At 38.8% G+C, this 113,110-nt stretch overlaps 1 protein-coding gene across 1 annotated transcript; it reads right to left on the reverse strand.

Moving 5' to 3' along the window:
* Positions 1-5,057: 5,057 nt before the first annotated feature.
* Positions 5,058-102,108, reverse strand: LOC128265942 (techylectin-5B). Its single transcript, XM_053002188.1, has 3 exons — positions 101,940-102,108; positions 5,983-6,114; positions 5,058-5,322 (listed from the first exon to the last, which is right to left on the reverse strand). Exons 1-3 carry the CDS (start codon positions 102,036-102,038, stop codon positions 5,131-5,133), a joined length of 423 nt encoding a protein of 140 aa, XP_052858148.1. The 5' UTR covers positions 102,039-102,108; the 3' UTR covers positions 5,058-5,130.
* Positions 102,109-113,110: the final 11,002 nt, after the last annotated feature.

The raw sequence follows: 113,110 nt of genomic DNA on the forward strand, positions 1-113,110 counted from the left end.
TAACATGAAGGCCAGTCTCGTCAAACACAGTCGGTACCGAACTTAATAGGGAATCTGCCAACCACTCTACACTTTTATAAATTGCGACAGTCTTGCGCTTTAAAAAAGGCACCCTATTTGCAGCAGCCGTTAAATTTTCATCATTAGCATTGGGCATGACAGCAGGAACAACAATGACAATCAAGCCCTTGAAGTTGGGCAACAGCGGAAAGATGAGTGCAAAAGGAAGATAAACAAATTTGCAATTGCCCTTGCGCGTCTAACGGAACCGCTATGTAAAATAAGGAACCTTTTGTAAACACATTGCTAATTGTGCTAATGCTGACTGCATCAACGTTATTGTTTTATTATTGTTGAACGCTAAAATGTTCTGCCACCACACGTATAATATTTAATTTTGCTTATTAGTGACTTGCACAGTTAAGCTAATAAGCTTTTTCATTAGCTGTTGTAAAACTAAGAAAAAACCAAAGACGACTTGAAATTTAGCAATTGATATAATATAATTTATTCGTAGAATTAGACCGATAAATATCTCTGACAAAGTTGCCGTTATGAGTATGTAAATGAGATTAAAACTTGCAAACAGATCAGCCGACTGCTGAGCTCAACAATCTCAACGAGAAGAAGCTAAAGAGCGAAAAGAGCGAGTTCTCATGCAGATAAAGCGCGGATAAATGAAGAACATTACATAAATGAAAGATAAGCGCGAATAAATTAAGAATTTAACATTAATGTTGTTTTTCTGTTGCGGCGGCTGCTTGAGCCGACAGAAGTTATGATGAATTTCAGCTCAATTAATTAATTATTAATTAAAATTAAAATTAATTAATTAATTAATTAATTAAAATTAAAAGCGTAACTCTGAATTTTTAGGGTAGTTGTGTGTTTAAAACTTTTCTTAAAAAAATAAAAAAAGGTAAGTTACATTTTGTTTAATATTTAGATTATTTGATGGGATGTTTATGTTTAAGTCGTCCGATTTTAATAAAATTTAAAACTGTTATAAACTGTTAGAAGAATAAAAAATATACAAATAAAACTACAAGGCTATACATTTTTTTCACTAATTTTTCTGATTGTTCCTATAGGAGCTATATGATACAGTCGTCCGATCCGGCTCATTCCGACTCATATACTACCAGCAATAGGAAGACAACTAGTTTGTGTAGAATCAGACGGACGGACAGAGGGACGGACAGAGGGACGGACAGACGGAGGGACAGACGGACGGACAGACGGACGTACAGACAGACGGACTGCGTGCAAACTTCTGACTAACATTATAGAACCCTCTGCAATAATATTATATATTATTATATATTATTATAAGCTACAATAATCTAACTTACACATAATATACATTAAAACAGCAAAAAAGCCAAATCAAAACAACAAAATCCGCATTAAAATCACACACTGAGTTGTGGGTTTATTCCGTCCATATTCATCCGTTCCCTTCATACGACAGGAAAAAAAGAACCGCACGGAAATCGAATTTTTTTAAATAGCTCGAATATATTCAAGAGTGCCAAAAACTTTTATTCCGTTTCACTCATACATTCCTACCCACTCGTTCCACTCAATGACTTATCTTGTCAGATTCTATACGCACTCATATTAATACAACTTCGTTTTATTGTGTTCAAGGGACTCACTCAACTCAATTCAATTCGAATACATTCATCTTAAAGTGTGTAGTAAGTGACGCCATGCAGATGTCTAATACATACTATCTGATGCATTGAGAACCAAGAAAGGTCTCATTCTACTCTGCAGAGTGGTTAGGGTAGGTTCGGTTAGATATGACTGGGAGCGGAGGAAGTTCCACCTTTCTGCCAAAGGCCCTTTCTTATGCGATGTGATCCCAGTAAAAGGTATGTCCCTAAGCTCGTTGAGGAGGCGACTGCCAACAAGAATCTCATGAGGTTGGCTAATTTAATGTGAGGTATGACCGCAAGGTTGGGTAGAGTTTACCTGCCAAAAATGCTCAAGCATTTAAGGTTGTGCGCTGGGCACAAGCTCAGGAGGTGTTCTATGGTTTCTTCAGTGTCTGCAACTACAGCAGAAGTCGTGATACTGGACTCTGAGTCGACTAGCATGGATTGCCTATGAGGCAGTATCCTATTAGCGCACCGATTATGATCGATATATTCTATCAAATAAGTACCCGGAAATTTGAAATAAAACACAAACAAGTTATCAATCATCTAAATGTATTATATCCCCTTCAAATTAGGCCCTCCTGAGGCAATCTTCTTCCAACGAACAATCCAATCATCTAAACACTTTTTAAAGCTATATTCCGGGATGGCCTTCAGTTGATGCCATCAAAGCTCTCAAAACGGTTTCCACGAAGTGGTAATTTGAGTTTTGGAAAAAGTCACACGGGGCCATATCTGGAGAGTACGGTGCTTGTTCGATGATATTTGTTGAATTTTCGTTCAAAAACTACAACTATTGCGATTCACTTTTTGGAGAAAATTCAGATCTTTTGGCACCAATTGCGCTGCGACTTTCCGCATACCCAAAACATCAACCAAAATATGACGAGCGGTCTCATGAGACATGTTCATTTCTTGAGCTATCTCTCGCAAACTATAATGACAATTTTCGAGCACCATTTCCTTTATTTTGTCAACGTTTTCTTTGTCGAAGGCCGTCCTAAACGTGGCAAATCGTTCACTTCTTCTCGCCCCTCTTTGAATGATTTATACCAATCGTAAACTTGAGTTTTCGCCAAATGTTTTTTTTTTTTACATTTCCAACGTTTTGGCACAAGAAATTTCGTTTGAAACACAAAATTTTACCCAATCTCTTTGTTCGATATCTTCATCCATAGTAAAAATCGCAAGGTTGACTTGTTCCTAATGACGCCGTTAAAAAACTAAATGACACATAGCAATACAAATTGGGAGAATTGTGGCTAACAGTTGTGTCAACCTGGGAACAATTTTTTTTTAATATTCTCAGCGGGAAAATTTAAATTGAGAATTTCCGGGTACTTATTTGACAGAATGTATATCCTTCTTGTTGCACTCAACGAGAGCCCTTGTTCTTTTTGGGTTACGTGTGGGCCACGTAATTTTGGAAATTCGGTAGGTCGTGATTGAGTTCCATCTGCTCTCAGAGAGACTGGTAACAGCCTGTTTTAGGAGAAGCTGCAAGTGGCCATGGGCATGCCCACCATGGCCTTCTCGGGCAGGATATCGGCAGTCGACCCTTGTCGGGCCAGCTCATCAGCTATACAGTTGCCTTGAATGTACTAGGCACCCATATGAGGTTGATTCTGATTTGGTTAGCCATCTCGTTAAAAGATCTGCGGCAGAGATGGTTTCCGAGGTGGAGTTAAAGGAGTCAAGGGCTTTTAATTCTGCTTGGCTGTCTGAGAAAAAGTATATATCTTTTTGTTCTTGTTTTCTGTCCAGTGAAGTTTTTTGTTCAGTATAAGGCCGAGGTATTTGGCTTTTTCGCTAAAGGTTTGGCGAGTATGGTGTAGTTCAGGTACCTTATACTTCCTGGTGAATAGTACTATTTCTGTTTTACTTGGGTTGACCATTAGTGCACATCCCCGTGCCCACCTGGAAAGTGTTTTCATGAAGTTGCATTCAGTTTCTGGGTACTTATCTTGAATAAGAATTACTACGTCGTCCGCATATGCGACTTAAAGCCTCTTCTTTTTAGAAGTTGTAGTAGTTAGTTGACTGAGCTAGAGAAGAGCGGAGAGAACTCCTTGAGGAATTCCTCTGCTGAAGAGTCCTTTAGCGAGAACCGATGATTCTCACCAGGGTTGGTTCAACTGCTAGACTAATCAGTGCTCGGATGATTGCTTCTGGGGTGACGTTGTTGAAAGTCCCTTCTAAGTCTAGAAAGGCCGCCAAGGTGTATTCCTAATCTTGGAATCCTTTTTTAATCTTGAAGACCAGTGTATCGAGTGCCGTTTCAGTCGATTTACTGTGGTTCTAATATGGGTGTCTATCAGCCTTTCCATGGTTTTGAGTAGAAATGAGTATTTATTGACGTATTGGTCTGAAGTCTGTTCAACTACCTGCTAGCCGCAGAAGTGAAAGACCTAGTATCTAAACTTCTGGTGAAGAATTTCTTCTACCAGATCAAGCCATGTTTTTTGTGCATTTTAAGTGATATTTGAAAGCCTGGAAATCGGCGAGTATAATTATGCTAGTCAAACCGAAAAACTTCCGACAGGCACAAAACGCCAGTCAACATAATTTCTGCTGAAGTCCCCCAAGGTAGCGTCCTTGGCCCTACCCTATATTTCAACTTCATTTTTAATATGCCAACTCACACCGCAATCACTGAAGTTGATAAAAAAGATGTGCTGCTTGCTAACTCCGCTGATGATACTGCTGTACTTACAAAATGCTTAAGTACTTTGGCTAAAGTTATACTGTAGACCCAAAATTAAGAACCAAGACTGTGACCTATGAAAAGAGTTCAACCCTAGAACCGCTTATATTTGTGTATTTGACTATTTATTTGTTATGTACAGCGGCTGGAAATATTTTTCCAAACTATTTATTTTGATTTCAAACGAGATATATAGCTAAATCTTGTTGAAAATGTCTTTTTACGCGCTATCACACGCTCTTGACAGTTTGTGGTTTGTTTTTCTGCGCCATCTTGCGAAAAACTTCCTACTTTTTTGACATCCTTATATATATATATATATTAATTGTGACTAGAAGTGAACACGGCTCCTTTAAAGCCCAATACATAAGTTTGACTTAAAATATGATGAATATATTAATGCAAATCTTAAGAACGGCATCTAAGCTGTTTAGTGTTATACTTCCCAATGAAATGGAGATACCTCAAAGATATCTTAGCTCAAACATTATTTGTTGTTAATTTTTCGAACCACGCGTTTGAAACAAAAACTGTGTACAGATTTATGCTAAGATGAGACTCTACTAACATTTTTATGTACGAAGTGTGTACCCGTTACAAAGTTTTATTTTTTGAAATCATAAATATACAAAAACTTCAACTTTAAACACAAAAATGTATGCCTTTATAAACAATAAATTAATGTAAAAATGTATATATTACATTTTCGCTTCGCAGCCACATTACATTTTTAAATGGATTGTCTTAATTTAATACAATATCTTACCGCTTGTTTCCTTCAAAGTCCTCTAGTTCTACACGCAATGAGTATTCCTCGTTATTTGTCAACATATATATATTTTCGTTACCTAGCCAAAAGTCTTTGCCTGGCTCACCAAATCCATTTTTGTAATCTGCCCAATCTCTGTTGAAGTTTTCCCTGGAGTCCCCGAAATCCGCGCGCCGTTGGATGACCTAAAATTAACAACAGTTTTGAAAATAATTATAACCGTTACTCAAAGGGTAAAAGGGTATATTGTATTTGTGAAAAGAACGTAACTGTTATTATAAAGTAATTAAGTATTATGTTGTCATATATGTCCCTTCCGCTTTTTTTCTCTTTTTTCAATGCTTTACACGTCCATAACTGTTGAGCGCAAGGCGCTTTGTACATAGCTGTGAAATTCAAAAGAAAAGATACATATATTCTTGAGCAGGATTAATAGCCGAGTCGATCTAGACATGTCCGTCTGTCGAGGACGTCGAGATCTCAGAAACTATAAAAGCTGGAGATTTTGGATTCGACATGAAGATTCTGGTAACTCTTACGCCACGCAAGTTTTTTTCAAAACGTGCTATTTCTCGCCCTCTCTAACGCCCAGAAATCGTGAAAGTCACTCTGGCAAGACACTATCCCGTGCTCATTGGATAGGTTGATCGTTGATGTAAAGTGAAAGAACTGTTAGCGGGGGGAAATTCGTTTTAAATGTAATAAGACAGATGGCGCCACCAAGACGCCGATTTATTTGTGGGGAAATACTTATTTTGAAGCTTTTAACTGAATGAAGGGTATAAAATAGTCGGGGAGCTTGACGATAGCGTTGTTTGTTGTTTTAGCTGATTTCAGTGACTTACCGTCCAACCACCATCTGTTGTTTCTTGATCACAATACACTTTTAAAAACCAATACGTCGTCCCACGAATTTGTAGATAAAACACTCCTGATTGTTTCATTCCAGCATTCAAGATGTCAATACAGGAAAATCCCTTTAAATAGAATATATATGAATTTAGTGAAATGTCTCAGAGCAAGAAATTTGTATTTTTGAAAAAACAAGCATCGGACCCTTAGGCCGAAAACAATTTTGTTTAATAATATTTAACATACTAAATAACAAACTCTAAATTTTTGTTTGGACGCATAAATCAAACTTTGACAAGCCAAAGATTATCATATTTATTAAAAAATATTTATAAATATAAATTTTCTACGAATTCTATGCGTATATGGTTTAAAACAATTAAGATATATCGATTTTCGGCTGATTCTTTTTTTATCGTTCCAATTTCAGCTATATGATATTGTTTTTTTGATTTTTATAAAATAAAACGGTAATTCTAAATTAGTAAAACCTTACTTTATCTCGAACAATATCGGAATAATAAAACAAGAGGTGATAGTCGTCTAATTCGAACCGTTCCGACCTATATAGACTTTTGAGAAAGTTTAATATTAGAAAAATTATAAGGGTAACGAAACACTCTTCGAAATACTCTTCATTTTTTTTATTTGTATTTAAGAAATATCTTAAGCTTGAAAAAGCTAGCTAGCATTTAAATCAATTTAAAAAAGGTAAGCAATAATTTTTATCAAATATTTTTCCGATTGTTCCAATGAGAGATCCTAAAAGGTATATATTCTAAGCCAGCATCACTAGGAGACTCGATCTAGCGACGTCTGTTTGTTAGTCTGTCCGACCGTCTCTTCGTCTGCCTTTTTGTCTCCATAAAACTTTCTCAAAAATTTTATTTCTATTGCAGGTAGTATATAACCCGGAACGTTCCGGATCGGACGACATACAGCTCTCTTAAAACCAACTGCAAAATTGTTGAGAAAAGTATAAATTTGCTGTTTTTAAATTTTTTTAATATTCTTAAAGATAAATAAAATTTTCAGAATTACGGTTTTAATTTTGATAAAATCGGACGAACAAATCATATAGCCTGTTGACGCTGCAATCTTTTTGGAATCTTATTTATTTAAATAATAACTCGTAAATGTAATCGTTATAAAAGATATTTATTTTGGGCTAAGAAAATTTAAGGGGGCGACAATCCCAGAGAGCCTAGAAGAGACAGAGAAAGATTTTTATACGTGCAGCTGGAGCTTACAGTCTTTAGGTCTGCCACGCGAGAGAAAGGTAAGTAAAAGGGACCGCATTAGTCAACTCACTAACTTCAAATGCTCGGGATCCTGCTAGTCGGTTCTTCGGGAGGCTACTCATGACATGCTTAATCAATTGGGGCTTAGCCCGAAAGCACTTGATTTATTTACTGACACTCTTGAGACGTTCTTCAACGCGACAATGGGCCAGAACTGCACAGGGTCTAACATGCAGCTGCCATTCATGAAAGCTTCGGATGATTGCCATTGTGATAGGATGGTGCTTAGGCAAAATTATTGGGTGCTAAGCATCGTATGCAAGTGTAGAATTTTGAAGTCTGCCTCCAACATGCTGGCATGCTGGAACCTAAGTCTTGATTAAAAAACCTTACCTTTCTCCCCTAGAAAGGATGTCAGCAGGCTTGTGATCTGTGGGAATATGCCGCCATTCCATGCTGGCAGTTAGTTCCTGAATAGATGAATAAATAACAAGAGTTAAGCTCCAGACAATTTCAGCTTTGGAGAGGTAATCGTTTTTAACGGGGATACTCTTGTCTTCGAGCACAACAAGAGACTAATTCCCTCAACAGTTTAGGAGGAATGTACACGCAAAGTCCTCAGTGCTGGCATTACAATTGCAATTTTAAGGAAAGACTCTTATCCCAAGTCAGCTTAGATTCTGCAAAAAGATCTTGCACTTGCATTTAAGGCCAAGAAAGTCTTAAAAATGGGCAATAGTTGATAGGACGGAACGCTTACTGGGCATTGTACTTTGCGGTAGCGATCTTATGAGCGCTGGGCATGGCATGTTAATTGATCTAGAGCCATAAAACCTGACAAGGGTGCAGCTCTCAGCACTTGTAGATTAAAATTTTTAAGTAAAGGTCACTTTAGCTTTTGGTCCTTTGACAGATTTTCCCACACCAGTGCTAAAAGGCTCAGAGCTAAGGCCAGCACCTATAGTATTGCAACGTAAAAACGCTTGCTTGAAGTCGCTAAATAATTGACTCTTGTATTAAGAAACAGAGTATAAATGGAAACAAGAAAGAAAGCAAACTTCGGCAAGCCGAAGTTCATATACCCTTGCAGCTGTTGCAAGAATTAAACATTGTGAGGAGTTAAATAACTCCCCACAAGTTAGAAAGCCAGCAGAGTATGTGCATGCATGCAGTGGCCTACCAGTTACCAGTTACGCGGCGAATTCGCCCGTAGTAACGGTAGTGCGGCGAGGGAGAGTCGTGCCCTGAGCACCAGACAAGGACAAGGAGAGTCCGAAAGGGGAAGCAATAAAAGAGAGCAGCGAAGATCCGTGTGCAGAAGGAAGTAACGGGACGGCACCGGACTTCGGACCCTGATATTGGTGCAGTGCGCAGAAGGCGAAGGGTCGAACGGTAAATCCGTGGACTTTGGACCAGGAGCCAAGGAGACCCCAATAACTAGCGGTAAATAGAGGCCTATATTAGCCGGCCGAGCGCAGGAAGCTGGATCAGTCGATTTCTACCAAGTCAACAAGTAACAGTCATCAAGTGAAACAACGTGAAGGAGCAAGTAAAGCCGTGCGGAGTCATCAAGGAAACAAGATCGCTAAGTCGAGACGTTCGGGACTTAGAGCTAAAGTCTCCGAATTGAGACACAGGTAGCTGAGGTCTTACGGCATCACACGGCTAAGTCCATGCGCTTTGTCACAACTTCTTACGCGATTTGAGCTTGGCATCCCACCCAGCGTGTCCGACAAAGTTGAACAAATAGAGTCCTTCGACGAAGAACCGTGGGCTCAGAAGGAAAGTGGTCTTGAACTAGCTGCCTGCCTACAAGGACTGCATTGACGAACTCCGGCGCACGCCTGACGTCCTGCGGGAATTGTACAAGGTCCTGGTGCGGCTAGCCCGGAAGGACGCGCGTTTGTTGTTGTATGCGTTAAGAGCACAGAAGTTCACCGCTAGAGTCCCAGAAAGGCAGCTTACCGAATCGTGAGCGCTACGCCAACAAGGAGCGGAGCCAGTCGAGACATCCGGAGGCAGAGCAAGGACAACGTGGACAACCAGGACGACGAACAACAGGCGCCGTGCAAGCATCAGATAGATAATTCTAAAGCCTGCGGCAGAGAGGGTAGGGTGGAAGCGTTCGTCTAGAACCTGGCGTTTGATCGGCCTCCGGCGTACGCCTGAACTGTCAGATAGAAACTGAGCCGACGTCCGGTGCGACCGGCCGGGACATAGCAAGGGACAGTAGGCTGCGTTTGCGAAAGGCGTACGCCTTGAAAGCACTGTGCCTGTTAACCATAGTCTGGGAACTGTGTCGCATCCCTAAGCCCTCACAACCCAGCGCGACGTTCAACGTGGGAAGAAGCCGACGGCAGAGAATATTTCCCCATTGTCAATACAAAACCCCGGCCGAGGCTCAAGTTGACGAATAAAAGACCATTGTATATTTCCAATCTTTCTGTGCGTTTTCACTGATCAATAGGGCGGGCACGTTATATAAATTTGGTGGGACGAACACTAACATCTTCTAAGCTAGCCGCACGACATTCGTAGCGAGCGGATAAACAAAGAAAATCAGTTCGTTACATCTGGCGCCCAACGTGATTGCCCTGACAGTGAAATACAAATCAAACAGAAATGGGGAAAAATTGGATCTATCTCCTCAAGAAAGAGGGTTTCCCAAAAATGGCAGCCAAGCTTGGCATCATCCTGGAGCGCAGGTCGGAGTATGTCACGCAAACACAAAACGACCCAGGAATGGCAGAAATTTGGGCTGAGCTGGAGGAAATATAAGACAAACCAGGCTCAAGCGGCAAGTTGCAAGTCCCAGACGCCGAACAGCTCATAGCTAGCCTGGGCGTGGAGAGCATGAAGAAAGCAGGAAGATCCAGGGGCACAAGTCAAGAAAGAAGACCAGAACAGCAAAGGTCTAGCGCACCAGATTATGCGAAAGTCGCAAAGCAAGTCAGGAAATGACCTTTCAAGTTTGATGGCACGGAGAAACCGCTAGAGTTTCTGGAGCAAGTAGAATGGTCAGCAAACACATACGGTTTGAACCTGAACCTCATTCCCCGAGCCATGCCAGAATTGCTGCAAGGCAAGGCCCTTAAGTGGTTTATTTCGAACAATAAACACTGGAGGACATTGGGAGAATTCAGCAACAGTTTCCAAAATTATTTCCTGCCAAGGGGATTCTTCTCAAAGCTCGCAGACCAAGTCAAACAAAAAAAAAACAGGGTTTCGGAGAGTCGTTCAAGGACTATATGGTCGAATGCAGACTTTGATGAGACCACTCGGCTACTCTCCAAAGGAAACTCTCGAGCTAATAATAGATAACTGCACGCCTGATCTGAGGATTTCTCTGAGAACGTGAAGAAGAAGGCGGAAACCAAGCGACCATCGACGGACCAAGCCAATGGACTCCAAACAAATATAACCACCAGATCACGTTATGAAAGCCACCTACTACCAATCAGAGGCCAACCAGCGTAGCACCAAGAGACCACAGGTCACAGACACACATCGTGAAGCACGAAGCATGTAGGCGGTGTGGCGGTCACGGGCATTGGGCCAGAGGATGCCAGAACCAGCGGCTACTGTTATGCTGGAATTGCGGCAAGGTTGGTGTTAGAAGTGTAGAGTCATGCCAGAGATCGAAAAATGGCCCGCGATCCCAGCCGCAGGGAGGCGAGCAGGGGTCGCAAGGTGTTGTCTCTCCAAACGAACTGGCAATTAATCGAACAAGAGCAGCAGTTATCCGCAGCGGTAACGATTGGCGGAACCTCACACAAAGCCACAATCGACACCGGAGCAACAGCGAGCTTTATAAGCGAGGAGCTGGCTGATAAACTGGCTGCTTATGGAATGATTACAAGGACGAGAAGGCAGTTTAGTTGGCAGATGGCAGGTGCAGCGGGATAAACACACAGCTCGAGGTGGAGATCGAATTCGGCAATAAGCGATTGCCATGAGCCTGCTGATCCTACCAGGAGTGGTAGACTCACTCGTGCTAGGATGGAATTTCCTCACAGGAGTCGGCGCCGAAATAAGGTGTGCCGGACATACAGTGCTAATCCCAGTAAGGAAAAGGCACAACGGGTGGTTAGAGGAAAAATTGTCCGTGGCAGAGGTGCAAACCACCTGTGAGGAATGCGAGGTTGAAAAATTCCTAGAGCAGAAGCTCGCGGAATTTCGAACAATGAGTGGGACATCCAACATAGCCGAGCACCGAATCACCATGAAGGACTTCAAACCAATCAAACAGAGATACTACCCTAAAAATCCAAAGGTTCAAGGGAAAATCAATGGGAAAGTCGACGAGTTGCTGGAGAAGGGATGCATAGAACACTCTAGAAGTCCGTACAGCTCCCCGATTGTCATGGTGAAGAAGAAGACAGGTCAGTGGAAGCTTTGTGTCGATTTTAGACAGATCAATGCCAAATCTATCAAAGATGCTTATCCGCTGCCAAGGACAAATTACATATTGGACCAGTTGAGGGAGGCGAGGTACATAAGCAGTCTTGATTTGAAAGATGGCTACTGGCAAATTCTCCTGGAAGAAAATGGCAGGCCATTCACGGCGTTCACAGTGCCAGGAAAGGGACTTTTCCAATGGAAAGTAATGCCATTTCTCTTGCACACCGCTTCGGCGACTTTCCAGAGAGCACTGGATCAGGTTATAGGACCGGAGATGTCACCACACGCGTTTGCGTACCAAGACGACATCATCGTGATCGGACGCACACTGGAGAAACACAGTAGAAACTTGAGAGAAGTTTTCCGACGCCTAAAGCAGGCAAACCTCAGGATAAATCCCGAAAAATGTCAATTCTTCAGAAGCGAACTGCTTTACCTGGGACACCGCGTGACAAATCAAGGAATCGGAACCGATCCCGAAAAGGTAGCAGCCATAGCCGAGTTGGAACCACCTAAAGCCATCCGGGAACTGCGCCAATACTAAGACGTAGCATCTTGGTACAGGCGATTCGTGCCCGATTTTGCTCGAATAGTGAAACCATTAAATTATCGATTGCGGAAAGGCACGAGATGGACATGGACTACAGATCACCAGCAGGCATTCGATGAGGTAAAGGCAAGGCTATTGGCCGATCCTGTGCAACCAGCGAAAAAGAATGCCTGGCAATCGTGTGGGCGATACGGAAGCTTAAGCCATACTTGGAAGGAAACCACTTCTAAGTGGTGACTGACCTTATGACGCTTAAATGGTGGAACAGCATCGAAAGTCCCTCAGGAAGGACAGCAATGTGGGCCTTGGAGCTGCAACAGTATGATTTTGAAATATTGTACAGGAAGGGGCAGCTTAACGTTGTCGCTGATGCACTGTCGAGACAGCCTTTGCCAGAAGCCTTTAGGAAGCCAAGGAAACTCCGGACGACACACATGGAGCATGCAGCTGGGTCAAAGATATGTGTGAGAAGATCAACACACAGCCACAGAAGTTTCCGCACTACCTCATGGAGGGAGGCGCGTTATATAGGCATATCCCGCACAGAGCAGACAGCGAAGACGTGGCAGCATGGAAGCTCTGTGTCCCACGGGGGTTGAGGGAAACCTGAAGGAAAATCTCGACTCACCAGCCGCTGGACACGTGGAAAGTCGAAAAACGATTGCAAGGCTGGCGGCTCTATATTACTGGCCAGGAATGCATAGGGACGCCCGAGCACACATCCGAAAATGCGAGACATGCCTTAAATACAAACCTAACCAGATGCAAGCAGCTGGGAAGATGCTGACGCAGATACCCGAGGAGCCATGGGCAACAGTCTGCGCAGTAACCAGATGCTGCTAGTGCTGATAGATAGATTTTCAAAGTGGACAGAATTGGTGCCACTGCGAACAGCAACGGCAGAAACACTTCAAAAGGCATTCCGAGAAAGAATAATCGCTAGGTTCGGAGCCCCAAAGGTGGTAATAACGGACAATGGAGTACAGTTTGCCTGCCGAGCATTCAAGAAATTCCTCAGCGATATAGACATTAAGCAACAATTCATAGCGCCATATACACCACAGGAAAATCCGACAGAAAGAGCAAACCGTACCGTTAAAACCTTGAAAGCTCAGTTTGCAGGACAAGAGGAATTGGGACGAGAAGTGGCCGGAGATTATGCTAGCGGTAAACTCAAGTACGTCGGAATCAACAGGGTACTCCCCGTGTTTCCTCACGCAGGCTCGAGAGCCTCGGCTGCCCAGCGCCCTGTACGACAGGGAAACCATCGGCACAGGAAAGCAGACGGAAACGCCTGAAGATAAGGCCAATAAGATGAAGGAGATCTTCGAAATTGTGCCCCGGAACATGGAGAAAGCTGCTCAGGACCAAGCCAGGCATTACAATTTACGAAGGAGGCAGTGGAATCCCACAATGGGGACACGGTCTGGGCGAAGGAGCACCATTTGTCAAAGGCAGCCGAGGGTTTTGCGGCAAAGCTAGCGCCGAGATATGACGGACCGTATACCGTGATAGACTTTGTCTCACCAGTCGTTTGTAGAATCCGCCACAAGGAAACACAAAAGGAACGAACCGTCCCCGTCAGTGAGCTTAAACAACAAACACAAGAACTCGGTACAGATAAGCAAGGAGAACACGAACAGGCAGCAACAAGCGGTGCGGAATATAGCGTCGGGCAAATGCCAGAGTCTTTATAGTACGCAGGACACAAGGATGCACAGTGACCCAGACAACGAGGCAAACAGATTCTGCGTCGGGCATGAAGCCAGAGTCAACCGTTAATACGCCGCGAAGAATAAGGTGATGCACAAGACAAGAAACCGGAAAGACCGCAGGCCAACAGCAATCCGTAGCGTCGGCAGACTCTGTACGAATTGTTACCCGAGGAAAGAGGGGAGACGGTACAGCTCGAGAGCTTTACAGTAGCATGCCAAGCCGGAAACACACACAATTAAAAAAAAAAAAAGAAAATACACACACATAAAATGCAATACAGATGATCCGGCAATCTGAAATGAGAGATATACATGAAAACCGAGGCCGCAGGGAAACAAACCACTTGCCAACTAAATGCAGAACGACGCAAGAAAGTGATGATCCGAAGAGGATTATTGACCCCGGCCTTAAGGGCAGGAAAGGTCAACTCTGCAATCCTGGGCCAAGCTTTGAAGGAAAGAGACAATAAGAAAACAAGAAATAGATAGGAAATTGCGCTTACCATATCATTGTGCGAAGTCACTATAAACAAGGGATGGGTGCACTTCGTTTCATGGCGGCCGTTTGGCACTAGACGATAGTGTCGATCGGTGGGCACAAAATACTGGAAATATCGGCACAAGGAGTCACGCTGAAGTTGAATAACTCCCCACAAGTTAGAAAGCAAGCAGAGTATGCGCATGCAAGCGGCGAATTCGCCCGTAGTAACGGTAGTGCGGCGAGAAGAGTGATGCCCTGAGCACCAGACAAGGACAGGGAGAGTCCGAAAGGGGCAGCAATAAAAGAGAGCAGCGAATGGCCGTGTGCAGAAGGAAGTAAGGGGACGGCAACGGACTTCGGACCAGGAGGCAAGGAGACGCCAATAACTAGCGGTAAATAGAGGCCTATATACGCCGGCCGAGAGCAGGAAGCCGTATCAGTCGATTTCTACCAAGTCAACAAATAACAGTCATCAAGTGAACCAGTAACCAGTAAAACAACGTAAAGGAGCAAGTAAAGCCGTGCGGAGTCATCAAGGAAACAAGATCGCTACGTCGAGACGTTCGGGACTTAGAGCTAAAGTCTCCGAATTGAGACACAGGTCCTTACGGCGTCACACGGCTAAGTCCATGCGCTTTGTCACAACTTCTGTCGCGATTTGAGCTTGGCATCCCACCCGGCGTGTCCGACAAAGTTGAACAAATAGAGTCCTTCGAAGAAGAACCGTGGGCTCAGAAGGAAAGTGGTGTTGAACTAGCTGCCTGCCTACAAGGACTGCATTGACGAACTCCGGCGCACGCCTGACGTCCTGCGGGAATTGTACAAGGTCCTGGTGAGGCTAGCCCGGAGGGACGCGTGTTTGTTGTTGTATGCGTTAGGAGCACAGCAGTTCACCGCTAGAGTCCCAGAACGGCAGCTTACCGAATCGTGAGCGCTACGCCAACAAGGAGCGGAGCCAGTCGAGGGCGGGCACGTTATATAAATTTGGTGGGACGAACACTAACATCTTCTCAGCTAGCCGCACGACATTCGTAGCGAGCGGATAAACAAAGAAAATCAGTTCGTTACAACATTTTTGAAAACATTAAAATTATGATTTATTTGCGTATATGTTTAAAGACATTGAAGCTATGATGATTTGCAGCTCAGTTATACGATAGTTTCTTGGCAGCTATATGATATCGTTTTCCGATTTTAATAAAATAAAAAGCGTAATTCTGAACTGTCAAATTATTAATAAGTCTAATAAAATATTTAAAAATATTACAAAATAAAAAAAATACATTTAAGAAAAATATTATATTTTTATTGTTTCCATGCGAGCTATATGATATAGTCGTCCGATTTTGATGAAATTTAAACCGTAATTCTGAAGTATTTAATACTATATGTCGACGAGCTTAAAAAAAAATTAAAAACCAGCAAAGTTATCAATTTTTTAAATTTATTTTTCCGATTGTTTCTATGGGAGCTATATGCTATAGTTTTCTGATCCGGCTCGTTCCGACTTATGTACTACCTGCAATAGAAAGCCAAGGAAAGTTTCAAGCAAATAGCTTCAAAACTGAGAGACTACTTTGGACAGATCGGACAGATCGACTCTCCAAGTGATGCTGATCAAGAATACATATACTTTATAGGGTCGGAAATGTCTCCTTCTCTGCGTTGCAAAACTTCTGACTGAAATTATAATACCCTCTGCAAGGTATAGAAATAAAACCAAGAAATCATAAAATCGCTGCATATAAAAGATGAGCTGCCAAAAACACCACTGCAAGAAAAAAAATCATTTAGCTCAAAATCAACCAAAATCATAAAAATCTTAATTATCAAGACGTCATCGAAGCGGACATCAACAAGTTCGGCAATAAAATAAACAACATCAACAGGAGCGGCATAAAATTACAACAATCATCGAAGACGGCAACGAGAGCAGCAGCTATACCGAGAAAATTTGGGCACAAAAAAACCAAGAGCAAATGCTTTATTTCAGTATTTTTACTTCTCACTTTTTCGAGAAGAAACGTTCTTGAAATCGGAAAGAAATGCTTATTTTTGTTTTCGTTTCGCTGATCGAGAAGAAAACATCTGGAACTCGAGAATTAAAGATCTTGAACCCGAGAAGAAATTAGTCTAAAACTTAAAAAAAATTGAAAGAGATAAAAATTTAAAGAGAAGTTCTCTCTCAAGTTGTTCGGAAAGTTATCGAAGTATATTTCGGGCCTCGTCGTTTCCCTTTAAAATTTTCGCACGCGGCGCGGGTTAAAGTTTTGTATTTGATTGATCGTTAAGAAGTGGAACCATGGACATCACAGAAGATAATTGACTGTTCGACCTATTGGTCGAATTTAAGTGTTTGGAGCCCCAGCGATAATTTCACAGAAAGTAAATAATATTTGATTAAATAAAAATTAAATATATAATTATTATTATTTACATGTGGAAATAACACTTTATATAATAATTTTCATTTAATTTAAGCAAGTGTAATTGTTTTAATTTATTTGTAAACAAATAAACGTGTTTCGAATGTTTAAATTTACTATTTTACACGTTCTTAAAACGAAGGACTTAACACGGGTTGTGAAATAGCAATTTACCGCAAGTGACGCTGCTGCAGTTCATGTATGTGTGTGTGTTTTTGTTTCCTTTGGTTCTTGTTCTTGTTCGCACAACGTCATAGTCGCAAAAGAGTTAGAATCATAAGAAACAAAAAAAAAAACTCTCATATGTACATAGATTTCAGCAGCGTCAATTGCGGTAAAATTATATTTTACAACTCGTGTTAAATCATTTGTTTTGTTAAATAGTAAATTTAAATATATATTTTTTTGTAGCAGAACCACGCTTGAAATTTTTTAACCAGTTTTTTTTTCAGACAATTTAGTTTTGAAATTCGACTATATATAAATTGTTACACTGTTTAAGAATTTTTTCTCTAGGGGCCGGAGTTAATTTTGAGTGCCTTGAATTCATTACAGCAGAGGAGATAAATGGAACGATTTCTTTCCCCTTCATATGTATGTATAATTATTAATTAGAAATTTATAAGATTAAAATATATTTAACTATATAATTTCAAATTTAAAATGTTTAAAAAAATAAATAAAAGAAGAAAAAACAAAAAACACAAAAATTTAATAGTTTTTGGGATCCGGCATTTTACTTGAAAAAAAAACCGTTCTCAACAGTTTCTATTTCAGTATTTCCGTGCTCAATAATGAGCCAAGAATGTATTTACTGATATCAAGAAGACATTCTCCTAGATCAAGACTGCTTTTTTAAGACTGATTATTCTTGCTTTGAGAATAGGTCTTCTGGTTCTGAGAACGAATAGGTTCTTGAGTCCAAGTATAAGCGCTTGCGATTCAAGAGTAAATCATTTATGATTTTGAGAACGATTTACTCTCAAAGCCGAAAAGACATATTTTAAAATCGAGTATGTTCAGTCTTAAAAAACCAGTCTTGATCTAAGAAAATGTCTTCTTGATTTCAGTAAATCCGTTCTTGGCTCACTATTGAGCACGGAAATACTGAAATCGAGACTGTTGAGAACGGTTTTTTTCTCGGTGTACATACTAATTTCGCGCTAAGTAAGATAAGTCAAAATTGGTAAAATGATGTAATAGAGTTAGTTATAGTCATGCATATCATAGTTTGATCGACAATGGCTTAAGATGGTAAGATAAGGTTTGCATCCCAATTAAGGCCTCGTAGACCAAATAGTAAAAAGTTCTTTTGCACAGATACTATCCGGTCAATATGTAAACTATATTGGGGACTCCAAATTGGTGAGCAATACTCCAGAATTGGACGAACTAATGAAATTGTAACGTACACACCTAGACGGTGTACGATGTACGTCCCCAAACGACTCATTCACTCGTTGAATGAAACTCTCTAGTCCGGTGATTCGGTGATTTACAAATTTCTTGTAAAGGACTCCTGGATCTGACTGAGATCTGTACCCCGGCCAGAGAGCATCCTTACAAGTGGCGCCCGAGCAGGGACATCGAGACTAGCTAGAAAACCATCCAGGTGGCTTAGAGACCCACTGAAGAAAAAGGAAGGGAAGAGTCACCCGAACCGCTCACATCCGATCTCCGGAAGGACCAAGAAGACTTGAGAAGGAAGTTAACACAAAAATTAAATCAAAGGCGACAACAAACAATGAGTAACCCCAAGGAATCCGACGGTGAGTACGAAGAAGCCGATTTTATTAAGAATCCAGGTATGGGAGTCCGCTGGATATACGCTCGCCGAAAAGATGAACTCAGCTCTCTCGCCCTGGAGTTTGGTTTCAAAGCCGACGGTACCGTCGAGGAGACCAGGAAAGCATTCGCCAGCCTTGTCAACACAGGGTCGTTCCCACAGGGTGTGTGGGACCGACTGGCTCAGTTGCAGGAGCAATATATCAGCCGGGCCCCAAGTCCGAATCCTCCAGGAAGGAACGGTGAGACGGGACAACTCACGGAATCCCTCACCATTCCCATGACTTCCGCGGCTACAACGATCGGGACTCCAGCCCACCATCGAGGGATACACTCAGGATCGACACACGGCACCTGGATGCCGCCAGTAGACGCCCGCTTACCCGCTGATCTGGTCCCCGAGAAGATGCATAAGTGGAATTTACTGTTCGATGGTAGTTCGGATCCGTTGACTCTCATCGCCGCGCTCGAGGAAAAGATGAAGACTTACAGGATAAATCCAGAGGACGTACCCCGCGCTATGTACGAGATCTTGGAGGGCCCAGCGGCACGGTGGTTTCGCGCGACCCACCTACAGTCGGCTTCATGGGGAACTTTCCGGAGGGAATTCCTCGACTTCTTCCTACCCCCTCGATATTTCGAGCGGTTGGAAGATGAGATACGGACCCATGTGCAGCGGAGAGGAGAGCCTTTCAAAACTTACTTGATCGAGCTCAGAACGAAGATGCAGCAAGCCGGCTATCGAGAAGAATTGTACCGAGCATACGAAAACATGGCTACAGAATACCGGCTATACATTAAACGCAGTGAATTCGTGACCTTGACACAGTTGACCCATATGGCCACAGAATATGAGAGCGTCAAACAACTCGAGTCGACTCGACGTGAGTCGAGAGCAATCATGGACAGGAACCAAGAGGAACCTCAACTTCGCCGATCGCCGAACCCGTTACGGAGTCCGGTGAATACAATGCAGACAGGACACGTGAGATACCAGACAAGGAACCTCTCGAGTGGACATACAGCGGGCTTGTAACCGCTGCGGAGCGAACGTACATTTCCGAGGGAACTGCCCCAACCCACGTCGTGATTTCTGTTGGGACTGTGGACGACCAGGGGTATTAACCATAGACTGTTGCCGTCGAAATGCGTCGGGAAACGGGGAACGTCTCCGCCGTAACCCGGGTGCGGCGGAGACGAACAGCAAACCGACCCCAGTAAATCTCCCGTTAAGGTTACATGGCGGGCTCATCACAGCAGCGATAGAAGTCGGAGGACAACGGGTGGACGCCAACATTGATACAGGGGCATCGAGGAATTTCGCCAGCGAAAGTTTTACTCGCCTGGTCTCACTAGAATAGCGTTGGCCGACCGGTCATGTCTGGATGTGACGAAGCTCTGGCAAACCTCGGTTACGTTGGCCGGCACTACGGTACTCTTACCTATGTTGGTAATGCCCACCATGTTAGATCGCATAATACTTGGGATGGACTTCCTCAAAGTAGCGGGAACTCAGGTGCGATGTGGGCGAGCCACCCTCGACTTGCAATCTGAATCCCAAGCGGTAGGAGACCCTCTGTTACAGCCAGTACTTATAAAGACGCGAGGCAGCCAGGAGGAAACGGCACTCCCTGCTGAGGTTGGGGCCCATTTGAGAACTGCCATGCCAGGAGAAGTAGAGACACTCAGTCCTTTTCCTACGCGGGCTACGACCCCGAACATCGACGCCGGCGCGCCCATTAGGATGGGGAGGGTAGAACACGACGAGCAGCGACAGAGCACACCATTGAGTCCGGCCCAACAAGGCTTCATCGATCGAGAACTGGCCTTATTCGTGATGCTGCATGGGGTGTCTCACGTCGCCGAGCACACTATCGTCATGCGCGGCGATAAGCCCGTAAAGCAAAGGTATTATCCCCAGAACCCCGCGATGCAACATGTCATCGATGCCCAAGTAGACGAACTGATCCGTGACGGGGCCATCGAACCTTCCAGAAGACCGCACAGCGCTCCCATTGTATTGGTCAAGAAGAAGGCTGGCGATTGGCGCATGTGTGTAGACTATCGTCAGTTAAACGCACACTCATTGCCCGACGCCCACCCAGTCCCGAGAATTAACCACATTCTGGAGAAATTACGCCACGCACGATACATCTTGAAAAACGGCTATTGGCAAATACCCATGGCTAGGGATAGTCGCCAATATACATCATTCACGGTTCCTGGGAGAGGATTGTACCAATGGAAGGTCATGCCCTTTGGGCTGCATTCTCCCAGTACCACGTTTCAACGTGCTCTGGATAGCGTAATTGGTGTGGAGTTGGAGCCGGTCGCCTTCGCCTACCTAGACGTTATTAGTATCATAAGCGCGACAGAAGAACAGCACTTCACTCATCTCTCGGAAGTCTTCCGCAGATTGCGGGCGGCGAATTTAAGGATTAATCCAAAGAAGTGTTGCTTCTTCAAGCAAAAAACTCGTTTACCTCGGTCATGTCATCAGCAGTGATTGAATTCAGACTGATCCCGAGAAGATGTCTGCGATCAACGGGCTGAAGGCCCCCTCTAACTTAAAGGAACTCCGTCAATGGATCGGGATGGCCTCTTGGTATCGGAGATTTGTCCCTAGCTTCGCGACTATCGTGCAACCGGTGACTGCGCTGCTAAAGAAAGGACGGAAGTGGACCTGGGCACCAGAACAGTAAGCCGCCTTGGAAGAAATTAAAAGATGCTTGACTACTGCCCCGTATTAGGTTGTCCGGATTTCGACCAGAAGTTCATTTTGCAAACAGACGCGAGTAACTTCGACTTTGGCGTTGTTTTATCACAGGGCTCCGAAAGTCAAGAAAAGGTCATCGCATACGCTAGCCGCCGACTAACCCCCGCGGAACAGAACTACACGACCACGGAGAAAGAGTGTCTGGCCATAATCTGGGAAATCAGGAAGATGCGGTGCTACCTGGAAGGGAACCGATTCGAGGTCGTTACCGACCATCTAGCTCTCAAGTGGCTAAATTCTATTGAGAGCCCTTCCGGAACAGACCAAAGCGGCAGGTAAGATGCTAACCCGTGTCGTCAGTGAACCTTTCGACATACTCTGTGCGGACTTTGTAGGCCCACTACCCCGGTCGAAACAAGAAAATTCATACTTCTGGTGTTTCACGACGCATTCTCGAAATGGGTAGAATTGTCCCTCTCCGGAAAGCCACCGCAGCTCAAGTGCAGAAAGCGTTTCGGGAACGCATACTTGAGCGAGTAGGCATCCCCCCGGATTAGCGGCTAAACAAGACGGAACATTTAAAATCATCCACATCTTTAACCTACAAAGCTATGAAGAAACTCTGGCGAAGTTAGAAGAATCATTTCTCATCCATTACACCCATATGTTTCCTATGAACTAAAACAGATCCAAACGGATTTACGCATACTCCAAACTAAAAAAGACAAAAAAGGGCAATAGGAACAATAGGTACTGCATGGAAATGGATGGCGGGATCACCAGATCACCATGACTATCAGATCTTAGAAGATACGATAAATGACCAGCTAGAAAACAACAACAGACAAGTAGTAATTAACAGATTAATTAATCAAAAAATAAACCAACATACTAATGATACTAATGCAATTTTGAAAATTACCAAGAGTTCGGAAGAAATCATAAATCAGAAATCAAATATTTTAAAATATAAAATTCAATTAATAAAAGAAGAAATAACCAACATAATATAAATTATAAAACAGTTGGGTATTTATTTTATATTTTATTTATTTCCATACGCTCGTAAGGGCATAGGTATTTTATACAGAGTTAGTTCTCTGGAGTACAATTTTTGACTGATCTAAAGAACCTATCCAACTGCAGCTTGAGACCTTTGCCTGACTGTAGCGCTGTCGCCACAGTGGCAGGTCAGCGTTTTGTCCTTGCCCGTGGCGATCACTCGCTCAGCGAGTGCTCTGTTCTGACTCCGGGTACTTGCACCCGGAACGCGCGGTGCAGGCCACCGGATATGGTCTGCAACTCAGCAGTTTCGTCTCGTGGGAACTGCCTATGTTAACTTCTCCCCCCTTCAAGTGGTCGACGTCCCGGGGACCCGCTCGTTCCACATCGTTGTCGGTTCTTGGTTTGGTGTGACTTCTGGCCCTTAGATAGCGATAGCCGAGCCAAATGGTGGAACACAGGAAGAAGGTAGCAAGTAGGGCAAAGGAGTTGCTGAGGAAGGACCCCAGTGTAAGTTCTTCTCTGAGGGTCCCGATGTGGTGGAGATTGCTCAGACTCAGCTCGTGAAGAAATGGGAGACTCAGCCGGTTCTGGTGGGCCGTGATGTTGACTGCGGCCATGGCCGACACAGCAGGTTTTCTCATTGAACTTCCCAATTGATTTACGAACCAAGTTCCGTTGAGGGCTACCTTGTCAGAATAGGTTACCAGGTAGGTTCCGGATATTTTTGTCTCTCGCCCTTGGTTGTCGGTTATGGTCACGTTGGCATCGTTCACGATGAGGGTGCCATGATCCACAATGGTAAACGGATCCAGGTGACCTGGGAGTGTGGAGCAGTGCGCAATAGCCCCAGAAACAATTTGCTGTGCGCAGGTGCCATTTTGCAGCTCCCTGCAGAAGGTGGCGCCGACCGTCGTTTTGCAATGACCGATGTTAAGGTTTCGCGCTGGGCATTCGGCGACAAGGTTCCCATCTTCAAAGTCCAGTATTTTTTTCTGGTGCTGAACTGGATAGACTGTTATCTTCTTACATATTAATTTAGGGCTAGGGAGTTTAATGAGAAAATGTAGAATTTCGGAATTTTGAAAAACACTAATACTAGATACCTCTAATAATTCTATCAAACTAACGTCAATAAGCTGTCTGTCCTTGAATTCGCCAATATCGGAACTGTCCAAAATTGCTGGACTTACGATGTTTAATTTTGCCAGGGTTAAGCCCATTAAAATGTTTTCTAGATCTGTGATTACAATTCTATTTTTTGCTAGAATAATTTCCAAAAGGTGGGTTTCTTTGTCTGTTTCGAATTTATGGATTTGATTCATTGAGTTTGTGAGTTCATTTAGACGTTTCTGAAATTTGATATTTAATTCTGTTTGTCCTTCATCTGTCCTAATTAATTGTTCTTGATTGAATTTTATTTGCTCCCAATCGTTAAAGTCGGGTGTGCCGGCAATAACTTTTAGTGCTGTCCCGAGTAAGTTAATACTCCTAGCGGCTCTATGGTGGATTTTTAAGGTAGTCACCAACTTGCGAATATTTGTAAGGTCCGTCATTATGACTGGTGTCCTGTGATCGTCTGTAAATGTCTTCGTCATTGTTTCCGTCTGGTCGGCGTAGTCTTCATAAGTCGTCACGTTCGTTGAGTGCTGTAGGTATCCGTAGGACTCCCAGATGACAATTTCGTTGTCTTCTATCGGGATGTAGTCTGCGTTCGTGTAGTCATTAAGTTTTACTGTCGCGTTCGTCTCGACAGCCGTAAGTAAAAAAACTAAAACGAATTTTCTTGAGCCTGTTGGATTCTCTTTCTAATTCTGCTTTCGAAATCCGCGGGTTTTGAGTGAACAATCTCTATGGGTTTTTTGTTGGTTACTGAGCGGATAGAATTGTTGTATTTGTTGGTTGCCAAAAGAATTAGTTCGGTCGTATCGCTTAAGTTGCCCTCTATTTTCAAGCATCTGGCTATTTCTGCCAGGGTACTATGAAACCTTTCTACTTGACCGTTTGAGGTGCTATGTAGGGGCGGGGCGTTGGCGATGGTGATATTGAAATGATTCATGAGTATCGATTTAATTGTTTCGGAGTTGAACGACCTTTCGTTATCAAAATAAATTGTTTTGATTTTTGGGAAGAAATTTATTATGTGCAGTATAGGGGATTTTACGTCCACTATGGCCTTCGATGCGATAGCCTGCACCGTGGCGAATTTTGAAAATTTATCGATGCATGTTAGAAAAAGGGTTCCATCTGTTGAAAAAATGTCGATGTGGAGAATTTCCCCCACAAAAGAAGGTATCGGTGTTTCTGCTACCACTTGCTTAGATGGATGGCGTTTGTATTTTGCCATTGAACAGGTCTTGCAATTCAAAGTTGTTTCTGTTGCTAACCGAAGCATTTTAGGGAAAAAATAGTCCCTCAAGATTTGCTTTACATTTTCTTGTGCTGCTCGGTGAGCCCTGTTGTGTTCTGCTATGACAATTTCCCTCTGCTCAGTTGTATCCGTTATGTCCTGAACGAAGCTTTTCGTATATTTGAATGACGTGCTGGGGAACAGTTCGACTAGTCGATGTTGAATAAATGCCAAGATCGGTAGGGAGCAATATATTGCGTTTACCACCTCAGCATTAACTAAATCTTGTAAAATGTTAAGCAGATTTTCTCGGTTAGAAATTTTTATTACGTGTCGCACCTTACTCTTAAACAAGATGAATGTGTCAACAGAGGAGCTGTTTCCTTCCTCAATAACTATTTGGTTCCGGAAACAGTTTACTGGGTTGTCCGTCGTGTCTATGGTGTATGTCAGTGATTGTTCGCTGTGAATGGTTGCTACGTCTGATTCTATTTCGTCTTCTAAGACGTTTATGTTCTGGCGAGCGCGTCTGCCACAAGGTTTTCTTTGCCAGGTTTATAAACTAATTTCGCGCCGTGATCGTCGATAATCCCCTTCCAGCGTTTTAGTTTCGCGTTAGGGTTTTTGTCCGAGACGGCAAAGGTAAGTGGCTGGTGGTCGGTAAAGATCTGCAAGCCTTTCACTCCGTACAAGTAATTCCGGAGGTTTTTCAGTGCCCAAACTATAGCGAGGAGCTCTCGCTCGTTGGTTGCATAATTTTTTTCGTTGTCCCGCAGCGCTCGTGATATCATAGTGATGGGGCGGCCATCTTGTGATAGTACTGCTCCCAATCCAGAGCCTGACGCATCAGTCGTCAAGTCAAATGGCTTTTTGAAGTCCGGGTAGGATAGCAGAACGTCCTCTGATGCCAAGATCTCTCTCAGCCTGTCAAACGTTTCTCTCTGTTCTTTGGTCATATCTATGTCGACTTTTCTCGACTGATATTTGCTAATTTTACCATTTTCTCCCTTTAGGATATTCGTTAAGGGTCTTGCGATAGTCGCGAAGTTTTTTATGAAGCACCTATAATAGCTTGCTAGTCCCAGGAAAGATCTGAGTTCCTATAACGTTCTAGGCGGGGGGAATTGTTTTATTGCTTTGACCTTCTCAGGTGAAGTTCGTAGCCCTGTTTGAGACACTATGAATCCCAAGTATTCGACGCTTTTTTTGAAGAACTTTGACTTTTCTTGGGACACTCTCATGCCCGCCTCTAAGAGTTTCGTTAAGGCCCAATCCACGTCCCTAACATGGTCCTCTTTTGTTTTGGAAAATATTATAACGTCATCGACATACACATAGCATATCTTTGAAATTCCTTCCCGGAGGACATCGTCGATGGCCCTCTGGAAAATGCTCGGGGCATTTTTAAGTCCAAATGGCAGTCTACAGAATTCGTATTTGCCGTTGTTGATTGAAAAGGCTGTCTTTTCCCTGTCCTTTTCTGCCAGCTCTATCTGATGAAAGCCTGACTTGAGGTCGAGTGTCGCAAAAAATTTCGACTCGCCCATATTCCACAGTATTGTCGAGATGGTAGGGATAGGGTATCTATCGTCTACGGTTTTTTGGTTGAGTTTTCTAAAGTCGATAACCAATCGCTTCTTTTTAACCCCATTTTGGTCAGTTCCTTTTTTGTCCACAACCCAGGTAGGGTTATTATATGGGGACTTGGATGGCCTTATTACGCCGTCCGCAAGAAGTTGTTTAACCTCTGCACCCATGGGGTGAGGGTATGACTTAGAGTATACTGGTTCCCCATCTGTTTTAATCGTTGCCAATGTGTTTATGTTGAAAGGCAGCGCTTCGTCCGAATCGGCGAAGGCTTTATGATTTTTTACAATCATTTTATCGAAGGTGGCTTTAATTGCCAGAGGAACGTCCTCGTCATCGATTTTTATGAAGTTAACGTTTTCCGCTTTAGCAAACTGGATCTTTTCAGTTCCATTGCTAGTGTGCAGAACATTTTTAGTAAAATCGAGCTTCGCATTCACTTGTTTAAGTAAGTCGAGTTCGATAATGCCGTTAAAATCCTTAAGGTCGTTAAGAATGAAAAAGGGTGTTTTTACGTTGAACACTGAAACTAGACATTTTTTATCTATTTTAGTAAAGCCATGGATCGACTTTACTGTGAAGGGTTTATCGGCTGCCACGATGCCTTTCAGCCCCGGGAGTGGAGTAATGTAATTTTTAGAGGTGCCTGTGTCGATTAATAGTTTTATTTCTTTTCCTGCTACCGTACGTGTAATGTAAGGAAGCAGGGATTTTATTCTAAAAAATTGCAGGAGTCTTCTCCAGTTAACTCGTCCTCTATCTCCGTGGTGCTTGCTTGCGCAACAAAGTCATATTCCTCATCGTCGGTTTTTTCTTCCGGCATGAAGTTTATTTTTTGTTGGGATCGTGTCGACCCCCTTTGCCACGCCGTGGGCTGCTTGAACCTGGAGGAGGTGTCGACCTCCATTGGTTCTGGTGCTGGTTGGCTTGGACCTGCGCTATTATATGGTTTTTGTTTAAAAGAACCGCTCTGATTAGTTGCTCCCTTTTGGGTCCTGACAAAGTGAGGGTTCTTTTTTATTATCCCTTGGCTTTGGTTCTGTTCATAGTTTTTCCACCCCGTTTGTCGCTGGTTGCTCGACCTAAATATCTTTTCCTCGCTGTGGCGGGCGAAGGTGGCTGCGAAAGCGCTTCTGTCATTACTTGCCTCAGCTTCTTGAGCTAATGCCAAGGCTGATGGTAAGTCTCTTGGTTGTGCCGGAAAAACGGCTATTTTCAATGACTTTTTTAAGCCAGATATGAACGCATGTAAAGCGTCATCTCTGTGCTGTTCATTTAAGACTGCCGCCGCGGTGGCGTCGTGAGTCATGATTGTTTTGTTGGTAAGAAGCGTTAGCTTCCGTTCGATCTCGTCATAATATTTAAGAAGGGGCAGTTCTCCCTGTCTTGATAGACTTAACTCTTGTTTAATTACGTGTGCTGGAGTTTTGTCCGCATACGTAAAATCCAACCTTGCCAGTATGGCATGAAAGTTAAACACTGTGTTAAATGAGGCTAATACAGCCGCTGCCGCGCCCCGTACCTTATTTTTAAGTATTCCTACAGCCTGGTAATGTCGGCTGCTGCCTTTGTAAGGCTCAAATACCCTATATGCTGCAGTAGCAGCCTGCCTCCAGGAAACATAGTTTTCCTGCTTTCCGTCGAACTCCGGGACAGATTTTACCATGTCCAGGGGTTCGTTACATTATTTTCCCGGTTCTATTTCTATTTCCAGAAAAGTCTGAATTTTCGGAGTTTTATCCTTTAATGAGCATAACTCCCCCATAATTTTGGTTATTTTTTCATCGAATAACTCTTGTTGCCTTTGGAGCGCGCAGGCTATGGCAGCTTCCATGCTCGCAATTTGTTCAGCCTGCATTTCTTCTGTGTTCTGGGTTCGTGCGTTTTTAAAGTCAAGAACACTGTCTCGGATGTGTGGTACCCTGCTGGTCGATGGGTGACAATCTCTTTCAGATTGATTCTGTTCTGACTTCTGCCTTTCTACTCTTGTCTTCAAAAGTTTTTTGTATTCTTCTAGAACTTCTTCGTCCGATGAGACGTTGTCGCTATTTCTATACATGAGTCAGAAAAAAAATATCGTGGGTGCCACAAAATTCAATTAAGGGTTTGTTAAAAAAATATTTTTGCACCTATTATTTTTTGCAACAAAATTTAAATATCAAAAATAACGTTTTATTAAAAAAATGTTTTGTATTTTTTTTTTTTTTTGACGGAAATCAGGCATCAAAAATATAAATTTTTATTACTAAAAATTCTCCAAAAAATATAACTGGTTTATTTTATTATATGAAAATTTTAAATTTATTCGTTTTTAAGTGTCAATGAGATTTATTTTTGAAATATTTGCATTAGCGAACTCTTAGGACAAAAAGCCTACTCACATGTTCTTATATTTATTTCGTCTTCGAGTTCTATGTTTTGCCGACGGCTTTCGCCGCCACTGGTACTGCCGCAGTCGTTGTCGCTGCCGCTGCTGTCGTCGCTGCCGCCGCTGTCTTCGCTGCCGCCGCTGTCGCTGCTGTTGTCACTGCTGCTGCCGTTATCGCTGCCGCTGCTGTTGTCTTCTTAGGGAATAATTTTTTGCACTTCCCGTTGCAGACGGTTTTTTCCACTTGTTAAGAGGAATTTCTTAGATTTTGGATTGCAGATTTTGAGTTTCTTCCACTTAGATTTTGAGTTGCAGATTTTAGATTTCTTCCACTTGTTTAGATTTTGGGTGATTTCTTCCACTTGTTTAGATTTTGGGTTGCAGGCTTTTGGTTTCTTCCACTTGTTTAGAGGAATTTTTTTCAGTTTTCCTTCATTTTGTTAAAAGTTTTGGGAAATATTATGGTTTGATTTTCGTATTTATTTTTCTAGTGAAAGTTCTTGACCGCACTTTATATTTTCACTTGCACTTATTGCACTGGATCGCATGTGTCGTTGATTTTAATTTTACTTTTTACTTTCACTTGCAATTTCTTGCACTTGGATCGCGTGAGTATCGTTGAGTTGGGCGACAATTATAAAACCGTTGGGTATTTATTTTATATTTTATTTATTTCCATACGCCCGTAAGGGCATAGGTATTTTATACAGAGTTAGTTCTCTGGAGTACAATTTTTGACTGATCTAAAGAACCTATCCAACTGCAGCTTTTGACCTTTGCCTGACTGCAGCGCTGTCGCCACAGTGCCAGGTCAGCGTTTTGTCCTTGCCCGTGGCGATCACTCGCTCCGCGAGTGCTCTGTTCTGACTCCGGGTACTTGCACCCGGAACGCGCGGTCAGCGATTTCTTCGCTGCGCGTGCAGGCCACCGGATATGGTCTGCAACTCAGCAGTTTCGTCTCGTGGGAACTGCCTGTGTTAACTTATACCTAACTACATGGGCCAAATCTAACACAATAAATTCATTTGTACTTACAAACACAGAAACCAAAATAGTGGAGGAAATTTTTAAAAAGAAAATAACTTATTTTTTAACATAGAAGAATTATTGGAATTTGCTCGAATCAAATTAGCCCAAAATGGCAACGACCTTATTTACATTATTAGCCTCCCAACCATTAAATCAGATAATTGTAAGGCTTTTAAAATTAAAGCAATAAAAAAAGCTTAAATAATCAATGATATAAAATATGAAAATTTTTTAGAATGTAAGAGACAATTATTTGCAAGATATAAACCTTGTGAATCCTATAATGATAAGAAAATTTGTAATTCAGAAAATTTGTTAGCTTTAAGCAATGATACTTGCGTAAACGCTCTTTTAAACCTTCGAGAACCAAAATTTAAAATGATCAACAATCGAAGAAATACTTCCAGGCACCATCCTGCTAAACAAATTCAATGGACCAGTCTCACTAGATCAAAAACTTCTACAACTGCAAGGCACTTTCATAATACAATATCGTAATTCGACGGTAACAATTGGCGACAATCTTCAAGTCAAGGGAAATCAACGTTGTCGACCCAGAACCTCCGTTATTCCAACTATTGGAAGTTCTCTCACTACAAATGGTCAAGGAACTCAACATTAACAACGCAAGGGCGTTGGAAAAATTAAGAAGAAAGGCAACCATAGAATCTTCTGTTAGCTACGGATCCGCCATCAACCTACTACTACTTATAACAGGATCAATCACGGAACTCCTACGAAGACGTACGTCAACGGAAAGTACACCAGTTTCCGTGCCAGAAACGCAAGAAAAGCCTACGCATTGCGGACCTGTACTCTAATACTTTACGACCGAGGACAGTCGCGTTTAAGGAGGGAAGAGTTAACACCCAAAATAATACAATTTCCCAGACAGAAGAAAAGTGTAAGCATCGATTGCACAACAAACAGCAAAGCAATGCCCTCAATAATACAATTTCCCAAACCGAAGAAGAGAACATTTATTGCACAACTAACAGCAAAGCAATGCCCTCAATAAAGCTCAAACGAATTTAGCCACGTGCGCTGAGCCTGCACCTTTTGGTCAGCGATCGTGGAAATGCAGAACAGCCAATTTCCAAAGTTGATCGAACTCAACTAAGTGCATACAATAAAAACAATAATTAAAATACACTAGCCAATTACAATTAAGTTTGGTCAACGGCAACGTCGACCAAGAGCAGCCACCAATAATATGAAAGAACGTCAGCAGAATCACCAACTGCGGCAGAGACGGTGAGAGCAATGGATCGACGCGTAGCTATAAAAAACAATTGTTTAACCTAAGTAAATCAGTTCTAATCCAACTCAATAAAGAAATATTTGATTTTTTTTATATCAAAATTATAATCAATCTTTTAACTTATAGAAGGCATGTCTAAATTAAAGACTGTTTCATGACCAGTCATTTTAAGCAACGCGTAGACAATCAAAATGTATGCCACAAATTTGCATGGAGTTTTACCATTATTTTAAGAATCATTCTTTCAGTTTAATCTAATAAAAAAAGAGAAAAAAGGACAGCCTGCCTTGTGATTCCAACTTGCGTTGCTCAGATTTCTGGTCAAGCTTCTTACCTCACAAGCTGCGGCGATTGCATTTGGTGATGTTAACACGCATTAAAATGGAGAGCTGGTAACGTCAAAAAAAAACACGTCAATAACGAAAAAAAAAAATTAAAATGTAATTATTACTATTTATGTTAGCTTGAAAATAAAACAAATAAAAAATAAACATATTTTAGCAATTTTAATAAAAGTTTTACAATAACAAAATACATAAGGATTAATAAATTTTTTTTTTTATATTTACGTTACTATTAAATACACTAGAAAAGCAACAACAAAGTACGTTAAAATGTATTACATAGTAAAGTAACAATTATTTAGGGTTAATTACACGATTGACATATTTTTGGTGCAAAAAAACAAAAGGAAATAAAATCGTAAAATATTGATATAATATATATTGGATAAAATTAAAACCGTAGTACTGAGTTATATAACCATTACTATGTTCAAAATATTTTTTTTTAACAAGTTTTTTTTTTAACATTCTGAGTGTTCCCATGGGAGCTATATGATCATTTAATTTTGATGAAATTCAAATCGTAATTCTGAAATATTTTACCATTACAACATCCCGAAGAACTAAAAACTAATTAAAAAGCAGCAAAGTAATAATTTTTTTCATTTTTTTTCCTGCAACAGGAAGCCAACTTTTGGGAAAGTTTCAAGCAGATAGCTTTAACACTGAGAGACTAGTTTGCGTAGAAACGGACGGGCGGACGAACGGTCGGACAGACGGACATGGCCAGATCGACTCTCCTAGTAATACTGATCAAGAATGTGTATATTTTAAAGAGTCGGAAATTTCTCCTCCGCGTTGCAATCTTCTGACTGAAATTATAATAACCTCTGCAAGGGTATAAAAAAATCTATTATTTATGGAAGACACTTTGATTTAAGTACCTAACCAATCAATTTTGTTATTTAGGTATTTGATGTTTAACTTTGTAGCACTAAAAATTTAAAATATCCAAAATACAATACTTTCGCTTTGTAACGACCCTGTTTCGGGAGGCTGTATAGCTCGCCGTGGCCAGGGTTCGAGACAGAAATTTATTTCCTCTTTAGATCAAGTTACCTCCCTTTCCCCAAAGAATAGCACCAATCTAACGCTACAGAGTATGCTTATATTTGACAATACGGTTGGTTTTGGCTACGTTTCTAATTATAATCGGGTCGGAGCAATGGGAGGGCGGAGTGTGGTACTGCTTACTGGGTTGACGTCGGCACTGCTGAAGGGTCGAGTGCAGAACTGCTTGCTGAGTGATACCGACGCTGCGGAGGGGCCGAGTATATCACTGCTGGCTGAGTGGTGTCGTCGCTGCTGGAGGGCCGAGTGTTTAGGTATGAGTTGTACTTAGTTTTAAGAGTTGTTGTGACGGTGGGCCGTCACAGTTTATATTAAAAACTTTGAAATGTGATATGAGATTTTTATAATAAAACTAAAAAATCTTTAAATTTTTGTGCTATTTAGAATATCTAATCCAATACATAAACCCAAGCATTTGAGCTCAGAGCCACCACAAATAGGCCAGACAGCGTATTCAGAGACTGCTTCTATATCTAAGAAATACCTCATTGGAGACACCAAAAGTTTTTGGGTTTTGGCTGCTAGATTCCCTTGCTTGAATGCAGCGTGCGATTGTTGCTCCAAGCGGACAAGCCGAAAACGGCAACACACAGTGCACAGTGGTTCGTCTTGCATGAAGCCGCGGCCATAAATACTTTTAGTTGTTATATATGGAAGTTGATGCACTATGGTCAGTACAAGCAAGTGGCCCTTACCAAGCAATGCTTGTTACGCGCGGACCCCAAGGGGTTGCTCAAAACGATATCGCCAGATGTGAAAGAAGACGGACAAGAAATGGAACGGACCAACAAGTTCAAAATACATACGAAACAAAATACTACACCCAAAAAAATTTGAGCACGAAAAAACATGAGCAAATCTGCTTTATTTCAGTATTTTTACTTCTCACTTTATCGAGAAGAAACGTTCTTGAAACCGAAAAGAAATGATTCTTTTTGTTCTCGTTTCGCTGAAAGAGAAGTTTTCTCTCAAATTGTTCGGAAAGTTACCGAAGTACATTTCGGGCCTCGTTGTTTCCCTTTAAAATTTTCGCCCGGGTTAAAGTTTTGTCTTTGATTGAGCGTATAGAAGTGGAACCATGGACATCACAGAAGATGACCGATTGTTTGACCTATTGGTCGAATTTAAGTGTTTGGAGCCCCAGCGATAATTTCACAGTAAGTAAATAATATTTGATTAAATGAAAATTTAGTTTTGAAATTCGAATATATAAATTGTTACACTGTTTAAGAATTTTTTCTCTAGGGGCCGAAGTTAATTTTGAGTGCCTTGAATTCATCATAGCAGAGGAGATAAATGGGACGATTCCCCTCCCCTTCGTATGTATGTTTAAATTATTGATAAGAAATTTATAAGATTAAAATATATTTAACTATATTATATAGTACGTAAAATGTTTAAAAAAAAATAAATAAAAGAAAAAAAAACAAAAAACACAAAAATCTAACAGTTTTGGTATCTGGCATTTTACTGGAAAAAAAAAACCGTTCTCAACAGTCTCGATTTCAGTATTTCCGTGCTCAGTAATGAGCCAAGAACGGATTTACTGAAATCAAGAAGACAAGATCAAGACTGCTTTTTTAGGACTGATTATTCTTGCTTTGAGAATAGGTTTTCTGGTTCTGAGAACGAATATGTTTTTAAGTCCAAGCATAGGCGCTTTCGTTTTCAAGAGTAAATCATTTTTGATTTTGAGAACGATTTACTCTCGAAGCCGAGAAGACATATTCTGAAATCGAGTATGTTCAGTCTTAAAAAACCAGTCTTGATCTAAGAAAATGTCTTCTTGATTTCAGTAAATCCGTTCTTGGCTCACTGTTGGGCACGGAAACACTGAAAACAAATTTTAAACTACATTTTATAAAATACTTATAAAAAAGAACAAAATGTTGTCCGCTCAATCCATTGCACCAATAAAAAGGCAGATATAAATCGTAAAATGGATGATTTGCCAACGCTACCTAAAATTTACGTACCAACATTCTTTGGAGACTCCAAGAATTGGGACCTGTTTTATGAGTTATTAAATGAACTCCTTAAGGGGTTACATACAGTTAGAAGGCGGAAAAAAAAACATATTTATGAAAAAAATTTCTGAGATAACTGTTAAATTATTGTATATGATATTTTGTACACATATGTTGTATTGTAACTTTATTTAAAACTTAGTATTGGAACAAATATTTATTAGGAAATGAGCTACAGCTAATCTGTGGGAGCTCCTTTCCATTTTTGGTGACCACTATATCTTTACTGGATCTTCCGATACTAAAAAACCAAACAGAATTCGTAAAGTATTGTCAAATCTAGTAATTAATCGAAATAATACGCAAAATTAATTTTTTTGACAAAATGGCGGTTTCTTAAACAAAAAAATTGATCTTGGGCAAAATGTCGATCTTAAATTGCTAATACAAAAAAAAAATATATATTTCTTTATACTAAAAAATATATTTAGGAAGCTCGTGTTAGAATTTTAAAATAATCGGCCTAGCCGTTTTTGAGTAATGTTGGTCACCGACTTTGAAAACACGATTTTGAGTAAAATGCGTGTAAAGCTTGTACTTGTACTTGCAAACACTCTAAAACTCCTTTTTGAATTTGGGTGTAACTTAAAAAATATTAACATATACATTAACAAAGTAAAATAAAAAAAAACCTTTTTTTTTAAATTCTAACAGTATATAACCCCTTAAATTAAGAAAGGACCTAAGTCCTTACCTAAAATGTAATTACCTCAAAATCTCACTTAAGGGAGAAATGTTGTTTCTTACTTATTGCTAGGATCTGGGGAAAATTATGAGGTCACTTGGGAACTATTAACTACCGCTTTGAAGCGGTATGAAAATATTTTCCGATCAATTAAATCGCCTTCTTGACCTTCAAGTTTTAAATGTTGACTCAGTTAGGCAATCAAAAATGTTTATTGACACAATAAACGAGTCAATTCAAATGATAAAATTAAAAGCACAATTATCCGATGGTGTGTATGTATTCTTTGCACAAAGAAGCTCTGCAGCTTTATGAAAGCCATGTTAAATAATCAAAAGAATTTCAAACGTTATCCGACGTCATTGAATTTTTAGAGCAACGGTTATGTACGATTAGCCAATTCAAGAAGAAAAGCCTGCTTAAAAAAATATTTAGTTGCAATGTAAGAACATTGTGTACTAAGAATTGTCCCAATTGCAAAGGTATGGGACACAACAAATTCCGAAGTCGAAATTTAAGGCTTTGAGTCCAATCGAAAGAATTGAAAAAGTTAGGAAAGCACATTTGTGTTTAAAATGTCTTAAACACTGCAAAAGCGATAATACGTGTTTGGCTTGCAAGATAAACTATCATTGCATGCTACACATAAGTTATAATAAAAATACTAAAAAAGAAAAAGTTAACACTAGCATGACGATGAAGCAAGAGTTGCTTGCTACAGCACGAGTTCAAATTAAAACCTCAAATGGAGGTTTTAAATCTTTAAATGGTTCACAAATCACAATAATTTCGGAAAAATCTGCACAGATTTTAAGATCTTAAACGGAGATCACTGGAGTGTCTTTTACAGGAAAATGCATATCATATAACAAGGTAAAGCTTTCTTTAAAAAGTAAAAATACTCAGAAAAATTAAAAATGGATGCACTAGTACTTTCAAAATTAACGGGGACTCTTCCCATCAACACCGTTCATGCTGAGAAATCAAGGTGGAAGAATTATAATTTGGCTGACCTCGACTTTAAAAAGCCGGGGAGTGAAGACCTGACTATTGGGATAGATTTAAATTCTCACATTCTCCTCGGTCAAAAAACCGATTTCGAGTGGATCGTAGCAATCAGTAGCAGTAAGGAGCTAGATGAATATTATTAAGCTTATTTTATTTTTATTAACCCGGCAGAACCTTCATTCGTAGTTGTTAAATATAACAAATACAAAAGAAATCTATTAAAATCTTTTTAGCAAACGATTGAATATTTATAGATAAATGCGAAAAGATTCGATCCGGAGTCGTACACCTATGAATAGATATCAATCATGGTCGACTTAATACTAGCATATTAACACCTATTCAGTTTTAAAGACAGTTTGTCTGAATTTTTTGTTTCTGCTAGGTACACGAAGTGGTACAGAATAAAAAAGAGGCTTTTATTTTACTAACGGCTAGGGGCTTATTTGTGGATAACAAACTAATAATCAATGCGAAAATACCTTGGCTTGGTAGACATGCCTAAGTGCTTTATAGAATTATCCCAGTACCAGTTAAATTGGATGAAAGCATGATTACAGTGCAAGTTTATTCTCTCTATTTAGGCTACAATTTGAAATAGATGATTATCATCTAATGACGAAATCGATTCTTAATAAGTGTCAAAGGTGGCAGTCAAACAATTAAATTTTGTGAAATGGATAGAAATCAGTTATTGAAAAATCATATTGGGTTGAGTTAGATAAAACAAGAAGGAAAGCAAACTTCGGCAAGCCGAAGTTCATATACCCTTGCAGCTATTGCATTAATTAAATACTTTTGAAAACATTTAAATTATGATTTACTTGAGTATGTGCTAAAAAAAAAACATTGAAACTATGATGATTTGCAGCTCAATTATTAGATAGTTATTTTATATATTTTGATTATTTCTATGGGAGCTATATGCTATAGACGTCCGATTTTGATAAAATTTATACCATAATTCTGAAATAATTAAACATTGCTATATGTCGAAGAACTAAACAAAAAATTAAAAAACAGAAAAGTTATAATTTTTTTTCATTTATTTTTCCGATTGTTCCTATGGGAGCTATATGCCATAGTCGTCTGATTTTGATGAAATTAAAACCGTAAATCGGAAATATTTTACCATTACTATATGTCGAAGAACTAAACAAAAAATTAAAAAACAGCAAAGTTATAATTTTTTTTCATTTATTTTTCCGATTGTTCCTATGGGAGCTATATGCTATAGTCGTCCGATCCGGCTCGTTCCGACTTATATACTACCTGCAATAGAAAGACAACTTTTGGGAAAGTTTCATGCAACTGAGAGACTAGTTTGCATATAAACGGACGGACAGACGGACAGACGGACGGACACACGGACATGGCTATATCGACTCCACTAGTGATGCTGATCAAGAATATATATACTTTATAGGGTCGGAATCGTCTCCTTCACTGCGTTGCAAACTTCTGACTGAAATTATAATACCCTCTGCAAGGGTATAAAAAGTAGTTGGCTGTTTAAAGTTCAGAACAACACCAAGACTCGAGTTCAATGCGGCAACTCAAATTTTGACTATTAGGTCCGATTGAACTGCTCGAACAGATATTGACATATTATTTAATCATCACAGTTTTCAGCTAGAAGATCTAGGGACACTTTCATTATATATAGGTGATATAAAAGAAACACCTAAATTTGTCTGGAACCCGTTAGGTACACCAATAATTTAACAAATTTTGAACCTACTAAACGAAATAAATAATTCAAAAACACATAACTTAAAATTATGTGATTTTACTCGATATTTGAACATATAAATACTATTGTAAATCATAAATTAATATGAAATTGTAGTAAAAGTAAACTCATAGAACTTTAGCCGTGCAAATCAATAAGTTAGTTAAATCAATAAGTTAGCTGCAAAATAAAATATATCAAAAAATACAGATACAGTCCAAAATTTGAATTTGCAATGCTAACAAAATAAATATGTATATCATTTCTGTAATTAATATTCCATACACCTAATCTTGCCGGCCCTTGCCAGAATGTTCAAAAAAACACAAATAATGATAAAGTATACGATTTTATGAGCACTGGGCATGTCATGTTAATTGACCTAGAGCTATAATTAATCATCTGTTACTCAAACCCGACAAGGGTGCAGCTCTTTGCACTTGTAATCTTTAAGTGCAGGCCACTTAAGCTACCAAATAAAATCGCTTGAGATGTGCTTCACACACTGCACCAAGGGTTCCTGTGCGGGATTCAAAGATAACTCTTATGCTCAGGTAAACAGATGCGGTCTCTGCGTTGGCCATATACAAGACAAGAATAAGCATTTTGAAACAATATTTGGAAAAAAAAAGCCAGTTTTAATTCAGAACTCAATGTAGAAAGTTGTTTCATTCATTTGGCAACTCTAACAAATGAAAATAATAAATTTTCAATAGAGGGATCCAATGCAAGGTTAGTGCTTTGGTTACATCACCTCCGCCGTAGAAACCGCTCCTTGTCAGACTCAGTTACAGTTTCTAAAACGGCTGTATGACTTTGCGCCCATTTTCGGATTTTGAAGTTCACTCGAGAAAGAATCTTAGAAGCCTGTTGCATTTTGTTTATAGCCTCCGAAATTGAGTAACCCGCAGCAATGAAAGCGTCTACAATTGGGAAGAGAGCATTCATCCCGTCCTTATCGACAAAAATGACGATGGTATCATTCCATAAGTAACTGATCTAGCTTGTAAACTCGCAATTCCTCACGGGGAGATTTTCTCCATTAGATACATTCGTAAAAGTTATCAGGCGCACCCATACGGACACACCGATCAATCTTGTAGATGTCTGCAGCAACTTCTTATGAACGAAATGTAATCCCAATGTCAAAGAGTTTTGGTTCACATCATTAAGGGATTGACCAGAGGAAGCTACAGACGTCCCGCCAAAAACCACATGTAGTTTGGTTGCTAAATGGTCTTTCTAGATAACGCAGTGATGTGAGAGAAATTACCGCCACATATGTATATCCACAACTAGAGACACATGATTAATATCCAAATACTAGTGAATAAATTATTAATACTGCTCTTTGAGGTAGGGTTGATAATGTAGTTTGCGCTCCAAATTCAGATTTCTAAGATGCACTCGCCTAAGTTAATGGATTTGGATCTAAATGCAGATTTACCGAATATTCTCCTGTAGTTAATCTGACAAACGTGTAGTATTACGTTTCCTTTGTTCTGACGGAAACTGTTTCATTTGAACTTTCAAACACCCAAAACCGACGAAGAACAACATCCAGACTATCGTCTACTTTATCATTTAAATCACAAAAAGCAGTTAAAGTTTTTTGATTACAATTTTTTTGTCCTTCGCCAGAAACGACCCAGCCAATGCAAATTTTCTGAAGAAGCGGTAACCTAGGGACCAGCTAAATCAACCCAACACATAATTAGTCATAAAACATGCTAACTCCATTGCTCTTTGTTAAGGGCTATCAGTTATGGTAGACGTGATTAGTGCAGATTTTAGACAAATATCGAGCCTTGTTTCACCAAGTTCCGAAAGCAGAGATGCTGATCCTATTAAGAATAAATATAACTGATAGTCCAGTCTGTTGTTAGAAGGTTTCAAATTCAGTTGTTGCAAGCGAACAGCAAGTGCTTACATTTGACTAACTTATGAGGTGCAATTTTAAATTAATAATTCTCCAACGAAACAAGCTAAATCGTTTAAATTTGAAATAGAAATTCAGTATACAGGTTTGTTGTTGCTGTAGAGCTTTTGTAATAAAAATTCAGTTTTAAAATGAGTTTTAAATCAATGCTTAGGTTTATTTGTTATACCCTTGCAGAGAGTATTAAAATTTCAGTCAGAATTTTGCAACGCAGTGAAGGAGACGTTTCCGACCCTATAAAGTATACATATTCTTGATCAGCATCACTAGAAGAGTCGATCTAGCCATGTCCGTCTGTCCGTTCGTCTGTCCATCTGTCCGTTCGTTTCTACGCAAACTAGTCACTCAGTTTTAAAGCTATCTGCATGAAACCTTCCCAAAAGTTGTCTTCCTATTGCATGTAGTATATAAGTTGGAACGAGCCGGATCGGACGACTATAGCATATAGCTCCCATAGGAAAAATAAATGAAAAAAAGTTATATAAAAGTTTTTTAATTTTTTTTTTTTTGTAATTCTTCGACATTTAGTATTGGTTAAATTTTTCAGAATTACGATTTAATTTTAATCAAAATCGGACGACTATAACATAAAACTTCAATGGAAACAATAAAAATAATAAAAAAAAATTAAAAAACAAATTTAACTTTTTTATTTTGTAATTTTTTTTGTAAATTTTTTGACTTATTAATAATTAGACAGTTTAGAATTACTCTTTTAATTTTATTAAAATCGGAAAACGATATCATATAGCTGCCAAGAAACTGTCGTATAACTGAGCTGCAAATCATCATAGCTTTAATGTTTTTAAGCATAAATAAAAGTAAATCATAATATTAATGTTTTCAAGAATATTTAATTTTTGCAATAGCTGCAAGGGTATATGAACTTCGGCTTGCAGGAGCAAACTTCCTTTCTTGTTTTATTTATTTTATATTATCTTGACGCTACAAGAAAATCAGACTTAATTACACTGATTATATATATATATGTTAACACTGTTAAGGAGTAATCATAAGTCGATACAGATCTTGGGTGATTATTGGATCCCCCTAGTGTTTAGTTGCAAAATCAGCATAAACATCTTTAGGGGCCGTGCCTGGTTCTTGGCGGTGCACGGTATGGTGAGTTATGTTGATTTTGCTAGTGTCAGCACTTTGCTGCACGAGCGGTCGGCTTGCCGGCCGCGCATAGCTTACGTAAAGTCATATATGTTTTCAGTTTTAATTTGGACATTTAATAAAGAGCATTGGCTTGAATGTAAAACTCCGGCAGTGGCCGTCAACATTTATTCTATTAATTGAAATTGGTTACCGAGCCTTAAGGGCCGTTAGCAACGGAGTCAGTTACTCCCAAAGTAGTCTTCGTAAGAAGAGAGAAGAGAGCCATTGGCAACCGCCCGGCACATTCATATAAGCAGCCAGCCACGGTGGCAATTACGTCTTCACCCCTTCCCCCGGACCAGCCACGGTGGCAATTGGATCGCAACGTCTTCACCCTCACGGACAGCGGCGAGGGACAGTGCGAGGCTGCACAACTAAAACATAATTTATATATAGAAATAACTTAAAATTAACATGATTTAAATCTAACTGTTTTAAAAATAATAATTTAAAAGTTTTTTCTTTTTGAAAGTGTTTTATGTCTTATGTTTTATGTGTTATGTTCTTATGTGCATAAATGAAGAAATGTCTGTCAGAGCTTGCAAGTCTTGTAAGAATACTAACAATATTGTTGGTTCGTCGCGAGGAAGAAAATCTGGTAAGGTCAAACAAATACTCAGGTTGATTTGTTACTATTATTTATTGTAAGGTATAAACATTTAATTCTTGGAAGAAAAGACTTTTTTGTGTTAGTTGTCGTAACAATCAATATGTTTGTTCGGTTGTAATATTAATATGGTCATTCCACGAAACTGTCTTATTGAAATAAATTCCTAGATTGCTATCCCTTTCAACATATTCTAAGTCTGTGTCTCCTAATCGCAACTATGGTAAATAAATTGTTTGTATGTTTTTCTTGTATCTAACAAGGAATTTTGATTTTGAAGGCTTTAGCTCAGACCATTGTTCTTAGCCCAATTGCTAACAATCAAAAGCTCAATATAATAACATTTATACATTCCTTAATTTGACTTAAAAGAAGACTGGTATACAACTGAACATCATCTGTATACATATGAACATTACAAAAAGACAAAACTCTGGGAAGATCATTTACATATAAAGTGATCTGTAACGGCCCTTATACAAATCCTTGTGGTACACCGCGAGTAGCCATTCGAATCTCTGACCTATTTCCCCTACAACAACAGCTTGTTTCCTATTATTAATATATGATTCCATAGTTCTAACAGTTTTCATAACATATTTTGTAGTTTGGTCAATAAAATCGTATGGCCAAATGCCTTGCTAAAGTCTAATAAAGTTACATTATTTGGCAGAAATTTTTCATTAAGACCGTTCACATCTCATTTATCACAATTTTTTTTTTTTCCGACTCCCAGGTTTTTTATATCTTTCCAAAGTTGTATAGTTTTTATTGTAGCAGCTTAAAAATTTATATATCAGCTTATTTACCCGCGCTCTTTCAGTCTTAAACAGTTCGTATAGATAAACAGTCTTATACCGTCTCCACTGTGCATACGCTTTGTCTCTTTTTCCTATGGCTCTCTTAATATCAATGTTAATCCATGAATTTATTAAATTCTTAACTTGCCTTAACGTGTCTATTTCAAAGATGTTCAATATTAGCATTTAGAAGGTTTAACTGAAATGCAATCGAAGGGAAATCAAAAATGTTTCAATCGTAGTGACAGAAATCGTAGCCCAGCATATCATAGTCAATATTTCTTAAGTCTCTATATTAAGAGATTTGCTCGGTGCGGTCAATTTGAACGTTGTAAGTCAAAAAGATATGGTCATGTTTTGAAAAATTCGGCACAGCGATTTGGTCATACAGTAGAACTTTGTCAATATTATCTACAACAAGAAAAGAAGCAAGCTTCGGCAAGCTGTTCCTATTGGAGCTATATTCAATAGTCGTACGAACCGGCTAGTTCCGACTTATGTACTACATGCAACAGAAAGACGATTTTCGGGAAAGTTTCAAGCAGATAGCTTTAAAACTAAGACACTAGTTTGCGTAGAAACGGACGGACAGACGGACAGAAAAACAGACGGACATGGCTAGATCGCCTCTCCTAGTGTTTCTAATCAAAAATATATATACTTTATATGGTCGAAAATGTCTCCTTCACTGCTTTGCAAACTTCTGACTGAAATTATAATACCCTCTACAAGGGTATAAAAACTGACATTACACCGTACAGGTGTAATGGGTTGACGGTCTAGAATTTACAATTTGTACTCCTAGAGATTCAATATCGTCCCTTAAATTTAATTCGTCTAGAATATTACTGTTTAAATCACCTGCCATGATAATGTCACTATATGCATGGGATATGCTTGCTATTGCATTGATAATAGTCGTTTAGTCAGTCAGCTTGTTGGGTCTATACAAACAACTGACTTATATCTGCGACTGAACGACCGAACTCGTGCAATGAGTGCGCGAGCATAAATATGAGAATAAGAATGAGAGAGCAAAAAACCCGAATGCACACGAAGCGCCGAGGCCGGCTGCAAAGAGTTTTTGGGCCTGTCGCTAAGAAATTTTTGTGTCCATTTTCGTTGTATGAAATGTTGTATGTTTAGTGCTAATATCTTCGACCTACTATTTCTAACATTAATTAGTTCAAGAAAAATATACTCAGTAGGATCATCAGATGATTGCTTGCTTACTACAGTGCATTTATTTTGAATTTACACATATTGCCACACCTCCTGCATGGAATAAAGATTATATCCTACTTGAGGTCGAAACGAACAATGTTTCCGAAAAGCATATAATGTCAACATTTGAATTGATAAACAAATACCTAAACTCTTCCATTTTGTTACACAAACTCTGTGAATTTATGTGATATATTGTTAAACCATTCTTTTGTTTGCTTAATATTTAAGACATCAAAATTCTAAGCACATTAATAACAGATACAAAAAGCACAAGAAAGACTCCTATCAGATAAACTCTTAAAAAAGGAGAGATCATAAAAAAAAAGAACTAAATTACTCTTGACTACAAATAATACGATGACAATATCATAAGAGGAATTATCTGCGAAAACTATTATCTGCAGTATGAGGGGTACCTTCGGCGAGCGGGACTCCAGAGCCAGAGAGCGAGAGAGGAAACTTATCAGCCGCAAGCGCTGCTGGATGATGTTAATGTCATCCCTTCCACTACACTTCACGTGCACAATCTCACGACTCGTAAACACTGCAGCAATAGATTTGTGCTTTTTCAATCGCAGTGCCTCTTTAAAGATACCGAAATTATCTCGTGAGAGCTGCTCATTTACATAAAGAGCGGCCGGTGCATCACAGACCGGGGAGCGAAAGAAAAATCGACTTGTTTACATGTTAGACATGGAAAACAATTCAATAATAGAAGATTTTTGTAAAAATGTAAATATTAAAAAAAATTACTTCTAAAAAAAATTTTTTTTTGGTAAAATAAATAATAGTCGTCACATTCTAATATCAGAAGTTTTTGGAGTTAAAGGTGCGAAAGTCACGTTTAATGTTTTTGTTTGAAACTACAGTCTTATTACTGCAAGGCTCCAAAACCTAGTTACAATAAAAGAGTACCTCAAAACCACGACCTCATGACTGGGCTATTGAATAAAACATAGCATACAGTTCTGACAATGTATGAATATTGTGCAGCACAGTTTCGTTTCAAAATGACCGGATATCAATAATAAAATTATTGACTTCTAGTCAGCAAGAAGTATCAAAACAAGCTTTGGAACAATCATTGATTGATCATTAAAGAAGTTTATTAATCTACATCATCTGTTAGTATTACATTTTAAAAATTGTCTTACATATAATTTTTTACATTTTTAATGTTAAGTTAAGTTAATGTAACTGAAATTATGTAGCAACCACAACGATTGCATTTAAGATTTTACCAACACTGCGCCACGCATAACATTCTGTAAACTTAAGCCATATCTAATTTTAGCGCGGAAGCGCAGCTCACTTTGCTTTTGTCTATTACGCTATCAACACAACTTAAAAACTTGAAGACGAAAACGAAAATACAGCGAAGTAACATCAGAACACAACACGAGACTCAGAGCATTATAAATTTTCCCATGGATGACGGAAAGTAGCCAGTTAGGTGCTACATTAATGGTGACCGTGACTGGACTAGGAATAAGGAGAATTACTCGTTTATTTTCGTCATCCGAGCGTCATTTGTTTGCATGAGTCTCTGATCATTAATTACGTGCAGGTTATGGAGGCAGTTGTATGTGAATAAGCTAAATAAGCTTTCAGCTCGAGTGGAGGACTCGCACCAACACAAAGGTGGTCCTGCCATCGACATCAACACAGACAAATACACTGGGCTCACCCTAACCTGAAACCCAGGTTGGAAACTTTGGTAAAAACAGTTGGCCACAAGCAACAGGAAAACAGGAGAGCATCAACGGCACCGCCAGTAGATATCAGCATTTTACCCCAATCACAAAGGCTTCAACATCACGCACACCATCTCAGGCATACGCATTTGTAAACATCAAATCGCAAGTATACATTCTCGGTCATATTAAAGAAAATCCTGTATACTCGGCGTTACCGAGCTTATCGTTATAAAACACACCTTCTGCATCGGTTACGGCCATATTAGGCATGGGGAAAGAAGAAAAACCTAATTTAGCTGCCGGCGAGGCAAAACTAACACATCTTAGATCACAAAGAAGCACCATCGAACGCCATATAAGAAACATACATAGCAAAGTCATAGCTGATGGAGCTAATGAAGAAATTACAGTTCTCAAGTGTAGGCTGCAAATTCTAGAATCGCATTATCGACAGTTGTGTCAGATTCAAACTGAAGTTGAATCTCTAAGGTCTACTGATAACAATCCGGCAGAAATAGATGAACGTTTCATCATATCACTTATCCAGTCAAGACAACGTCAAGGCCCTGCAAATCAAAGAGTCTTCGAAACAACGTTGGCTGGATTTCACCATACCAAGTTGCCAAAGCAGAAGCTTCCCAGCTTAGAGCGGTTCAGTTTAAGCGGTTCATCACTTCATTCAATCAAAATGACTCTTCTCTCGCGCAAATGGATAAGTTTAATTATTTACTAGGCTGCTTATCTGGTCCAGCGCTGGAAGTAGTTCATGCATTTCAGATTTTGGAAGATAACTATCCAAAGGCTTTAGAGCGGTTGAAGTCAAGGTACGACAACGACGTTCTTAAATTTCTGGATTGCGTCTCTAGTTTATTCGTGCTTCCAACTCTAGCGAAGCCCGATCCTTCACAATTACAGCATCTCGTCGACAAAGCTTCAACTATTCGCGGCTCTCTACTCTCATTGGGGACAATATGAATAACGTAGTGATTCATGTGATTTTATCAAAGGTCGACAGTCAAACAAAGGCTAAATACAACGAACAACAAACATTTGAGCAATTACCGTCTTGGGATGAATATTGCAAGGCTTTAAATCGTAAATTCCGGGTTCTCGAAAGTCAAAATGGTAACCTTAGGAAGTCCGATCAAAACGATCAAAACTCAAGTCTAACACACATATATCTCAAAATTCTTTCTTTACCAAAGAAACGTTAATTGTTTTCATTGTAATTCAAGCGCACACTTAATCAGTAGCTGCAAAGCATTTGCAGACTTAACAATTCAACAACGACAAGAGTTGGCCAAGAAAGCAGGCGTATGCTTTAACTGTCTTCGAAATTCTCATCAGATCAAGGACTGCCGATCTAAGTCTAGATGCAAAATCTGTCGCAGTTCACATCATGCACTACTTCACCAACTCCAACCAGAGCGTATATCAGCATCAAACATAAATCATATCGAGAGGCAAGTCAATCAAGCGAATCTTCAAAATTTAGCAAGACACGATCCAAGGCCACACATGTATAATGTCACCCTAATAGCTCGCACTGTAAAATGGGGTATTATTCGAACAGCAATCGTCCTAATCAGGGACATATTCGGGCAGTTCCATCCAGTTCGCGCTTTTTTAGACTCTTGTTCCGAAGTTAATTTCATAACCGAGGAAACATCAAAGCGTCTTCAACTAGGCAGGTCTCATGTACAACAAGAAGTTAGTGGAATCGCTGAAGTCAGACAAAAGATTCATTACACCGTGTTCTCAACTATAAAATCGCGAACCTGTCCATTTGAATGGTCTTCAACATTCTCAACAATCAAAACTATTTGTGCGAAACAGCCTGAAGAATCAGTTTATGTTCCAAACTGGAAATTACCAGAAGGCTTGATCCTTGAGAACCCTCAATTTCATGTTTCGTCAAAAATCGATCTTCTTATCAATACGGAAGGTTTCTTTGAAGCGATTCCAGATGGAAAGATTAGTCTAGGAGAAATCCTACGAAGTTTAGTAAACACAGCGTTTGGTTGGATTGTAGGTGGCCACATAGCGTTAGGAAAAGCTACACAAAATCAATTATGTAATGTCATTCAAGAAAAGGCCTCAATCTACAAACCAATTTTGGGGAATCGAAAAGTGTAAAATGTGCAATGGCATTCTCGCTGAACAAGAGAAACAATGCAAGAATTACTTTCTTTAAACAGTCTCAATTCAAGAGGAGGGTCGAATACAAGTCAGATTTCCATTCAAGGACACCCCTGATAATCTGGGAAATTCATTCGATCAGGCTCTTAAAAGATTCGTTTTGTTAGAAAGGAGACTCAACAACAATCCCCAACTAAAACATTCTTATGTAAATTTTATGGTAGAATATCTCGCACTAGGATATATGTCTTTTAGTAGGTCCCACAATACAAGCAGACCTCATCATAACACTTTTAAAGTTCCGTCTTAATAAATTCGCACTAACAGGAGACATTGTTAAAATGTATAGGCAGTTTTCTGTTCACGAAGAAGATAGAACATTTCAATTAATTCTCTGGCGAGGAGATTTAAATAACGAAATAAAATCTTACTGTACCGCGTTATTTTCTAACCATAAAATCCGAAACGTGTGAAGTCCACGGCTTTACGGACGCGTTTTCTGTTTGTATTAAACCAAAATGTGGTATACTGGACCAGCGTTCTTGAGAGATCTAAAGGAAAAATGGCCTGTTCTTAGTGGAGCTCTTCCAGAACCGATAGAAGTGCGAAATCGAGTTGTTCTGCAATGCGCCAGTGCCGAAGAGTCTATTTTAAAGACCATTATCGACAAAAGTTCATCATACATAAAAATAGTTTGGATTCTCGATTATGTCTACCGAGCTTTCAACAACGTTTCAGCAGCGAAATGGAACAGACATTTTGGAAAATTACATCTCACATTCAAAGGAACGTGTACTCGTCTAAAATTCTTGCGTTAAGAAAAGGAAAGCCACTGCAGCCAAGTTTGCAAACGCTTGCACCTTTTTTACAGGAGACTACATCAGGAATCGTTATAATGAGCGCATAGCGACTACATACGCAGCCTTCAGCAACGAACCAAGTGGCCAATCAGACAACCAAACTTGGAGGTTGGCAAGCTTGTCATTGTTCAAGAGGATAACATGGCTCCGCAACAATGGCTTCTTGCAAGAGTGACCAATGTTATCACTGTCCGACCGATTCATAAACTCGCTTTCCTTCCCGCAGAGTAATCTTAAAGAATAGTTCTTTAACGGGGGGAGAATGTCGGAGGAGATCTATGGTTACAATCATAAGTTTTGAATTTGAAGTTAACGTAACTGAAATTATGTAGCAACCACACACGATTGCATTAAACATTTTACCAACAGTGCGCCACGCATAATATTCTGTAAGCTTAAGCCATATATAATGTTAGCGCGGAAGCGCAGCTCACTTTGCTTTTGTCTATTACGCTAACAACGCAACTTAACAACTTGAAGATTAAATAAAACACATGTATAACGAAAATACAGCGAAGTAACATCAGAAGACAACAAGAGACTAAGAGCATTTTCAATTGTCCCATGGATGACGGAAAGTAGCCAGTTAGCTGCTACAGAAGTGTTTCCGACCCTATATGAAGTTTTTAGGAAGCCCTCTACCGCAGCTCTGCCTCGCCTCTGCCGCCCCTCTGCCGCTGCTCGGCCACTGTTCTGCTGCGGCTCTGGCGGTAATCGCTGCAGTAGGACAACAACAGCTTGTTTCCTATTATTAATATATGATTCCATAGTTCTAACAGTTGTCATAACATATTTTGTAGTTTGGTCAATAAAATCGTATGCTCAAATGCCTTGCTAAAGTCTAATAAAGTTAAAATATTACCCTACTATTATCCTTTTCACGCAAAATATCCTCTACTATCTTGACGAGTGCGGTAGTGTAGCTTCTTAATTGGCGGAAGCCAACTTGGGTCTTCTCTAATAAATTATTATCGACCAACTATTTATATGTGTTGCCAATAACATATCTTTAATCTTTGACAGGTAAGAAGAAGTATTTCTATGAATTTTGGATTCATATCATCCAGACCAGTGGCATCCGATTTAATTTGTAATATTGCTTCAAAAACTTCACATTGACTTACACAAATAAATTTACTCCAATTAACATTCCCTACTAAAGAACTAACTACTACTAACTACTACTACTACTACTAACTACATTTTGGTACATTATTTGGCAGAAATTTTTAATTAAGACCGTTCACATCTATATACGTCCTCATTTATTAAAATTTTTTTTTTCCGACTCCCAGGTTTTTTATATCTTTCCAAAGTTGTATAGTTTTTATTGTAGCAGCTTAAAAATTTATATATCAGCTTATTTACCCGCGCTCTTTCAGTCTTAAACAGTTCGTATAGATAAACAGTCTTATACCGTCTCCACTGTGCATACGCTTTGTCTCTTTTTCCTATGGCTCTCTTACTATCAATGTTAATCCATGAATTTATTAAATTCTTAACTTCCCTTTCCCTAATAGGTACGTGTCTATTGCAAAGATGTTCAATATTATATGCTGGATGATGTTAATGTCATCCCTTCCACTACACTTCACGTGCACAATCTCACGACTCGTAAACACTGCAGCAATAGATTTGTGCTTTTTCAATCGCAGTGCCTCTTTAAAGATACCGAAATTATCTCGTGAGAGCTGCTCATTTACATAAAGAGCGGCCGGTGCATCACAGACCGGGGAGCGAAAGAAAAATCGACTTGTTTACATTTTAGACATGGAAAACAATTCAATAATAGAAGATTTTTGTAAAAATGTAAATATTAAAAAAAATTACTTCTAAAAAATGTTTTTTTTTTGTAAAATAAATAATAGTCGTCACATTCTGATATCAGAAGTTTTTGGAGTTAAAGGTGCGAAAGTCACGTTTAATGTTTTTGTTTGAAACTACAGTCTTGTTACTGCAAAGCTCCAAAACCTAGTTAAAATAAAAGAGTACCTCAAAACCACGACCTTATGACTGGGCTGTTGAAAAAAACATAGCATACAGTTCTGACAATGTATGAATATTGTGCAGCACAGTTTCGTTTCAAAATGACCGGATGTCAATAATAAAATTATTGACTTCTAGTCAGCAAGAAGTATCAAAACAAGCTTTGGAACAATCATTGATTGATCATTAAAGAAGTTTATTAAGCTACATCATCTGTTAGTATTACATTTTAAAAATTGTTTTACATATAATTTTTCACTTTTTTTTTTGATTGTTTAAATAATTTTTTAATGTGAATTAACTCTCTTTTAATTATTTGTAGTAGTCGGATCTTTTGAAGAAATGTTATTGTACATGTTACCCGTATAGTGAAAGAGTATATTGAATTCGTTGAAAATTATGTAACAGGTAGTAGGAAGTTGTCGGAGGAGATCTATTGTTACAATTATAAGTTTTAAATTTGAAGTTAATGTAACTGAAATTATGTAGCAACCACACACGATTGCATTTAAGATTTTACCAACACTGCGCCACGCATAACATTCTGTAAACTTAAGCCATATCTAATGTTAGCGCGGAAGCGCAGCTCACTTTGCTTTTGTCTATTACGCTATCAACACAACTTAACAACTTGAAGATTAAATAAAACATATATGTATAACGAAAGTACAGCGAAGTAACATCAGAACACAACACGAGACTCAGAGCATTATAAATTTTCCCATGGATGACGGAAAGTAGCCAGTAAGCTGCTACATTAATGGTGACCGTGACAGGACTAGGAATAAGGAGAATTACTCGTTTATTTTCGTCATTCGAGCGTCATTTGTTTGCATGAGTCTCTGATCATTAATTACGTGCAGGTTATGGAGGCAGTTGTATGTGAATAAGCTAAATAAGCTTTCAGCTCGAGTGGAGGACTCGCACCAACACAAAGGTGGTCCTGCCATCGAAATCAACACAGACACATACACTGGGCTCACCCAAACCTGAAACCCAGGGTGGGAACTTTGGTCAAAACAGTTGGCCACAAGCGGAGAAACTAAACAGTCTTAGCTCGAGTGGTGTACTCGCACCATATCAAAGGTGGTACATTCATCGACATCGTCACGGAAACATATAGAGGGCTCATCTTAGCCTCAAATCCATCGTGGCCGAGAACATTTGGAAAACAGGAGAGTATCAACGGCACCGCCAGTAGATTTCAGCATTTTACCTCAATCACAAAGGCTACACGTGGAATTCAACATCACACACACCATCTCAGGCATACGAATTTGTAAACATCAAATCGCAAGTATACATTCTCGGTCATATTAATGAAAATCCTGTATACTTGGCGTTACCGAGCTTATCGTTATAAAACACACATTCTGCATCGGTTACGGCCATATTAGGCATGGGGAAAGAAGAAAAACCTAATTTAGCTGCCGGCGAGGCAAAACTAACACATCTTAGATCACAAAGAAGCACCATCGAACGCCATATAAAAAATGAAGAAATTACAGTTCTCGAGTGTAGGCTGCAAATTCTAGAATCGCATTATCGACAGTTGTGTCAGATTCAAACTGAAGTTGAATCTCTAAGGTCTACTGATAACAATCCGGCAGAAATAGATGAACGTTTCATCCAGTCAAGACAACGTCAAGGCCCTGCAAATCAAAGAGTCTTCGAAACAACGTTGGCTGGATTTTACCATACCAAGTTGCCAAAGCAGAAGCTTCCCAGCTTTGAGCGGTTCAGTTTAAGCGGTTCATCACTTCATTCAATCAAAATGACTCTTCTCTCGCACAAATAGATAAGTTTAATTATTTACTAGGCTGCTTATCTGGTCCAGCGCTGGAAGTAGTTCATGCATTTCAGATTTTGGAAGATAACTATCCAAAGGCAAAGCGGTTGAAGTCAAGGTACGACAACGACGTTCTTATATTTCTGGATTGCATCTCTAGTTTATTCGTGCTTCCAACTCTAGCGAAGCCCGATCCTTCACAATTACAGCATTTCGTCGACAAGGCTTCAACTATTCGCGGCTCTCTACTCTCATTGGGGACATTATGAATAACGTAGTGATTCATGTGATTTTATCAAAGGTCGACAGTCAAACAAAGGCTAAATATAACGAAAAACAAACATTTGAGCAATTACCGTCTTGAGATGAATATTGCAAGGCTTTAAATCGTAAATTCCGGGTTCTCGAAAGTCAAAATGGTAACGTTAGGAAGTCCGATCAAAAGGATCAAAACTCAAGTCTAACACACATATATCTCAAAATTCTTTCTTTACCAAAGAAACGTTAATTGTTTTCATTGTAATTCAAGCGCACACTTAATCAGTAGCTGCAAAGCATTTGCAGACTTAACAATTCAACAACGACAAGAGTTGGCCAAGAAAGCAGGCGTTTGCTTCAACTGTCTTCGAAATTCTCATCAGATCAAGGACTGCCGATCTAAGTCTAGATGCAAAATCTGTCGCAGTTCACATCATACACTACTTCACCCACTCCAACCAGAGCGTATATCAGCATCAAACATAAATCATATCGAGAGGCAAGTCAATCAAGAGAATCTTCAAAATTTAGCAAGACACGATCCAAGGCCACACATGTATAATGTCACCCTAATAGCTCGCACTGTAAAATGGGGTATTATTCCGACAGCAATCGTCCTAATCAGGGACATATTCGGGCAGTTCCATCCAGTTCGCGCTTTTTTAGACTCTTGTTCCGAAGTTAATTTCATAACCGAGGAAACATCAAAGCGTCTTCAACTAGGCAGGTCTCATGTACAACAAGAAGTTAGTGGAATCGCTGAAGTCAGACAAAAGCTTCATTACACCGTGTTCTCAACTATAAAATCGCGTACCTGTCCATTTGAATGGTCTTCAACATTCTCAACAATCAAAACTATTTGTGCGAAACAGCCTGAAGAATCAGTTTATGTTCCAAACTGGAAATTACCAGAAGGCTTGATCCTTGAGAACCCTCAATTTCATGTTTTGTCAAAAATCGATCTTCTTATCAATACGGAAGGTTTCTTTGAAGCGATTCCAGATGGAAAGATTAGTCTAGGAGAAATCCTACGAAGTTTAGTAAACACAGCGTTTGGTTGGATTGTAGGTGGCCACATAGCGTTAGGAAAAGCTACACAAAATCAATTATGTAATGTCATTCAAGAAAAGGCCTCAATCTACAAACCAATTTTGGGGAATCGAAAAGTGTAAAATGTGCAATGGCATTCTCGCTGAACAAGAGAAACAATGCAAGAATTACTTTCTTTAAACAGTCTCAATTCAAGAGGAGGGTCGAATACAAGTCAGACTTCCATTCAAGGACTCCCCTGATAATCTGGGAAATTCATTCGATCAGGCTCTTAAAAGATTCGTTTTGTTAGAAAGGAGACTCAACAACAATCCCCAACTAAAACATTCTTATGTAAATTTTATGGTAGAATATCTCGCACTACAAGCAGACCTCATCATAACACTTTTAAAGTTCCGTCTTAATAAATTCCCACTAACAGGAGACATTGTTAAAATGTATAGGCAGTTTTCTGTTCACGAAGAGATAGAACATTTCAATTAATTCTCTGGCGAGGAGATTTAAATAACGAAATAAAATCTTACTGTACCGCGTTATTTTCTAACCATAAAATCCGAAACGTGTGAAGTCCACGGCTTTACGGACGCGTTTGCTGTTTGTATTAAACCAAAATGTGGTATACTGGACCAGCGTTCTTGAGAGATCTAAAGGAAAAATGGCCTGTTCTTAGTGGAGCTCTTCCAGAACCGATAGAAGTGCGAAATCGAGTTGTACTGCAATGCGCCAGTGCCGAAGAGTCTATTTTAGAGACCATTATCGACAAAAGTTCATCATACATAAAAATAGTTTGGATTCTCGATTATGTCTACCGAGCTTTCAACAACGTTTCAGCAGCGAAATGGAACAGACATTTTGGAAAATTACATCTCACATTTAAAGGAACGTGTACTCGTCTAAAATTCTTGCGTTAAGAAAAGAAAAGCCTCTGCAGCCAAGTTTGCAAACGCTTACACCTTTTTTACAGGAGACTACAATCAGGAATCGTTATAATGAGCGCATAGCGACTACATACGCAGCCTTCAGCAACGAACCAAGTGGCCAATCAGACAACCAAACTTGGAGGTTGGCAAGCTTGTCATTGTTCAAGAGGATAACATGGCTCCGCAACAATGACCAATGTTATCACTGGACGAGACGGAGCCGTGCGCGTCGCCGATTTGAAAACTTCAAAAGGTACTATGAGGCGTCCGATTCATAAACTCGCTTTCCTCCCCGCAGCTTAATCTTAAAGAATAGTTCTTTAACGGGGGGAGAATGTCGGAGGAGATTTATTGTTACAATCATAAGTTTTGAATTTGAAGTTAACGTAACTGAAATTATGTAGCAACCACACACGATTGCATTATGCATTTTACCAACAGTGCGCCACGCATAATATTCTGTAGGCTTAAGCCATATATAATGTTAGCGCGGAAGCGCAGCTCACTGTGCATTTGTCTATTACGCTAACAACGCAACTTAACAACTTGAAGATTAAATAAAACACATTTAAAACGAAAATACTCGAAGTAACATCAGAAGACAACAAGAGACTAAGAGCATTATCAATTGTCCCATGGATGACGGAAAGTAGCCAGTTAGCTGCTACAGAAGTGTTTCCGACCCTATATGAAGTTTTTAGGAAGCCCTCTACCGCAGCTCTGCCTCGCCTCTGCCGCCCCTCTACCGCTGCTCGGCCACTGTTCTGCTGCGGCTCTGGCGGTAATCGCTGCAGTAGGAGAAAGAAGGAAAGAATTGTTAGCGGAGGTGGACCTGCTGCACACACTTAGCTTTTAGTGTTGGCTATGAATTTCGACAGATGACGCCACCTATACTTCGATTGTTGTGTATGTGAAATACTTAGTTTGAAGTTTTTTGCCTAAGTAACGGGTATCTAATAGTCGGGGAACTCGACTATAGAGTTTTTTTTGTTTGTTTTTAACTTTCTAAAAAAGCAATTTAAGAGTTTTTTTCCTTCATTTTTAAAAAAATATATATATATATTTGTAATTAATTTGTTAGGTGTTATAAATTTGTACAGGAGGCCTAAAATCAAATATTGTATTAAAGTACATCATGACCATAAAAAAATTATTTTTGTCTATAATACTTTGCTTATATATTACTTTTACTTAAAAAATCTCAAACAAGAATTTTTCATAATCGAATTGGACTTGCATAGATTAAATTCAGCTGTTTTAGAATAAGCTTCAGTCTGACGTTGTTTACAGTGATTTTAGTAAAGCGTTTGATTCTGTAAATCACTCTCTTCTTATACGGGTGTTTGACTTATTAGGGTTTTCAAATGATCTTTTAACATGGGTTTTAAGTTATATAAGTGGTAGGACACAACGACTCCTCTTTAAGGTGGTTGTGAGTTGAATAGAATTACACAAATTTATGACCTTGGCGTCCTTTTGGACCAAAAACTTAAGTTTTCTGACCATATAACTTCCATGGTAAATAAAGCCAGGGGAGTGCTTGGATTTATAAAAAAGGGTATAACTTATACCGTATAAGGATTGTGATGACTCTTACGTCACAAACATTTTGTTCATTTCCTTGTTCATTAGTTCGTCCAATTCTTGAGTATTATATAAAAATCTGCATTTTTTGTTTAAATAATATTTTAATGATAATAATAGTATAATTTTATTTGTAACAATATCTTGGACAATTAAAATTGTTTAAGACAGTTAAAATTACACTGCGAATCATAAAAAATAAATCGACCAAAGATCATTAAATATAACATTCAAAACAAGTGTCCTAAAAAATTTAAACAAAACAAAAGCCAAACAGATGTTTTTGTTTCTGCCCGGTCCCCAAAAAGCAATCGTCGGTAGGGTATGCAGGCACCATACGCTCGCAAAAAAAAAACAACAAGAGCTGATTTTGTTTGAAGTTTTTTCAACAACTTAAGAGCAGTCGGTGTTTTAAGTGACACCGACTGTGATATGCCCTGTTCCCATACCAGTAGACCGATATGGAAAACATTTTACTGCTACCACTGATTTGAATTTGTAAACAAAAATAAGATATATGCTGAAGATTTAAAAAATATATTAGAACACATAATATTTATATTTTTATCACAACCCAATACTAAATACGCCCATATTGTTAGGGTAAGGGTTTTGGGTAGGGTAGGGTTTGAAAAGGAGCAAAAGACAAAATTTGCAGCCGTGTATGAGAACGCATGATCACGCATACATACAATGACCAATTCAACCGCAGGGCAGCCTTCATCAAAATGCGCCAATCTGCGACTGAACGACCGAACTCGTGCATTGAGTGCGCGAGCATAAAACTGATAATAAGAATGAGAGTGCAAAGAACCCGAATGCACACAAAGCGCCTGGCCTGCTGCTAAGAGCCCCTGGACCTGTCGCTAAGAAATGTTGTGTCCATTTTCGTTGTATGAAATGTTGTATGTTTAGTGCTAATATCTTTGACCTACTATTTCTAAAATTATTTAGTTCAAGAAAAATATACCCAGATGGATCATGAGATGATTGCTTGCTTACTACAGTGCATTTATTTTGAATTGACACATATTGCCACTCCTCCTGCATGGAATAAAGATTATATCCTACTTGAGGTCGAAACGAACCATGTTTCCGAAACGCATATAATGTCAACATTTGAATTGATAAACAAATACCTAAACTCTTCCATTTTGTTACACAAACTCTGTGAATTCATGCGACATATTGTTAAACCAATCTTTTGTTTGCTTAATATTCGAAAGCTAGTCAAATTGGACATAACTGATATTAAAGTGTATAACTACCAAAAACATCAAAATTATAGGCACAATAATAACACATACTACAAGAAAGGAAACAAACTTCGCCAAGCCGAAGTTAATATACCCTTGCAGCTTTTTCAAAAATTAAATATTTTTAAAGACATAAAAATAATAATTTACTTGCAAATATGTTTAAAAAAATTGAAGCTATGATGATTTGCAGCTCAGTTTTTTGATAGTTCCTATGGCAGCTATATGATATCGTTTTCCGATTTTAATAAAATAAAAAGCGTAATTCTGAACTGTCAAGTTATGAATAGGTCAAAAAGGTGTTTAAAAAAAATTACAAAATAGAAAAATTACATTTAAAAAAAAGGAAGCAAACTTCGGCAGGCCTAAGTTCATATACCCTTGCAGCTATTGCAAGAATTAAATATTTTTGAAAACATTAAAATTATGATTTACTTGCGTATATGTTTAAAATCATTGAAGCTATGATGATTTGCAGCTCAATTATTAGATAGTTATTTTATATATTGTTATTATTTCTATGGGAGCTGTATGATAAAGTCGTCCGATTTTGTTGTAATTTAAACCGTAATTCTAAAATATTTAACCATTACTATATGTCGAAGAACTAAAAAAAAATTAAAAAACAGCAAAGCTATATTTTTTTTACCGATTGTTCCTATGGTAGCTATATGATATAGTCGTCCGATTTTTATGAAATTTAAACCGTAATTGTGAATTATTTAACCATTACTATATGTCGAAGAACTAAAAAAAAAATAAAAAACAGCAAAGTTATAATTTTTTTTGTATTTTTTTCCGGATGTTCCTATGGGAGCTATATGAAATAGTCGTCCGATTTTGATGTAATTTAAACCGTAATTCTTAATTATTTAATTATTACTATATGTCGAAGAACTAAAAAAAAATTAAAAAACAGCAAAGTTATAATTTTTTTTATTTATTTTTTCGGTTGTTCCTATGGGAGCTATATGCTACAGTCGTCCGATCTGACTCGTTCCGACTTATATACTACCTGCAATAGAAAGACAAGTTTTGGGAAAGTTCCATTCAGATAGCTTTAAAACTGAGAGACTAGTTTGCGTAGAAACGGACGGACAGACGGACAGACTGACAGACGGACAGACGGACATGGCTAGATCGACTCGCCTAGTGATACTGATCAAGAATATATATACTTTATAGGGTCGGAAATGTCTCCTTCACTGCGTTGCAAACTTCTGACTGAAAGGGTATAAAAAATTTGTATATATTTTTATTGTTTCCATGTGAGCTATATGATATAGTCGTCCGATTTTAATGAAATTCAAATCGTGATTCTAAAATATTTAACCATTACTATATGTCGAAGAACTAAACAAAAAATTAAGAAACCGCAATGTTAATTTATTTTTCCGATTGCTCCTATGGGAGCTATATGCTATAGTCGTCATATCCGGCTCGTTCCGACTTATGTATTACCTACAATAGAAAGACAACTTTTTCATGCAGATAGCTTTAAAACTGAGAGACTTGATTGCGTAGAAACGGACGGACAGACGGACAGACGGACGGACGGACGGACAGACGGACATGGCTAGATCGACTCTCCTAGTGATGCTGATCAAGAATATATATACTTAATAGGGTCGGAAATGTATCCTTCACTGCGTTTCAAACTTCTGACTTAAATTATAATACCCTCTGCAAGGGTATAAAAATCAGACTCCTATCAGATAAACTCTTAAAAGAGGTAAGACCATAAATAAAAGAACTAATAGCCTGATTCCATTGCCGCATTAGTGGACTTTTTAAATGTGCCTGATTAGCATTTAGCTAATGCAACTCCGACATGTGAGTGGCACGAACAGCTGATCTGGGTTTGTTCACTTTTGAAATTTGGCAAATCCAAAAGAAATTAATTAAAAATAATGAACATGAGTGCGTTTACTCAACTCTGTAATGCTCAGCAGGACATCCATAATGCGAACGAGGCATTTGCCAACTTGGACGACAAGGAAGAAAGCTGATTGCGTTGTTATGACGGGTTTGCAATGGAGACCACCACAGTTTCTAAAAAGGGCAAGGATTCTCGCACATGTGGGAGTTATTTCCTGCGAGCGGAATTTGCAGCGCGCGCTCTAGGTTTCAGTCATTTTTATTCAAAATAGATTTTATATTCAAAAGACAGCAAAAATAACGCCAAACTTGCATATAGAAAACAGCTGTTGTAGTGGTGGCACGAACAAAATATCGTTTAATATCGGTATTTTCCGGTAAGGCTAAATGTCGCATTTAAAATAAATGCGATTATTAAATGCGATTAAAAACCATTCGCAACGAACGTTTTTAGAAAAAATACCGGAAAATACCGATGTTTAACGATATTTTGTTCTTGCCACCACTACAACAGCTGTTTCTATATGCATAGTTGGCGCAATTTTTGATGTCTTTTGAATATAAAATCTATTTTGTATAAAAATGACTGAAACCTAGAGCGCACGCTGCAAATTCGGCTCGCAGTACCACAATGCATTATTGCTGGATCTCTGGCATAAAATAACTCCAACATATACGGGGATCCTTGCCCTTTTTATAAACTGTGGTGGTCTCCATTGCAAACCCGACATAATAACGCAATCAACTTCTCTTCCTTGTCGTCCAAGTTGGCAAATGCCTCGGTCGCATTATGGATGTCCTGCTTAGCATTACAGAGTTTAGTAAACTCACTCATGTTCATTAATTTTAATTAGTTTCTTTTGGACTTGCCAAAATTCAAAAGTAAACAAACCCAGATCAGCTGTTCGTGCCACTCACATGTCGGAGTAGCATTAGCTAAATGCTGATGCGCCAATGGAATCAGGCTATTAGACTCAACCTTGTTAGGGTGCAAAGATAGCTTGGTAAAGTATTTTTTTTTCTGTTCTGCGATCACTTTTTTGACTGGTAAAATGTTTGAGTCACGATGTACCATATGTTTTCTTTGCGAACGTACCACGGTGCCCCGGTGATTTTTCTGAAGATCTTCTACTAAGCTTGCTGGACTATGTCAACAATATTATTGCTGGTATTCTTCCATAACTGGGAGCCGTACATCCATATAGGTTTTAGAACCGAGTTGCACAGCAGCACTTTATATTCAAGACTAACAACAATTGGCTAAGGGAAGACCTAGCGTTGATAAGCCAAAGAAGGCTGCTTAGGCTTTTAGGTTTAGTTTTGTACTTTTTACTTTAAAGTGCCGGCGCCAGGTGAGTCTTCTGTCGAGGTGTACTCCTTGATAAGTCATTTCGTTTTCTTGCGGGAGTTGCTTAACGTGAGCGGAAGGCAGTTTTGCCTGTTCAGGGTGAACGTAATGAGCCTGCATTTTTGTTCGTTCACTTAAATTCGCCAATCTAACAGCCATTTTGCAGCATCGACCAGATGGAGCTAAGTGGGCAGTTGCTTGCATCGGGCATTTTGGGCGGCTAAGAATAGCTGTATTATCTGTCTAATGTGTAGAGGACACACAATGTTGTTCCAAGAACGCTACCTTGAGTAATTCCTGCTTCAACAGTGAAATCGAAAGTTATAGCAGTGTTGCACCTCTGCGACTCTAAAAGCTTGTGGGTGTTGTAATTGAGCATTGTCTTGATATTGTACATTAGACCTAACTTTATCAATTAAAGTCTCTCAAACTTCCAAAAATATGGCATTTCAATGCTCTCGTTTTTCGAACGCGTTCCGAATTTCTGATGTATCCGGTTGACCTGCTCAATTGTTTCGTGGTTTTCACGAAACCCAATTTGATGTGATGGGATTCGTTTCTGGATTCTTGGGTATGTGTTTATCCGAGTCAATAGAGTTTAGATAAGCATGAAAGTAGGCTTTCTTTACGACGTGGGGTTTGTTTGCGCACTCAGCGCTTGTATTTAAATCACTAGTTGTAGGGCGAGAGCGGGAGCCAATAAAGCTTTCGTCTGTTCGCTTTTGCGAATTCGCCCCGTCTCTCGCCACCGTAGCATAAGTTAGGTTCTAAGAGAAATTATTGAAATATAATTGTTAGTGATCAATCGAACGTCATCGTAGCCACTCCTTTTCGTCGCGCTTTCGACATAGTTTTCACTAAGTTTCGCAAATTAAAATCGTCTCGAACTACTGCGTTCACAAAGTTTTCGCGTTATTAATACAAAATAGTATTAAATTTTTCATGGTGACCCCGACGTGATTAGCAGTAGAGTTCGCGAGTTTTAATTTTTTTTTCGGTGAAAAACTATAAACAATACCAACAAAAACCAATTTATTCGTGTCGGTTCGGACAATAAATTAAATTCAATAATTTCGTCGCTGGAAATTTTCTGCCGTTCTTGCGCCTGACGTTTCGGCAAATTTAATTGCTCAATTTGCTGCTGCCGCCAAATGGAAGTCAAAAAGGAAGTTGCAATTATCAAGTCGGCCATCCAGGTATAGAGTGCCAAAAGTCGAAAGTTAATCTGTTGCGTTTTGTCAATTGTGTTTTGGCCCATCTTTCAACTTTTTGCATTCGTGTAAAAATCGGTAGATAGTGAGCATTCTAACCTAGAAATAAAAATTTGCATGTACTAACAACCAAAATTCTACAATAAACATAATATATTTCGAATTATATGTGAATCGCTTTGGCCAAAAAACAAGCAATAAAATACTCGTCGTCGACCCAATTAGTGCGAACTTAATTCCCCCAACTTTCGTCGTAGTGAGCACCAATTTAGAGTATAAATAAAAATAGCTGGAAAAAAGTGCAAATTGTGAAAAGTGTAGCTCTCAGAAAATTAGCGGCAATAACTTTCGCCGCAATTTGTCCGAACATTTCCCGCGCTTTTCAGAATTTTCCCGCGCTTTTCCAAATTTTCCGCGCTTTTCATAATTTTGCGCGCATTTTGGCGTCAGGCTTATATATTCGTTGCCCTTAGTTATCGGTCAGTGTATCATTCTCCGTTAGCATTTGCATAGGAAGAGCCGCTAGCCGCGTATACATACACACGCACACCGACACCGCTGCCGCTATTTCGAGTTATCTTTTGTCGTTTTCGTTCTCGATCGCTGCAGCAGTGCTATTTTCGGTCTGCCTAAACGTTTGTTCGTTTTTTCGGTACGCTTGAGCTTGAGCGGTAGCTCCCCTACAGTGCGTGCGTGCGGCATATACTGTCGCAGGGTTTATATAAAAAATATAAAAACCCTATTTAGATTTTTCGCTGTAATTCTCTCGGCACTTAGCTCCCTTACACCGTGTGCGATCGGTATATTAGTCGTTGATTTTTATTATATTATTTAACAAATAAATAATTTAATAAAAATAAATATTCAACACCTCTTCGATACCAACCAAATAAATACAAATAAACGCAATGCAACTAAGGATATCGAAGAGCTTAAACACCAACGAGATGTTTGCATGAAAAGTATTAACCGAACTTATCGCCACTTAAAAGAAGCTAAATTATCTATAAATCCGGTCGAGCTTGAGTGTCGATTAGAGATTCTAAATACGCACATTGAAAATGCTTCACTTTTGCAAAACCAAATAGAAGTGAAAGATACAAAAGAGAGGGCCGTAATGACAAAGTCATTGCTGATTTCAATTTTAAATAAGTCCAAACAAAATAATATCGAGAAATCCGCTCCGCCAGCAAATCGCCCGCCTCAATGCCGTCTGCCGAGCGTTGCTCTCCCAACTTTTAGCGAAAAACACTCCGAATTTAAAAATTTTATAAGCCTTTTCGAAACTTTCGTTGACAAAGATGACCCTTTACACGATATTGAAAAATTCAATCATTTAATTTCGTGTTTAGCTGGAGACGCTTTAGGAACAGTTAGGGCCTTCCAAGTCACTGCGGAAAATTATCCCAAAGCCCTTGCTAGCCTGAAGCGGGTGTACGATAATGATTGTCTTATTTTTTTTGACAACATATCGACACTTTTTAATTTGCAAAAAATTTCCCAGCCTTCAGCTACAGCCTTGAGAACCCTCATCGACACGGTCACAGCCTTGTATGACTCCTTGCTGTCTATTGGGGATGATAGACGCATTACTTATGCCATTTTAATACATCTGGTAATGAGCAAGGTCGATGCAGGAACTAAAAGAAAATGGGAAGAACAGTTAGATTATACTTCGCTTCCACTTTGGAGCGAATGTGAGGCGGCCCTCAACAGGCGATACCAACACATGGTAGCAGAAGAGGCTTCCAAGCCCAAAACTGTTCAGCAGACCCAATCTAACCCTAAGAAGAATGGAAATAGGAGTTTTTCGTTTGTCGCTGCCAGGAACGACACTGTTCAATGCATGTATTGCAACTCAGCTGAACATCAGATTGGAAACTGCGCTTCCTTCGCAGCCCTGACAGTTCAGCAAAGATTCGATTTCGCTAAAAGAGCACCCTTATGCATTAACTGTTTAAGAAAGGGTCATACTGTCAAAAAATGCAAATCGAACAGATGTAGAGTGTGCAATTCCTCACATCACACTTTGCTACATATATATGCCCCAAACACAAATCTCGCGTTGCCACCTCCTTCTCAGCCCACGCTCATGCAGGAGTCTCCATCCACTTCGCATGTTTTGCATGCGAATGCATCGGATCGAGTCATTCTTGCAACTGCTGTTGTGAGCGTCCAAACAAAAAGCGGCGAGTTTGTATTAGCTCGAGACTTGCTCGACTCTGGTTCTCAAATAAACTTTGTAACCGACGAGCTCGCTCAGAGGCTCAAAATTACAAGAGAGGACGTGTGCATGAGCTTGCGAGGCATTGGTGGAACTAATGCCCAAGCCACAATAAAAATACACACGATTGTGAAGTCGCGAGTAGGGAACAGCCAATTGTCGTCCGATTTTTGGATTATTCTGGTTATCATCCGGATCAAGCGGTGAACACCAGCGGGTGGAGGGTGCCTGAAAATATTCAGTTGGCAGATCCATTCTTCTTCAAGCCTCAAAAAATAGATATGCTTATCGGCGCTGAAACATTCTTTGAACTTTTATCTATTGGCCAGATAAAGCAGGGGCCTGAATTCCCCATCCTACAAAAGTGGATAGTGTCAGGCAGATGTGTGTACCAGGAGGAAGCGTTGGAGTCAATTGACACAACCCTGCAGAAGTTTTGGTCTGTGGAGGACTTGCCGCCCAAGGCTAAAGTCTATCCTCCTGAGCAACAACTCTGTCAACAACACTTTGAGAAAAATACTCAAAGATTGTCGTCCGGTAGATTTTCGGTTCGTTTGCCGTTTAAATCTGACCCAAATACTCTTGGTTCGTCATACAAAGTTGCGAAACGTAGATTTTTGTCGCTAGAAAGGAAATTGTCAAAGGACCCTTCGCTGAAGAAGATGAATATTGAATTCATGGAGGAATATGTTTCACTGGGCCACATGTCCTCCACCAATGACAAAATTCCGAATACTCCGCACTATTTCATTCCGCACCAATGCGTTTTACGGCCACAAAGTACTTCAACTAAGTTGAGAGTAGTTTTCGATGCATCGAGCCGTATTTCTACGCAGGTAGCGTTGAATGACATCTTGATGGTAGGCCCAACTATTCAAGAGGAGCTGTACTCGACTCTGCTTCGGTTTAGATTGCATAAGTTTGCCCTTGCGGCCGACGTCAAAAAGATGTATCGCCAAGTGATGGTGGACGAAGCTGATCGTAACTTCCAGCTCATAGTATGGAGACGAGATCCTTCTGAGTCCCTGAAAATCTTTAAGTTGAACACCGTTACATATGGAACTTCGCCAGCACCCTTTTTGGCGATTCGGTGTTTAATGCGGCTAGGAGAGATGGCGCAAGCAACTCATCCAAAAGCCGCAAAGGTTATTCAGAATGATTTTTATGTTGACGATTTGTTGACTGGCGCCGGATGCGTTGAGGACCTGCAAAGCCTTCGAGACGAAGTTTCTCAGGTCGTGCAAGAGACAGGCCTTGAATTGGCAAAGTGGTTTTCAAACTGCCTAGAGTTATCCGCATCTGATAGCGCTGTAATGCCACTTATGGCAGACTCAGACGTAACCAAGACCCTTGGCGTGGTTTGGTTACCGGTTAAAGATTACTTTCAATTTCGGTTGGATGACTCTTTCCTGGATCTTCGCGCGACAAAACGAAATATTTTGTCGGTGACTGCTCGACTTTTCGACCCACTTGGCCTCTTGTGTCCTTTGGTCACAAAGGCAAAGATGTTGTTGCAGGAACTGTGGCTTCGAAAATTAGATTGGGACGAGTCGCTACCGATGCAGTTGCTCACGTCGTGGGAGACGTTTAAAGCGACGCTTCTGCAGCTGCCTAAAATTAAGGAATCGCGATTCGCCAACACAGATCCCCAAGTCCCGATTCAAATACATGGTTTCGCTGACGCTTCCATGCGAGCGTATGGAGCGTGCATTTACGTTCGGACTCAAACTGCTGAAGGTTTGAAAGTGTCTTTATTGACCGCCAAATCGAAAGTAGCTCCCCTCAAGACGAAAACTTTGCCTCGCCTTGAGCTGTGTGCAGCTCACCTTTTAGCAGATCTCTATAATCGTGTCAGGCCATTGCTAAATTCTCCCATTGAGAATGTTTTCCTGTGGACAGACTCCGAGATCACTTTACACTGGATTAAAACCCATCCCTCGTCGTTGTCGGTTTTTGTTTCGAACCGGGTTGCAGAAATTCAGGAGTGGAGAAAGCAATTTGGAGACACGTTCCCACGAAAGTCAACCCAGCAGATATAGTGTCCCGAGGATGTGACGTAGAGGTGCTTACAACGTCCATTTGGTTCGGTGGGCCTTCGTTCTTGCTAGACTCAGAAAATAATTGGCCTGTAAATAAACATTTCGAACTGCCGGCTGATGTAATGTCGATGGAGCTACGCAAATCGGCAATAGTTCTCGTAGTCAGCCCAGAGCCAAATTATGTGCTTTAGAAAATAGAGTCCTTTTCGTCGCACCTGAAGCTTCTGAGAGTTTTCGTGTGGGTTTTTCGTTTTATTCAAAGGTGCAGAAAGGTGTCGAAGCCCTTTGAAAAAAGTATTTCGCCAAGAGAACTGGATTTCGCTCTTGATAAAATTGTCGAAGTTATCCAATTTCACGAGTTCGGGACGACATAAGTAAAATTCGGAAGAATAAACCGGTAGCAACGAATATTCAAAAGTTAAATCCTTTTCTTCAGGAAAATAAATTAGATTGGTGCTCCTCGACATTGATACGAGTTGGGGGTCGGTTGTTGAATGCTCCTATCCCGTACGAAGCCAAATTCCCGTTGTTGCTGTCTAAAAGTTCACAGTTCGTCAGATCCTATGTGTCATACCTGCACGTTACGATCTGTCACGCTGGCCCACGAGCTCTCGTAGGTCGTCTGCGCGAGAAAATCTGGCTAGTTAATGCTCAAGAAGTCTGCCGACGAACAGTTCGGTCGTGCATGCGCTGCTTTCGCTGTAAGCCGCAACTTTTGACGCAAATTATGGGAAACTTGCTAGCAGATAGACTTCGAGCTCTCCGCCCGTTCAATATTTGTGGCGTTGATTTTTGTGGTCCCATCGTATCCGTGGTAAGCCACCGTACACGTCGTACGTGGCCTTGTTCGTCTGTTTTGCGTCCAAAGCGGTCCACTTAGAATTAGTGTCTGACCTAACCACTGATGCGTTCTTGTTGGCATTTCAAAGGTTCGTGAGTCGTCGCAGGATTCCGGAGAAGGTGTGGTGCGACAACGCCACCAATTTCGTCGGCGCAGATCGCCACATGAGAGAGTTCCGAGCCCGTCTGGAGGAGCAGGGGGGCGGTATCGAAACATTCGCATCAAAAAAAGGGTGCGAGTTTGCGTTCATACCGCACCGCACTTCGGCGGACTATGGGAGGCAGGTGTGAAGTCTGCAAAGCACCTGTTCCTTCGGACGGAAGGAGGCCGTGCTCAACTCCAGGCCCCTCGGCGCTCTAAGCAGCGACCCGAACGACGGCGAGGCCCTGACCCCCGGGCATCTGCTCATCGGCGGCCCTCTTCTGGCCCCACCATCAGCGGCGCTCCCGGACCAGATCAGCCTGACCTGCTTGCGACGATGGCGAGGTGTCTCGTCTCTCAGGCACAGGTTTTGGCAGCGATGGTCCCGGGAGTACATCTCCAGCCTCCAGCAGCGGTCCAAGTGACACCAGGGGGAGCCCAACCTCGTCGTGGGAGCGCTCGTCGTCGTCGCAGAAGACAATCTTCCGCCCCAGCAGTGGAGGATTGGACGAGTGGTAGCGGTGCACGCTGGCGCCGATAGCAAGGTTCGCGTGGCGGACGTCAGGACGCAGGACGGCGAATATCGGCGAGCTGTCCACCGACTGGCCCTGTTGCCCGTTCTGGGCTGAAGGACGTCGTCCCTTTGGCGGTGTTTGCGCACTCAGCGCTTGTTTTAAATCACTAGTTGTAGGGCGAGAGCGGGAGCCAATAAAGCTTTCCTCTGTTCGCTTTTGCGAATTCGCCCCGTCTCTCGCCACCGTAGCATAAGTTAGGTTCTAAGAGAAATTATTGAAATATAATTGTTAGTGATCAATCGAACGTCATCGTAGCCACTCCTTTTCGTCGCACTTTCGACATAGTTTTCACAAAGTTTCGCAAATTAAAATCGTCTCGAACTACTGCGTTCACAAAGTTTTCGCGTTATTAATACAAAATAGTATTACATTTTTCAGGGTTGTATGTTTTTTTCCCGGCTTTTCTATCAATATTATAATTGACATTTTTCATCTCACTGGAAAGTGGCCAAGTTTTGCGATGGTATTGAAAACCGCAGGATATTTCGGATTCAGCTGATTTTTGATGATGTTAACGATTTCGTTTGGGCGAAACGGTGAAGGACCGTATAAATCAACTACAGTTGCGGAACTCATGAAGGCATTCGGGGCGAATCCAGTGTCCCGATTGTGGGATGCGGTAGTGGAGTAACAAGGACTGTCAAACAGTGGTTCAATAATTTTTATAGGCTGACGCCTATAGACTTAACGATCAGATTAAATATGTTTATGCGCGAGGAAAGATGACAAAGATAACATAGCTGTTATAAGATTCTGAGTATTCAATACGTTTGCTGAGCTAAAAATTTTTCTAGTGGCAGAGTTTAAACGTACGATGAAAATGGCTGAAAGGAAGAAGAAGAAACCCGAAAGTTTTTAAGAGAACATTTTAGCTATGAAAAATATAGCGACACAGGACTCAATTGACGAGGAGTACCTATTCACAAATATTGCGGATGGCCAGGACATACAAAATGAGTTTAAGTTTATCTTGTACAGCTGTAAAGATTTTTAAGAGCTTAAGGGTGCTTACCAGAGTAGCCCCCGAAAAAATAGGCTATCTTTAAATTATTTTTTGAAGAAAGTACTGAACAGAATGTTTTGAAATTTTTGGCTCATATAAAGGTAAATTTTTATTTAATTTTATGACATGTTTTTAAAAAATATCTAGAAATAACGGGACTACTGGCTGTCTGCCGAGGAAAAAGTACTCCAACTGCTGACATGATTCCGGGCGAATGAGTAGCTGAAGGGGATTGTCCCCAAGTGAACTGATCTGTGAATGTTGTCAAATCATCACAGCGCCTTAATGTCATCAGTTTGAACGGAATTGAAGTAAAATGCCTGGTAAACCAGAAGCGGATGAGTCAATGAGAAGCTACAAAAAAGTTATGCTGTCCTTCGAGGCCCAGAAAACGATAGTTCCTATGGCAGCTATATGATATCGATAACCGATTTAAATAAAATTAAAAGCGTAATTCCCAACTGTCAAATTATTAATAAGTCAAAAAGAATTAAAAAAAAAGGACAAAATAGGAAAGTTACATTTTTTTAAATCTTTAAATCTTTAAATTACTATGTGTCGAAGAACTACAAAAAATTTAAAAACTGCGCCCTTATACATTTTTATACCCTTGCAGAGGGTATTATACTTTCAGTCAGATTTGCAGCGCAGTGAAATAGACAATTCCGACCCTATAAAGTATATATATTATTGATCAGCATCACTAGGAGAGTTAATCTAGCCATGTTTGTCTGTCCGTCTGTCCTTCTGTCCGTCCGTTTCTACGCAAACTAGTCCCTCAGTTTTAAAGCTACCTGCATGAAACTTTCCCAAAAGTTGTCTTTCTATTGCAGGTAGTACATGAGTCGGAACGAGCTGGATCGGGCAACTATAGCATATAGTTCCCATAGGAAAAAACGGAAAAATAAATGCAAAAAAATATAACTGGTGTTTTTTAATATTTTTTTAGTTTTTCGACATATATTAATGGTTATTTTAGAATTACGGTTAAAATTTCATCAAAAGCGGACGACTATAACATAAAGCTCCCATGGGAACTATACAAAAATTTAAAAAAAAAATTTAAAAATGTAACTTTTCTAATTTGTAATTTTTTTTTGACATATTACTAATTTAACAGTTGGGAATTACGCCTTTAATTTTATTAAAATCGCAAAACGATATCATATAGCTGCCATAGGAACTATCTAATAATTGAGCTGAAAATCATAGCTTCAATGTTTTTAAACATATACGCAATTAAATCATAATTTTAATGTTTTGAAGATTATATAATTTTTGCAATAGCTGCAATGGTAGATGAACTTAAGCTTGCCGAAGTTTGCTTCCTTTCTTGTTTTCATTTATTTTTCCGATTGTTACTATGGGAGCTATATGCTATCGCCGTCCGATCCGGCTCGTTCCGACTTATGTACTACCTGCAATAGAAAGACAAATTTAGGGAAAGTTTCATGAAGATAGCTCTAAAACTGAGAGACTAGTTTACATAGAAACGGACGGACAGACGGACAGAAGGACAAATGGGACTAGAGATGTTGATCAAGAATATAAATACTTTATAGGGTAGGAAATGTCTCCTTCACTGCCTTGCAAACTTTAGACTGAAATTATAATTCCCTCTGCATGGGTATAAAATGTTTTTTAAAAATGTTATTCGTTGTTTTTTTATCTTACTTGGCAAAATGCCCAAAATTCAGAGTCTAGGCCAGAAAACCCCCTTAAAAGGACACAATTTGTTGCTGGCTAGTTCGTTAAGGCCGCTACGATTTGAAAAAGCCGCGCTAGTTGAAGAGCCCGGTGTTACTTCCACTAGTTCTAATAGCATGTAGATGTGTGGGTCAGACTCAGAATATCAGGATGGCCGAACGTTACGTATAGTTCAGGACATCGATAGTTGTCACACGGAGAATAAGAAAACTATAAGAGAGATAAAACAAAGGCTTAGTGTCAGCAGCAGAAAAAAGTCGTGTCGAGGAAATCAAGCGATCAAGTCGGAGTTCAAGTGATCAAGTCGAATTCAAATTGTCAACAAAATTTGTATTTTTCAATCTTTTTCAAAAAATTGGCCATAGCCACAGACTCACAGACTAAAATGCTTTTTGATTTTTTGAATTCAGATAACCCGCTCAGCCGGAATCCTGATAGTCAGCGGACAATTTTTTTTTTACATCCCCTACTTCATTGTGCTCCAGCTTCTAAAGTTTTTATTATTTTTACTCAAAAAAGTTCATAAATAAAAATAAATGTATATATGGTAAAAATTTTAAAAATTACAAAAAAATTGTTGGTAACATTTTTTTATGCACTTAAAAACATGTGTGTTGGAGTGTCGGTATCACAGTAATCTTTAATTAACTGATTGTTCTTGGTTATAACGTATTAATGATAGCGAATTGTTAACCTCGTCGCGGCTGGTAAAGAAGAAGAAGGAACCAGTCACGTAAACGCGCGATTAAGCATTCAACGAAAGACGTTGGCATTCCCCGCATTACTCCCCCCCAGTAATCAGCACGGCTGATTGCAGGACCAGGAAGTTGTCCACTAGTTGGGGAAGCGAGCTGGTAGCTGCACACACCGTTCGTTAATGTTGGCTGCGGGGCGTTGCTCCTCGATGGTCTGGTCGTCAGGCAGGTGAGCTGGCTTAAGTCGATCGATGATTCTCAGTTGTTTGCTTTTCACTTCTACGTCGAAAAAATTTTCCTCTCGTTTTAGGACAGGATATGGTTCATCGTACTGCGATTTTAACGCGGCCCGTACGGTGTCGTTTCGGATGGAGACATATGAGCACGTCTGCAGATGCTTAATGAAGAATGTAGAATGTCTGAATTTTGCGGTAGCTGGAGCTGCGTCATGATGTTTCGCGGGCTCTTGACGAAGTCGGAATTGCAATCTTCAACCCGGCTTGACTCGAAAAGATCACCAGACAGGCGTATGGTAGTGCTTTAAAGCATTTTGGCGGGTGATGCGTTGATATCTGTTTTGAGTGTCGCTCGCAATCTAAGCAAGACTATGGGAATGCAGTTGTACCAGTCGACGGTGTTGTAACATTTCAGTGCTGCCTTTAGTGTGCGATGAAAGCGTTCAAAGATGCCATGGTGTGGTTCTTCTCAATTTTAGAAAGCTCTTTAGAAAGCCAGACTTGAACTAACGTCATTGGTCGGTCGTGATCCTCACAGGTTCACCGTAATGTGCTCAAAGGCACGCCAAGAGTGCCAATGCCATCTCTTCAGCAGTGATTTTAGTCACTGGGAATACTGCTGGCCATCGGCTGAATCGGTCGATGACCGTCAAGCAGTAACGATAGCCTTTGGATGTCTATGTTGATGTGTTGGAATCGGGCATCGGGCTCATTGAAAGTGTTGTTGTGTGTTGTGTTGTGTCGGGCGGTTCTGTTGTAGCAGTATATTTTGCATCGCTGGCACTGAAGGTAGCCGATGTCCTTCTTAATACTGGGCATATTTGCCAGAGTGGGCCATACCATGCAGTACGTCAAATATGGTTCTTCGCTTTGGCGACTGAATGTATGGACGAACACGGGACGATGATACATCACAACACACGCTGATGTTAGAGTTAGGCAGCTGAACTGTACACAATTGCAACGATTATTTGCCGGTTTCCATGTCCCTCAATAGCCGGTTCAGCTCGTCGTCCGTTTCATGTAGGCGTGTACTCTCGTCCATGTCGATATGCTCGATTCTCGCCGCTGGGCGTCTGCAACGGTGTTAGCGGCCTTAATAATTTGACTATAAACGACAACTGCCTCACCTGCTTCATGTGGACCCTGTCGAAGTTCATATACTAGTGGCTTGTAATCGGTGTAAATGGTGCAGTCGCGTCCTTTGATCATGAGGAGATTGAATTTGACGGCCTGGTAAATTGCTAACAGCTCCCGGTCGTACGTACTATAGCGTACGAATGATTGTACGATTTTCAAGAGTAGGTAAATTAAGCAACAGTACTCTAGTAGAGTACGAAGGCAACCTTACGGCTAGTTACCAGTTCACAAAGGGCGAAAAGAAGCAATTTTTGCTGTACCGAATCAAAACAATCGGTGTGTACTTGATATTGGGGACTGTAACGGAAGTGCAATATTCTAAATTCTAAAACAGTTTAGTTATATAAGGATCGTCAAATTCTCTCTACTATCGCTTAAAATCCCAAGAACATTCATAGCCTTGTTAACAGGGACAGTCGAATTTTAATTTTGGGTCAAGAAGAACTCCCAGGTCGTTGACCGAATATCTACGGTCCAGTGACCTACTCTATTATGAAGACAATAGCTCATAAATAAAGGCGTACCCCTATAAAAAATCATTACGTTACATATAAAGCAGTGCTGCCCACGCAAATACAACGACATTTTACTTGCATTTGTGTGCGGTAAAGAAAAACAAAGCTGGCTTCGTGCTTGACTTTTTAATGCTTTGCCGAAGCTACACGACCGTTTACAATGTCGGTGTCGCGGCAGACGGCCGGCAGAAGAACTCGCGGACTCACAAGTTGGCCGCGTGGGCACCACTGACATAAAGCAATTCAGATTTAAGAGGTTAGATTGACACCATCTCTGAAAACCCGATTGCAAGTTATTATAGGACGACATCATCAGCATTTATAAGTACTCGACAATGTGTTATGACAGAAGGAAGATCACTGATGAATAAATTAAATAGCAAAGGGCCTAAATGGCTAGCCTGAGGCACTCCAGGTGTTACGTTAATTATATAAAAAACAGAGTTTTTAAAAATAACCCTCTAAATTCTTTCATTAAAATAACTTGAGATTCAAGTTAATAGATTATTCGAAAACCCGAGCTGATCTAATTTAAATAATAGAAGAGAATGTGTTCGGTCATGCAGCAGTCTAATTTAATTCTTATAACTTAAAATCTTAACGTAAATTAAGTTCTCGATGCCAGATTTCGCCTTTGCTTTGTGCCCTGCATGGCTCTGTTTAAATTTCTGTAATTGCTACTCGTTTTTGAATTCCAGCCAATCGCTGCATGGCCCTTTGTCCACGGCAAGAATTTATTTAGTTTTAATTGGATTTTGTACTCACTAGCTGAGGGCACGGTCGGGAATCGCCTGCCTATTCTTTTCGTTTCCACTCGCTAGTTAAAAGGCACAGACAAATCGGTCTGTCTGCCCAACCAACCAATCTCAAATATACACATTAAACTTTGTAAATATCTAGAATAAACTTAGTGCATAATTAATTGGAAATTTGTGCGTTTTTAGTTTATTTGGGCATCACAAAGGTAAGCGTTAGTGAAAATGCTCACATACCCAGCATTTGGTGACCCCGTCGTGATCTAAAAACAATAAATACTAAAGTGCAACAAACAAATAATTTAATTATTTTCGTTCGTTTGAATAATCGCGCATATACATAGCCTGCAAGTTCTATGTACATAAGCGCAAGCGGTAACACATAAACCCTTTCCACCGCTATATTGCAGTTTTTATACCTTTGCAGAGGGTATTATAATTTCAGTCAGAAGTTTGCAACGCAGTGAAGGAGAGATCTCCGACTCTATAAGGTATACATGTTCTTGATCAGCATCACTAGTCCATCTAGCCATGTCCGTCTGTCCGTCTCTCCGTCCGTTTCTACGCAATCTTGTCTCTCAGTTTTAAAGCTATCTGCATGAAACTTTCCCAAAATTTGTCTTTCTATTGCAGGTAGTATATAAGTCGGAACGAGCAGGATCGGACGACTATAGCATATAGCTCCCATAGGAACAATCGGAAAATAAATTAAAAAAATTATAACTTTGTTGCTTTTTAATTTTTTTTAGTTCTTCGAGATATTGTAATGGTTAAATATTTCAGAATTACGTTTAAAATTTCATCAAAATCGGACGACTATAACAAAAAGCTCCCATAGCAACAATAAAAATATTTAAAAAAAAATTTAAAAATTTTACATTTTTTATTTTGTAATTTTATTTAGAAATTATTTTTGATTGAAATCGGAAAACGATATCATATAGCCGCCATAGGAACTATCGAATAATTGAGCTGGAAATCATCATAGCTTCAATGTTTTTAAACATATACTCAAGTCAATCATAATTTAAATGTTTTCAAGCATATTTAGTTTTTGCATTAGCTGCAAGGGTATATGCGCAAGCCAGAAGTCAAGGTCCAATATTTGGCATTTATTCGTGAATATTTGAATTTGAATCACATGACCGTCGTGCCCAGGGGCTCCTTGAGTCTTTGCAAACATATTTTGCCCCACCACAGCACTACGACTAAATTGAGAGTCGTTTTTGATGGGTCTGCCAAAACATCAAGTGGACATTCGCTGAACAAGATTCTCATGGCAGGACCTACCATTCAACAGAAGCTGTTCTGTTACATTTTTGTACTTTCCCTATTGCTTTGACTGGTGACATCTGCAAGATGTATCGGTGTGTTTGCGTGGCTGAACCCGATGGCTATCTTCAATGTATTCTTTGGCGTGACTCACCGGTCCAGGAGGTGCAGGTATTTAAGCTTCACACCGTGACTCTCAAACAACAATCTTGTTTGCACGAGTTACTGAGGCACTCAACACATCATGGCTGAAGTTGTCATCTGAAATGAGTTGTACTCAGCACATTAAGTTTTCTCGACGTGCTTTGCATCCAAATGGTGCTATTGAGACGCTAGCATCGACGCATATGAGTGATGTATAAATCTTATTTTAATATCTGAGATAGCTCGTGAGGCGCCTTTGAAGACTCTCACTTATTAGAGTTGTGCGCTGCTTTATTTCTGGCTCAACTGATGCGGGACGTTCGCAACATGAATCTCTCGATGTCCGTTTTATTGCTGGTCAGATTCTGCTGTAGCTTTATCATGGACAAGCGATGAACCTTCACGTTTTCAAGTTTTTATTGCTTATCGAATATCTTTAATTCAAGAACTATACATTGGCAAGAATATGTGCTATGTAACGACTGACTGCAATCCTGCCAATATTTTGTCAAGAGCGAGCTTCTGGAATCTGCCCTTTGGTTCAGACGCTCAAGAATTAGCACGGTTGAAACTTGTTTGCTGTGAAGACTTTTCTCGACCTCAGAAAGCGCATTTTGGTCGGCGTCGCCAACGAAGTGGATATACGAATCCAAACAAAATTTAAATGCAAATTCGTGAATTCTTGGCAAAAGATCACCCACACTTTTGGATACGTATACAAATTTGTTCACCGCAAAGGACGACCGGGTCTCAACGCCAAAGATGTTAAAATGGGCACTCAGATGCTTATCAGAATTATCCAAATGAGTAACTTGGATGATGACTACCGGAGGCTGCATTCTAAGCTGGAAATTACATCGTCCACCCAGTTGTCCTCACTTTCTCCATTCATCGATAGCTTTGGTCTTATGCGAGGTGGTGGCAGACTACAAAATTCGTCCTTGGATTACAATGCGCAGCAACCTGTCATACTACCACGGCAGCATCCAGTTACACGTGCTATTATACTGGACTTGCATCGGAAAAAATTGCATTCTGGTCCACGAGTGCTGCTCGCTAACCTGCGTTTTCACTTTTGGCCGATAGGTGGCCGAAAAAAAGTATCGGCGGCAACGTCCAAGTGCGTCATATGTTTCCGATCATCTCAACATTTAATGGCTGACCTACCTAAAGATCGTGTAAATGCAACATCAACGTTCATGGTAACTGGTCTGGATTTCTGCGGGCCATTTTGCTACAAAACCGGAGTTCGAAGCAAGAAGCCTGTGAAAACGTTCTTTTGCGTCTCTAAAAACAGCAAAATTTTATTTCCATCGTTCTGTTGGCCCATCTTTATTATCGTTCGATGAATTGCGTACATTCGTTTGCCACATTGGAGCAAATATTACTCCCTCTTTCAGAGAATCCGGCAGACATTCTTGGGACAGTTTCGCTGGTTGTTGTACTCTGAGCCTGAAGTCACAAAGCTGAACTTTAACCGTTTGGACCGCTGGCAGAAAATTGCTTATTTTCAACAAATCTTCTGTTCACGGTGGCGTGAAGAGTAGCAACGGTCAAAGTGGCGCAAGTCCAAACCTGCGCTACAAGTCAACGATGTCGTCCTGGTTAAAAAAGAAAATTTGTTGTTGCTCCTGTGGCAGTGATACGAACATCAACTGGAACCACTCGAAGAGTTGTCCGCAAGTTGTGCGTGCAGCCGAAGCAAAATCTGGTTTTTCAACGGGGAGAGAATGTTCGGTCATGCCGCAGTCTAATTAAATTCTAATAACTTAAAATCTTAACGTAAATTAAGTTCTCAATGTTTGCTTTTGTATTTGATATTTGCCCTGCGAGGCTCTCTTTCAATTTCTATAATTGCTACTGGTTTTTGAATCCCTTTCGCCAATCGATACCTGGCCCTTTGTCCACGGCAAGAATCTTTTCAGTTTTAGTTCGATTTTGTTCTCTCTCGCTGAAGGCTAGTTAAAAGGCACAGTAAAATAATGTAAACATTAAAAATTATAAAGAAAGCCTTGGTGCAATTTAGAATAAACTTAGTGCATAATTAATTGGAAACTTGTGCGGTTTTATTTTATTTGAGCATCGCAAATCAAAAGCAATACTAAAGTCTGGATACATAACATCAGTCTGTATTTTATTATTAACTCCTTTAACTACAATAGATGTCAATTCAAATACGTTCGTGGTAGTTGACCTTTGCTTAACAAGCCCATTTTGATGAGCTTATATTAGAATGAGAAGTAAAATGCTTTAGGTATTGCAATCAATTTAGAAATATAATTTTGAACAACCGTCATTCCTTTCTTTATATGGATTGAAATAATAATATAAGGGGCTAAAAAGTCGTGTTTATTATGCAAGAAAAAAAGTTCACTTTACATCGCAAACCATACCTGAAGTTTTCTTCGGCAGAGCAGCAAGATACTCGTTTGGCCCTTAAATCATCATCTTCTATGCTCGAAGAACAGGAAAAACTCACTCAGAGCCGAGAATCAAAAACGTCCAGCAGGCCTTGGGACAGCCACGGGGCAATATCGTAACTCTGGTGATCACTTTGCAACAAAGTATGAGGGACTTTATGTCATACAGCAGTCCAATAAAACCATGTCTTACCAACGAATATCCCTGTAGAATACCAACGGCGTTAATTTGAAACTGTTTTGTTCCTGAATAAAAATCAGAAACAGACCTTACAAACAAATATTACTTTTAAATACGAGGTTAGACGTTCTACGGAACCGATCATCCAGACGGCATTTTAATAAGAAACCGCAACAATCACCACATTCACCAAAGGTTTGTACAAAATTATTTGCAAGCTACATCGATAAAGCTACAACTGAGATCAGCCATCTAGCCATTGCCCTTGTCTATTGCCCACCTCGCATTTCAGTCTCTGATGGCCAATTCATTGGTTTCCAATGAAAGGCAGTCTTATAATGCAATCATTAAAACATGCAACAAACTGGAGTACGATTCATCAGGCATTTCTACATACTGACCAGCAGATCCCAGAAAGCTTCCAGTTTTGATTGGTTTTGTTGTGACAAAATGTATCTCTCATGCAAAAACGCTTCCAGACCTTTCGTCGGACTCCAGTCCTATTGACTCTGCTCCAAAGCCCGAAAATATTTGAGCACCCCCACAGGCTGACGTCGCACAGAACTAATTGGCTTAAATACAAAAAGTACAAAAAAAAGTTCCCACATTGAACTAACCCCGCAGCTCAACATCAAGGAGGACATAGATTGCTGCCGACGCACTGGAATCTGTATTCGTCGCAGCAGCCAATATCTCCACACCACAAGATACAAATTAATCTTCAAATTGAACAGCTTCTTTCGGAAAAAAGACGTTTGAGGACGTGCTTGGCAAAACAAGCAGATCAGAACCTGTAAGTACTGTCTTAAGGAGGCTACTCGCAGACTTTCCAGGGCTCTTAAGCAAAAAGAAGAAAAAATCTCAACCTAGATAAATTGAAAAACTATTGGCAACCAGTACAAAGCATCCCTTGTGGATAGCTCACCCAAACCTAAGCGCCCTGGCCGAAACAGTGACTCCTATAAGAAACGAAAGTGACTAAAAAAGTGTGGCAAATTTACAGTGTGGCTGAAAATGACAGAGACTGTACATTCGCCTTACATCTTCGAGACGAATTCCAACCAAACTGTGCAACTTATTCGTTTGCGCCGGTACCTCCAATTCGTACTTAAACAGAAACGGAGCCAATTATGTTTCTACCGAACCGAATTTGCCAAAGTCCCCAGGCGGTGACTTTATTACTCAAAAAATGATAAATGAACTCCCAAACTTTGCAGTTTAAGCCTTTTGTAAATTCTCCAACGGTATCATAAGACCTAGCTAACGTAACTCGGCATTCACCTTGACAGGCGACTTACTTGGCGAAGACACATCGAAGCTTAGAATATACATCGATGACTAAAGGCCAATAGCTTTCACTGGATTTAACACGCCCGATCTCCCCTCTGCCTGGACTACAAGATCCTGCTTTTAAGCCAGTCTGGACTTACAGCTGTGGGGGACATTATTTAGCGCGCTCAATACAAAATCCTGAGAACTATCACTGGAGGGCCTTGGTATGTTCGGAACAAGAACATTCACAGAGATCTGCGTATTCTACCCGTAAAAGAGTAAATATTCAAAAAAAAAATCGACTTATCTCACCAAGCTAATCTTTCATCCAAACCATCTCGCAAGGGGCTGCAAACGGGTTCTCAACAAAACCCGCCTACAGGGCAATGACTTTCCAGTAATAGTTATTAGATCCCCTTAATCTTGCGTCAGTCAAATTGACTTTTAGATAGCTTTTTAATTTAAGATTTAATACACTTATTGTTAGTCTTCCTAAAGAGAAGATTCAATAAATAAAATGTTAAAAAAAAAATGATAGTTGGAAAAACTGACAGGTAGACAATTAAAACAGTTTAAGAATCGGTTTACACATAATAGGGGCACAAAACTTAAACACGCACCCAGGAAGCCCTTCCGGCCCTGGAGAATATGTTGGTGTTGTGGTCTCCAAATCTCTTAGGAAATAACTTTTTGTTATTACCGGGAAAAAATAAAATTTGAGCTGTTTAAATTGTAAGGGTAAATTTATTTAAGACAGGAATCCGCACTATAGATAGTTTGGAAGAACTTTGGCAAATAATGAGGATTTTTAGAGTCAGTAGACGCTTCAATTAAGTTTTATCGTACTGGTGAAGGCAAGGCTGAGTTTTTTCGCTTGACATTTACAAAGTTATAAAATTGCTTCGGATTATTTGAAAATTCGGTTTTAAGAGAGTTCAATACATAGAATAACGCATTCTTAAAAAAAGTGTTTAAAACGCTATAAGATTATAAGATAATTCAGTTGCAATTTGTATTGGTCAAGTATTCAGCATATTAAAATCACATTTACGGAAAGCAAATCGGTTTAGTTTGCTAAGCTACATGGGAATAGGTATCATGGGAAATTGTCAATTGCCTTTTGGGATAATATCGGTCTTCTGGGACAACTAGAGTGTCAATTCTAGATACAACGACCTCAGACGGATCCAAAACAAATACTAGGCCTGATTGCCAATTTAAACAACTACGGAAAAAGCTAATTTGTTGTAATGATAGGTCTAAAAGTCCATCAACAAAGATATGATCCGACAAAGGCGTGCAAACAAGGGAGTCGATACGAGATCACCAAGATATAACTGGGAAGCTAAAATCTCTCAAAAAAATCAAATGATCCCGGTCAGAAAGTAGAGATAGCTTTTATTGTAGGTTAATTATAATGTTCATAAATTAAAATGTAAGACCCAGGATACAAAAATAGATAAGTAATGTAAGAAGACTTTTACACTAACAAAATCTATTTCATTGGGGTAATCAGGCTGAATTGTCTCCGATGTAAGACTGGAGTTAACAGCAATAAGCACGTGTGGTGCTTTCCCCTGAGAGAAACGCGATCAGTTCTATAAATGTTAAAGTTGTTTGGAAAAACTTCGGAATTGGAAATGTTCGGTTTCAGCCAAGTTTCTGGGAAGACTATAATATGTTCATTAAGGGACGAGCAATCAGCGAACATCCTAGGTACCTTCATTTTAAGTCCCCTTACATTTTGATAGGCTACAAATATATAAGTGTTTAGTTTTTTTGAACAGACTCTAAAATCGGAGGATGAATATTATTTCTTTGTATTTTGTAAACTAATTCAAATTCAAAAAATATTTATTAATAGCTCATCATCAGGCCAAAAACTTGTATTATTTACAACGTTAAAAGCTTCTGGAGGAACAGATATTTTAAAATAATAAATATTTCGAGCGTGTGAAAACTTAAACTGTTCAACTGTAATGTTTGGAGATGGGTATTTTTCTTGAATGAACTCCATAACATCATCAGATGTGGTTTAGGGGGTAAATCGAGAAACAAATAATTGTTTCCTATGGAGAACAACAGAAAATTTCTTTTACCACCACCAACAACTTGAACACTTGTACATTTTGACTCCGACTTTCTGATAAACGGAGTACTTCGAACCATTAGGAGCAGCTGGCTGTTAAGCTTTTGACCAACCAGGCTGCACAACAACTTCTCCAGTGACAGGGGCTGATAAGCTAGGTGCCGGTTAATGAACAGAAATTAAAGAAGAGCCCTTTCTAATGGGCTCAGCTTTTTTTACGCTTAGGTGACTTACTAAGCAGCTTTTTACTACAAAACCCTTCACTTACCGCGTTGAAACTCTTCCAACAAATCCTGCATATTTTTCATGCATGATTGTATCGCAGAGCCAGAATAATATATATATTTCTTTTGTTGAAGACAGAAGCTGGCAACCTTTCTTGGCACAGGTAACACCAAATAATCTTAGAATATGCAATACTAGGTGCACTGGCAAAGCATGCACAAGAGAATGAAATTACAATTACAGTGCAAAGGGATTAGACAATTTAAAACAAAATTATTAAAACTCTAATAGTGAGTACTGAATTATAAGAAAAACCCAGTTCCTAGTTATAAAAAAGCCTAGTTCCAAACACACACAATGAAGTTACGCTATGCTTGATTTAAATAAAAACACCAGTACTTTCAGAAATTAATCCAAACTTGACAAAATCACAGAGCACGAGATAAGCACAACAGATCACAAGCGAGGCTAAATCGACTTTTGATATGAGCGTTTATATGGTATGTTCATCGGACTTTTCCCTCAGAATGATACTAACTACGCGACTTCGACCATTAATATTGAAAAGAGCGACCAAATACTAAGACGTCCAATTTGCTGATTTCATAAAGTTTTTTAGCAAGTAACATTGATGAGTTTCGTATTCTAGTCTTATCAATGGCCTACGCAGAGCGGGTGAGCTATATTTTGCCCCCGCAGAAGACCTTTGTGCAGTGTCGTAAACATTTTAAGTCATAAAAATTTGAAGGCTCAAGTGGCCTGCGCTGACCTATTACAAGTGCTAACAACTGTTCCCTTGCATGGTTTGAGTAACAGATCGGAAATTATGGCTCTAGATCGATTGCAAAAGTGACTTGCCCAGAGCACTTCTCGAAACAGTTCTCACCATGTGCCCGCTCCTTGTCGCCCGACAGAATATTACCACCGAGACCACAGTTCAGTCAGTTGTCCCACAGAAGCATCGCCTGCACGAAACCGATTTCTCATTGATTCAGGTTTCTGTATACCACACACTTTGGTTAAACTAAAAACCTTTCTAAGGGATTTTACATTCTATGCAGCGAAGTTGACGATTATTTATTTGGAAAGTACGTCACCCAACTGAACTTGGATCACCGTCAAAACTATACCTGATCGTTTTTTTTTGCCGAAGCTCACACCGCCATTATTGTGTTCCAGCTTGTCTTCGATCTTAAGAACCAATGAATAATCAAATCGATTACTGGCCTCTCATCACCCACATGCCTGGCACAGGCGAAGCCGTTTCCGCACTGGAGAGTTAGTCCAAGTTTTGAGAAGTCCTCCAAGATTTTGTCGACGTGACAAGGCCATCCATTAAAGGAACTAGGCACCACACTACATCGAACAACACCAGTTGCGGATAGGCCACGATTATTCGGTAATAAACTTGCCACTGCAAAAAATTAAATTAATTTTCTAAGCGAGCAAGGCATATACCGACCTTTAAGAAGTTATTTGCGCCATAATGTTTTTCCGTATATTCACAGTCTCATCGGAGAAGTGGAGCAACAGTCCGTCAAGTACGACAAAAGTTTGTGTGTCCTTAATAGAATAATGGTGCAAAACTTGTCTTACTTGTCAGCGCTCAAAGATTAACTAACACAACAAATTCTGTCCTGAAAAAACGATCCAATAATGTCGCCTCACCTCATACCGCACCAATAATGTAACTTGTTTTGGATGCTTTGGCTTCTCCAAGACGACAAAATTGAGCCATGGTATATGGTACGCTTCATAAAAAACAACGAAATATTGAAACAAATGCGAAACATTTTATTCTTTCACGAATAACACTGGCTTAAAAATTTCAATCAATAAAATCCTAGAATCCTCCCAAATTCAAAAATATAATACTCAAATTTTTTTGATTTTCCGGTGCAGATCGACTGCTTGATTAAAAAAATTACCTATAAAATTTGTTGTATGGTACCCTATTTTTTTGTAATATTTATAGTTTGAATAAATTGTTAAGACTGAAGTTACGACAACATTAATTAACTCTTAAAAAATACCAGCCTGAAATCCGAAAATAATTCTCTGACTTTATCTTGAAGATAGAATATTCACAAATCTAACAAGCTATTTTCAACAATCCGCCGGTATTGTCTGCGAAAAAAAGCCTATTATTCGACTAAAGACAACAGGGGTGTAGTCTTCGTTAACATATGCAAATAGCACTTAGCATATGCTTCACAGTCGCTAACAGCCCGAAAATTACCGTTTTTGGTAGCTTGAAAAATTCGTTTAAAATAGATTTACCGGCGGAATGTTGAGGTTAATAACTTCTTAGATTCGTGAATGTACCATATTCAAGATGTTGAAAACAATTTCTTTTTGTGTTTTCAGACGTGTATTTATAAAGAATTAAAAACCAAATGTAAATTGTTTTCTGTTTGTTAAAAATATTAAAATCGTTGTTAATTATTTTATAGTTGTCCTGAAGACGGTTGCCGAAGAGCAACCGAAATATATTGACAAAATTACCAAAATTGAAATAATTTTGTGTTTTTTGTCCAACATCCTGACCTCGAGTGGGCTAACAATTAATATACTTTTGAAAGGTCGCCAAAACCTACTATATAAAATAACGGAAGGCACGCCGATAGCATAACACTCCAAAATGGGATATGCGGAAATTAAACGTAACTACTACAAAGCAAGACCAACGATTAACAATTTTCAACTGACGTCAACTAAATTAACCAAGTTAAATACAAACATTAAATTTCTTTTAAAATGTAGGAAGACAAAAATAATACCCAAATTCATAAAAGACAGCACTAGGAGACACAAATTGTTTACAGACGATAAGGATATACATTTTGACATAAACAAATTACTGGACAAACACACACATTACTACCATATGAAAATATTAAGCTTGCTAATCAAACACAAACATCATATACAAAAAAGACTAATCAAAAAGAGAGAGGATAAGAGAACGATATTACAAAAACAATTAGACCCGAACGACTTCACATCATTTATGGAGAGCGAGCAGAGCATTACCAAAAAACTAACAAAAACAACCAAGATGAGACAAATAAGGAAACTAGAAAGACTGCAGATGGAACGGAGCAAAGTTCTAACAGACAACAAAAAAACAGCTGATTGGTTTGTAAACAAAAAGGGACACCGAATTCCCGCCAGCAATAAAATCACTTCTGGCGAAGGGTCCAAAGTTCGCGCTCCCAATAGAGAAGAAGAAATTCCCTCTCTTAAAATACATTGCGGACGGAGAGGAAATCCTCGAAACTATTATTGACAAAGAGAAACATGAAGAGGCGCGAGCCCAATTCTCTTTGCTTATCAAAGACCACAAAACATCAAACAAAGAAAGTGCATTTGATCGTGCAATACTAGACACAGTGGGACAAACAAGGAGATTTCTTAAAGAAAATTACGACATTTTAATATTGACCTCAGACAAAGGTAACAAGACGGTAGCTATGAACAAAGATGACTACAACCAAAAAATGAAGGACATATTAAAGGATATGAACACATACAGGACATTAAGGAACCCACCTCTAGACTACAAACAAAAAATAACGAAATAGTGGACAAACTATTAAAATGGAACTTATCTCAAGGATCGAAAGAAATAAGTTGACAACCACCACAGCTTTACCACCACGAATATATGGACTACCCAAAATTCATAAAGAAGGAACCCCTCTACGACCAATCTGCTCCTCCATCGGATCACCATCCTATGCACTATGCAAATACATAATTGACATATTAAAAAACATAACAATAGACTCCAAATACAACATAAAAAATTCAGAAGAATTCAAAGAAAAAATCAACAACACATATATTGGCGACGATGAAAGATTAATTTCATTTGACGTAATTTCATTATTTCCGAGTATACCGACAGATCTAGCCCTGGATATAATTAAAAACAAATGGACAATAATACAAAAACACAGTAAAATACCGCAAACAATATTTATGGACATAATAAAATTTTGTATTCAAGAAAACAGATATTTCAAATTTGAAAACAATTTGTACACACAATTAAAAGGAATGCCTATGGGATCGCCAGCCTCGCCGGTCATTGCAGATATTGTAATGGAAACTCTCCTGAACAACACGTTAGAAAAATTAAGACGACCTCCAAGATTACTGACAAAATACGTAGATGACCTGTTCGCAATCATTCAAGAGGATGACATTAAAACTACACTGACCATGCTCAACTCTTTCACCAATAATATAAAATTTACAATGGAACTAGAAGAAAACGACCAATTATTTGGACTCTGTGATAATTAGACGTGGAAATCGATTAAAATTAAAATGGTACAAGAAACCAATTGCGTCCGGACGAATCATCAATTTCAACTCCAAACACCCAAAACAAATGATAATAAATACAACTAGAAGCTGTATACATAGAATGCTCAAAATTTCAGACACGGATTACCACGAAGAGACGACCCAGGAGATAAAATCAATGTTGACAGACAATGATTTCCCAAAACACATAATAAAAACATTAGTATCGGAACACAAAACAACAAAACAAAATACGTCCCGGCATTATCCGAACGTGTAGCGAAATCGGAATGCTACGACAAAGAAAACATAAGTATCGCACATTAAAATCTATATACAACAGAACAAAATCAAAGATAAATGAAATTGACAAAAAAGACGTAATATATATAAAATACCGTGCAACGGCTACAACAACGAAATATGCAACATGATATATATAGGAACAACAAAATCTAAACTAAAAACTAGACTAGCACAGCATAAATCGGACCATACGAGCGCGCAAAAAACAGCACTCATGTCCCACTGTGTCAAGAGCAATCACTCACCGAACTTCGAAGAGGCGAGTATTTTATCACAAGAACAACACTATGCCAAACGATTCACCATAGAAATGCTACATATCATAAAAACACCTACAGACATACGGATGAACTACAAAACGGACACTGACAATTGCGCTCATTTATATAGACACTTACTAGGGAAAGAAAAAAATTAGTTAACAACTCCACGTCACCGGACGCAGACGTGTAAATTAAATGTATGTCAAATGTAAATTGTTTTCTGTTTGTTTAATATTTTTAACATTATTTTGTAATTTGTAATTATTTTATAGTTGTCCTGAAGACGGTTGCCGAAGAGCAACCGAAATATATTGACCAAAATTACCAAAATTGAAATAATTTTGTGTTTTTTTTCAACATCCTGACCTCGAGCCGGCTAACAATTAATATACTTTGGAAATGTCGCCAAAACCAACTATATAGAATTAGGTAATGTTGTCGGAACTTCACTTTTAGCAAATTGTTCACACCTTGTCGAGCTCTAGCATCTATATAAGAAAACCTATTCTTAGAAGAAAATGCACCGGAAAATCATGGTTTTATCTTTGGAGGATTTCATCAATTTTAATTTGTAAGCCAGTGTAAGTGTAATTTGCGGGGAATTACCGGAAAATTTAACCTTATGCATCTATATGATGTGGTCATTTATATAAATTGTTGAACGTTGATGCACTATAAACAGTACAAACAAGTGGCCCAACGAAACCAAGCACGAGCTTGTTACGCGCTGGCCCTATTCGCATAGTGGGCAGTTATCGAGTTCGCGGAAAAAACACAAATAACATAATGTAGAGACATTTATAAAAAAAACTAAGACTAAATACGGTGCAAATATGTTAAAACTGTAGTTTTTAAGACAGGGATAAAGGTTGAAATGCAAATTTGATGATATAGATTATTATACTTATTACAAAGAACCCGAAAGAGTTCACGCAGGCCAAAATTTGAGGCACATTTTGGCAAGATGGTAGTTGCGGGTTGGTCCAAAAGGCACATTAAAAGATAAGAGCCTTAACAATTCAATGGAATCAATATTACCTTTGACATATCACCTTTCCAAGCATGATTCTACGATTTACAAGAGTAGTTAAATTTAGCAATATTAATCTTTTAGAGTAAGAATGCAACCATTCGTTTTGATCCCAGTTCAAACCACGAAGCGCGAAAAAAGAAACTTTTTTGTACCGACTCAACACGATCAATGTGAACTTGATATTGGGGACTCCAAACGGGAGCGCAATATTATACAAGTTTTTGGTTTCAAGTGGTTTCAATTATTATTATTAAAGTGGTTTGCCTCTCCGTCCGTCTGTCCGTCTGTCTGTCCGTCTGTGTGAATGTCAAGATCTTGGAAACTACAAAAGCTAGTGGGATTTGGCCTGCAGATTCATTTAAAAACGCCCACACTAAGGCCCACAAATCGCAAAACACGTCTATCACGTCGCTCTTAGACATCTAAAACCGTAGGTCTATGAATTCGTCAATGAAAATGAGCTATGATGATTTGCAGCTCAATTATTAGATAGTTATTTTATAAATTTTTATTATTTCTATGGGAGCTATGTGACATAGTCGTCCGATTTTGATGAAATTTAAAACGTAATTCTGAAATAATTACCCAATACTATATGTCGAAGAAAAATGAAAAACAGCAAAGTTATTATTTTTTTTTTATTTAGTTTTCCGATTGTTCCTATGGGAGCTATATGCTATAGTCGTCCGATCCGGCTCGTTCCGACTTATATACTAATGCAATAGAAAGACAACTTTTGGAAAAGTTTCATGCAGAAGGACAGACGGACAGACGGACATGGCTGCTAGTGATGCTGATCAAGATATATACTTTATAGGGTCGGAAATGTCTCCTTCACTGCGTTGCAAGCTTCTGACTGAAATTATAATACCCTCTGCAAGGGTATAAATATGGGTCCAAAAAGTTGTTAAAATGGTTTGTAGGTTATAAACTAGTAGATAAACCGACTCTAAAAAAAATATTTCTTAAAATATTAATTTGTTTTTATTTAAGATATTAAAAACTTTTTGGTTTAAAAAAACTTTGTGGCGGTGAAATAAGTTATGGAGAAATAAATGTAAAAGAAATGAAGTCGATAGGACCGCTACAGCCGAAGATATAAAATTTAATTTAAAGGGTATTTTATGGTATGAGTAGTATTTTCAAAATTTTTTAATATTATATACTATATTATCATTTTTAATATTATATATTGTATAGTTGAACGTTGATGTTCTATAAACAGTACAAACAAGTGGCCCAACGAAACCAAGCACGAGCTTGTTACGCGCGGGGCAGTTATCGAGTTCGCGAGGAAAACACAAATAACATAATGTAGAGACATTTATAAAAAACAAAAACGAAGTACGGTGCAACTATATTACAACTGTAGTTTTTGAGAAAGAAATAGAGGTTGAAATTCAAATTTGATTATGCCAAAATCTGAGGTACATCTTGGCAAGTTAAGAGATTGGTAGTTGGGTTGATCTAAGAGGCACATAAAAAGTTAAGCGGCTTACCAATTTTATGGAGTCTATATAACCTTTGACAAGATTGTGCATAAAAATAGTTCCAAGCATGATTCTACGATTTACAGGAGTAGGTAAATTAAGCAATAGTAATCTACTAGAGTAAGAAGGCAACCTTACGTTTCGATCCCAGTTTAAACCACGAAGAGCAAAGAAGAAATTTTTTTGTACCGTCTCAAAATAATCGATGTGTACATGATTTTGGGGACTCCAAACGGGATCGCAATATTCCGAATTTGGACGGACAAGGGAAGTAAATAATAATTTAGTTGTATAATTATCGTCAAAATCTTTTGACCATCGCTTAATAAAGCCAAGAACACTCATAGCCTTGTTAACAGTAGACTTTATGTGACTTCGAACCATTAGGAGCAGCTGGCTGTTAAGCTTTTGACCAACCAGGCTGCACTGCAACTTCTCCAGTGACAGGGGCTGATAAGCTAGGTGCCGGTTAATGAACAGAAATTAAAGAAGAGCCCTTTCTAATGGGCTCAGTTTTTTTTACGCTTAGGTGACTTACTAAGCAGCTTTTTACGACAAAACCCTTCACTTACCGCGTTGAAACCTTCAGTGAGTTGTTTTAATACTCCGAAAAGAAAGCCACTGTAACTGTAACTCTTCCAACAAATCCTGCATATTTTGCATGCATGATTGTATCGCAGAGCCAGAATAAGATATATATTTCTTTTGATGAAGATAGAAGCTGGCAAGCTTTCTTGGCACAGGTAAAACCAAATAATCATAGAATGTGCAACACTAGGTGCACTGGCAAAGCATGCACAAGAGAATGAAATTACAATTACAGTGCAAAGGGATTAGACAATTTAAAACAAAATTATTAAAACTCTAATAGTGAGTACTGAATTATAAGAAAAACCCAGTTCCTAGTTATAAAAAAGCCTAGTTCCAAACACACACAATGAAGTTACGCTATGCTTGATTTAAATAAAACACCAGTACTTTCAGAAATTAATCCAAACTTGACAAAATCACAGAGCACGAGATAAGCACAACAGATCACAAGCGAGGCTAAATCGACTTTTGATATGAGCGTTTATATGGTATGTTCATCGGACTTTTCCCTCAGAATGATACTAACTACGCGACTTCGACCATTAATATTGAAAAGAGCGACCAAATACTAAGACGTCCAATTTGCTGAGTTATAATTTCAAACTGTTTTATTTCATAAAGTTTTTTAGCAAGTAACATTGATGAGTTTCGTATTCTAATCTTATCAATGGCCTACGCAGAGCGGGTGAGCTATATTTTGCCCCCGCAGAAGACCTTTGTGCAGTGTCGTAAACATTTTAAGTCATAATAATTTGAAGGCTCAAGTGGCCTGCGCTGACCTATTACAAGTGCTAGCAACTGTTGCCTTGCATGGTTTGAGTAACAGATCGGAAATTATGGCTCTAGATCGATTGCAAAAGTGACTTGCCCAGAGCACTTCTCGAAACAGTTCTCACCATGTGCCCGCTCCTTGTCGGTAAACTAAAAATGCTGTCGCCCGACAGAATATTACCACCGAGACCACAGTTTAGTCAGTTGCCCCACAGAAGCATCGCCTGCACGAAACCGATTTCTCATTGATTCAGGTTTCTGTATACCACACACTTTGGTTAAACTAAAAACCTTTCTAAGGGATTTTACATTCTATGCAGCGAAGTTGACGATTATTTATTTGGAAAGTACGTCACCCAACTGAACTTGGATCATCGTCAAAACTTTACCTGATCGTTTTTTTTGCCGAAGGGCACACCGCCATTATTGTGTTCCAGCTTGTCTTCGATCTTAAGAACCAATGAATAATCAAATCGATTACTGGCCTCTCATCACCCACATGCCTGGCACAGGCGAAGCCGTTTCCTCCATGATTTTGTCGACGTGACAAGGCCATCCATTAAAGGAACTAGGCACCACACTACATCGAACAACACCAGTTGCGGATAGGCCACGATTATTCGGTAATAAACTTGCCACTGCAAAAAATTAAATTAATTTTCTAAGCGAGCAAGGCATATACCGACCTTTAAGAAGTTATTTGCGCCATAATGTTTTTCCGTATATTCACAGTCTCATCGGAGAAGTGGAGCAACAGTCCGTCAAGTACGACAAAAGTTTGTGTGTCCTTAATAGAATAATGGTGCAAAACTTGTCTTACTTGTCAGCGCTCAAAGATTAACTAACACAACAAATTCTGTCCTGAAAAAACGATCCAATAATGTCGCCTCACCTCATACCGCACCAATAATGTAACTTGTTTTTGGATGCGACAAAATTGAGCCATGGTATATGGTATGCTTGGTAAAAAACAATAAAATATTGAAACAAATGCGAAACATTTAATTCTTTCACGAATAACACTGGCTTAAAAATTTCAATCAATAAAATCCTAGAATCCTCCCAGATTTAAAAATATAATACTCAAATTTTTTGGTTTTCCGGTGCAGATCGACTGCTTGATTAAAAAAATTACCTATAAAATTTTTTGTATGGTGCCCTATTTTTTTGTAATATTTATAGTTTGAATAAATTGTTAAGACTGAAGTTACGACAACATTAATTAACTCTTAAAAAATACCAGCCTGAAATCCGAAAATAATTCTCTGACCTTATCTTGAAGATAGAATATTCACAAATCTAACAAGCTATTTTCAACAATCCGCCGGTATTGTCTGCGAAAAAAAGCTTATTATTCGACTAAAGACAACAGGGGTGTAGTCTTCGTTAACATATGCAAATAGCACTTAGCATATGCTTTACAGTCGCTAACAGCCCGAAAATTACCGTTTTTGGTAGCTTGAAAAATTCGTTTAATATAGATTTACCGGCGGAATGTTGAGGTTAATACCTTCTTAAATTCGTGAATGTACCATCGTCAAGATGTTGAAAACAATTTCTATTTGTGTTTTCAGACGTGTATTTTTAAAAATTTAGGTAATGTTGTCGGAACTTCACTTTTAGCAAATTGTTCACACCTTGTCGAGCTCTAGCATCTATATAAGAAAACCTATTCTTAGAAGAAAATGCACCGGAAAATCATGGTTTGATCTCTGGAGGATTTCATCAATTTAAATTTGTAAGCCAGTGTAAGTGTAATTTGCGGGGAATTACCGGAAAATTTAACCTTATGCATCTATATGATGTGGTCATTTATATAAATTGTTGAACGTTGATGCACTATAAACAGTACAAACAAGTGGCCCAACGAAACCAAGCACGAGCTTGTTACGCGCTGGCCCTATTCGCATAGTGGGCAGCTATCGAGTTCGCGGAAAAAACACAAATAACATAATGTAGAGACATTTATAAAAAAAACTAAGACTAAATACGGTGCAAATATGTTAAAACTGTAGTTTTTAAGACAGGGATAAAGGTTGAAATGCAAATTTGATGATATAGATTATTATACTTATTACAAAGAACCCGAAAGAGTTCACGCAGGCCAAAATTTGAGGCACATTTTGGCAAGATGGTAGTTGCGGGTTGGTCCAAAAGGCACATTAAAAGATAAGCGCCTTAACAATTCTATGGAATCAATATTGATATATCACCTTTGCAAGCATGATTCTACGATTTACAAGAGTAGTTAAATTTAGCAATATTAATCTTTTAGAGTAAGAAGGCAACCATTCGTTTTGATCCCAGTTCAAACCACGAAGCGCGAAAAAAGAAACTTTTTTGTACCGACTCAACACGATCAACTCCAAACGGGAGCGCAATATTATACAAGTTTTTGGTTTCAAGTGGTTTCAATTATTATTAAAGTGGTTTGTCTGTCCGTCTGTCTGTCCGTCTGTATGAATGTCGAGATCTTGAAAACTACAAAAGCTAGTGGAATTTGGCCTGCAGATTCTAGTTTCGCCTACGCAGCGCAAGTTTATTTTAAGACGCCCACACTAAGGCCCACAAATCGCAAAACACTTAACACGTCTATCACGTCGCTCTTAGACATTTAAGACCGTAGGTCTATGAATTCGTCGATAACAATGAGGTATTTATTTTAAAAAAAAGCGACAACTTGTAATAAAACAAGAAAGAAAGCAAATTCGGCAAGCCGAAGTTCATATACCCTTGCAGCTATTGAAAGAATTAAATTCTTTTGAAAACATTAAAATTATGATTTACTTGCGTATATGTTGAAAAACATTGAAGCTATGATGATTTGCAGCTCAATTATTAGATAGTTATTTAATAAATTTTTATTATTTCTATGGGAGCTATGTGACATAGTCGTCCGATTTTGATGAAATTTAAAACGTAATTCTGAAATATTTACCCAATACTATATGTCGAAGAACTAAAAAAAAAATAAAAAAACAGCTAAGTTATAATTTTTTTTCATTTTTTTCCGATTGTTCCTATGGGAGCTATATGATATAGTCGTCCGATTTTGATGAAATTTAAACCGTAATTCTGAAATGATTAACCAATACTATATGTCGAAGATCTAAGAAACAAATTAAAAAACAGCTAAGTTATAATTTTTTTTCATTTTTTTTCCGATTGTTCCTATGAGAGCTTTATGATATAGAAGTCCGATCCGGCTCGTTCCGACTTATATACTAATGCAATAGAAAGACAACTTTTGGAAAAGTTTCATGCAGATAGCTTCAAAACTGAGAGACTAGACTAGAAACGGACGGACAGACGGACATGGCTGCTAGTGATGCTGATCAAGATATATATACTTTATAGGGTCGGAAATGTCTCCTTCACTGCGTTGCAAACTTCTGACTGAAATTATAATACCCTCTGCAAGGGTATAAATATGGGTCCAAAAAGTTGTTAAAATTGTTTGTAGGTTATAAACTAGTAGATAAACCGACTCTAAAAAAAAATTGTTTTAAATATTAATTTGTTTTTATTTAAGATATTAAAAACTTTTTGGTTTTAAAAAACTTTGTGGCGGTGAAATAAGTTATGGAGAAATAAATGTAAAAGAAATGAAGTCGATAGGACCGCTACAGCCGAAGATATAAAATTTAATTTAAAGGGTATTTTATGGTATGAAATTTTTTAATATTATATACTATATTATCATTTTTAATATTATATATTATATAGTTGAACGTTGATGTTCTATAAACAGTACAAACAAGTGGCCCAACGAAACCAAGCACGAGCTTGTTACGCGCGGGGCAGTTATCGAGTTCGCGAGGAAAACACAAACAACATAATGTAAAAACATTTATAAAAAACAAAAACTAAGTACGGTGCAACTATATTAGAACTGTAGTTTTTGAGAAAGAAATAGAGGTTGAAATTCAAATTTGATTATGCCAAAATCTGAGGTACATCTTGGCAAGTTAAGAGATTGGTAGTTGGGTTGATCTAAGAGGCACATAAAAAGTTAAGCGGCTTACCAATTTTATGGAGTCTATATAACCTTTGACAAGATTGTGCATAAAAATAGTTCCAAGCCTGATTCTACGATTTACAGGAGTAGGTAAATTAAGCAATAGTAATCTACTAGAGTAAGAAGGCAACCTTACGTTTCGATCCCAGTTTAAACCACGAAGAGCAAAGAAGAAGAAACAAGGGAAGTAAATAATAATTTAGGTGTATAAGTATCGTCAAAATCTTTTGACCATCGCTTAATAAAGCCAAGAACACTCATAGCCTTGTTAACAGTAGACTTTATGTGACTTCGAACCATTAGGAGCAGCTGGCTGTTAAGCTTTTGACCAACCAGGCTGCACTACAACTTCTCCAGTGACAGGGGCTGATAAGCTAGTTGCCGGTTAATGAACAGAAATTAAAGAAGAGCCCTTTCTAATGGGCTCAGTTTTTTTTACGCTTAGGTGACTTACTAAGCAGCTTTTTACGACAAAACCCTTCACTTACCGCGTTGAAACCTTCAGTGAGTTGTTTTAATACTCCGAAAAGAAAGCCACTGTAACTGTAACTCTTCCAACAAATCCTGCATATTTTGCATGCATGATTGTATCGCAGAGCCAGAAAAAGATATATATTTCTTTTGATGAAGATAGAAGCTGGCAAGCTTTCTTGGCACAGGTAACACCAAATAATCATAGAATGTGCAACACTGATGCACTGGCAAAGCATGCACAAGAGAATGAAATTACATTTACAGTGCAAAGGGATTAGACAATTTAAAACAAAATTATTAAAACTCTAATAGTGAGTACTGAATTATAAGAAAAACCCAGTTCCTAGTTATAAAAAAGCCTAGTTCCAAACACACACAACGAAGTTACGCTATGCTTGGTTTAAATAAAAAAACACCAGTACTTTCAGAAATTAATCCAAACTTGACAAAATCACAGAGCACGAGATAAGCACAACAGATCACAAGCGAGGCTAAATCGACTTTTGATATGAGCGTTTATATGGTATGTTCATCGGACTTTTCCCTCAGAATGATACTAACTACGCGACTTCGACCATTAATATTGAAAAGAGCGACCAAATACTAAGACGTCCAATTTGCTGAGTTATAATTTCAAACTGTTTTATTTCATAAAGTTTTTTAGCAAGTAACATTGATGAGTTTCGTATTCTAATCTTATCAATGGCCTACGCAGAGCGGGTGAGCTATATTTTGCCCCCGCAGAAGACCTTTGTGCAGTGTCGTAAACATTTTAAGTCATAATAATTTGAAGGCTCGAGTGGCCTGCGCTGACCTATTACAAGTGCTAGCAACTGTTGCCTTGCATGGTTTGAGTAACAGATCGGAAATTATGGCTCTAGATCGATTGCAAAAGTGACTTGCCCAGAGCACTTCTCGAAACAGTTCTCACCATGTGCCCGCTCCTTGTCGGTAAACTAAAAATGCTGTCGCCCGACAGAATATTACCACCGAGACCACAGTTTAGTCAGTTGCCCCACAGAAGCATCGCCTGCACGAAACCGATTTCTCATTGATTCAGGTTTCTCTATACCACACACTTTGGTTAAACTAAAAACCTTTCTAAGGGATTTTACATTCTATGCAGCGAAGTTGACGATTATTTATTTGGAAAGTACGTCACCCAACTGAACTTGGATCATCGTCAAAACTTTACCTGATCGTTTTTTTTTGCCGAAGGGCACACCGCCATTATTGTGTTCCAGCTTGTCTTCGATCTTAAGAACCAATGAATAATCAAATCGATTACTGGCCTCTCATCACCCACATGCCTGGCACAGGCGAAGCCGTTTCCTCCATGATTTTGTCGACGTGACAAGGCCATCCATTAAAGGAACTAGGCACCACACTACATCGAACAACACCAGTTGCGGATAGGCCACGATTATTCGGTAATAAACTTGCCACTGCAAAAAATTGAATTAATTTTCTATGCGAGCAAGGCATATACCGACCTTTAAGAAGTTATTTGCGCCATAATGTTTTTCCGTATATTCACAGTCTCATCGGAGAAGTGGAGCAACAGTCCGTCAAGTACGAAAAAAGTTTGTGTGTCCTTAATAGAATAATGGTGCAAAACTTGTCTTACTTGTCAGCGCTCAAAGATTAACTAACACAACAAATTCTGTCCTGAAAAAACGATCCAATAATGTCGCCTCACCTCATACCGCACCAATAATGTAACTTGTTTTTGGACGCGACAAAATTGAGCCATGGTATATGGTATGCTTGGTAAAAAACAACAAAATATTGAAACAAATGCGAAACATTTAATTCTTTCACGAATAACACTGGCTTAAAAATTTCAATCAATAAAATCCTAGAATCCTCCCAGATTTAAAAATATAATACTCAAATTTTTTTGGTTTTCCGGTGCAGATCGACTGCTTGATTAAAAAAATTACCTATAAAATTTTTTGTATGGTGCCCTATTTTTTTGTAAAATTTATAGTTTGAATAAATTGTTAAGACTGAAGTTCATATACCCTTGCAGCTATTGCAAGAATTAAATACTTTTGAAAACATTAAAATTATGATTTACTTGCGTATATGTTGAAAAACATTGAAGCTATGATATTTTTTGCAGCTCAATTATTAGATATTAATTTTATAAATTTTTATTATTTCTATGGGAGCTATGTGACATTTAAAATTTAAAAACGTAATTCTGAAATATTTACCCAATACTATATGTCGAAGAACTAAAAAAAAAATTAAAAACAGATAAGTTATAATTTTTTTCATTTTTTTCCGATTGTTCCTATGGGAGCTATATGATATAGTCGTCCGATTTTGATGAAATTTAAACCGTAATTCTGAAATGATTAACCAATACTATATGTCGAAGAACTAAGAAACAAATTAAAAAACAGCTAAGTTATAATTTTTTTTCATTTTTTTTCCGATTGTTCCTATGAGAGCTTTATGATATAGAAGTCCGATTTTGATGAAATTTAAACCGTAATTCTGAATCAATTAACCAATACGATATGTCGAAGAACTAAAACAAAAAATGAAAAACAGCAAAGTTATTATTTTTTTTATTTATTTTTCCGATTGTTCCTATGGGAGCTATATGCTATAGTCGTCCGATCCGGCTCGTTCCGACTTATATACTAATGCAATAGAAAGACAACTTTTGGAAAAGTTTTATGCTTCAAAACTGAGAGACTAGTTTGCGTAGAAACGGACGGACAGACGGACATGGCTGCTAGTGATGCTGATCAAGAATATATATACTTTATAGGGTCGGATATGTCTCCTTCACTGCGTTGCAAACTTCTGACTGAAATTTTAATGCCCTCTGCAAGGGTATAAATATGGGTCCATATGACCCATATAAGGTTATAAACTAGTAGATAAACCGACTCTAAAAAAAACCGACTCTAAAAAAAAATATTTTTTTAAAATATTAATATTTTTATTTAAGATATTAAAAACTTTTTGGTTTAAAAATAACTTTGTGGCGGGGAAATAAGTTATGGAGAAATAAATGTAAAAGAAATGAAGTCGATAGGACCGCTACAGCCGAAGATATAAAATTTAATTTAAAGGGTATTTTATGGTATGAGTAGTATTTTCAAAATTTTTTAATATTATATACTATATTATCATTTTTAATATTATATATTATATAGTTGAACGTTGATGTTCTATAAACAGTACAAACAAGTGGCCCAACGAAACCAAGCACGAGCTTGTTACGCTTGTTAAGTACGGTGCAACTATATTACAACTGTAGTTTTTGAGAAAGAAATAGAGGTTGAAATTCAAATTTGATTATGCCAAAATCTGAGGTACATCTTGGCAAGTTAAGAGATTGGTAGTTGGGTTGATCTAAGAGGCACATAAAAAGTTAAGCGGCTTACCAATTTTATGGAGTCTATATAACCTTTGACAAGATTGTGCATAAAAATAGTTCCAAGCATGATTCTACGATTTACAGGAGTAGGTAAATTAAGCAATAGTAATCTACTAGAGTAAGAAGGCAACCTTACGTTTCGCTCCCAGTTTAAACCACGAAGAGCAAAGAAGAAATTTTTTTGTACCGTCTCAAAATAATCGATGTGTACATGATTTTGGGGACTCCAAACGGGATCGCAATATTCCGAATTTGGACGGACAAGGGAAGTAAATAATAATTTAGGTGTATAAGTATCGTCAAAATCTTTTGACCATCGCTTAATAAAGCCAAGAACACTCATAGCCTTGTTAACAGTAGACTTTATGTGACAGTCCAATTTTAAATTTGGGTCAAGAAGAACTCCTAAGACGACCAAATATATACTGTCCAGTGGCATATTATGAAGAGAATAGCTTATAAATGAAGGCGTACCTTTATAAAAAGTCATTACGTTACATTTAAGGCAGTTCAGATTTAAGAAGTTAGATTGACACCATCTCTGAAAAAAATCTATATCAGACTGTAAACCGAAACCCGATTGCAAATTATTATACAGGGAGCGCCATCTCGAGCTTCGGTATACAAACACTGAAAAGCTGTGACGTTTGTGAAGCGATTGGCTTGTGTAGTTACGTTTTCGAAACAACAATACAGTACACCAAACACCAAAAGAACGTATCAAGGTGGTGACTTTGTTTATCGAAAATGGGCGTTCAATAGTGAAAACGCAGCGTGCGTGAAAACTGGGTTTTTAGAAATAACCCTCTGAGTTCCATACAAATAACACGAAATCCAAGTTAAAAGATTATTCAAAAATCCGAATTGATCTAATTTCAATAAAAGAAGAGAATGGTTAACAGAATCAAAAGCCTTACTAAAATCTGTATGTATAACATCAGTCTGCATTTTATTATTAAATCCTTTAACTATAATAGATGTCAATTCAAGTAGGTTCGTGGTAGACCTCCGCTTAACAAAACCATGTTGGTAGGGTGATATTAGTGAGGAACACAAATGTTGCAAATGAGAAGTAATAATACGCTCAAATGCATTAGGTATTGCAGACAATTTAGAAATACCTCTATAATTTTGAACATCCAACTTTCTCCCCTTTTATGGAGTAGAATAATAAAATAATCTTTCCAGATAATTGGAAAAACTGATGTTGAGGTAGACAATTGAAACAGTTTAAAAATCGTTTTACAAATAGTTGAGGTACAAAACTTAATCACGCACCCAGGAGTCTCGTCCGGCCCTGGAGAGTATGTTGATGTTGTGGTCTCAAAATCCTTTAGAAGAGAGCTTTCTGTAATTACCGGGGAAAAATACAATTTGACCTGTTCAAATTGTAAGGGTATGCTGAATTTAGACAAGAATCCGCACTATAGGTAGTTTGGAAGAACTTGGCAAATAAATCAGCAATTTCAGTGTCAGTAGACACCTCAGTTGAGTTTAATCGTACTAATGAAGGCAAGGCGGAGTTTTTTCGCTTGACATTTACAAAGTTATAAAATTGCTTCGGATTATTTGAAAATTCGGTTTTACACCGGTTAACATACATAAAATAGCATTGACTGTTAGGAACATTAAAATCCGATCGAGCAACCACATATTTCAAAAAATCAGATGGCTTTCCCGTCATTTTGTATTTTAAGAAAGTATTTGTTTTTAAGTCTTTGAAGCTCTTGTGAAAGCCACGGAGGTCTGTTATGTCTTGGAGGAAGATTGTCAGGGACATTAAAAAAAGTGTTTAAAACTCTGTAGAAAAATTCAGTGGTACATTTTATATCCATTCAGTTGTATAAGTTTGACCAGTTGCATTTGGAAATCAAAAAAGCTCAGCTTATTAATGTTGCATTTGCGGAAGCATTTCGTTTTAGTTTCACAAACTAAATGGGAATAGGTATCACGGCAGGGCAGGAATATTGTCAATTCCATTTTGGGATGATATCGGTCCTCTGGGACAACTAGAGGGTCAATTCTAGATACAACGACCTCAGACGGATCCAAAACCAATACCAGATCTTATTGCCTATTTAAAGAGTTACTGATAAAGCTGATTTTTTGTAATGATAGGTCTAAAAGTCCATCAACAAAGTCATTATATGATAAAGGCGTGCAAACAAGTGCGTCGATAGGAGATGACTAAGATATAACTGGGAAACTAAAATCTCCCAAAACAATCAACTGATCCCTGTCAGAAAGTAGAGATAAAACAGATTTATTGGCAGGGTAATAATGATGTTTATGTTCATAAACTAAAATGTCAGACCCATGGTGGATATAAGAACAGGTTACAAAATTAGATAAGGCATGTAAAGAACCTTAAAAGTTTTTAGAGGAACAGATATTTTAAATGAAGAAAACTTGCGAGCGTATGAATATTTAAATTGTTCAATTGTAATGTTTTGAGATGGGTATTTTTCTTGAATAAACTCCATAACATCATCAGATGTGGTTTCGGTAGTAAATCGAGAAACAAATAATTGTTTCCTATGGGGAACAACAGAAAGTTTCTTTTTACCACCACCAACACCTTGAACACTTAAAACATTTTTACTCACATCGGCAAGCGACAGCGGAGGCCTGAAATGAATCCACAACGGCATGGGAGGTCCACGAATAATACAAATCAAGCGTCGAACCACGTCTATTAGGAAAGCCCCAGTGGACGCTTGGTACGAAAAAAAAACCAAAAACAAAGACACATCGGCGAGGCGACCGCGGACACGTAGGAAGCGTAATTCACAGCAGAGTCAGGTGGAAGAGTTTCAACACAAATTCAACCGAGAATTGCAAAAAGCACAAGATTTCTGGAAAGAAGCAGCGAAGAAAGGAGTAAGACCACAACCATTGAGGAATACAAGGCCCGACAAATAAGGTCACAACCAACTCAGGAGAAAAAAAACCCAAAAGATCTAGAAAAAAAGCAGCAAAGGCCGCAAATTAAAGAATTAAATAGGCTTATCAACCTATAAACAAGGGAATCTTGAATTTAGAAAAGTATTAAAAATAAAGGGTGTTTTTGTCTTAATATAACTACCAAGCCTTTTACATTGTATGGTAAATATTTCTTGAAATATTTGTAATATACTTTATATTTTATTTATTTATTATAAATTTTATTTTATTAAATATTTACCTTTTATAATTAATTTTACATACAGAAATAACTTTTAGTTAACAAATATTTTAATATTTAGAAAAACTCTTACTTCGACCTCGTATCGGACTCGCGACCGCTCACACCATAGAGCAACGCTCTAAGCCACTTGACCATGCCTGCTTCTTAAAACGCGAGTCTTAAAGAATGTTCAAGTATTCTCAACTAATTGGAGGGCATACCAGGTAAATTTTCTACTACTTAAACGGTTTTCTTATAAGAACGGTTAAAGACACTCATTTAATAGAAGAAATAACAAATAACGAAAAATAGGGGAAGTCAAGATAAAAAACAAAACTGTAGTAAAATTTTGGAACTTGCAACGACAAGGATTTGAGCTCTTGGTCTCCAGACCAAAAGTTTAGTGGGCGGTAGCATTTACCAGCTAGATTACGCAAAAAATGTATAATAAAAGAACAATTTTTTGTTCATTGAATTTTCTAAAATAAACTGCGGATTTTCCCTAAATTTACACAAAAAAAATGGCCATAATTTTAAGAAAACTATCCAATACAAGGGTAATAAAATAGTCTTTAGCTTAAAAAAAAAACATTCCTCTTTTTTTTCAATCATTTTTCACCATTTTGAAAAAAAGTAATTGACTCTATGGCGTTTTAAAATCACTGGCGATTTTCTAAAATATTTGGCGATTTTATTTTTTGAGTCTAAGGTCAACAAACAATCCAGTTAGGCTGGAATCAGCAAAGCTATCGAAATAATTTATCCCGTGTGTCACAAGACCAAAAAATCAAACTGCCCTAGAAATTCTGCGACAAAACGACGGATCATTGCATGCTCCTCGTGTTTGATGATGTCTTTTCCAAATGAGTGGAATTGTTTCCGCTGCGGAAGGACAGGTCAAGAAGGACATTTGATACTGGCATACAGTTTACCAGCTGAAATCTTCGAAATGGGACTGTGCGCAATAAGTAAAAACGAGAAAAATACATTTACACCACGTAATGCTAAATTATTTCACAATGCCGGGGAAAAACTAAAAATGACCCACAGCATAAGTGCGGAAAATCAGTCCTTATGAGGTATTAAAATCGGATAAGATGATTAATTGATCAGTTTGAAAAGCCGTTTAAAAACAATCATTGTTTTGAAGTTTAAACTCACCCGCCGTTCTTTTTTATAATTCGTAAAGAAAAATGGTTTAGTACGAAAAATGTATCCTTTGCTGCATTGCAAGCTATTGTTTAAAATTTGAATCATCATTGTACGGGTATAAAAAAAAACCGGTTCGATTTCGACTCGGTACTTGTCACTTTTAATGGCTGATTTAAAATACTTACTTTGATATCCTTTAGGGCTATAATATCATTTGCGGTGGTGCTATTTATTATAGCTGGTTTTTTTTTAATGCTTGGAAAAATTATTCTTTCTTTTCGAATAGCTGATTTTGATCCACTGATTGATGTCTCGGTATTGTAAGTGACGTTAGTGCTCATTAACGTTGAATGTAATTGATCCAGCATTAAATTTCCAGTTGAGGAAGTAAAAAGTGTAGGTAATGTAGTGGTCGCTATAGATGGTTCAACGTAAGAAAATGACGACGATAAATTAGCTTCATTTGTTGTGTCATTAATACCAGGGTTGCTAAAATAATTTGGTTAAGCAATGTGTTTAAAAAAAACCAAAGTAAATATACTTATTTGAGTCGTATTCCAAAAAACTGCGGTTCGTTTGGTTTGGTGTAAGCTCCGGGGGCTCAGGCAGTTTAGCTAATATTTGAACATAATTTTCTTGTTTTTTTAACCGTTTTTCCACCTTGTCTAAGTTATTGATTATTAAGTTGGTTTTCGTTTTAAGATCTTGATGGATTTCATCAATTGCACGTTCTTGGCGTTGAGTTTGTGTCAAAAGAGCAGCGGACTTTGGAAGAAGATTATCCACAGTTGATTTTGTGTCAACCACGACGTCCCACACTTCATCTATTTTTTCAGATACTGCATTCATTGGTTGTATTTGTTTAACTAGAACATCAAGTTTGCTTGATTTTATCAACTGTTTCTCTGTTGTTAAGTTTAAAGGTTTAAATTGTTTGTTACTATCCACTACAGCGAAATGAATCTCATGCATCATATTCATCATTCTCCCAATATTATCAGAAACAACATTTATGTGAAATTGTAATTTTTTATCAATGTTGTCAGCTGAATAGCGAAGATCGCTCAATTCGGATGATACTTGTGTCATAGCTTCAGAGCTCAACACTTTTGTAATGTCGTTTACATTTATTGTGACGGGTTTTTTCTCACTAGCCTCACCGTTGAAGTCTTCAACTTGTAAAAAGTTAGTATCTAGTTGCTCCTTAAGGACTTCAAGCTTATTATCTATATCAGTTACTTTACGATCCATTTTTAAAATTCGTTCGTTAAGTAAGTTTGAGGAATTTTGTCCCAGATTTGTAGATTTGTTGAGAACGTCCAAATACTGAGCAGGAATATCAGGCACACCATTAGAAATAGTTGTCTTTATATTATCCAGCTGAGCTATAATTTCATCTGTTTTTTCTATGTTGTTGACTAGCCGATTTTGCAGCGCTTCCATATTTTGCTTTATTAGATCAACTGTTTTATCGAGATGATCAATTCGACTAAGTTTTCCTTCAAGGGTGGTAATAATAATTTCAAATATATTGATCAATTGTTGTTCTCTGCAATGAAAAGAATGCAAAAAAAAAATAAATAAACACTCAATAATTTATACGATATTGAATTATTTTATGAAAACCCATTCAACACGGCTAGAAAAATATCAAATACACTATCAATTGTATAGATTAGTCAATCAAAATACAAAAAAAAAAGTACAATTGTATTTTTTGAGCTCTTTTTTCGCAAACTGATACTAGACCAACAACAAAATCGTAACTTATCATGAGTCGAATTCTTTAAATTTAGGGGTGTTCGTTCATTAAAAAGTTGTCAAAAATGTCTAAGAAAAGAAAAATAATTTTATGGTGGGAATTTTTTTAATCGTATAAAAAGGTAGACTTGCGATAAAACTTTTTAGAGATTGACAAGTTATTAAAGCTAAAAAATCAAACAATTTTTATAAACTTTAGGCTACTGTCTTTATTCAGTATAAAAAAATGTTGACAAGGTTATAGTTGCAATAAAATTAAACACACCAATTAGTTTTTTTTTGTCAAGTTAAATTGTATAATGTTAAATTACAATAATTGAGGATGCGTCTTAAGAATAAACAGTTGCCACTGCGGTTAAAAGTTTTCAAATTGGTTTGGTTATTTTTAATGGATTTTGAAGCTAAAGGCATTTTCTTTATCTTGTGTAGTTAATAAAAACCAACCTATTTTTGTGTTTTTAGTGAAATTAATGTTTTGTGTAACCTTGATTTTTTACTTCTTATGTGCGTCTTCAATTTATTTTCCTAAGGTTTTGCTTGTGTTCTCATAAAATTATCCCTTATGTTTCTTTTTAAATATATTTATTAGAGTTTTAAGGTGATAAATGTGTTAAGTTTAGCTGCGGAAAGTTGCGGATACATTTGTAAACGAAAATATGCTAACATGCCTTCTCATTTTACTAAGGTCAGATTTGCCCAGAAACCCTCTGAGTCGCCTTTTTTTTATATAGTTTTCAGTTGTCATTTAATTAATTCATAAAGTTTTAGTTCTTTTGGTTTTCTGAAAGGCTGAATCGCCTATCAGTGTGCGCTTTCCCGACTGCTGAATTTTTATTTGAATTTTGTTATAAAGTTTTGGAGCTCGTCCATGCGAGCCATTTAAGGGAATCCATGGTTTTCTATACATATACAAATGGTTAATAATAATAACACTAAAAATATATTTTTTTTAACGCAATAAGCAATAAAATGAAAACGTTTTAAGCCAAAAATAACAAAGTTATTAATATTGTGACCGATAAGCCACAAGATATAGTCGTCTTATATGATCAATTTTTTATAATGCAATTTGATAAGATGATTGTTAATTATAAGGTAAACCATCTTAAATATGATGTTTGCTAGTAAGAACGAAATATAAATTATGTATGTAAGTAAGTATGATTAAGTTATATTCGAAACTAATCGATAGCAGCCTTAAGCGTTACACAACTCTAGAAATGTATCGATACTTTGAGACACTGAGAGAACGAAGCCGAATAGGTGGAACAATAAAAATAAAGAAATATATATAAAAGATTAAGAAAAACTGAAAAGAGAACAACGACTTAACAGCTCAGAAGTGGGATTGCCCAACCGCCTTCAAGGAATTACTTAGTTTCAATCAATTAAATTTTTTTTCTCGGAAAACGTGGAAAAAAAAAAAAAAAAAAAAAAAAAAAAAAAATAGAGCTGATCAACTGGCTTACTGCGCACGAGGTGCCATTCGAAAAAAAACGCTACATACAGGCAGCTGTGAAAATTGGCCAGCGTTGCTCTTGGCGATGCCAATTTCGATGACCAGGAAGAGAACCCCATTCTGCAAACGAATCCGGCTTCATCGTCTAACGCCCAGGTGCACAACGCTGATGAAATCGACAACATTGCCATCCAACAGCCGCTAGTAGATGTAGAAATAGAATTTTTGCAAAAGAAAATTCTGTTGATCGAGCTTCGTGAACGTGAAAAGATGTGTTCAGAGTTTAGTGACGTCACTCAATCAATGTAACCCTTCAGTGGACCCGGTTCCAGCGACGCATTTAGGTGGATCAAAGACTTTGAGCGAAACTGCGATTCTGTAGACGACGCGTACAAGCTTAAGTGTGTACGTCGTCTTATGAAGCCCGACTCAGATGCCGACCTGTTCTACGAATTATGCTGCATTCAAGGAAAATTTTCTCAAGACGTTTGGATTCGCGTAGCCTTCTTGACGGATAGCAGAAACAGCGCAATTGCAATTCTTAAGTCCAGTCACGACAACTACATAAGCTGCAACATAAGAAAGAAAATTGCCAATCATCCTCAACTAGTGGCGGTTGAAATCCATTACATACCCAGCCACTCTGGCATACCCCAAAACGATTTCGTGGACTTGGCTGCCAAAAACGCTCCTTCACACGGTATCTTCACTGTAGTGGGATGGAGCATAAAAGATGCCACAGCGGAAATACACAGGTTAATACAGGAGGACTGGGACAAGGAGTACGCCGAATTCGCTAGTGGTAAACAGCGGGGTTACTGCGAACTCTTTCCAACAACGCTAAACAAACCTTGGTTTAACAACTTGAACTGCAACCTCAGTCCTTCGGGTATAAAAATCATAAACAGATTAATGAGCGGTAACGCTTTTGACAATTATACTTTAAACAAAATGCACGTAGTAAACAATAACAGATGTGACAGTTGCAACGATTTCGATAACGCATCGCACATCATATTCAGCTGTTCCAAATACAACTCTGCAAGACAAAATTACCCAACACTGAAAAAATACCACGACATTTACCATTTCTTTAAACACGAACCAACAAACTCATACCAAATTATAATTGAATATCTGGAAAAAATTAAGATTAGCATCTGAATAACCAACCAGTAACCAAATCAAGAGCTTGGCGATTTCCACGTTCGCGAGGGCGGCCAAATAACTCCACGGCACTTACGGGTGTTGCGGCAACTTAAACCACAAAAAAAAAAAAAAAAAAAAAAAGACGTTTGGACGGTCGCACTCTGTGGTGGACGTAGTAAATCAACTGAAATCGACAAAACTTGAGCCCTCAAAAATGTCCATACTAGGATATATCCTGAAAATGCAGGTAATCGCCGAACGAGCTGCAATTGAGGACTAGCAAACCGTCCACATGATAATTGATGGCTTGTGCGACAAATCCGCTGACATTGGTGTCCTCTTTTCGGCCAACACAATTGAACAGTTAATCGAATGATCTCATCGTTACACTCAACTACGTATGAAACGCTGTGCTGAGCGAAGCGCCCCTTCTGCTATTAAAGACTCAGGTCGAGTACGCTGTTATAACTGTTCAGGATATGGGCATTTTGCCAGTGCTTGCTCGGAACCAAAGCGCGCCAAGGGATCTTGTTTTCGCTGCGGTTCGACACAACATACGATCAAGGAGTGCAAGATGAAGACGACAACCGGAGGCAGATCCGTGGCTTTCGCAAGCGAGCACCATCCTGAATCGGGAATAGAGGGATTACCTGAAATTAATATGGTAAGATTCACTTTTAGTACTGCCAACTCGCCATTTTCTGATTAGCATAATTCAACATTCCGCACTGCCACAAAATCTGGTCAAGAATTGCCTTACAAACACAGGGTTCACAGGACTTGGAAATTTTCGTTTATGCACATTTGGAAAAATATTAATTACTATCACATTTCTCAAGAGAACTGAAGAATTAATCGTTTACGTTGCTCCGAATAATAATATGAAAGACCCAATATCAAAATTGAGGTAAATAAAGATAGTCTTCGAATCTCAAATCAGGTTTGACATTGCGTCTATAGCACATTAGAAAATGAACTAATAAATTCGTGTACCCTTTGCGATCAGATTGATGAAAATGGTGTTGATGTGCCTCTTAACGAACCCAGTGTTAAGTTTTTTGCGAATCCTTCCGAATCCTTTCAGCCTTCCGATAATGCTTCAGCAGCTTATGCCAATTGTATTTCAACTTCCGCCAATGAGTCAGATATTTCACATAACATTTCTGAACCTTCCGACAAATACTGTCTTATTTGTTACAACCCTTCCGATAATCGTATTTGTGATTCAGATTTACGTTGTACTAGTGAAAGCTCAGTCAGCAAAAAGCAATACGATACAATTATAAGCGATTCTTTTATTTTTAAGATAGATTTGTTTGAGGGTGAAAAATTCTTGATTATCCCAAAACTTAGCCAATGTAGACATGAAGCGATAAGCCAAGTTCTTGAGTCCACTTATAATAACATTGAAAGTATTACGCACATTGAACACGACTACGAAATGAAAATAAAGTTAAAATACGATTTCCCTGTAAGTTGAAAACATGATTGAAGAACTATTGGCATCCGGACATATACGGCCTAGCTCATCTCAATATTCCTCACCTATAGTAATTGTTAAAAAGAGAAATGGGGAGAAAAGGTTGTGTATTGATTATAGGCAGCTTAACAAAATAACAGAAAGAGATGGCTATCCGTTGGCTAGAATAGATGACTGTTTAGAGAGATTGGAAGGAAATAATTTTTTTAGTATATTGGATCTGAAAAGTGGTTTTCACCAAATAAAAGTGGCTAAATAAAATACACTGCGTTTGTTACCCCATGTGGACAGTACGAATATTTAAAAATGCCCTTTGGTCTTAAGAACGGAGCGTTTTATTAATTATGTTTTTCATCCATTAATAAGGGAAGGAAATGTGACCCTATATATGGACGATATTGCGATTTCAACCAAAATATTCGAAGAGCACGTCATTTTATTGCAAAGAGTCTTAAGAAAGTTAACTGAGTTTAGATTGGAATAAAAAACAAGGAAATGCAAATTCTGTTTTTCAGAGATAGATTTTCTAGGTATTACAGTTAGCAATAGAGGGATTCAACCAAATCATCAGAACACACTAGCAATCCGACACTTACCCCTTCCGAAAAATGCTCAGGACGTTGAGAAGTGACTCAGACTTTTTTCATATTACCGGCGATTTATAGCTTCTTTCTCTACATTATCAAAACCACTGAAAAACTTAACCAAGTCAAATGAATCTTTATACTTTTCTGAGGAGTGCATTCGAGTATTTAATTTTTTTTGTAACACCTTATCATCGGAACCGATTCTCGCCTCATACAATCCGGAAAAGGAAACTGAATTGCATTGCGATGCCAGCACTCAAGGTTTCGGTGGCATTCTACTACAGAAACAATACGATAAAAAGTTTCATTCTATTGCTTATTTTTCCCAAGCTGCGACACCGGCCGAGTCAAGGTATCACAGTTTCGAATTAGAAACCCTTGCTATAATATACTCGCTTAGAAAGTTTAACATATACTTGGAGGGAATTCCTTTTAAAATAATAACTGACTGCAACTCATTGACCTTAACGCTTAATCGATGAAGCCTAAACGCCAGAATCGCAAGGTGGGCCCTCGAATTGGAAAATTACAATTACGTTATCCAGCACCGAAGCGGCAAATATATGACTCATGTAGATACTTTGAGTAGATGCCTCGAGCCGACTGTAAGCATTCAAGACTCAAATTGTCACGAACAACTAAATGAGGATAGCCTGAATTTCCAGTAACAAGCCACACAAAACAGAGACAAATTAATTTCAGATCTAAAGGAGAAATTGGAGTCTGCTAACTGGCGCTTGACTATTTGCTTGATGATGGTTTTGTTTATAGAAAACAATCGGATGATTCTTTGCTCCTATATGCGCCATCAGAAATGGAGGACAATCTTATCCGCCACGTTCATGAACGACTTTGTCACCTAGGGTCTAAAAAATGCGTTGCGGAAATAAAAAGACATTACTGGTTTCCCAATATAAATAACAAGGTGGAACAATTTATTAGAAACTGCTTGAAGTGTAGTTTTCAGTTTCTAGGCAGGCGACTGGACTTACCCTACGCAACATACCAAAAAAACCAATTCCTTTTGACACACTTCACGTCGACCATTTTGGTCCCCTTCCCTCAATACTATCTAAGAAAAAACACATTTTTGCTATAATTGATTATTTTACCAAATTTGTTAAACTCGTCGTTCAAGAAGAATAATTAGTGACAGGGGAAGTTGTTTTACATCGATGGAGTTCAGTGCATTTTTGCTAGACAATAGCATTGAACACGTTAAGGTTGCCACAGCTTCACCCCAAGCAAACGGACAAATAGAAAGTGTTAATAGAATACTTAAGAATATGTTAGCAAAGATTTCTGAACCTGTCCAGCATTCTGATTGTCATAAGTTGTAAAGCAAAGTAGAATACGCTATAAATAATTCTGTTCAGTCAACCACAGGTGAAACACCGTCAATACTATTGTTTGTGCTGTCGACATAGAGAATGGTCAAATCACTCAAATACCATACGATGGCATAATTGAGGCTTGTAGATTACGAAGATGGGCAGATTGGCGAAATGGTGCAGAAAGTGATTCTTCAATTAGAAATAATTACATTTTAACCTAATTTTTTTTTCTTTTCTTTTCTTTTCTTTCTAATTGTAATATATAAAATTGATCGGACGATCAAAAGGTAAGGATGGCCGAGTTGATAAGTTGATTGTTAATTATAAGGTAAACCATCTTAAATATGATGTTTGCTAGTAAGAACGATATATAAATTATGTAAGTAAGTAAGTATGATTAAGTTATATTCGAAACTAATCGATAGCAGCCTTAAGCGTTACACAACTCTAGAAATGTATCGATACTTTGAGACACTGAGGGAACGAAGCCGAATAGGAACACGTGTGCGAGGAACAATAAAAATAAAGAAATAAATGTAAAAGATTAAGAAAAACTGAAAAGGGAACAACGACTTAACAAATTATATATTTTTTTAAGGTTTTGCGAAAACTTCGTAACGACATTCCGTTTGCTTCGCGAGTGTATTGTGATTAATTTGTGTTTAATAAATTGAATCATTTTAATGATTTATATTGGTGCTTGGGTTTTTATTGTAATTCTTTTCTCTTGCTCTCAGTCGTTGGACGCTGTTGGAACGGCAAGCGCTCTAACGGTGATACCCTTGTCTATCTCTCTGTAATTCACTCTTAGGAGTTAAACATCGTTGAGGAGTTGCCGTTCCAAAAACGGCAAAATCTATACGTTGTTTCGTTCTTGACCTATTACACTCTCTCTGTCTCTCACTTATTCGTGCTAATATCGGATTTAATTGGTGTTACGCTCCCGCTCTCCCCCGTTCTCTCCAACTCCGCTCCCGCTCTTACACTCTCCCACCGCTATCTCTTAAAGACCTTGAGCTTACGATTTTTGTCCTATATTTGCTCAGTGGTCCGAGGGTGGGAACGCCGGGTGATCTCACTGGTTACTTCCGCAATGGCTTTATTTATCTAATACCCTCCTACGAGTCTGCTACACCGTCTTTACTTAACGGACAGGAATATTATTTACACTAACCTCAAAACACTGATCAGCCACTTATTCACTTTCCGCGTGCCGTCGCGCGGTGGAGGCGTTACTTCGGATTACACGAAAAATTACTGCAGGAGACACGTCCGTCCCGTCTTACCATTCCGACACCAGAGACCGCCAACTCCCTCGTTGTGTGACCACCATCTGGTATATTCCTTACTTTCTAGTATTTTCTATGACCATGCTAAATTATCCATAATACGTCGCTTACACCTATAACCTTACATACTACCAATAATTGTATCATACACCGTCTAGGTGTGTACGTTAGCTCCCTACCTAACAAAGGACTCGGTAGTCTTAATCTATTACAATGGTTATACGAGGCTTATACAATGGTTATACAGTTGTTATACAACGGTTATTAAAACTATTCTGCGGCTGCATACTGCTTACTATGTCGGGTTACTCGGGCCGGTGACACTGTCCTCGATCCTACCTGGAGTGGCTTCTGCGTAGTATGGTTTGAGCTGGCATATGTTGGCGATCCGCCGCCGTCGATCTCCTGGGCGCTGTAGGCGAACCAAATTCGGAGACGTGAACTTCGTAACGGTGTAAGGGCCGTCATACTTGGGAGCAAGTTTGGCGGCGAATCCCTGTCGCAGCCAGACTTGACTGCCGAGCGTGGGTCTCCATTCTCGCCTTCGTAGGTTGTAATGTCTCGCCTGGTCTTGAGACGCTCGTTGAAGATTCGCACGTACGATGTCGAAGATTCCTTGGAGGTGAGACGCCTTGTCTTCAGGACCTGTATGCACGACCGCCGATCTATTGATCGCGAGGGATGTGTCTGGCAACATATTATCCCACGAACTCTGGTCGCCTTCCGACAACTGGGATATCAGCGTCTTCACAGTGCGGTTGGTCATTTCTGTGGGATTCTCCTGTGGGCAATATGGAGCTGAGCTTAGTGAAATAGTCCTTTAGGACCGGGCTCGTGAATTGGGTTCCCTTGTCGCATACGAACTTCCTACTCGCCCAAGTATGCGTTCCCGAAACGCTTTCTGCACTTGAGCTGCGGTGGCTTTCCGGAGAGGGATCAATTCTACCCATTTCGAGAATGCGTCCTGAAACACCAGAAGTATAGAATTTTCTTGTTTCGACCGGGGTAGTGGGCCTACAAAGTCCGCACAGAGAATGTCGAAAGGTTCACTGACGACACGGGTTAGCATCTTACCTGCCGCTTTGGTCTGTTCCGGAAGGGCTCTCAATAGAATTTAGCCACTTGAGAGATAGATGGTCGGTAACGACCTCGATTCGTCCACCCGTTGTCCTCCGACTTCTACGGCTGCTGTGATGAGCCCGCCATGTAACCTTAACGGGAGATTTACTGGGGTCGGTTTGCTGTTCGTCTCCGCCGCACCCGGGTTCCGGCGGAGACGATCCCCGTTTCCCGACGCATTTCGACGGCAACAGTCTATGGTTAATACCCCTGGTCGTCCACAGTCCCAACAGAAATCACGACGTGGGTTGGGGCAGTTCCCTCGGAAATGTACGTTCTCTCCGCAGCGGTTACAAGCCCGCTGTATGTCCACTCGAGAGGTTCCTTGTCTGGTATTACACGTGTCCTGTCTGCATTGTATTCACCGGACTCCGTAACGGGTTCGGCGATCGGCGAAGTTGAGGTTCCTCTTGGTTCCTGTCCATGATTGCTCTTGGCTCACGTCGAGTCGACTCGAGTTGTTTGACACTCTCATATTCTGTGGCCATATGGGTCAACTGTGTCAAGGTCACGAATTCACTGCGTTTAATGTATAGCCGGTATTCTGTAGCCATGTTTTCGTATGCTCGGTACAATTCTTCTCTTCTCGATAGCCGGCTTGCTGCATCTTCGTTCTGAGCTCGATTAAGTAAGTTTTGAAAGGCTCTCCTCTCCGCTGCACATAGGTCCGTATCTCATCTTCCAACAGCTCGAAATATCGAGGGGGTAGGAAGAAGTCGAGGAATTCCCTCCGGAAAGTTCCCCATGAAGCCGACTGTAGGTGGGTCGCGCGAAACCACCGTGCCGCTGGGCACGGAGTTAAAAATCCAACGGGCTAGACCTTGGGGCGAGGCCAAGCCAGGCGAAAGATTTCACGAGGGTGGGAACGCCGGGTGATCTCACTGGTTACTTCCGCAATTGGAGCGCGTAAGTCGTTTTGAGAGAGTGGGACCGGTGGGTGACGTCACTGATCGCTTCAGTAATCCAGGCGCGCAAGTCGTTTTCCATTCTATTCTATTCTAT

This window comes from Drosophila gunungcola, unplaced genomic scaffold, assembly GCF_025200985.1.
Source record: "Drosophila gunungcola strain Sukarami unplaced genomic scaffold, Dgunungcola_SK_2 000185F, whole genome shotgun sequence".
Classification (NCBI taxonomy): Eukaryota; Metazoa; Arthropoda; class Insecta; order Diptera; family Drosophilidae; genus Drosophila; species Drosophila gunungcola.

Excerpts from the sequence above, each read along its gene's own strand:
- LOC128265942 (XM_053002188.1), bottom strand. The coding sequence starts at position 102,038 with ATGATGATTCAAATTTTAAACAATAGCTTGCAATGCAGCAAAGGATAC. Across the intron at positions 6,115-101,939 it reads ATTATAAAAAAGAACGGCGG|GGATTTTCCTGTATTGACAT; the intron begins GTGAGTTTAAAC and ends TTCTATTTAAAG. Across the intron at positions 5,323-5,982 it reads CAACAGATGGTGGTTGGACG|GTCATCCAACGGCGCGCGGA; the intron begins GTAAGTCACTGA and ends TGTTAATTTTAG.